This window comes from Aegilops tauschii, chromosome 5 (genome assembly GCF_002575655.3).
Source record: "Aegilops tauschii subsp. strangulata cultivar AL8/78 chromosome 5, Aet v6.0, whole genome shotgun sequence".
In the NCBI taxonomy this organism is placed as follows: Eukaryota; Viridiplantae; Streptophyta; class Magnoliopsida; order Poales; family Poaceae; genus Aegilops; species Aegilops tauschii.
In genome coordinates, this window is record NC_053039.3 from 435,002,211 (window position 1) to 435,146,389 (window position 144,179).

Here is a 144,179-nt window from a genome sequence, read left to right on the forward strand (position 1 = left end):
ATGCGTTGGGGCGCTTCTTTGGTCCCTCTGGACGGTTCGTAACAAAATTACGATTGAACACAAGTTCCCGACCCACCCCGCTGATATTATCTTCAAATGCCATATTTTCCTTCAGGTTTGGGCTCCACTGGGGAAGAAGCGTGACATCGAGCGCATGAAAGAGGCCATGGAGCTGATCAAGACAACCATGATGAAGGCGCGGCACGGGACGATGGCTTGATCCTCCTCGTCTTGCTAGCTTTGGCCTTGATGCTCCGCTTTTGTGTTTCCGATCTTGTGGCTGTGTGCTACTTAGCTTTATCTTGAGCCATGGGCTCGTTGGACTTTATCTATTTGGCTTGTAAGACTTTATGTGTGGATTCTGCCTGGTGGCTTTATTAAGTTAAAGCCGGACGCTGCTAGCGTCTATGTTCCAAAAAAAATAATAACAATTGCATAACACTGAAGAAATCGATTTCTTCTTGTGCTTCAGTAGTGCTGCTACTACTATTGAACCTACTGAACCTGAACCTGACGAATGCATCATGCAGCAGAACTATTACCAATTCCAATCAAAATGAAGAGGAAGGAACAAATGAAATGGAGTGAGGAATGGATCAACGGGGAGTGTGTGAGGTGCAGCGGCGGCAGCATCTCCAGATCGAGGACCAGTGTCAGGCACTACGGCGGCGCATAGCGCGGAGGACGTGGTCGACCTCCATCCCATTGACCAGCAGCAACATCTCGTTGGCGAGCTCCTGCGTCTATTGCAGCCCCGCGTCATGCCCGCGTCCGCCGTGAGCGCAGCCCCGCGAGGCCTCGCGCACCGGCAGTCGCCGTCGCCATGGGGGTGGACAAACTGGCCGGAGCTCAGGCGTGGCGGCTGGAGGGGGAGGGGGTTAGTGGAAGGAAGTAAGGAAGGGAGGAGGCAGAAGGAGGTGAAAGAAGGGAGGAAGGGTGGAGGCGCTACCTCCCACGGCGGCGGCGACGAGGTTGAAGAGGGTCGGCTAGGTCAAAAAATGGGGTCACGAGGGAGATGGGGTTCGGGAGGGGTGGTAGTTCGAGCGGGTCGTGGGTCGAACGCAGCCTAGCTGACCCCGGCTCGCCTCGCTGGGGGTGCTCGAGCGAGCAGAGTTGAGGCCCTTTTTGCATGGGTTGAGCATAGCTCAAAGGAGCCCATCCCTACCAAACAGCGAAAAGTGGGTTTGATGAAGAACTTTTAGCCTTATGCACTTTCCGTGCAGACTATCAAACACACCCTAAAGGTCCTTACGAACCGGACTAAAGCCCGATTTTGCACTAGTGCTGGACCGAACATATGAAAAGTGAAGGAATATTACGGATGCAAGCGAACGGCGTCCGCATGTCAGCGACCGTCTGTGAAGCAGAAGTTACACAATCTTCATTGCTTTCATAACCGTGTTAGTTTAACTTTTTTGTCGGAGGATGGTCGCGGACATGCGGATGCTGTCCACTTGCATCCCTAGAGAAGAAGCTCCATTGCGCAAAATTGGGGCATTTGACCAACAATTACTCTATTGGTTTGGGATATACGTATTCCATCTTTTGACAATAATAGTTGTCGTTCTGGGTTTAAGTTGATTGTTTGACGTATTCTGGTGACTATGGCTGTAAATCAGGAGCTTTTGTGGAACCGGAGGGAGTAGAATCCATTCTCTATTTGCCCCGTTACCTCGGATCAAATTTCTTTTCCGGTGGACCATTATTCGGAGTCACTGAACGACGGCGGCAGCAAAAACAAGAACAAATATTGATCCCCACAGAACAGGGATCGTAACCGAGGCTTGAAAGTATAGCTAAGACCTTATACTTCCTCCGTTTCTAAATATAAGTCTTTTTAGAGATTTCAATAAAAACTACATATATACACATATGTACAATCACAGTATACCCAGCAGAGATGGGAGGCATGAATCATCCAAAGTTTATCTTGTGAGCACCGGAGAAATGTTTGGCCGCCGCGACCATCCCCGCGACTGGATCATACGTGGTGGTCCGGCCGGCGGTGCTTGCCACCGCCTTGGGTGGGCGAAAGCAAGACGCCACCGTCGCCCAGAAGCCGGAGCTGGATTTCTTACCGTCTGCCATGGGCGGAGTAGTAGGTAGCAGTAATATATGGAAGGAACTGAACCTCTCTAACCTTCACGTTTGTTGGTCCGTCTCTTAGATATGTTCTCTTGTGCCGATGAGGAGTTTTGCTTCACATACATATAGCATCGCCAGGTTCTGCTGGCTTGGCGACCACGGTGAGAATGGTCCCCACACCCGTGTACAAAACGTTTGCTTTGGGTGGTCAACATCAGACTCAACTTACTGGCCAAGATGATACTCCTCGTGCATCCGTCCTACTAGTTATGATTTGTGAACGTTCCTCGCTCGCTGAACGAGGGGCTCGATAGGAACATTTCCCGGTCAGTCATGCCAACGTAGGTGTTAAAAATGGTTGATTGATCGATCACTTTCACAGCTTACTCGGAGAAAGTTGAACGGTCAACCGGTCAATAGGCCACGTTGTGTAGCTCGTGAGAAAACAATGCGGCAAATTCAGTCGCGGAGTGATTGACGCGGCAGCGCTCGTCGCACAGCAGTGGGGGAGAGCCTCGTGCCGCAACGGCGAGTGAGTTCTATTTTCACTTAAGCCATCTGTGTTCGATTCTCCCCAACAACAACAACGAAAGTTAATAAGGGAAGGGAGGAAACTTTCTCCCTTAGCCTCGTTTTTCTTCGATCGTGTCTCGTTTATTCGTCCGTGTTCCCGTGCCGGTCGGACGGGGCTTGCCTGCTCCCGTTCGGTGCTCCCATCCGTGCTCCTTCTCCATCCAACGGTTACAATAATTTTCCGCTTCCCACATTCCTTTTACAGAGCCAAAACAAAAGTAAAACTCCCGGTATTTTCCCTCGCGTACATATTCTTCTTCTCCTACCCCACCTTGCCGACCACGAGTCAAGCATGGAACGGCGGTGAGCCAGGCTTGTAGCCACCTCAATCTCTACCCGTCGCCGCTCCCTTCTCATTCCTCGAGTGAAGCATGGACGGCACTACAGGCTGCCACAGCTGCCCGTCTGTAGCACGAGGTCCGTGCCGGTCCTGCTCCGAGTGGCCTCATGCTGGCACGTGCCTCCTCCGCCCCTGGGCTGGCGGAGAATCTCTAGTGAGTGGTTGCCTCCCGAAGATTTGTTTCCTTGCTTGACATTTCAGTGTCACGCCAAACAAATAGGCGTGTATATTACACGCGACAAAGCTTTTTCGAAGTGTCAGGCGTGAAAACCTGACATCTTTTCCGAACACTGGTGCGTTTGAGGGTAAATTGGAGGCTCGTTGGTGCAACCGTGCAAGCCCCCTCTTATTCACTCCCGTAGCTACACATTGCTAAGTGCTGGCCTAGTGGCGGCGCGCCCATGGTCGTGAACTCTCCTTTAGTGTGGTGTCTGGTATCTGCTCCTTGCTGCATCTGACCAACTCCACTACATCCACGAGGTCATTGGCCGCCACCACACCGCTCCGCGCAAAAGAAAAAAAGACCAGCTACGAGCGTGATGCAGTTAGCATAGTACCCGTCCTTGGTGCATTTATCCGAGGTATATCAAGATTAAGAACATGGTTCTGCACATTGTCCTAGAACCGAGTGGTGCATGTGGAGCCCGGGGTGGGCGACAGCGATGTCAGTGGTCACGCTCGCCGGCACTACCATACCATGGCGGTGATTGCCTCGAATGTCAAGCTCCACCTCCCGCCTGCGTTGCACATCGCCAAGGGTCGCATCATGCGATGGCAAGGAGTCGGACTCCATAGTACTCGTCTCCTTTTAGGCAAAGCCTCAAACATGTGCCGGGCAAATGTCCGAGCCAACACTGGTTACAGAGAGAGGGGGTGGTGGAAGAAGAGACAAGTCAGCATACCCAAGTGGCATCTTCTTTGTCATGCCAGCTCTGATAGTCGGGTCCCATCCGTCAAGACGGCTATCACGTTTACTACTAGACGATGAGTCATATATCTGTGAAAACCTAACCTTGGTTGTGTTGGTTTTGCGTAATTAGCTTTTTTTGCATAATTAGCTTTGTGTAAAGCTACAACTTACTTTTTTTTAACTGAAGGGTAGTCATTGTTGTCTTTTTGGCATGTACCCTCTAAATTTTTCTCTTTTCAAATGCTACCTCCGTACCAAAATATAAGACGCTTTTGTAGACTAAAATAGCCAACCAAAACATCTTATATTTTGATACAGAGGTAATAGATCATTAGTTACAAGTATTGTATGCTGACCTTATGAACTCTAGAGGTACCTATCTTTAAGAAGTATATTTTGAAGATTAAAGTACTCTTAAAGATCAAGGTTTTCTGTGAAGAATCTAGCAAAGCCCTAGATCGCGTCGCAAGATGGGAGTCCCCCGCTCCCCCCCGCGTCGCCCCCGCTCGCGCGACTCGGGCGGGATCGCAACCCTAGCCGCCGGGGGCTCCCCGTCCTCCCATCCCTCCCTCCGTCGCCGCCGAAGGACGCCGCCGGCCTATAGCCCGTGGGCTGATGGCGGTGGCGGGGGCCTTCCCTCTCTCCTGCGCCATGGGGGTGGTGCGGAGCCCCGCGGTGTGTGGTGGCACGTCCGATCTGACCTTGGTGGCGTGGCTGGCCTGCCTTGACAGGCAGCGGCGCGGCGGCCGCCGCCGCCTCGGCCTTGGTGGCGTGGCGGGTGCGGCGGCCGGCCCTGCTTCGGGCAGCGGCATTCGGCGGCGGCGGCCGGGTCTGCGGCGACGGACCATCTGACCTCGGATCGGCGGTGGCGGCATGGAGGGCCTGGTGGTTGGGTCGGCGCCATGCGTGGCTTGCCCTCCAGACAGATCTGATCTGGTCGGTGCGGCTTGCTCGATGTGCGGCGGCTCAGATCGGCGGCGACCCGTGCACACGATGCTTGATGGAGGTTCTTCGAGCGGATCCGGTGAAAACCTCGTTCTCGGCTTGATGCCAAGACCGGCGTTGGCGGCACTCTTTTGTGTCATTACCTTCTTGAAGGCATCGCCGTGGAGAAGCTCCAGACCTCTATCCGCTACCTCCGGGGAAAATCCTAGATTGGTAGATCAGATGACGGCGACGCATTGGTGTCGTTTCCTCCTTGGGGGCGTCATTCTTGGAGGCGTACACGGGATCGAGGGACCAGTGGGCGGCTTTTTGGTGGAGCGGTGCTTCATCCTACACATTGATGACGGTGGATCTCGGCGGCGTGGCGCAGTGGAGACTCGGCGCCCGATGCGCGGTGATGGACTCGGGCAGGAGGAGGTAGTTGTCTGGCGTCATGGTGGCGTCGATGGCAGAGTGGCCTGACAAGGTAGAAGCCTCAATACCTGCTCTGAAGACGGGCGTGTGGAAAATGGCGGCGACGACACATGTGAGTGTGTCAGACCAGTTTATGCCCCAGACCCGGTATGTGGCTCGGCTGGGGCTTCTGACTTTTGATGATAGGCTTAGGTGAGTGGCTGGGTATTTGGCCCAGCTAGCACCCCTTCATCATATGGATAGGAGTAGTGGTATATGTTGCCAAGATGGCGGATTCAGGCATATTGTTGTAATACTTTGTAAGGTCCTCGAGAATAATCAATAAAGTGGCCGCATGCATCTCCCAGATGCAGAGGCCGGGGGTCATCCTCCTTTTCTAAAAAATATTACAAGGGAATATATTGGACGTGCTTCCTCTCATGCCAGTGTATTAATTGAACTCGTATAATCTAGGTAGCTTTTACCTGCCACCGCCTACTGGCAGGCGTAGATATGTGCAATTGTGTGCCTTATTATGGGCTATTTGAAATTGGCGTATTGATTGTGTCTTAAACGTAACAGAGCTTCCAAATTATTTGCAGGTTGTCTTCCGAGATACAAGATGAATCTGTACATGGTACTCTCTCTATGACGTGCGGTGGAGCAAGACGCCTATGACTTTTGGATGCAACCTTTGAAAGATGGTACCAAATGATGCGTTGTAATGCTATTATCGGCCCATTGTGTTTTGTTTACAGGACCGGCCCTGGGGTATGGCGGGAGGGGCAATGGCCCAGGGCCCAGGCCGGGAGGGGGCCCATGATGTAGGATACATATCTTATACAGTCCAGCAAAAAATAGGTAAGAAAAAAACTACGAAAACACTAACGCCCACACGTGTGGGTGCTAGCCAACTCAACCACACGCCTCCATCGCCGTTCAACAGTTTCTGCATGAATCTTGGCACATTTTGGCTGATTTTGTGTGGCACGTAGGACAACTCACGTGTGTGGTGTGTGAGAGAGTTCGCCCACACGCCGGTTTCCTCTCCGCGGTCAACGGTTGCCACTCGGGGGCGTGTGGTGGAACTGCTTAGCGCCCGCACGACTCGCCCGACTGCGGTTGCCGTCAACCACGTCTCGCTCTTCGCCCCCTCCCCTCGTGGTTCCATTTACTCGCTCCACTTCATTACTCACCCAACCCACCGCGCAGTTCATTCGATTGGAAGAAAAGCCGAGAGGAGAAGGCGGCGGCGGAGGCGGAAGAGTCGACGGCATTCGCGGCCGTCGGTGGGACTCGCCGGACCGGAGCGTCTTCGCCGGAGTGCCTGCAGATTGAAGGTAACGCTCCTTCACACGCTCACAGTCCTTTGCCTGCATTCCCCCCTCCTCCGTGGACAATGTTCTGCTCGAGATTCATCGAGATTCCGGCGGATTCGCGGTGCTCCGGCGTTCCCGTCGGCAGCGGAGTCCCGTGCTTGCCGTTTTGGGTGGCATTGCGTAGTTTCGTCCCCGCCGCGGTGGCAGTCAGGCCGGTATGGCTCGGCCTGTCCGCAGCCACATCCTGATTCTGCCTTGCGATTGAGCCAGCGTTTTACTAGTTGCTAGTTATGTATTGCATCGAAATGCTATTTGCGATCAGTGGGGGAAGTTTTTCGTTGTTGAATTTGAGGTTATGATAGTTGCCAATGAACCCTAGATCTAGGTAGTTGTATTTTGAAAATGCAGTATAAAGGCAGCCATGGCAGTTTCAGCAACTATCTGCACTGGATGGCAACTAATTTCCTGATCAACTGTGTCATTTGCCACAAATATGCTTTCCATGTGGCAACTATTTTTGTGAACACACTATGGCCGTTGCTATGCTGCAAAGTGTAGTATGAAGGCAGCCATGGCAGTTTCAGCAACTATATGCAATGGATGGCAACTAATTTCCTGATCAACTGTGTCAGTTGCCACAAATATGCTTTACATGTGGCAACTTTTTTTGTGAAGACACTATGGCTGCTGCCATGCTGTAGGCAGGATAATGTGGCAACTTCACTGTACTGTAGATTCAATTTGTGTTTAGCCATGCTGATTAGTGATATCTGAACATATTTGGCTGTATTACATGGCAACTCATTTTAAATATGAGGCCAGTGTGTGAAATGCCGCATTACAGGTTGTCTAGTGGATGTTTTCAGCACTTTTTGAATTGACTTCCATTTTAACATGGCAATTTCAACCTAGTACATTTGCCATATTATATGTTTGTGCAGTGGAAGATGTGTTCCTTTCTTTTGTATTGTCTTGTGCTAACATGGCAACTTGAACATTTTGTGTAAGTGCCTTATGATACGTACATTTTTCAAATGAAGCCAATGTGTTTAGTTGCCACTTTTCTTGTTGGAGAATCATAGGGGGTGTGGGTGTTCCTATGATATTGCCTAGTCTATTTGTCACTTTTCAACTTGAGCCATGTGGCAAGTACATTCTGTTAGGCGGCAACTGCTTCATTCATAAGTTCATTTCACCCTGACATTTTGATTTTGTTCTTATCTTAGCACAATGGCTCGCGGCGACCATCAAGACGATGATGACGATTTCATGGAGTTACCGCAACAGAATCACGCAACTAGACGGACAAAAGATGGCGATGAGGTAACTTTTCCACCTCCCATATGTTTTGAATGTCACATTTAGTTCGCAATCGTCTGTTAGGAACTAAATTTTCATGATATTGAAACATGGCAACAAATGATCATTTGTCTGTTTTGCAGAAGAAGAAACATTATCGCAATAGGGCTTCACAGGAACGCCTGACTATATTGACCGAGGGATTTACCAACGATCAGAAGGGAGCTGCTGCTGAGATGGGGATGCAGGCTCTGATGGATGTTCGGTGCAAGAACCTAGTGAACCCTGTATGCGACTGGCTCGGTGAGACTTACGACACCGCCTCCAGGGAATTTGTGATTCCGGGACGTGGAAGACTCCCGTTGGACGAGGAATCCGTGTTCTGCACTTTGGGTGTGCCCTGTGGACAAATCAAAGTCCCGTTTGAGGTCAATAATAAGATTGAGGAAACATTGTTTGCCCGATTGTTTCCTGGGATGACATCCATGCCGAACACGACTTTGCTGGCAAATTCGCTGGAGGGCATGACAACCCATGGCGAGGTTTTTAAGATGAAGCCACTCATGTACCTGATCTCAGCTGTTTTGGCGCCTACCACATCCCTTCGCCCAAGCAACAAATGCTTCCCCATCCTGGTGAATGATCTATCTCTACTCCTTTATTCCTTCAATCTTTTTGACTCCGATGTCATATGTAAGCTAGTCACTGCCAGTTTTTTGATGTTTTTTCATTTGATTTCTCATGCGGCAACTTCTTGTCCTGAATTTTGTTTCGCGCAGGCGAAGCTGAAAGATGTGAAGAACATGAATTGGTGTAAGTTCATCGTGGACTTCCTGCATGATGCATTCTCAAACAAGATGTACCAGAAGGGTTGTCGACTCCACTTAATGGTATTTTTTCCCTACTCCTTTGCAAACACTCTTACCATGTTGAATATTTTCCCAAATCAACATGTCAGCTGTTGATAACTGTGAACCGTACACGATCATGCATGGCAACCTGTTTTGTTTTCATTTTTTTGTATATGATTTTTGTTTACGTGTGAAGTCGACTTTCTGTTTAATCCATGGCATCCGTGGTTGCTGCCTACAAGGCAATATCATTTGTCAACAACATACAAAAAAAATCATTTCATACATCCACTCTCTGTTCATACAATATGCATGGCAACGATGATGTTGACCTTGTTGCAACTATCATCACAACAAGATGGCAACTGCCATCACATTTTTTGTTGCCATGCTGCATTTTTCATTCGGCAAGCACATGGAAACTGGAGTGGATACAACATGGCAACTAAAGTTCAACCCACATGGCAACTTTAGTTGTTGTCACATGGCAACTACAGTGCATTACACCTGGCAACTGCAGTTGCCTTCACATGGCGACTCCCTAATTTTGCACATACATTTCACATTCCACACCCTTTCTTTACACAATTAACTTGATGGCAACTAACACATTGTACATCATGATGGCAACTAGCACAGATAGGTGGCAACTCTTTTTTTCCTTTATCCCCATCAACTTGATGACTCAAAGAGTATACAATAGCTTCTTTTCAACATAGCATGACGGCAACTGACATATTTTTTCCTTTTTATTTATGTACACCAGCTGATGTACGTCGATCGTCTTGATCTGTCCACCATTGACTTTACTAGGATAGGAGGTATGCCTCCACACAAGTTTGCTATCTCTGCGTGGACGTACGATGCTGTCAAGGCTGTGCTTCCCGCAGACAAGATAACTGATAAGAAATACGGGAAACTGCAGGTTTGTTCTGCCTCCTTTCTTTGCACGACATTCTTCAATTTCGATGCTGCATAACATATGAAAAAAATCCCCATATGGCAACTGCCTGTGGCTAACAAGATATGAATACCCTTGTTAGCCATGGCTGTCTGCGCATGGCACCCATGTCTGACGCCACACGGCAACTCCGTCATCCGTGTTGAAACTTCCATTCTCTCCCTCTCTTTTTTGCAACACATGAGCTGTTAGTTAGTGTTCCTTATTTTCTCTCTTACATCCCTAGCTGTTTTTGGTGATTTTCCAGCTGATGGCCAAGCATGCTATAGACTACAGCGTGTTTGGTGGGCCTCAAAACTTTGGCAAGTGGATGGACGTGTACTCAGCTCCGTCTTGTCCTGCTGAGGTAATCAAGGATTTTTATTTTGTTTTCTCAAATTCTTTCTCTCTTCTTCTTTTTTTTGATATATCTCCATGGTTGTTTTGGTTTATTTTGATGTTGTGCACATGACTCCAATATGGTTTGGTTACTGTTGCTTCTTGTTTTGTGCACAGGCAAGGGCACCTGATGAGCATCTAATTGGGCAGTTTGCTTCCGGAATGACCGGCTTGCTCGGGAAGTTGGTTGAGGGTTGGACGTCCCTTAATGGCTCTGACAGCGACGCGGTTGCGAGGCAGTTCACTCCATTTGTTGCAGAACGGACACATCAGCCAACTAGTTGCCATGGCCGGTACGACTACAACAGCTCCCAGGAGCTTCCTGACACGCAAGATGAACTAGATGGAGATGCTGCTCTCGACAAGGACGATGATGATGACATGGAGAACGTGCAACATGACACCGGCGATGATGAACATGTTGAAGTTCGTGCAGGTGGTAAGAAGGGCAAGGCTGCACCAGATGTCCCCCCACCGGAGAAAGTCAAAGAACAGACCACTGCGAGAGACAAGGGGGTGTCGCCCTCAAAGAGGGGGAGGGCTCCAGAGGATGTTGGGCAGGGCTCTCCTGGCAAGAGGTCTAGGACCGATCCCTTAGCTGCTAGGAGGAGGTTCGACATCTTTTTTAGTGTCTTGTTTGTCTCTCCTTTTGAAAAGACTGCCCCTTTTTCCAATTGTTTGCTAAGCGTGCCAATGATTTTCATGTCTGACACTTGGTACCTTTTTTTGTCATTTTTATATGTGCAGTGATGCGACAGCTGGTGGACGAGCAGTTATGAAGAAACAAGCACCAACGCCAACCCGTGTTTCTGCTCGTTTGAACAAGGGTGCCCCCATTGCTGGTGACACCCCTTCCACTAGGTCATCTCCTCGTACGTCGACGTCCAACACCGGGGATCCTGTCGTGTTGGTAGACTTGAGGAAGGCAGTCAAGAAGTAGGTTATCCCTGTTCTTTCATTGTCATAGTGCTATATTTTTGCTTTTCAATGCAGCTGTCCAGCTTGCCACATGGGCTACTGCCATCAGTCCCACATGGCAACTGCTGTTTTCCCATGATCTCTTTTTTTACTGCATGGCAACTCCTGCTTGTCCTACATGGCAACTGCTAACTAGGCCACATGGCAATTCTTATTCAACCTATATGGCAACTACCAACTTTCCACTGGCTTCCAGCCCCCCCTACATTGTCTTGTGTGCTCACCCCATACATAGTTCTGAAATGGCAGCTCTGGCACATCACACATTTTTTTATTTTTCAAGATGGCTACCATGGCAACTATTTTGTTTAACTTTTAACACTGTTCACGTGCTTTTTTGCAGGGTGAAGAAGACTACCACACGCGTGACCAAGCAGAACCACAGAGACCCACTTGAACGCATACACTCGAAGCTGTTGAGAGGTGGCAACTCAGATTCTCATGAGGCGCGAGTCGACAAAGCTGCTGCTGCACCGTCCACTGTTCCCACTAGCTATGATGCAAGCGGCCGGCCATCTCCTCCGGTTGCAGATGTGCAGGCTACAACAACAGGCATCCGTACATCTGGGAGTGACGAGTCAGTATCCGCCAGGACTGCTGAGATATTGCCCACTCTGCTGGCAATGAAGGATGCTGCTGTGAGCCATGCCACCCGATCAGCAAGTGTTGAAGTGGACGCCCCCGAGATCAACCTAAGCAAGGAAGATTCCCGCTCATCTGATACGGATTCCAAGCGCGTGGGTGGTGGCACTTCCGCGTCCACGAAAGTAGGGGCTGAGGTGACAGTTCAGACTGATATGCCATCCAGAGGTGAGAGTCTTGGCACAACAGCTCCAGCTCCTGGTGTTCCAGAGGTTGCTAAGGCGACCGTTTCACGAGCTGGTCTTCCACCTAGGCGTCGTAGCCCCCGCAAGCAATCTGCAGACATACCCAACGCACCAGCTATAGCTAGGAGTAGCAGAGATGACTCTGGTTACGTGCCTGCGTCCACACTGTTCCCACCACCTGCCAAAAGCAATGCTATGGATAAAACAGAAGACCGGAGTACAACTAACCCAGGTGGCAAGTCGGGCACGACTGACGGAGGTGAAAGTCCGGAGCAGACTGCGTCTTTACCCGCTGTGGAGAACCCCAACTTAAATCTGCGCACTTCTAAGCTCCCAGTCAACATTGGTGTCCCCTACAGCCCAAACAAGAAGATTGGCAAGAAAGTTGCGACTGATACCGTTGACCACACGCCCACCCCTACTAATAAGCCTGATGATTCTGCAGCAGACGATGCAGAAATGTTTGTTGATCTTTCACCCCTGGATTCTGCCCCGCAAGTTGTTCGTGGTCCGGCTAGTAGGCAGGAGAGGCACCCAATGGCCTTCACCCCACCGAGCTTTAGCCTTGGCATCGATCGCACTCAAGATGAACCAGTGGTGTAAGATCCTATGCCAGTTTCCTTTGCTTTCCCGGCAGGCATGGCCCCAATGATGGCGCAGCCAATGGCTGAGGGCAGGAAGGCTGTGAAGTTTGCAGAGCCGATTATGCAAGGTACACTTTTTATGCGTCTATCATTTTGTTGTACACATTTTTCTAGTCTAAATTTTGTCCCAAGTTTTTTTGGCTTCTCACTCGTGATGGCAAATGTTATCTGATGACATGGCAACTGGATTTTTTGCTGCACCTGTCACCTACATTTTTTGTTGCCATGTTGCATTTTTTCATTCGGCAAGCATATGGAAACTGGAGTGGACACAACATGGCAACTGCAGTTCAACCCACATGGCAACTTCAGTTGTTGTCACATGGCAACTACTGTGCATTACACCTGGAAACTACAGTTGCCTCCACATGGCAACTCCCTAATTTTGCACCTACATTTCACATCCTACACCCTTTCTTTACACAATTAACTTGTTTTATTTCCCAGGTATCCTAACCCACTTTTTCGATCATTGCAGCCACTCCTGAGGAGATTACGCCGTCACTTGATGAAGCTTACCGCAGGATTGAGGAGGCAACATTGCAGAGGAGGTCCTCACAAGGTCAGGGGCAATCAAGTTCTAACATGCCTACTGAGTCAGTATCCGAGGATACCATTAGAAGTGCCACCCCTGGTTCTGTGAGGCAGCATAGGGTAGTTCACGCACCACCCGCGGATGACTATGAGCCAGAAGTCAAGGCACAAAGGATCAGAACCAGCTGTACGATATTGTCAAGTGCTTTGGAAATGCGAGGTCCAACAACAAGCATATGAAGGAGCTGAAAGCGTAATGACCACACCACATAACCTCCAAATTGATTTCCTCTTTTTACTTAGTAGACATGATTCTTTCATGTTATATCATTTTCATACAGCTCATGTTTGGACAGAACCAAGATTATACAATGCGATGCGACGTACGTTGACCTGGGTGATCTGGCCGAGTCTGTGAGGCCATTCGGCAAAATGTCGAAGAATGTAGTTGCATGTGGGATTGACTTCATCAACAGGCATATGGATATGTCTCCCAACAAATCATTCATGCAGTACAGCGTGAGTTGTAAAATATGGGATGGTGACTTCGACCACAAAATCCAGAGGAAGCATTTTGCTGCGCATGGTGATTTCAAGCTCAAAATGAAGAAATGTGTGAGTATTCCTTCCTTTTTTGCACATTTTCCCTCCCTTGGTATGTTTTTTGCCAGTAGATATGCTTCACATGTGGGCTACACCCTGTTCTATGGTAGCTGTTTCATGTGGCAACAGCTGCCATGTAAAATGAGTTTAATTTGCTTCTTAATGCAAGTTATGTGGCAACTTCAACTAAAATACTGGGCAACTTACTCCATACATGGATGGCAACTTCTTTTAATTACACAGTGCAACTAAACATTTTCTATGATGGTGTACTTTTTGGACACTTGCTGCTTTATGTCTTTCATGTGCCTCTTTAGTGAATCCGGTGATATCTTTACATATCATTTTTCCAACTACATCAATGCTGTTTTTGATGTGAACTTTGCCTTTTCTTTTCCTTTATCCTACTTGCAGGTACTGTTCCCCATGTTCCAGGAGCTTGCACCACACAACCCGCATGACAAGTGTGGTCACCACTACGTGATTTGCCTTGACCTGAAGAACCAACGATTTGAGGTGCTTGATTCTATGCGTTCAGAAGCTGATGCAGACCTTACTACACATGCCGAATTCTTCATCAACAACCTCAAAGAGACATGGAACCATCACTACGAAAACTCAAGGGTCCAGATCAGTCATTTCCCAATCGAGTATGTGGCCACTACGAAGCAAGGAAACGGGTAATTACTATCTTCTTTTCATGTGTCCTCTACACCAATGCTAACCATTTTTGTCACCTCTGCATTGAAGTTTATGATTTCTCTCTGTTTTCTTGAGTTGACCTGATTCTTTTCTTTTTTATAGGGACGACTATGGCTTTCACACGTTGGAATACCTTGCAAAGTGGGAAGGTCGACGGGTCCCTGTCGTCACAGCTGCAATGGTCGTCGAGCTACGCAAAATTTACACACGGAACTGGTTGATGAATGAAGATTTCAACACGCGGGCCAATGCACGAGAGTTCATAGAGGAAGCTGTCAAGAAAGTCTTCAAGAAGTACAAGTGATCATGTGGTGCTCCATACCGAACGCCTACCTTACATTCTGTTGCCGAGGAATGTAAGGTATTACCTTGTTCTTTTCAAAACTATGTCCGTGTAATATGCTATGACTGCATCTCCCCGCAGACTAGTATATAGTGGTGGCGTGTGATCGACATTTGAATAGTTTGTAATATATGTGTGGATGTGAACCTACTTAGGTGTGACAGCAGACACGTTTATGTGTTTTCAATACTTTTTATGCGTTTGTGGGTTGTTAGTACCAGTTTGGTGTTTCGAATGCGTCCTTCATGTCTGAAAACATGGCAAATGTAGTTGATGAGTCATGGTTAGCGAAAGTTATCGTTATTTCTTGTTTGGATTTTTGGGGTTTTTTGCACTGCTAACTGCATCAGATAGCATGGTAGTTTGTACGCAGCCGTAACCTTACGGTTTTTGCACGTGATCGTTTCAACTTGTTTCTCCATAGGTTGCAACACAATACAATATGAATACAATGTGTTGACTGAACACGGAAATATACGCGATGGTAGACTCGGTATAAATAGCATGTCATATTCAGTAGAACTAACATGGCAGATTCAGTAGAAAAGGCATGGCAGATTCAGTAGCACAGGCATGGCAAATTTAGTTGAAATAACATGGCAGATTCATTAGAAACATATGGCAGATTCAGAAGAAAAGACATGGCAAATTCAGTACCACACACGTGGCAACTACAGTCATTGATTCATGGCATTTTCTTTCAGATTCTGTTTCCCCTCAAGAGTCATTCTCCCATTTTTTTACAAATTTAGAACATTTAGCTTGCAAAAAATGTCACCAGCAACCAAGTCACAATGCTCCAATGTTTCTTACGGATTGCCCGTCCCTTTCTTTTTTTTCTTGTGCTTTGCTTGAATCTCCAATCCCGATTTGTATCTTATCTCTTTTGGACGCCCCTTTGTGATGGAATGGGGCGGGTTCCTGACCTGGGTTTGTGTGCTTGCTGTTCCAGATCCTACCTCCGAGTTTTCAGATGATGGCCTCGTGGACGAAGGCACACTTGTGGTATGGGGGAACCTGTGTAAGGCTTCCTCAGCTTTCCTCTTCTTGATCTCATCAAGCTCTCTTTTCAGGGCCTTCCTATGTTTTCTGCGACCCTCGCTATCTTATCACTCTTGCACGCTTCATCTATTAGTTCAGCATAGTTCTTTGTCAACACAATGTGCCTCACGGCATCCATGGTTGACTCTGGTCTCTCATCATGCACAGCCAAAACTGCATTTGATGTTTGCGGCCCCCATGCGTCGTCAGCGTCCCAAGTGCATCGCCGCCGTATGAAATGACGGGGCATTCGTGTCACCGTGTTCATGTCCATTACTTTCAGTATGTGACAGCACACAATCCCGCCCCGTTCGAATTCGCAGCATTGGCAGTAGTATTCGCCTTCGCTTATCAAGGCCTTCACAAAGTAGTTCCTTCCCTTGTCTGGGTCTTCAGGTTCTGAATTCGACATGCCCAAGATAGAACACACCTTGAACGTATGTTCGTCCACCTGGAAAGCCGTGTACATGCTGGCACGCTTTATTTCTTCCTGGAATCTGCAAGTTTTGTGTGGTTTTGTTAAACTCTTGTGTGATGTTTTTTGTAGCACCTTATGTTGTTGTAGGCTGTAACGTAGGAAAGGCATCTAAAATGAATGATGGCTATGGCATCTGCATGATATTTTTTCACATGGCAAATGCATAACATTTTTAATTGGCATGTGCAACCCATACCATCATGGCCAATGGAAGTACAGTTCGTTTAAACATGGCAACTGCAGTTCATTAAACATGGCAACTGCAGTTCATTAAACATGTTAACTGATGACATGGCAACTAGATTTTTTGCTGCACAATGTCACCTACATTTTTTGTTGCCATGTTGCATTTTTCATTCGGCAAGCACATGGCAACTGGAGTGGACACAACATGGCAACTGTAGTTCAACCCACATGGCAACTTCAGTTGTTGTCACATGGCAACTACTGTGCATTACACCTGGAAACTGCAGTTGCCTCCACATGGCAACTCCCTAATTTTGCACCTACATTTCACATCCTACACCCTTTCTTTACACAATTAAATTGTTTTATTTCCTAGGTATCCTAACCCACTTTTTCGATCATTGCAGCCACTCCTGAGGAGATTACGCCGTCACTTGATGAAGCTTACCGCAGGATTAAGGAGGCAGCATTGCAGAGGAGGTCCTCACGAGGTCAGGAGCAATCAAGTTCTAACATGCCTACTGAGTCGGTATCCGAGGATACCATTAGAAGTGCCACCCCTGGTTTTGTGAGGCAGCATAGGGTAGTTCACGCACCACCCACGGATGACTATGAGCCAGAAGTCAAGGCCACAAAGGATCAGAACCAGCTGTACGATATTGTCAAGCGCTTTGGAAATGTGAGGTCCAACAACAAGCATATGAAGGAGCTGAAAGCGTAATGACCACACCACATAACCTCTGAATTGATTTCCTATTTTTACTTAGTAGACATGATTCTTTCATGTTATATCATTTTCATCCAGCTCATGTTTGGACAGAACCAAGATTATACAATGCGATGCGACATACGTTGACCTGGGTGATCTTGCCGAGTCTGTGAGGCCATTCGGCAAAATGTCCGTTCGAATTTGCAGCATTGGCAGTAGTATTCGCCTTCGCTTATCAAGGCCTTCACAAAGTAGTTCCTTCCCTTGTCTGGGTCTTCAAGTTCTGAATCCGACATGCCCAAGATAGAACACACCTTGAACGTATGTTCGTCCACCTGGAAAGCCGTGTACATGCTGGCACGCTTTATTTCTTCCTGGAATCTGGAAGTTTTGTGTGGTTTTGTTAAACTCTTGTGTGATGTTTTTTGTAGCCCCTTATGTTGTTGTAGGCTGTAACGTAGGAAAGGCATCTAAAATGAATGATGGCTATGGCATCTGCATGATATTTTTTCACATGGAAAATGCGTAACATTTTTAATTGGCATGTGCATTCCATACCATCATGGCCAATGGAAGTACAATTCGTTTAAACATGGCAACTACAGTTCATTAAACATGGCAACTGCAGTTGAGTAAACATGGCAACTGCAGTTCATTAAACATGGCAACTATAGTTGAGTAAACATGGCAATTGCATAACATCTTTAATTGGCATTTGCATTCCATACCATCATGGCCAATGGAAGTACAGTTCATTAAACATGGCAACTGCAGTTCATCAAACATGGCAACTGCAGTTGAGTAAACATGGCAACTGCAGTTGAGTAAACATGGCAACTGTAGTTCATTAAACATGGCAAACTGTAGTTCATTAGACATGGCAACTACATATCATGCACTACAAAAAAAGATACATCCGTGACATTTTGGGCCGCACGAATTTTTTCTCTCTCATACTTATGACACTTCTATGACAATAATTGTGACAAAACACGGTATCATCATAGATGTGGTGGGGTCCTATTTCTATGACAAAAAATCATGACAGAAAATGGGCTTTTCATCCTGGGCGGGCCGGAGACGCAGCTGCATGACATTCTTTGGGCCGTCCATGACGGAAAAAACCGTGGTAGAAGCGAGGGCGAGGAAAATATCAGGGTGTTCCCGGTTACGTGGGTGGTCGGGGCCGAGCGATGCGTGTTTCTCTCGTACACGCACGCGCGTGGGTGCGAGGCGTTGGGCTCTAACTGAACCCGAGCGAGGCGTTGGGCTCTAACTGAACCCGAGCGATTGCACTGCACGCTACGCGTTACTGAACCCGAGCGATCGATCGATGGCTGTTAACTGAACCCGATCGAGCGATTCCTTCGCTGCTGCTGCTAACTGAAGCCGATCAATGCTGCCTTTGGATGAACAGTGAGCGTTGCTGGGGGGGGGTTTGGATGAACAGTTCCCGGTGGGGGTGGATGAACAGGACCCCGTGGTGTTGCCTCTGGATGAACAGGACCCCGATCGATCGAGCCGGTTGGGGCTGGATTAACAGGACCCCGTGGAGGGCTGGATGAACAGGACCACCCCGTGGAGGGCAGGATGAACATTAGACGGTGGAGGGCTGGATGAACAGTAGCCCGTGGAGTGGTGGTTGAACAGGAGCCCGTGGAGAGGGCTGGTTGAACAGTAGCCAGTGGAGTAGCGCGCGGTGGAGGCTCGATGAATAGGAGCCCGTGGATGAATAGTCGCAGGTGGAGGCAGGAGGAGGTCGACGGTGGATGAACAGTAGCCCGTGGAGGCTGGAGGGGGTCGACGGTGGAGATGAAAAGTATCCCGTGGAGTCCCGTTTTGCGGTACGCCACACCCCTCCCGATGAACAGGAACCCCATTTCGACCATAGCGCTCCAACACAAGTCCGTTTCCTCCGTTTTGCGGTACGCCAGACCCCTCCCGATCAACAGGACCCTCGTTTCGACCGTAGGAGGTCTGTCTCCTCCGTTTTGCGGTACGCCAGACCCCTCCCGATGAACAGGATCCCGTTTTGACCGTGGCCGGTCGAACACAAGGCCGTTTCCTCCATTCTGCGGTACGCCAGGCCTAATTTCCATCGGCTGTTCCGTCCAAGCCCTCCCGATGAACACGACGATGCATTCTGTTCCGACCTAGCCGGTTGGCTCCCCATGAACACGACGACGACGTTGTTTCTCCGTTCCGACCCAGCCATGTACACGAGCCCCGACCGTATGTACGCGCGAGTAGGCGTTCGAGACCCCGCCCGTATGTACGTGGTTGGTCGTATTTACTTTCTTGCACCCTGGCCCCTGTACGTACATGTACATGCTACGTGCGCGCCTCTACTACAACACGTGCACGCCTCTACATCGACCAGTATGTACGTACATGTTCGCGACCAGAATGACAACGTTACGTACTCTTCGATCAGGTGGGTCCCGACTGTCAGGCACTTCTTTGCGTGCGAAGATGTAGCTGGTGGGTCCCAGCAGTCAGGGGGCGAATCGTTTTTTTGCCCGGACGCACTTCCTTGCGTGGGAAGATGTAGCTGGTGGGTCCCAGCAGTCAGGGGGAATGGCTTTTTCGCAAAATACGGTGGCCCGTCCGGTGGGTCCCCGCTGTCAGGTGGAGGAATAATTATTTTGCGCGTAATAAGGAGGCACTTCCTTGCTGCGGCTATGGACCCAGCTGTCAGCCTCTCCACATACAGTACTCTTCCGATGGAAGTCGGTCGTTGACCACATTGACCACGCCGCGCCGAGAGCACCAAGGTGGTGGTCGACGGCGAGGCCTAGGAAGGGGACGACGCGGAGCCAGGGAAGACGCGGCAGTGGATGCCCACGCGGAGAGGAGTACGAGGGTTCTGTTAGGGCATATTTATCCCTCAAGTAGTTTTGGTGATTGATGACAATACGTGTGCGGACTAATCGTGTGCACTAAGTGTTTAAGGTGATCTAATATAAGGGCACTCTGCGATTGTTACCCCTCTGAGGTCTTCACTTTAGACGGATTATTTTCCTTCGTTTCCTTTCGGTGGAATTGAGTCGTAGGGATAACCGTACTATCAAGAGGGGATCCGTTTCAGAAGAGTATGGGTGGAATCATCACGTACACATTTCCTTGCACCCACGCTGTCTTCCTGCCTGTTGGAGTTTCCGCGTTGTGCAAAACAAGGGGTGCCTTGTGCTAAGTGGTAGTACCATGACCAGGGCGGTAGTACCGCCTATCGGCGGTAGTACCGCTTGTTAGTGCCGCTGGTACTACCGCCCTGCTGTGGTCTCGACTTTTTCGTGTCAGGTTTCATAAAAGACCACGCAGGGGGGCAGTAGTAGGGACAGTAGTAAGGCGCGGTAGTACCACTCCTACTTCCGCTCCACTACCGCTCAGCTCGCTGCCCTCCCCTATTTTTTCAGCAGCTGTAGGAAGCGGTAGTACCGCTCACAAGGCGGTAGTACCGCCCTAGGACGTGTACTCCTCTTCTCTCATCCATGGGTGCCCTATGCCTGCTTGCCACAGCGGTAGTACCGCTGTGGCAGCGGTACTACCACTCCGGCAACGGTAGTACCACCCAGATGCGGGCTGCGGGCGGCATAACGGTTGGATATGTCCCCCTACTATATAAAGGGGTCTTCTTCTCCAAGAAGACTTACCTCTTTCCCCCCAAACTCCATTGTTGCTCCACAAGCTTATTTTCGCCCGACCTCTCTCTCTAGCCAATCAAACTTGTTGATTTTCTAGGGATTGGTTGAGACGGCCTAGATCTACACTTCCACCAAGAGAAATTTGATTCCCCCCACTAATCCCTTGCGGATCTGGTTACTCTTGGGTGTTTGAGCACCCTAGACGGTTGAGGTCACCCCGGAGCCATATTCCATTGTGGTGAAGCTCCGTGGTTTCGTTGGGAGCCTCCAATTAAGTTGTGGAGAGAGCCCCAACCTTGTTTGTAAAGGTTCGGTTGCCGCCTTCAAGGGCACCAATAGTGGAATCACGGCATCTCGCATTGTGTGAGGGCGTGAGGAGAATACGGTGGCCCTAGTGGCTTCTTGGGGAGCATTGTGCCTCCACACCGCTCCAACGGAGACGTACTTCCCCTCAAAAGGAAGGAACTTCAGTAACACATCCTCGTATTTACCGGCTCCACTCTTGGTTATCTCGTGCCTTACTTGGGCAAGCTTATTTGTGTTATATCCTTTGCTTGCTTGTGTGCTTGTTGTTGTTGCATCATATAGGTTGCTCACCTAGTTGCATATCTAGACAACCTACTTTGATGCAAACTTTAAATTGGTAAAGAAAAGCTAAAAATTGTTAGTTGCCTATTCACCCCCCTCTAGTCAACTATATCGATCCTTTCAATTGGTAGCAGAGCCTCGTCTCTTTATTAAGGACTTTGCCGCCCGAAGAGTATGGTTGACACCGTAGACGGTGGTGAGGAGCACTCCGGTGTGAATCCAATCTCGTCTACGGCCGATGGGGGAACCGCGGTCTCTCGTGAGGAATTCAATGTGGCTTTGGACACATTGAAAACCTCCATGACGACCGAGGTTGAAAGCATGTTTAATAAATTCATTGAAGGGCTTAAACTATCCACCGCACCGTCGAAAGTGGGTGATCCCACTAACAAGGTGACGGATGCTAACTCCGACAAGGGGGAAGCTACTAGTGAAAAAGCTCCTTCTTCTAGTGGTAAGAATGGCACCGGCATCTTTGCCCATGTGGAACCTCCACTTGTTTATGGTGGACCGATTCCTTCTACTCATTTGAATCATGCCGGTCCTACCCCTAAGATTGTGAAAAATGAGGACTTTGATTCTTGGGTTTATTGCTTTAAGCATCATTTAAATCATGTGAATACTAATCTTTGGAGAATCATTGAAGAAGGTTTCTATCCGCATGACCGAAGCAACTTCACCCCGAGAGAGGCCGCGGATAATCAATTCAATGAGAATTCTCTCTTCATCATCCAAGATGCAATTCCACCGAAGATCTCCCTCATCTTCGGCCCTTTTCCATGGCCAAAGATGCATGGCATTGTGTTGTCTACCTCTATCGGGGAAGCGCAAGCATTCAACGCTCCAACTATGAAGTGGTGCAAGATGAAGCTGATGAGTTTGCAATGAAAGAAGATGAAGAACCTCGTGAGCTTTATCGGAGAGTAACCAAACTCGCGGTCTCACTCCGAGACCATGGGAGCAAGGACACGGATGACAATTGGATCAAGCGCAAATTTCTCAAGGCAATGATGCCTTACCACAAGGCCATGTCCTCTGTCATTCGTCAAAGGCTGGACTTCCACACCTTATCCTCAAGTGAAGTGTTGGATGAGTTTGTGGCTATGATCATCTTGGACAAGACCGCCGATAATGCGATGCTGCGCTCTCAAAGGGCAAAGAAGCCCAACCTTGCATTGAAGGCCAAGGTTAGTGTCGAAGAAGAAGAAGAAGAAGAAGAAGAAGAAGAAGAAGAAGAAGAAGAGGAAGAAGAGGAAAGCAACCCCGAAGATACAAAGTATGCCTGTCATGAACACATGGCTCTTTCTCAAGGCAATTTTGGAGCAAGAAGAACACAAGGCCCAACTTCAACAGGAGCAACTCAAGTGGCGCGAAGGTCAAGAAACGAGTGAGGACTTGCTATAATTGTGGCAATGTGAGCCATTTTGTTGCGGAATGTCCTTACGAGAAGAGGGAGGACAATGGTGGCAAGCTCATCCGAAAAGACAAAGCCAAGTCTTTCCCCAACAATAGCAACTTCACCAAGAAGACTCCAACTAGAGGGTTGGTGGTTCAAGAATAATACCATGAGGATGATGATGATGATGAAGATAGTGAAGCCATGGCCATGGCCTCCGTAGCCATTGCCACAAATCCACGGGTGTCCCTCTTCGACTCACCCAACGAGAACATCACCGCCAAGTGCCTCATGGCTGAAGCCACCAACAAGGTAACCCCCAACATCAAAACTACCATCACTACTAATCCCTCCTTGACGGATTGCATTGATGAAAGTGAGGGGTCTAATGAGGAAGTAAATGAATTTGAGTCTTTTATGAGTAAGCTCAAGGGCAAATCCAAGAAGCACTTCGTTGCTCTTTTGGAACAACTTGGTGAAGCCAATGACATGATCGAGGCTCATGAAGAAATCATCTCTAAGATGGAAGGTCATAGTCGTGACTATGCCGATGAGATATCGGATCTCTCTAATGCTCTTGAGGAAGAGCGTGTGCATCGTTTGGCTCTTGAGGAGTCACACAACGATGACCATGCCAAATTAAAGAAAGATCTTGATCATGCTCTTGTTGTAACTCGTGTGCTAACCTCCGAGAAGGCCAAACTTGGGGTTGATCTTGCTAGACTCAAGGAGGAGTTTGATATACTTGACAAGGCTCACAAGGCCTTGAAGGGTATTCATGCTAATCTCAAAGAGTCTCATGATCAACTTCAAGTGAAGCTAACTAAGGAGAAAGCCACTTTTCCTCATATGGTTTTAATTGATAATGCAAATGCTACTAACCCTTGTTGTGAGCATGTGCATCTTGTTGAGGAGAATGCTAAGTTAAAGGAGCAACTTGAGAAAGGCCTTGTGTCGTGCATACAAGGTGAGAAGAACCTCAACGACCTTTTGAGCAATCAAAAGGAAGTTGTGGCCAAGGAGGGGAATGGGTTCGCACCCATGCCCAAGAACAAGAAGAAGAATGACAAGACCAAACGACCTCCTCCTCTCAAGCAAACTTTTCTGAAGGAGGGAGAGGGTGCTTCCAAGGAGAAGAAGAACAATGCGAAGGGTGGTGATGTCAAGAAAGGCAATGCCACCCCTTCCAACAAAGCCGGCGACTTTAACCCGCCTTATGTGTTGTGCCGTGCTAGTGATGGGCATGTTTATGCCAAATTTGTTGGTTCTCCTTATGAGTACATTGAATGGTCTATTTGGGTTCTTAAGACCCTTGTCACTAACATCAAAGGAACCATTACAAAATGGGTACCTAAAACCAAGCATTGATCTCTTGTAGGTGTTTGCTTCTGGTGGGGGATCATGGTTGCTCGATAGTGGAGCTACAAATCATATGACCGGAAGCAAGGACTTGGTGGTGGACGTGCACAAGATTTCATCCATGCCCAGAATGTCGAGTGGGGTGATGCCTTATCTTCCAAGGTATTGGGACTCGGCAAGGTTGCCATTTCTCATGATCTCACGATCGAGAAGGTCATGCTTGTTGAGTCCCTTGCATACAATTTACTTTCCGTTCGTCAACTTGCACTCATGGGCTTTGCCACCTTCTTTGATATTGATACCGTGGCCCTCTTGTGGAGCAAGACTCTTAAAGTAGCCTTTGTTGGGCATGTCGAGAATGGTCTCTATGTGATTAACTTTTCGGAGCAACCCACTAAGACCGCGACATGCCTAATGGCTAAAGTTGACGTGGGATGGCTTTGGCATCGCCGTCTAGCCCATGTCAATATGAGATATTTGCAAAGTATTCTCAAGGGGGACCATGTCCGTGGACTAACAAATGTTAGCTTTGCTAAAGATCGTGCTAGCAGTGCTTGTATCGAAGGAAAGCTACATGAGAAGGCTCACCCTCCCACGACTATCATTTACTCGAAGAGTCCTTTGGAGCTCCTTCACATGGATCTCTTTGGGTCTCCATCCTTTGATAATCTTGGGGGTAGAAAGTATTGCTTGGTTATTGTGGACGATTATTCAAGATACACTTGGGTATACTTCTTCAAGAGGAAGAGCGAGACCCAACAAACCGTCATTGACTTTGCAAATGAAGCTCAACGCCAACACAATGCAAAGATCTTGACTATAAGAAGTGACAACGTCACCGAATTCAAGAACTACACCTTGGATGAGTTTATTAGTGATGAGGGGATCAAGCATCAATATTCCGCATCATACACCCCTCAACAAAATAGTGTAGCGGAGAGGAAGAACCGGACGTTGATGGATGCGGCAAGGACCATGATGGCGGAGTTCAAGTCTCCATACAACTTTTGGGCCGAAGCCATCAACACCGCTTGTCATGCATCAAATCGGCTCTATCTCCGCAAAGGCTTGAACAAGACTCCATATGAGATACTCACAGGTAACAAGCCCAACCTCAAGTATTTTCAGGTGTTCGGGTGCAAGTGTTTCATTCTCAAGAAAGGTGTTCGTTTGTCTAAATTTGAGGCTAGAGCTCATGAGGGCATATTTGTTGGTTATGCTACGAACTCCCATGCTTACCGTGTTCTCAATAAGTCCACGGGACTTATTGAGGAGACGTGTAACGTGGAGTTTGATGAGAATAATGGCTCCCAAGTGGAGCAAAGTGGTACTTGTGATGTAGGTGATGAAATTCCTCCCCAAGCCATAAGAAGAATGGGTGTTGGTCATATCCTACCCATTGAGGAACCCCTTGTGGCCGAAGGAGAAGGACAATGTTCCACTCAAGTGGAACCATCACCAACCCAAGACCCACACGCTTCCAAAGAACAAAGTGAAGGCCCTCAACCTCATGAACAAGACCAAGGGCAAGATCAACCTCAAGACGGTGTTGAATCACCAAATGATGCCCAAGGTCAAGTTCTTCACTCCGAGCGAGTTCAAGATCAAGGGCAAGCTCAAGATCAAGCACAAGCTCAAGACGACACTCAAGATGATCAAGTGTCCGCTCCTCAACTCACCCCCGAGGAGGAATTGGAGCATCGTGCCGCCAAGATTGCATCCAAGCTCTCTACCAAGGGTCATCTCATGAAGAATGTGCTTGGAAACATTCAAAAGGGGGTAAGCACTCGTAGACAATTGGCAAACTATTGTGAACATCACGCGTTTGTCTCTTGTGTTGAACCCCAAAAGGTCTATGAGGCGCTCGAAGATCCGGATTGGCTCAATGCCATGCATGAAGAACTCAACAACTTCGAGTACAACAAGGTGTGGAGATTGGTGCCAAGGCCAACCGGGAACCACAACGTCATTGGAACCAAGTGGATATTCAAGAACAAGCAAGATGCTCATGGGACTATCATTCGCAACAAGGCAAGATTGGTAGCACAAGGCTACTCCCAAGTCGAGGGTATCGACTACGGTGAAACCTTTGCTCCTGTTGCTCGCCTTGAATCCATTCGTTTGTTGATTGCTTATGCTTCTCATCATAACTTTAAGTTGCAACAAATGGATGTGAAGAGTGCTTTTCTTAATGGTCCTATCAATGAGTTGGTATATGTCAAACAACCCCCGAGTTCGAGGATCCCTACTTCCCCGATCATGTGTATCAACTCGATAAGGCACTCTATGGCCTTAAACAAGCCCCACGTGCGTGGTATGACCACCTTACCGAGTTGCTACAAGATCGTGGATTTGAAGTTGGGATGATTGACCCCACTCTTTTTACTAAGAAGGTCAAAGGGGAGTTGTTTGTGTGCCAACTATATGTTGATGGTATTACCTTTGGTTCCCCTAACAAAGCTTTCAATGAGGAATTTGCCGCTCTCATGACCTCTAAGTTCAAGATGTCTTCGATGGGAGAGTTGAAGTTCTTCCTTGGATTCGAAGTCAAACAAAGAAGAGAAGGAACCTTCATCAACCAAGCCAAATACACTCAAGACATGCTAAAGAGATTCAAGTTAAGTGATGTCAAGACGGCTTCCACTCCAATGCCCACCAAGTGCCAACTTGACATTGATCCCAATGGTAAAGCGGTGGATCAAAAGGTATATCGCTCCATGATTGGCTCCTTGCTTTACCTTTGTGCATCTAGACCGGATATCATATTGAGTGTGGGAATTTGTGCACGGTTTCAAGCCGCACCTAAGGAAAGCCACTTTGTGGCAGTCAAGCGAATCTTTCGATATTTGGCTTATACCCCAAACTTTGGCTTATGGTACCCAAGAGGAGCAAACTTCAAGCTTGTAGGATATTCGGACTCCGATTGGGCGGGAGACAAAGTGGATAGGAAATCCACTTCCGGAGGGTGCCAATTTCTTGGTTGCTCTTTCGTGAGCTGGTCTTCCAAAAAGCAAAGTTGTGTATCTCTCTCGTCCACCGAAGCGGAGTATGTGGCGGCTGGTAGTTGTTGTGCACAAATCTTATGGATGAGGCAAACTTTAAAGGATTACGGTGTCATTTGTGACAAAGTGCCTCTTTGGTGTGACAATGAAAGTGCCATCAAGATTTCTCTCAACCCGGTGCAACACTTCAAGACGAAGCATATTGAGATTTGGTATCACTTCATCCGGGATCATATTAGGCGAGGGGAGATTGAGCTCAACTATGTCAACACTCATGATAACCTTGCAGATATTTTCATGAAGCCCTTGGATGAAGCAAGATTTCGCGAGTTAAGGCATGAGCTAAATATCATTGATTCGAGCAATGTGACTTGAACCCTTGCACACCCCACCACACTCAACTTGATGTCTAGTTTAGATGTAGGCATGGACATAGGGGGAGTGTTGTTCTCTCAATGAACTGTTCCTCCCCCCATTATGCATAAATTGATCGAGTCTTTCACATTAGCCATTTTTGATGGTACTTGTGCTTCAAAGACGAGTTTTGGTCATGGGCCCAAGGATAATTCTTCGCGGCGCCATACCATTTGCTCAAACATAGGTGGCCTCAGCCACCGCCCTCTCTTCTCGAGAGTTTGTCTGTGTGTTGTTTCTTGTTGCTTGTGCTTCTCTCTTTGAGTGGTTGTGTTTTGGTGTGGTCGTGTTCGGGTTTGGCCTGTCGTGTCTTGTGTGGTCCTTCTGTTTTTCTCTAGTCGAGCACAAGTCATCTTTTCCCTCCTTGTTTCTGCTTTGGGGCGCCTGAGCGGTACTACCGCGTCGGCAGAGCGGTACTACCGCCCGGCCGACACGGTACTACCGTGGAGTGGTTCACTGGGCGCTTCGTGCTCCAGATCTGCACCAGGGTGGTACTACCGTGCCTTGCGTGGTACTACCGCTTGGGACTGGGCGTGTGGGGTATGTATCGGGCAGGGGGAGTTTCTACTCCCCCATACCTGTTCAGTTTGCCCCATCCCCTCGTCCTCTCCTCTCTCAGGCGACTCCCCAAGCACCGGAGGCTCGCCGCCGGGCCGCCGGATTTAGGCCGGCTCCCTCGTTTCCGTCCGGTGGGATCATTCCCCACCCTCTCCTCGTGCCATGGATCCCGGTATTGCCAGCGTTCTTCTCTCCCTTGGTTCTCCTTCTTGAATCTAGGTTTTGGGGCTATTCTCGTTGCATCACTTGATTTAGTTGTTGAATCGAGGCTTAGGAAGGACTTGGGAGACGGCTAGACTAGGGTGTTTGTCTATTAGGTGTAGAAATATGAACTTTTGCATCTCCGGTAGTACCGGATCTTGCCGCGGTAGGTGTCAGCCCGCTGACAACCGCTCCAGCGGTACTACCGCTGTACCCTAGCCGTACTACCGCTTATCAGTGGTACTACCGCTCTGGTGCATGGTACTACCACCCTGAGATGCCATTGCTCCTGTTTCTATACCTAATTTTTTTGGTCTTCGCCTTTCCCTGGCTTATGCTCTCTTGCTCTTGTGGTTCTTGTGTGTGTGTGTTTCAGGTGGTAGTAGCTCCGGGCATCAGGCTCATCGCAAGAACCTAGATCGTGCAACATGTTCCAAGCATTATCGCTCTTCAGGTAAACCAGAGGCTGCGGCTGTTGAGGGTGGCTCGACGGAGCCACCAAAGCACAAGGTCAAGGTTCCAACGACGAAGACCTCCGCTGGGCGCAAGCGTGCTAATCAGATGTCTGCCATGGAGTTCTGTACCAAGAGGAAGCACAATCCCTACCATGTGGACCAGGACCTTGCTCTTTGAGGTAGTCCATTCTGGAATAGGTTTCAGCAATCCATCTATCACGATGTCTTGAGGCAGAAGAAGAACTTGTTTGTGAAGGTCAAGTCTGTCGATCTCTCGCGCATGGAGAAGGACTTGCCATACTTTGGGAATGCTCAGCAGAGATGTGAGGAGTTGGACATCAAGAGGATCATTTCTTTCAACAAGGACTTTGATGCCAAGCTCGTGGCCCAGTTCTTCGCCACCGTTCACTTTGGGCATGATCCTGCCCGCACTCTGACTTGGATAACCTATGGTCGTATCCTGTCTGCACCATGGAAGGACTTCATGGTCAGCTTATCATATGATGATGAGGGTGCCCAGACCCCACTTGGATTTCGCCCTCATAAGGAGGTTGCCGCTACTCACAAGGAAAAGCTTTGGCCCTATTCTACCAGGAAGGTGTCTGAGACTGGGAAGGTTTCTTATGAGCTCTGGCCCTTCCTAGACATCATGCATCGGATCTTCCGGAACACCCTATTTCCTCGCGTTGGCAACTTGGATCAGGTGCACTCTTACCTTGTTGACTTGCTTCTATTCTGTCAAGAAGAGCAGGGCTCTCAGCAAGTGCTGGATGTGTCACATGTGATGTGGTCTGAACTTCACTCTGCTGTCATGGAGCGCAAGTGCATCATTTATGGACCCTATTTATGCAGCTTATCGAGGACACTTGGGCAGCCAAGTTTCCAGGAGAGGAGCTTGTTTCAGACAATCTGGTTTCTCATGACATTATCGAGCTGCGTCAGAAGGAGAAGTGGAGTTTGTCTACTCCGGCACCTCCAGTGCAGGAGACTGTCTTATCTGATGCAGATGATAAGGACGATGATGGACCGGAGTATGTGCCCCCATCTGAGGAGCCCTCTTGGGCGAAGAATCTCAAGGAGAAGATGAAGCGTTTGTTCTGCTTCCAGGCCAAGGGCCAATACAAGGCTCACAAGGAGGCCAATATGGCTCGTCGTCGTGACAAGGCCATTATGAGACAAGTTGGCCTTGAGGTTGCAAATGGCTCTGAGGAGCGGATCACTGATGAGGAGTCTTGGATTAGAGTGCACTGCCCGTGGTCTGGCACTGAGGAGGACACCGGAGTTCGCGCGTCTCCCCGTACTGCAGAGGTCTCTGAGGAGGAGGAGCATGACTGGTGATGCCATGGAGATCTACTACCATCGTGTCGTGTGTCGTCCCTTTCCCTTTGGTGTCTTGCTGCCAAAGGGGGAGAGTTAGGGATTTGCTTTGGGTTTCGTGTTTGTGTGTTCATTTGTGTCTCGTGTTCATTGTGTTTGTTCATTTTCGTTCACTTTATTTCGGCTGTGAGCAAGACCATATGTTGTAAGACATATGTGAACTACCCTATCCTATCTACTTTAGTATCAAGTACCCCTTTATATTGTGAGATGCTTCATTTTCAGCATTTATATTATTGCTCTCATGCTCGTCCTTGCTTAGTTGTACTTGTTGTTACTCTTATATGGAAGGATGTTGCCTGCCTACAAAATATAGGGGGAGTTTGATCCTAAAGATGTGCACATAGCCTTTCATGCTAATTCCTTGATGCACACCTCTAGGCGGAGCCCGTCTATATTTTGTTAGAAGGGGGTTTGCTTATTTTCAGTTTCTATTGTGTGCAAATCCCGTGTTGTCATCAATCCACCAAAAGGGGGAGATTGTTAGGGCATATTTATCCCTCAAGTAGTTTTGGTGATTGATGACAATACGTGTGCGGACTAATCGTGTGCACTAAGTGTTTCAGGTGATCTAATATAAGGGCACTTTGCGATTGTTACCCCTCTGAGGACTTCCCTTTAGACGGATTATTTTCCTTCGTTTCTTTTCGGTGGAATTGAGTCGTAGGGATAACCGTACTATCAAGAGGGGATCCGTTTCAGAAGAGTATGGGTGGAATCATCACGTACACATTTCCTTGCACCCACGCTGTCTTCCTGCCTGTTGGAGTTTCCGTGTTGTGCAAAACAAGGGGTGCCTTGTGCTAAGTGGTAGTACCATGACCAGGGCGGTAGTACCGCCTATCGGCGGTAGTACCGCTTGTTAGTGCCGCTGGTACTACCGCCCATGCTGTGGTCTCGACTTTTTCGTGTCAGGTTTCATAAAAGACCCCGCAGGGGGGCAGTAGTAGGGACAGTAGTAAGGCGCGGTAGTACCGCCTATTGGCGGTAGTACCACTCCTACTTCCGCTCCACTACCGCTCAGCTCGCTGCCCTCCCCTATTTTTTTAGCGGCTGTAGGAAGCGGCAGTACTGCCTATCGGCGGTAGTACCGCTCACAAGGCGGTAGTACCGCCCTAGGACGTGTACTCCTCTTCTCTCATCCATGGGTGCCCTATGCCTGCTTGCCATAGCGGTAGTACCGCTGTGGCAGCGGTACTACTGCTCCGACAACGGTAGTACCACCCAGATACGGGCTGCGGGCTGCATAACGGTTGGATATGCCCCCCTACTATATAAAGGGGTCTTCTTCTCCAAGAAGACTTACCTCTTTCCCCCCAAACTCCATTGTTGCTCCACAAGCTTATTTTCGCCCGATCTCTCTCCCTAGCCAATCAAACTTGTTGATTTTCTAGGGATTGGTTGAGACGGCCTAGATCTACACTTACACCAAGAGAAATTTGATTCCCCCACTAATCCCTTGTGGATCTTGTTACTCTTGGGTGTTTGAGCACCCTAGACGGTTGAGGTCACCCCGGAGCCATATTCCATTGTGGTGAAGCTCCGTGGTTTCGTTGGGAGCCTCCAATTAAGTTGTGGAGAGAGCCCCAACCCTGTTTGTAAAGGTTCGGTTACCGCCTTCAAGGGCACCAATAGTGGAATCACGGCATCTCGCATTGTGTGAGGGCGTGAGGAGAATACGGTGGCCCTAGTGGCTTCTTGGGGAGCATTGTGCCTCCACACCGCTCCAACGGAGACGTACTTCCCCTCAAAAGGAAGGAACTTCGGTAGCACATCCTCGTCTTCACCGGCTCCACTCTTGGTTATCTCATGCCTTTACTTGTGCAAGCTTATTTGTGTTATATCCCTTGCTTGCTTGTGTTCTTGTTGTTGTTGCATCATATAGGTTGCTCACCTAGTTGCATATCTAGACAACCTACTTTGATGCAAACTTTAAATTGGTAAAGAAAAGCTAAAAATTGTTAGTTGCCTATTCACCCCCCTCTAGTCAACTATATCGATCCTTTCAGGTTCACCGGTTCGGCTGCGGTGTGAGGCTGCCGTCGCCGCAGAATAACAGGGGGTGTGGGTGAGTAGAGGGATGGCCTGGCCAGCGGTGGGAGTAGTAGGGGGCGGTGAGGCCTCCACGGCATCGCAGCCGGCCACGGGAGGCAGGAGCATGAGGCACGACCGACGCTGGTTTGGGCGGCTGGAGCAAGAAGACCAGAGGTTGAAGAAGCACTACGGCCGTTGGATGGACATCGTACGGTCAATGGAGCTAGAATCGTGCATATTGACTAAGTTGACAAAGCCCTCTGTCCCCGTCAACTTAGTAGGCCCACAAGTCAGCCTCCCACTATACTGGGTCCCAGCTAGCAGGGGGAGTATTCATTTTTTTGTGCGTAATAAGGAGGCACTTCCGGTGGGTCCAAGCTGACAATGGGGGGAACTTTTTTTCGCGAAATACGGTGGCCCGTCCGGTGGGTCCCAGCAGTCAGGGGGAAACGTTTTTTTCGCCAAATACGGTGGCCCGTCCGGTGGGTCCCTGCTGTCAGGTGGAGGAATAATTATTTTCCGCGTAATAAGGAGGCACTTCCTTGCTGCTGCCGTGGACCCAGCTGTCAGCCTCTCCACGACAATACTCTTCCGATGGAAGTCGTTCCTTGACCACGTTGACCATGCCGCGCCGAGAGCACCAGGGCGGTGGACGACGGCGAGGCCTAGGAAGGGTACGACGTGGAGCCGGGGAAGACGCGGCAGTGGATGCCCACGCGGAGAGGAGTACGAGGGTTCACTGGTTCGGCTGCGGTGTGAGGCTGCCGTCGCCACAGAATAACAGGGGGTGTGGGTGAGTAGAGGGATGCCCTGGCCAGCGGTGGGAGTAGTAGGGGGCGGTGAAGCCTGCACGGGAGGCGGGAGCAGGCGGTCCCGCTGGCGCTGGATTTGGCGGCTAGAGCAAGAAGATCAGGGATTGAAGAAACACGACGGCCGTTGGATTGACATCCAACGGTTACGTCTGCTAGAATCGTTTGTTGACGTATATAATAACTAAAAAAATCTTGCATACGCGTCAACTTAATAGGCCCATAAGTCAGACCATTCCCTCTTTTTTTAATAATTTATATATAGCTCATTGCGACTTCTTATGCAATTTATTGCAGTCCGTTTTTTGGTTGGCCAGGGCCAATTTCGCATATTTTTGTGCGTTCCAAACTATTTTTAATACCGAAATGTCAAGCCAGATTTAAAGTACTTTGAAGATATATTTAAATTAGGTTAATGCCCAGTGAAATAGGAATCTGAAAATGTGAAGAAATTCAGAAATTATAAAGTAATTACCAATTTGTCATCTGTTTTTATATTTACAACCAATTTCATATTACTTTCCAGATTTGCAGGCATCTTGAAAGAGTTGCAGCCCATCAGGGCGTAGAAAAATAAATAGGCATGGATTGGGTATTCTTCAGAAAAAATAAACCTGGGCTAGACGGGCCACAGCCCAGTTCAAACCCTGCTCCGTCTCAACAATAACAAAAAAAATTAGTGCTCGAGCAGCTACATCCCAGGTGTCAGCCGATCTTGTGCTGTTCTCTTGTCTATTGACTATATACACTCACAATGTCGAAAAAGTCAGGAAAACACTAGGAGGAAGCATTTTATTTTTCCATACGCTGACATGGTGGGCCCGTACTGTCATCCTCTCCACGTACTTCTGCCGATTCCTGTTGTTTGTTGACCATGTTGACAACGCGAGAGGGCGGCACCGCGGCGAGCGCACCAAAGCACGCGGAGGACGACGACGAGGCCTCGGACGTCGGCGTTAACGATTTAGGAGACGGTGGGGTGGCGATGCGTGCGCTGAGGTGCAGCCAGTCGTGGGAGGCGGAAGCAGGCGGCCCCGCAGGCGCTGGTTTGGTTTTGGCGGCTGGAGGAAGACAAGACTGAAGAAACATGACAGACTGGGCAGTTTTTGTTTCAAGAAGATCACAACTGTAAAACTGTGTATAAGCAATAGTTTATGAACAACATATATAATAGAAAACAGCTCGTACCATAAGTTTCTCGACACAGTTGGACCTGTTCAACGAGTGCAGTAGTGGCACACATATCCCACGTGGCCTTCCACCATTGAAACGCCCCACAAGGACCTCAAGACGATCAATAAAGTGTAGGAACTTGTGGATATCATCCCAGTCAACTTCAGTGCCATCAGTAACAGCCGAGTTGTTACAGAATAACAAACGAGCAGCCTGCTTAACTCTGACAAAACCTACACGTGCCACCAATTATAAGAAAATATTAGTTAGAAGTAGCATCTTCGTGAGAGATTCATTGCTATTTCTAAAGTTAAATTGTGATTAGTTAGACAGAATAGGTGGATTAAGAAGTAATCGAGGCAACAAGCAAGAACCAGATACAAAACTAACATGGATGAACAATTGGAACGACGTCGGGGTGGAAGATCGCAGTGAAGATGAGACCAGGTTCTGCTATTTCCATCAACATTCGTGCGCCAACTTTCAGTCTGTAACACTTGAGAAAGTTTATCCAAGTTCGGCCATAAAAAAAGCAGTGATCTTCTTGGTTCATGAACCCAACTCTGAACTTGTATCCATGGCTTGTCTTCACTGTGACCATTAAACTAGTGTATTCAGTTATGGCAAGGCCGAGCATCTTGAGTACATGTGTTCTAGCAGAGCAAATAATGCACTGCAGGAAAATAATATGAGAACACAATGTATTCCCTATCCAAATCTAGAAATAACTTCCTCCTTCACATCAGTGTTGACCATCGTACTGGTAGTACCTTTTATCCAAATATAGCAATCCAAATTTCCAAATTAGTCGACAGCATGTTCAAAAAAACCCACCCTCCCGGATAGAAAAGAGGATTCTAGGAACATACTGTGCGTGTTTTAAAATCCCGTGTTAGGATGAGAAGGAACAAGTGTGGCGTCTGGCCGAGGGCGCAGAAACCTGTAGGGTCCTTGCACTTTGGGCACTGCAAATGAAACACACTAGATTCAGTAGGAAGAAAAATGCATCAACGGCGTCGGCTGCCATCCTAGGATTACCTGCGACCAAGGGACTTGGATTCATCGGGGATGGATGAAGAATTCATACCTGGTTCTCCATGAGAAAACCCTATGCAATCGCCGAGAGGGGGTTTTCTCTGAACAAGCAGACGAGGGAGAAGGGGATTCAGGCCCAGTGAAATATTGCCACTTCGTCCGTCCAGCTTACTGCTAAAGCTGGAAAGGAGGGGTTGTGATTTGATGGCTCATTGGGCATTACTGCGGCGCTACGACCGGGGTGTGTCTATCGTGCAGTTGTGCACTCTAATTTGTGCATATGGCACGTGGACCCCGTTGCCGGATGCCCCACATATTAGCGAAAGGAAGTAGAAAGACAGGAGTAACTAGTTACAAAAAAATATATTTTTGACAAAGAGATACTCCCTCTATAAAGAAATATACAAATCTTTTATATCACAACTTTATACATAAGAAAAATCAAGGGGAATATATATAACATATATAATTATAAAAAACAGAGTTGTTTTTAACACAGTATAGACGAGTTGGTGATGATGGTGTGCCTGCCATCCTGCAATATAGGCCGTCCGATTTATATCTGACGGATAGGAAGGAAACTATGGAAATTTTGCAAAAAGGTACCCACACACCTCTCCACATTTGCAAATAAGGCCTTCCCTCGTTCATCCTTTTCTCTCACAAGATAAAATACTCATACAAATGCATCTTGATGTTACGTGCAAAGCACGGGCATTATGGGGGTTCAGTTGAGAATATAATACTCAGACAGGCTCACGGTTCTGGACTTTGGGCCGCAGGCCCACCCTGCATGTTTGGGGGCCCATGTGTTCTCCTCAGCGCTTTTCATATTGCAAGCGATCGGTATGGCGCTGGTTTTAGATGCTGTCGCAAGGCGAATACACAAAATTGAATAAAGCACGACAGCTGCTGGAATGAAATCGAACAACAGTTCCTAACCAGCAATGAGAGTTGCAATTCTATCAATGATATACCATGTGATAAATAATACTGTCATATTACTTATACACACAGGACACTTGTTTCACCGTGCCAGATTATTACATCAAAATCTCTTGTAGGATAGATCAGTTCGGCAGCTGCGTCCTGCTACTGAAGAATTTCAAAGTGGATTTGGACCAGCTCTCCTTGCCGAGAAAGTTTGATTTTGAGATCATCCCCTATCGCAAGATAGGATTTAGATTTGAACCTTGACCATCCTTTAGCATCAATCATCATGGGACCATCCTTTGTACTTACGGTATATTGAGAAGGTTGATTCACACCAAGGCTGCGCATGGTAAGAGAAACTTGGCCGCTGTCACCCGGATTGTTGAACGACTCCCTCGTTGCTCTAGGAATTCTCTGTTTGCAAACAAGAAGACATACCCAAACAGTTAGATCAACACAGTGAATCATGCGAAACAACATGGAAAGAAAAAAGAACGAAACACTTGGGCGGCCAATGCTTACCAAGAAGGTGGACATGTCGGTTTTTGTAAGGACTTTGGTATATGAAGTGCGAACTGCAGCCCAGTCTGTTGCCGGTGCAACTAATCGTTCGGTTGCCACTGCACGGGCCGGAGCAGATGCAAGTGCAAGTGTTGGTGCAGGTGCCGAAGCCGCCGCTGCTGCCAGAGATGGTGCTCCTTGTAGAGCTGGTGCCGGTGTCAGAGCAGGTGCCGGTGTCGATGCCCGATCCTCCAGTAGATCAGCCTAATCCGCTGACGCGGTCGGTGCCCAATTCTCAGCTAGATCAGACTGAGCTGCTGCCGCTGTCAGTGCTAGAGCAACTGTCGGTGCTCGATCCGTTGCTGAAGGTGGTACGGATGTGCAAGACAACGGCGATCGTGTCTGGTCTGCTATGATCAGCTTTCTAACTTGACTAGGCTTCGTGACCGTGATCCAGTTTTTTTCTTCATTTCTTTTAAACACGAGAAGGACTAATTGTGGTGTTTTTGTTAAACCAAACTGCAGTTCATCATAGGGATTCAGCTTGTACTCAGACAACAGACTGATCCAATTTTTCCAGTAATATAAGTGATGGACAGTGCCTTCGTTACTGACACGACGTAAGAAGTGAAACTTGCAAAAATAGCCATCGTAGAGCAAACGAAACGGTTTATTCTGTGATGAATGTCACATGGCAAAACCTACATCGTAAAATTGCAGGAAAAGAAAGAAAACATGACATTAAATCAATAAGATTTAGACAGTAAATCAATAAGATTTACTTGATGTGACACAAGTGAATCCTTACCAGGAAATCACTATGTTGAAGTACTAAACAGAAGATTGATCATCCAACTACGGGTGGCATGCAGGGGCCCCGCCTACTCCCACAAGCAGGACAGTCCAAAGGTCGTGACAAATCGTATGGACTGAACATCCATGGGACTGGAAATCCTGGTGGGTGCGATTAACTCTGCAATGCATACAGATATTGGAGTGTAACCATAATTGATAAACCGTCCTCACAAAAAAGATGATCTAGATACTTCAAAATATACAGACTGAATTGAGTGGACAGACATTAACATAGACCGTTCTTAGGACTGACCACACACCAAAAGCAGCAGTACTAATAAACAATACAGGGTTCACAAACACAAATCAAGTACTGAACAATAGTACTTACTACAGACAAGCAAAGTTGCACTAATTAAACTCTGTAGACTATTTCTTGCCACCGACCTACGGGATGAACCCCGCATAACTGACTAGGCCATGGACTTCGTGAGAGATGTCTACATGCACCATCACCATCTCGTCAACCTTGGAGAACCTAACAGAGTGGTCTTTCCACTCATAAACATGATCATGAAGACAGGCCGCATCAGATTTGTTGGGAAGCTTTACAAGAACCACACCCTTCGTAATCGAAGGCAGAACCAGGAAATTGTTGTGGTCAAGTACAGCCTTGAGAACACGCCTGACAACAATGCTACGGGAAAACACTAGTTCAGGACACATGGCGACAAGGACACAACAGCTGGATAGTTTAGCAGTAGAACTCATCCTCAGGTATTCCAGTTCACACGACATGAGTTTGAGAACTTCATCTCCACAGCGGACCTGGTTCTAATTCAAACAGAAACCATATTTTATTACTACCTCCGTTTAGAAATATAAGATGATTTTCGATATTATACTCCATATATGGCTACATATACGCACAGAAATGAGTGAACAAAGACACTAGAACATGTCTTCAAAGGCATGAGAGCAGAGGGATTACTTGCAATATCCATAACACAAGTTACTGAGGCAAATATACCCTCTTCAAAGGTAGCATTGATGTTCATAAAGTACTCCCTCCGTCCCAAAATTCTTGTCTTAGATTTGTCTAGATACAGATGTATCAAGTCACATTTTAGTATTAGATACATCCGTATCTAGACAAATCTAAGACAAGAAATTTGGGACAGAGGGAGTAGTTGAAAGTAATCTATAAGAAATCAGTGTCAACCTCTCGCATGTTTTGGTCAAAAGAGGAATTTAGAACCGTCATTTGGCACACAAAAATCACATGCAAGATCACCCAGAAAGTTGTACTACTAGTACTAGTACTGCGTGTTAGATGAAAAAACATGATCAAGATCGAGAAAAAGATCGTCAAGAAGAGATATTACCTGGACTTGCTTAATGAGGGATCCCGGAGAGGGGGCTTGGACAGGGAAATGGCTTTGAGCTTGTCTGCGGTAGTCTCGGTGGGGTGCTTGCGCTTCTTCGTACCATGAGCCTCGACGGTTTTGGCCAGAGCCATAGACATCACTTCGGCCGGTGCTCCAGCGTCCATCAAGAAACTGTCAAATAGAAATAAAAGAAAAGAAACCATAATCACAAACCCAAAAGAAGAAAAGAGAGGGAGTTATAGGATCAGTCTCATGGTTGCAAGACCGGGACTCGGCCAGAATCAACACCATTGATGCGCTCACCTTTCCTTCTTTGGGAGAAGAACAATGGCAGAAGCAGGTCGGGGTTTTCTTGAATAAATGCGGAACAAGATGCTGGAGAAGCGAGTTGGGAAGAGAGGAAGCTGAGAGAGAAGAGTGAAATGATGGATGCTTCGTCCGTCCAACTTACTGCTGGAAAGGAGGGGGTTTTGTGATTTGACGGCTCATTGGGCATTACTGCGGCGCTTCGATCGGGGTAGTCTACCGTCACTCTACTACGGAGTAATTTAGTGCATGGCTGGTGGACCCCGGTGCTGGTTGTCCCACACGTCGGCGAAAGTGAGTAATTTAGTGCATGGCTGGAGGAGGATCCGCACGGTAGAGCGTGTTCACTGTTTTTCTGAAGAAAAAAATGATTACAGCAAGCGTTTCCACTCTTACGACAGAGGAGTGCGAAACACGGCAGCCACTTGAACATACACAGTGCTCCTACTACTAGTCATGTGAAGTGGTTCATACGTCAGTACTACATAATCTTGTTGCTAGTGTAGTAAGATATGACGACAACAAATGATGTTGTGCGCATGTCAACTATATGAACAGTAATGTAGTAACATAGTACCGCTTTCTCGACTGCCCGGTCGAGAATGAACGGTGAGATCAATGTTAACAGAACTAGGTCTACAGCGCACGGAGAGTACGGTGCTACAGTACTCCACGAAACATGAACCATATGAAGCACGAATAGTGTTAGGCAGGGTGTATGAAGGGTGCACGGGATGGGAGCAAAAGTTCCCTTCTCGACCCACTTTTGAGTGTTTGGCAGAGTGCATGAGTCCACACTAATAGGTTAACACAAATACACGAAGAGGAAACAACTAGTATATTGAGATGAGAATGCAACCAAACACACCCACACGCTTTATGCTACAGTGACTGCTCTGCACCGTCTGAGTTTGAACCAACAGTCATGTTGCGCCTAAACATGGACATGCCCATGCAGAGGGCGCCTAAACACCACCGAAGTCCCTCTGCATCTCGAGGCGCACGACGTTGGCGATGCAGGGGGCGAAACGGCTGAAAGGCAATGCGATCTACGGGAAGGCGGAGGGAGCCAGCCGAGGAGCGGGAAATCTTTTGGTTTTCACCATGGTAAAACACCAGTCGACGACTTTTCACATCAGGGAGCAGTGGGTTTTACAGGCGGAGTCATCGTGACTAATTGCTGCCGCACTTGCTCCCGTCAATCAAAAAATTAAAAATCCTGCCGCGCCTGCTCCCGTCAATCAAAAAATTAAAAATCCTGCCGCACTCAAACACCAGAGCAACGCCGCGGTGGATATTTAAATTTACCTGCCGGCAAGTAGATAAAAAAGGGGTGAAAAAACAAATGTGGCGGCGGCCTAGCTAATCGGTCAAACTAGCCCAACTAGCTAGCCACCGTGCTTCACTGATGTACTTGGCGGGAAAAGTGGTCTTTCGTGATTTGACGACTCATTACTTGCTTCGGCGAAAACGCGCGGTAGGGCGTCCCACGTCAGGAAGAATATATGCGTGCACCACCCGGGAGAACCCCGAAACCGCGTGGTAGGGTGTGCCATGTCTCGGCACGGAGGAAAAATGTGCGTGTAAAAATTTACGGTATCAGACGTAGTACCTATGGTTCGACCTCGGGACCCAGCCAGTCGGTCGAAAACACCCCACTAGCCACACAGCTTCATCATGCTAACATGGCACGGATGATAGGTGTGGTTAGCTCCGTCTCGACCAGCCACAACGTCTCTTGTTCTAGGCGATTATTCTATTTTCCATGCTTTTTTTAGTTGTAATAACACCACGGCAAGCTAGCGCCGCTCTTCGTGTGTGCCCGTGCAAAGGTTAAACGATGGAGAGAAGAGAGAGATCGCAGACCTGGGACCCACCAGTAAGTGAGTCAACGGTCATGCACGTGTTGACGAGGCACTCCCTCTTCTCTATTCAACGTAATACTGTATAAAATCAAGTTATGGGACAAAGCCAACAACCGTTGTTGTTTCAGGCTATCGACTTACGCTTTGTAGTCCAGGTTGCCAGTTCGAATCTCGTCTTTCATATTTGTTAGTTTTAGGTCCAAATTTGATTAATGACAAGTGGGATCCCCATGTGTTGTTCCGATATTTCAGTGTAGGATTGTTTTTTTGAACAAACACTTTGCGCGGTTAGACAAGTAACGGCACAAGTTACACGTATTTTGCAAGTTTACGAACAAAAATGACAGCGGCATAGAATATCACATCCACCCCGCAGCTTAGATGCTATGGTGATACGAGTTTTTACACCGTTGGAAGTGAGATCCAATGGCTTGGGAGTAGTCTTTGTAATTATGCGCAATTTCCAAACTCTCCAATTTTTTTTGCAAATAAAACATTTAGGCCTCGTGTGTGCCGCTGCGTCTTGGATCCAACGGCTGCCTGTTGCTCATATTAGGTGCTCCCCGTAGCTTAATTACCCGCTACGGTGATATGAGCATCTAGGCCGTATGATTAGTGATCAGATGGCACATGCGTAATACTTGTACTTTCTGCGCAATTCCCAAACTCTCTCAGCCGTATATTGCGAAAACATTCAAACCTCCTTCTGTGGGCCGTTAGATCTCCGTGAACTCGTATGACCATAGAATCTACGGTGCGGGAGCACCTCATATTCTCCCGTGCGAGAAAACATAAGGTGCTCTCGCAGCTTGGATGCTACGGTGATACGAGCTTCGAGGTCGTTTGATCTGAGATCCAATGGCATCTGAGCAGTATTTGTGCTTGTAAGCAGTGGCCGAACTCTTTGGGGGCTTTTCTGCAAAAAACCATTCGAACCACCGAGGAGGTGTTGGGTCACAAATCCAACGGCTCCGAAGATCTTGTATCACCAAAGCATCTAAGGTGTGGTAGCACATGATATTCTTACATACAGGAGAATATGATGTCCGCCTTCATCTTAGATGCTACGGTGATACGAACTTCGAGGTCGTTGGATATGGGATCCAAGGGCATCTGAGTAGTTTTTGTACAAATTGTGTGCAATTCTCAAACTCATCAAGGTTTCCTGTAAAAATATTAAGACATCATGTGAGCTGCTATATCTCGGATCTACAAGCTCCAAGCAACTCGTATCGGCATATCTAAGGTATGGGGGCACATGATATTCTCCCGGGGAGGAGGGGTGGGGGTGCACAACCAATCGGTGGTTGGGAGGGTGGGGACAAATATAATCTAAACAACCCTAAACAGAGCTTCACAATTTTATCTAAGGTCGAGGGGGTGACCCCCGACAATCATAGCTCCGCCTAATTAAACACAACATTTGCATGTACTGTAGTACTAGACTTAATATTCATGTTTCAGTTTCATGTTCGTTTTAAATATTGAATTGAGGACCATGCATGTCTTACATTTTTCTCCCTTCGTTCCTAAATATTAGCCTTTTTAGAGATTTCAAGTGGACTGGCACATACGGATATATATAAACATATTTTAGAGTGTAGGTTCACTCATTTTGCTCCGTATTAGTCGCTTGTTGAAATCTCTAAAAGACTAATATTTAGGAACAGAAGGAGTATTTTTGAATTCGTGTCATACATGCATGGGTTGGAAAAATAGATGCACTATACTTATTGGATTGTTGTTGTGTTCGTGTGTGGGTCTCTCTCTCTCTCTCTCTCTCTCTCTCTCTGTGTGTGTGCGTGTGTGGTCATATGCTTGATACATAAAAAGTTTTCTCACCTCCATATTGTTCATCTTTTAAATTTGAATTTGGATTGAAAAACTTACCAGGGATACCATGAAATGTGAAATCCACGTTGAGATCACTATATCACAAACTCACTCTAATTCAACAACTCGTCATAAATCAATTACCATGTTGAGATTAGTATTTGCAAGGAAAATACGGGCATTGTAATACACATAGATTCGTTCGGCAATTTAAAAGGTTCCTTTCGTATTCTCAAATGGTAAGACCCAACGGCGTACCAGCCAGACCTTGGCTCGTGTTGATCCTAAGAAAATAAAAAATAAAAACAGGGCTCGTGTCCTTTTGGTGGCGTGCATGGTATGCACATTAGGCAACCCCAACCAGTCGAGCCTCTGCGTTTCGAGTCGAAATATCTGGCAGCCAGAATTCCAGCCCTAGGAAATTCCCCTCATGTCCCCGGTCCATAATGACTACCGATGAACAACGGAGGGATGCTTTAGTAACTAGACAACGTTACCTACCGTGCCGAGCACGGTTCAATTCCCTCGGTCACCACTTGCCAAGGTCACCTGTCAACTGCATTGCCTAGTACTACTACTACTACACCAGGATGAGCATAGAATTGAGCCCGTTTGTTCGTGCCTAGTACTTGAGTTAATATATCAGGCAATGCACTGCTACAGAGGGATTATCCTTTTGCTCTGCATATATAACTTGTCTGAAGTCTAACTAAGCAAAATGTTTGACCAAATCCTTTCTTAAGAAATACAACAGGACAGATGTATGGCTTGAAAATTTATTGCATGATGCAGATTATGATATTGTTTCGAATCCTGGATCTTAAATTTCAAAAAATCCAAAAGTGACCATAAATTCTTGAAACTGAGCATGGTCACGTGATATGGCACAAATATTACTTCGTAATTTTTTTCTTCAATTTGAGACAAGCTGCGTATGACAAGTTGCACAAATGAAGAGCCAAGGTATTTTGGAACAAAGACCTGTCATGTTAAGGCGAACGCTTTCACTATTGAAACCGTGGGCGTTTACATGACGCCACGAGTCCCCCTTCTCATCGGCAGGTGCCGTTCGAGCAAGCGTGTGAGTCGACGGGAGGCGTGCGAGCACACCGCTGTGCCGGCTGACAGGGAGGCGTGCGAGCAGACCACTATGCAGGCTCATGGGGACGCGAGCCCTTTGACCAGGCTCCGCCACCCACCTTCGTCCCAACTGCTCCCACTTTTAATGTCGCCGGCGCCGCAGTTTAAAATCAACCCCGCACTACCCGGTATCGCTATAATCTTCGCTCTTCCCCTCTGATTCTCCTGTCGTCTACCTCCAACCAGCCTGACCTAAACGTACGCCATGCCGCATCACGATGGTCTGCGCTTAGTCTTCCAGTTTCCTGAGGAAGACACCCAGCCGGAGTCTCAAGAACATAAGGCGCTTTGGGACGAGCTTGAACTGGCCTTGCGGGAAGACGCCGCGCCTGTCCCCGCTCCCGTTCCGGCTCCCGTCGCCCCGACTGCGCCAGCGCCCATCCCCGTGGCATTGATGGGCTGGGAGCCGCACATTGTCGCCGAGCTTGATGCCACGGGGTTCCACGAGGTCCCCGCTGACCTTCACGCACCCGTGCACCTGCCAGCGCATGCGCCTGCGCGTGCACTGATGCGCACGCCCGTGCCGGTGCCCGTGCACCTACCAGTGCATGCGCCTGCGCGTGCACTGACGTGCGCGCCTATGTCGGTGCCCATGCACACGAATGTCTTCACCGCGGTGTTGACAGTGCCTGTCCCCGCGCGGGTGCCAGTGCCCCCCTCAGCGGCATGGATGGCCGCCGTCGACCGCTTCCTAGCACCAATGCCAGTCGCCTCCTCCCGCCAGTTGACTTGCTCCGAAGTCCAGAACATTTTGGCCTTCCTTGAAGCTAGGCCAACGTCCAGGAGTACGCCAACAACGGCGCAAGGCGCCGCCGTCGCCGTTGGTTAGTGGCCCGATGACACACAGAGCACGGCAGAGGAGCCGCTTCCCACCGCAAGACGCCGCCGCCGCCGCCGCGTAATCTAAATTTGCCATGAAAAATGTTCGGATTGCCATGCTTAAAATCCGAACGTTTATCATTTCCGTTTATTTTAGATCGATCGTCATATAATTTAAAGTCAGAGTCAGACTGAACGAAATCTATGGTTTGATCGATTGAATGTTCTGCTAGAGCCGTATCATCAAGCCACATGTATTCCTTGTCATCCAACGACCTAGACTGCTTCAATGTCGAGCGCTCAACACGTTTAGCGTGCAGTTAATTTCATGCCAAAAATAGTGCTAATCACATAATAACACGCAAAGAATATCCTACTTAATATCCGCATGCACTTAATGTACTTCCAAATTAACGTGCATTGCACGTACACACTGACTAGTGCTGCTAGCACGTGAAACTGGTGCCGTAACTTGTGAACGCGTCCAGATATGGTCAACGGCAACATCGCCTGCGAGTTCTTCGTGTTTGCACGTGCGTCTAAACGCAGAAGGGGAGGAGAAAGAGAGAGAGAGAGCGCACATGGAACCCACCAGTAAGTGAAGGCGAATAATACTAAAAATAATATTATATGTTATCAATTAAATAGGCTATGGTAATATAAAAACATTATGTGAACAAAGGGAGGTACAACAAACATTGCTGTTCTACGTATGTTGCCTATTGACGTGCGGCTTGAAGGCCCTGGTCGCATGTTCCATCCTCGTCCTTTATTTTTCAATTTGTATATGGGTCCAAATTTGTTTCATGACATGAGGGGCCCTCGGTGTGTAGTTTCTAGCACTTTAATTTGTGGGTCAAAATTTGTTCCATTCCAAGTGGACTATGGTGTGTAGTTTGTAGCTTATTTATAATAATTAAAGAGAACAACAGAGTTTTTTGCAATAATACCATGCTGCGACGTTGAAGGCGAGAAAGGATGTGCGAGAGAGCGATGACCGAGCTAGAGGGAAATCAACTAGGGGAGTTGCGGGGGTTGCAATGGTGTTTCGAGTAGTTGTGGGATGAATGCTATGAAAATATAATCTAAACCGACCGGAATAAATGCCTACACAAATTAATCCAAGGTTGGAGTGCCCCTCGCAATGTAAATAGCTCCGGCTTTGCGAGGGATGGAGAGGTAGCTTCAATGTGTGGAAGATACGGCGTGAGAAAGCGAGGTCAATCGAGAGACATATAGATAGAGAGACAAAGTGAGTGTGGTCCGACATTCATTGAACAAATATATATGCTATGGAGAGATATTGTCCGATAGAGCTTTTAGCAAGGGTGAGGGCTATCAGATAGAGCTTGAGAGATGATCCAGTCACAGACGTGTAGATATATTTTGTGCGTGGGAGGAAGCAAGGTCAATCGATCACATAGGGTCGTCGTGTGATCGAAAGAGTGAGACGGGTTGGAGAGAGTGACCTAGATAGACAATGTGCGTGAGAGAGTATATAATGTGAATAAGTCGAATTGGGCTCAAACATGGTGATATATCGTTTTTGTCCGAGAAAGAGCGAGGTCAATCGAGACATACAAAGAGAGAGAGAGAGAGAGAGAGAGAGAGAGAGAGAGAGAGAGGGAGGGAGAGAGAGAGAGCGTGGCCCGCCATGAGGTCAAAAGAGTGGGGGCGGCTTTGATGGACTGACCTCGATAGACAATCTGCGTGAGAGAGTATAGAGTGTGTCGATCGAGGCCCGCACAGGGAGATATATCATTTGTGTGTGAAAGAAAACGAGGTTAAACGAGACTCAGATAAAGAGAGCGAGATTGAGCGAGTGTGGCCCACCGTGTGGAAGAAAGAGTGAGACAGTCTCGAGGGATTGACCTAGATAGACAACGTGCGTGCGTGGGCATGAGAGGTTGGGAGGCTAGATAGGCAATGCATGTATTTAGCGCGAGAGGGTGAGAGGGAGAGGGAGAGAGAGAGAGCTCGGCATGGGGTGCAATGGCGGGTGTGTGAGGTAAATACATTTCGTAACAGAGTGGAAAAAGGGGGTTGTGTAGTTGAGAGAGTTAGAGATCAAAACATGGAGAGAAAGAATGGATGTGTGTTTGAAACCGATGGCTTCCTAAGGTGGTTATGAGAGGAAGATTGACCAATACAGGAAGTATGTAGCGTGTGTGCGGGGGGGGGGGGGGCTAAAGACAACATTTGAATGTAGATAGTACGAGACTTAATATTGATGTTTCAATTCGGTGTACATTGTAAGATTTGAACTGAGGACCATGCATATGGGTAATTATTTTGAATTCGTGCCATACTAGGTTTCAAAAAGTTGACATTGACTCGATTTGTTGTGCTATTTTGTAGGTCATATGTTTGAATACATCCAAAAGTTTTCTCACTACCATGGTGTTCATCATATACATATGAATTTGTATTAAAAAAAGTAGCGTGGACACAGTGAAATGCGAAATCCACATTAGAATTGGAGATCGCTATGTGACACACACTCTAATTCAAATAACTAATTATGTGACACACACTCTAATCCACGTTAGCGTGGATACCGTTTTGATTTTTTTTTCAAATAACTCCTCATTAATTATTTTATAGTATCTCGTTTTGAATGACTAATTATTGCAAGGAAAACACGGGCATGGTAATACATACTGATTCGTTTGTAAATGAAAGAAGATTCGTTTGCATTCTCAAATGTAGGCGCACCAGGCAGACCAGGGCCGTGTCGTGGTGGTGGCGTGTGTCGGACGAACGCTTAGCACCCAGCCACCCATCCCCCTCCCTCCCTTTGTCGGTGTCAAAACCGGCGGATCTCGGGTAGGGGGTCCCGAACTGTGCGTCTAAGGTCGATGGTTGCAGGAGATAGGGGACACGATGTTTACCCAAGTTCGGGCCCTCTCTATGGAGGTAATACCCTACTTCCTGCTTGATTGATATTGATGAATATGAGTATTACAAGAGTTGATCTACCACGAGATCGTAATGGCTAAACCCTAGAAGCCTAGCATGTATGACTATGGTAATGAGTATATCCTTTCCGGACTACGCCCTCCGGTTTATATAGACACCGGAGGGATCTAGGGTTACATAGGGTCGGTTACATAAGAAGGAATCTTCATAGTTGGTCGTCAAGCTTGCCTTCCACGCCAAGGAGAGTCCAATCCGGACACATGTACAGTCTTCGGCATTCATGTCTTTACAGCCCATCAGTCCGGCCCATTGATAATAGGCCGGACGCCCGAGGACCCCTTAGTCCAGGACTCCCTCAGTAGCCCCCAAACCAGTCTTCATTAGCTAGGTGTTCGGCACACAAATTGTCTTCGGCATTGCAAGGCGGGTTCCTTCTCCAAGTAATGTATTCGGCCGTTGATTCAATATCGCTCCCCTCGGCTTCCGCGTGTTGAATAATTCGTCTTCCACGTGTCGAGCGAATGTGGAAGGTCAGGGTATTTTTTGCGAATAACACCCCGTCCATGTAAGGAAGAGCGCCTAGTTAAAGAGATTGGATCTAAGATCCATTCAGCACCACAGAGAGAAAATCCCTGGAGACTGCTAGGAGAAACCATTCCAGCATGGCTAGCGTTCCCAACTCCTCCTCCCATTCCGGCCCAGAGAGGGGTGAGTGGGAGAGGTGTTCTGTGTCCCATAGTCAATTAGCGAAGCTGCAAACGTAGGGATTTCTTCCCCCCGCAGCTCTGGTCCCCGTTCGAGCGGGGCTTCCCCAATCCGTCCGGGGGGGGAGCGGCTGTGTGTCGTTCCCTATCTGTTAAGAGGCGTCAGATTTCCAATCCATCCGTTCCTCCGAGGGCTTCTGGAATACTATGGCCTCCAGCTGCACAACTTCACCCATGCCTCCATTCTGCACATTGCAGGTTATGTCGCTTTATGTGAATTATTCCTGGGCATTGAGGCCCATTTTGAGCTGTGGAGGAAGTTGTTCTGTCTCGTCCCGCGTAATCACGAGGGGTCAATATTCGAAGTGGGCGGAGCCGAAGTATAGCGCATCGCCGGTACCGGATATCTGTCCGGCACACCAAGGAAGGCATCTGAAGAATGGCCTTACGAATGGTTCTATATTGAGGACGTTGCGCTTCCCGACCCAATTTGAAAGGGTCTTCCTGAATTTGTGAGCATTCCACTGAAGAAGATGACAGCGCGGAAATTCGCCAGCTTATGAGCAAGATAAAGACGCTCGCTCACTCCGGACTCACAATAGTTGAAGTTATGGCGACCTCCATAGTACGAGGGGTTCAGCCGCTTCAATATAGAGGGCTTCCAATGTGGCACTATAATGGAGAGCATGACGCCTCCCGTTGCGGCCGGAAAGGTCCAGATACCCCTGCCGCCCTAGCCAAGATATTGGCCGAGCTGTTTAAAGGGGAGGAAGAGGAATTTCTTCGCATTAAGCGCAGAGATGGGTATTCCATGTATGATCCCCCTAGTTGGGTAAGCTCCAACCCCTCTGTTTTACTCATTCCACCTCCGGATTACCTTTGATAAATTCCTAATCCGCTTGTTATGATAGCACTGGCGAAAGGTCACCGAAGGGCTTCATAGTCCCGCCCCACAGCCGGAGAACCACAACCGGGAGCTTGATCCCGGGTTTGAAGAGGATCCGAATATATTCGTGGTGCTCGCGGAGGGAGTGTTTTACCAGACGAGCTATGATGGCAGAGAAGTAGCCATCATCGCCGACTACCCTGGCCTTCTTCCTGCTTCACGTGTGAGTAATCAAGAGACGCCTCCTCTAAAAGAGTGTTCCTATTCTGCCTCACCCACCGCACTGTCTCGTGCTCCATAGGGGAGGCGTTCAGTGATTCCGAAGAGATCGGTTCCTGGGCCGGGCGAGCCTTCGAAGAGGAAGGCCGATGAGGACACAGCCAGGCCTTCGAAGAGGTATGGATTTATAAATATGTTTTTCCGCGGCCGCATCCAACTGTGACCTGTGCGTTTATCTTGTTACAGGAAAAGGGTTCGCCGAATCGTGTCCGGGGGCCCGGCCGGTCGTGCTTCTGACAACCGGAATTTAGATCCTGTCGGAGAGACGGGAGCCGGTGTGGGAACAATGCCGGACTATCCTTTGGCAAAGGGTTCGGAAGAAATGTCCGTTACCAACTCGGAAGTAGAGAGCGCCATGAATCATCGGCGCTGCAGGGCTGTCTTACGAGACCCCAAGTTCTCGGAAGAGGCCTTCAATGCCTTCAGCTCGGGTGACGCATACATCCAAGCTGCTCGAGATGGGCTTAGAAAAGCCACGAAGCAATATTTGATAGATGTGCAGGTAAGTTTTTCTTTGTCCGAAAAGGATAACCATATGTCCGAAAAGGATCGTTGTATAACTAGGTCCTTACATGGAAGAATGTCCTGCTAACCCAAGAGTTAGAGCGGTGTCGAACACAGCTAAATGTTGCTACCGCCGAACTGCAAAAGTCCAAGGAGGCATCCTCTGTTAATATTCCCCTCCATCGAGGAATTATAACTATATACCAGCTGTGATAATTATTGTTGTTGACCTCATAATTGGATCGTCAAATCAACTCGAAGGGAAGTTGAAAATTGCTCCAGTGGGAGGGAGAGAAGCAAAAAGGCTACATGCCGCAGGTGAGCGTGTTCTGGCCCAAGTCAGAGGGGAGAAAAACAAGCTCCAGGATGCAAACACTGCATTGGGCGAAGAACTAAAAGATGTGCGGGCCCAGCTTGCCGACGCCGTGAAGGAGAATAAAAAGCTACGGGGTGGCATATTCAGTATGTGGCCGAACTGACCTTATAGTAATTCGGAGATAAATGGAACTGATATAGTTATGATTGCAGGTATATTGACGGGCCGTCCTGAAGAGGAGGTGTCCGGATCAGCAAGTGATCTGCGGCAAAGGCTGTCGCAAGTGCACGAGCAGGCTCGGCTGGCAATGAGGAGTGTTGCCAAGGCCCTATGACCATCCGCCTCCCCTCCAGGAAGTATGGAGGAGCTTGTAGAGCTGTTTAAAGGAGCGCGGCGGCATGTCCGACGATGGAAGATATCGGCCTGCCAAGAGGGTGCGCGAGAGGCCTGAGCCATGGTGAAGACGCGGTATACCAAGCTGGATCCTAATCACATGGCTCGCGTTGGACCGCTAGGGTCGAATGGGGAAGAAATTCCCGTTAGTTTAGTATATGACCAAGTATAGGTAGCCGCCAAATATTCCCAACAGGATTGTAAGTTGGACTGCCCGTCGGACAGTATAGAGGAGGAAGTGTTTGAGTCCAAGTGACTATGTACTTTCCCTACCATGTTGAACTCTAGCTGAATTGTATAGCATTTTTCATGGCAGACCTTTTCACTTCAACCTCCACACTCGAGGGTGCGGAGTGTTTCCGAATACCGTCGCGGCCGAGTAGACCGGGGTATGCATGGAAAACGAGGCGTAGGGGTCATAGTTGCTTGAACAGACAAGTTGTATTCGGCTAGTTATGTTATAGTACATAGAGATTGTAAGAAACATCTTCCAGGGAGAATAGTTCCGTTAAGGGTTCCTTTCCCTGGGTGTGCATGCATTAATGTACATGTCCGAATTGTGATGGGAAAATCACAGTGTATGTAACTTTTGGGGGTTCGCCATGGAGTGCATGCAAAAAACATCTTTAATTCACCGACCGAATATTCCCTTAAGAACGCTAGCTTTCGGCTTCACCCAGTCTGAGGTACACATCCGGATGACCCGGCAGTAACAATCGCAGATGTGCTCCCTTTATGCCCTAGCCGAACTAACCGGAACGTAGGGCATAAGCACAGGAGCTAGGCAACCCAGCTTGGCCAAAACTTAAGTCATACCGATGCATATAATGGCAAAGAAAAGGTACATATGCAAGAAAACGCATATGTGAAGAGCTTGATGCTCAAATAATAGTGAAAAGCTTCTATCCAAGAAGCCCCCAGGTATAATGGACGTACATATTTGAAGATGTATACGTCAGCGGTGTACGGTCTAGCCGTATGAGAGCTTTAAGGTGAAAAGATAAAAGCGGAAAGGAGAGAAAAAATAATGGAAACTACAGGGGAGAAGGAGACGAACAAATAATCCGGCGCTAGGCATAGAATCTTCGGAGTCTGGCCGTGTTCCAGGGGTTCGGCTCTAGGCGATTGTCTGATGCATCACGAAGACGGTACGCACCTCCGGTAAGAACTTCATCAATTATGAAGGGACCCTCCCATCAGGGCTTGAGTTTGTCCTTTTTCTTCTCCGGCAGGCGTAGAACGAGTTCGCCAACGTTGTAAGTCTTGGCCCGTACTTCTCTGCCTTGATATCTTCGAGCCTGCTGTTGGTAAAATGCTGAACGGGCTTTGGCGATGTTGCGCTCCTCCTCCAGGGCATCTAGGCTGTCCTGCCGATCTAGCTTGGCTTCTCTCTCTTCGTACATAGGCACTCGAGGCGAGTCATGAATAATATCGCAGGGCAACACAGCCTCTGTGCCATACACCATGAAGAAAGGTGTGTATCCGGTAGTACGGTTGGGCGTGGTCCGTAGCCCCCAGAGTACAGAGTCGAGCTCCTCAACCCAGTGTTTGTCAGATTATTTCAAAGATCGCACTAGCCGGGGTTTGACCGTTGGCTCGTTCGACTTGACCGTTTGTTTGTGGGTGGTAGGCGGAGGCGTAATCGAGCTTAATGCCCAGATTAGCACACCAGATTTTTACCTCGTCTGCTGTGAAATTGGAGCCGTTATCGGTGATGATGTTGTGTGGGACACCGTAACGATGCACAACATCGGATATGAATGTTATCACCGGCCCGGACTCGGCCGTTTTGACTGGTTTAGCCTCTATCCATTTGGTGAATTTGTCCACCATGACCAGCAGATATTTTTTCTAATGGATTCCCCCTTTAAGGGGTCCAACCATGTCCAGTCCCCAGACCGCAAAAGGCCAGGTGATGGGGATTGTTTGTAAGGCAGTTGTGGGCATATGGCTTTGGTTGGCGAAGAGTTGGCATCCGACGCAGAGTTGGACAAGGTCCTGTGCGTCTGCTCGGGCCGTCGGCCAATAGAACCCTATATGGAAGGCCTTGCTAACAAGGGCCCGGGCTGTGGCGTGGTGTCCGCCTAGACCAGCATGAATTTCCTCCAAAAGCTGCCGCCCCTCTTCTTTGGAGATACATCTTTGAAGTACTCTGGTAGTACTTTTCTTGTAGAGCTCTCCGTCGTGAACCTTGTAGGCCTTCGAACGCCGGACAATGCGTCGAGCCTCATTCTGGTTTTGGGGAGATCCTTCCCATTAATGTAGGCCAAGAAGGGTTCGGTCCATGGGGCAATGACTGCCATGATGAGATGGGCCGATGGTGTAATTTCGGTGGCCGAGCCCCCGATGATATCGGTGTGTTCGAAATCCGGAGTTGTGTTCGGATCTGGACTATTGTTGCCGCCCTCCCCTTGCCACACCACGGATGGCTTGAGAAGCCTTTCGAGGAAGATGTTCGGTGGGACGGGGTCGCGCTTCGCACCAATGCGTGCGAGGATGTCCGTCGCCTGGTTACTTTCTCAGGCGACGTGATGAAATTCAAGCCCCTCGAACCGAGCCGACATTTTTAAGGCAGCATTACGATAAGCTGCCACCTTTGGATCTTTGGCATCAAAGTCTCCGTTTATTTGAGATATTGCGAGCTTCGAGTCCCCGCGCACCTCCAGGCGTTGTATGCCCATGGATATGGCCATCCGAAGACCATGCAATAGGGCCTCATATTCGGCTGCGTTGTTGGAGTCTGTGTATAGTATTTGGAGTACATACTGGACGACATCTCCAGTGGGGGATGTTAACACGACTCCCGCTCCTAGCCCCGCCAGCATTCTGGAGCCGTCAAAATACATAACCCAATTGGAATATGCGCCGTACTCTTTAGGGAGTTCGGCCTCTGTCCATTCGGTGACGAAGTCAGCTAGTACTTGGGATTTGATGGCTCGACGTGGCTTGTATGGTATGTCAAATGGAAGTAGCTCTATGGCCAATTTGGCTTTCCGTCCCGTGGCATCACGGTTGTTTATTATGTCATTGAGCGGGACTTCAGAAGCCACCATGATTGAACACTCCTGGAAGTAGTGTCGTAGCTTTCGGGATGCCATGAAGACCGCGTATGCTATCTTTTGATAGTGGGGGTACCGGGATTTGCATGGTGTGAGCATAGTAGATACGTAGTATATTGGTTTTTGAAGTGGGAATTTGTGTCCGTCCTGTTCTCGTTCGACGACGAGCACGGCGCTCACCACCTGATGTGTTGCCGATATGTATAGCAACATGGGTTCGCCAGCGTTTGGTGCGGCTAGGATTGGGTTGCTTGCTAGGAGGGCCTTTATTTCCTCCACTCCGGCAGTCGCCGCGTTTGTCCATTCGGAGTTATCGGTGTGCCGTAAGAGGCGATAGAGTGGCAGTGCCTTTTCTCCTAATCTGGAGATAAAGCGACTTAACGCTGCCACGCAACCAGCTAGCTTTTGGACTTGTTTGAGGTCTGTTGGGGTAGCCAACTGCGACAGGGCTCGGATTTTAGCTGGGTTTGCCTCTATCCCTCTATTGGAGACGATGAAGCCCAGCAATTTTCCAGCGGGGACGCCGAAGACACACTTTTTCGGGTTGAGTTTAATGTCATACGCACGGAGGTTGTCGAATGTAAGACGTAAGTCGTCTATTAGTGTTTAGATGTGCCTAGATTTGATGACGCCATCATTGACATAAGCTTCTACCGTCTTGCCGATCTGCTTCTCCAGGCATGTTTGAATCATGCGTTGGTATGTGGTGCTGGCATTCTTGATCCCGAAGGGCATGGTGTTGAAGCAAAATGGCCCATATGGGGTAATAAATGCTGTTGCAGCTTGATCGGACTCCTTCATTTTGATTTGATGGTATCCAGAATATGCATCGAGGAAGCACCGTGAATCGTGTCCTGCGGTGGCATCAATGATTTGATCAATGCGGGGGAGGGGGAAGGGATCCTTAGGGCAAGCCTTGTTGAGGTCTTTGAAATCGACACACAGGCGCCATGATTTGTCCTTCTTTGGTACCATCACTAGGTTTGCCAGCCAGTCCGGATGTTTGATTTCTCTAATGAATCCAGCTTCGATAAGCTTGGCCAGCTCGTCCCCCATGGCTTGTTGCTTGGGTTCGGAAAAATGTCGCAATGTTTGCTTGACCGGTTTAAATCCTTTTAATATATTGAGGCTATGTTCGGCCATCTTGCGTGGGATCCCTGGCATATCTGAAGGGTGCCAGGCAAATATGTCCCAGTTCTCGCGCAGGGATTCTCCTAGTGCGGCCTCAACTGTTGGGTTCAGTTGCGCTCCGATAGATGTTGTCTTCTTGGGGTCCGTTGGGTGGACCTGGAATTCTTCTACTGGTTTGAAGGAGGTGGATTTGGGGCGTTTGTCGAGGATCACATCGTCCCTGTCCACCGTGGAGCGTAGTGCGGTTAATTCTTCGGCCGCTAGGGCTTCGGATAGCGCCTCAAGGTCAAGGGATGCAGTTTTGTTTTCAGCACGGAGTGCTATGTCCGGATCACTGACGAGAGTGATTATACCGTTTGGTCCGGGCATTTTTAGCTTCATATACCCGTAATGAGGTATAGCTTGGAAGCGTGTAAAGGCATCCCGCCCCAACAGGGCGTGGTATCCGCTGCTGAAAGGGGCCACTTGGAAAGTGATTTCTTCCGACTGATAATGCTCCGGTGTGCCGAATACCATGTCTGGTGTGATTTTGCCCGCGCATCGCGCCTCCCGACTAGGAATGATTCCTCGGAAGGTTGTGCTACTTTGCTTGATGCGGCTCCTATATATTTCCATTTTTTGGAGCGTGTCCTCATAAATGAGGTTTAGTCCGCTGCCGCCGTCCATGAGGACCTTAGTAAGTCAAAACCCGTCCACGATGGGACTGAGGACTAATGCGGCTGGCACTCGAACTGTCCTGTACTTTGGTTCCTCACCGACATTAAATGTTATAGCCGTGTCGTTCCAAGGGTTTATTGCAGCGATTTGGCAGACTTCGGCGAGGTCGCGAAGTGCCCTTTTGCGCTTGTTGTTTGAAGCGAATGTCTCGAAGACCGTCAGTACTCTTGTGTCGTCGTTTTCTGGAGGGTGCTGTTCCGGGGTGTTCTTGATAAGGATGTCCTCGTCACTCTTGGCTACCTGCCGGAGTATCCAACATGCTCTAAGGCCGTGGGTTGCCACGGTATCTGGCGACGTGTGTATTTTGCATGGGCCATCAAGCCATCCCTCCAGAATGGTGTCGTGCCTCGTAATGGGTTTATGTTTCTTGACTATTGGACTGGGCGTGCCACGGGGGTGCGCCCTCTTCGCCTATAGGAGGAGTTGAGTTGGGACCGACGGTTCCCAGCAAGCCGCCTGAGTTTTCTAGGCGCTTTCCATCGCGCTATACTTTTGTACGATGCTTGCTAGGTCAGCAAACTTCGATATGCGGCGGCGATTGATGGTGTTAAGGATTCCTACGTCCGTGCAGTTGTTGCAGAACGCTAATATCGCGTCCTCGTCGCGGCAATCTTTTACCTTGTCTTTGACAAGGAGGAATCTGACCGAGAAGTGGTGGACCGTTTCCTAAGACTGTTGTTTGATGCTCATGAGAGCGTCTATGTCCGGGTGGGTGGGTGGAATTAAATCTGAACCCTGACCTGACCGATTATCTGGAGTCTGAAGACCTTCCAGACTCAACAGTCTGGGCTCCAGAGTATCTTCTGATCGTTTAGGACCGCCGTCCGATTCTATGTTTGGAGGGCTGGTCGCATCCTTTCGCTGGCGGGTATCCGGTTTTTTCAGATCGGTGGCTTGGACATGGTCCGTCTTTGATATAGAAGAAGGCTCGCCGTCCTGCTCCTCGACTACCACTATCTGGTGGGTGACCGGTGGAGTTTTAATTTCTCCTTGATCGGTTTTAGGCCCGATCCGATCGTAATCTGTGGCGATTCCTAAAGTGGCGATGCGATCTAGGAGCTCGTTCAAGGACAAAAACTCTGCCGGATCCATCTGCCTGGAGTGTTCGGAGTTGATGCGAAGGGGGTTTCTGATGGCCCGAGAGGTCATCATCGGCTCAACGGCCGACCGGGCGATCATGGTAAAGCCGCCCAGCCGGAGGGTTTGACCTAGGGCCAGGACTCCCCCGGAGGTGATGTTGTCTTTAAGGACAAGGCGAGCCATCGAACCTTTCGTCGATGTCACAGTGGAACTCTCAATGAAAGCACCAATGTCGGTGTCAAAACCGGCGGATCTCGGGTAGGGGGTCCCGAACTGTGCGTCTAAGGTCGATGGTTGCAGGAGACAAGGGACATGATGTTTACCCAGGTTCGGGCCCTCTCTATGGAGGTAATACCCTACTTCCTGCTTGATTGATCTTGATGAATATGAGTATTACGAGAGTTGATCTACCACGAGATCGTAATGGCTAAACCCTAGAAGCCTAGCCTGTATGACTATGGTAATGAGTATATCCTTTCCGGACTACGCCCTCCGGTTTATATAGACACCAGAGGGATCTAGGGTTACATAGGGTCGGTTACATAAGAAGGAATCTTCATAGTTGGTTGCCAAGCTTGCCTTCCACGCCAAGGAGAGTCCAATCTAGACACGGGTACAGTGTTCGGCCTTCATGTCTTCACAGCCCATCAGTACGGCCCATTGATAATAGGCCAGACGCCCGAGGACCCCTTAGTCCAGGACTCCCTCACCCTCCCCCCTCCCCCCCAAAAAAAGGACGAGGACAAAATAAGTTCGCGCTTCCATGTTTCGGATTGGAATATCTGGCGGCCCCAATTCTAGCCCTGCAAAATCTCCCTTCTCCACCGTCCCCTTCCGCGCCCAGATTGCTCAAATCCCTAATTCACCGCCAACCCAAGCAAAGCTTGAATCGCCCCTCGTCTCGTCTCTTTCCCCACCTCTGTGCCGGACGACGACGACGAAGACGACGGTCACGCTTCACCACCGCACAGGGGCTACCTCATCTATGCCCTCGTCCACCGCATCGGGTGGTCCACCGACAATGTCGGCCGCCGCAACCGACGTGCCTCACAGACACCGACTTCCACCGCATCAGGTGCGCTTCACCGACGCCGTCTCCCAGCTCACCGGGGCTACTTCACCGAGCACATCGTCGCGCCTCCGCCCCCCGAGGCCGCTGGGGCTTCACCAACGGTCTCGCCCACCGCATCGTAGCACTCTGCTGCCACTCAAGATCTTCATCCGTGCGCGGCCAACCAACGCCAGCGCATCACCCTCCACGGCTCTGAAGTGACCCGCACTCTAGCTAGGCGAGCATGCCCAAACGCTGACCCGAACTAGGTATCCACACATCACTCTCTTGTGCACCGTTCCGACGATGTTTGGATATCCTTTCACTGCTCTCTTAGCTTACACGCCTATCCAACTCTGACTTTAACTCTTATTTCTTCTGGAGATATCATCTGAAACAAGCAAATATATTTTTTAGCGAAGCATGACGGTGCTACGGGATCTGGTATACATCCTGCACACCCGTATAACCTTGTAAGTATCTGTCCTCCGGTACAACAACAAGGTCGATTCCTCTTATTTGATCAGCCATTCGCCGTGTCAAAAATGCAGAGGGGGGTGCAAGGAGCACAAGGCCTGCACATCCAAGCAAGTGGTAACATGGACTTGTACATGGAACATCCCAAGCGCAAGCAGAGCTGCAGTGAGCCTGTACAACGAGCTAGCGTAAGTCCCTGCATTTCATTTAATTCGTACTGGCATTCGTGTATGATTTGTGTGCAGTGGCGGATCCACGAATTCAAGTTACCAGGGGCGAACATTTAACTTAAAAAATACGAAGGCACTTGCACTCCGGAAATCAACATAACTTGAGAAATGTGAAGCTACATGCACTTTGAAAACCAGCTAATGATCCAAAGTAGTTCAGATTATAAACACTAAATGATGCAAGCACCAAAAAACACAAAATGCAACATGGTGTACAAGGACTACAAACATGGTGTGTACCTGCTTGAATTATTCGTTCTCTGGCTGAAAATATCGAAGTGTAATTGCACCTATAACCAGTGCGCAAACTGCATATCAATATATCTATCCTGCACAATTATGCCAATAGTTTAAAACAACATATTAGAAAATTATTTATGCTACGTTGTCATGATATGGGGACTTTCTGGTAGATGGCCTCGGCGTATCCTCAAGCCATGAAAATGCACTATAATTTGCTTGTCATCAATGCCTACAAATTTCTATGTCTCTCTCAACATAGCAGATCATCATTAGACACTAAATCCTTGAATGGGAGCTTGCAAAATGCTTGCATTAGATGCCTCATTAAACACTATATGTTCATCACCAGGAGCATGTAAAATGTTTGCATCAAATCCTTCATTACCAGTCTGTTCATTAGACACTTCAGGCTCAAGACCAACATGAGCTTGGATGTTTGCACCGGAAACTTGATTAGATTCATCAGATTCAGTCAGTTCAGTATTGATTGGGGGAGTTATAAAATAAGTAGAAATTGGTTTCATTTTCTCATAGATTCCCTACATACAAGCAGTTTTACAACACCGTCAGGTTTAACCATTGGCCAGAAATTGAAGAGTTGAATTAGATATAATCAGGGATGTGATGTACCTGCTCGTTGCGCATGCTACTCTTGCAAGCTGCGACTGTCCGTTTGCGCAAGCTCGATGCCATGCCCGTGCTGCCGCTGCTGCCTCCCACGCAGGCTACACCCAGGGTTGGATCTTCATCTTCTTGTCCTTCCGTTCGCTTGAAGCCCGGTGACCGCCCTCCAACGAGGGCGCGAGGAAGTGCTGTGTCGGTCTGTCCAACGGCGGCTAGGTTAGGAGCGAACCAGAATGGATGCTGGAGCGGATGAATTGGGATTTTTCCTACTGTCGATCGATATGGGAGGCGCTCGTTTGGGCCGCGAGCCTGCTATAGGGCCTGCCTTGCACTTATGTTATTGGCCTATCCAAATTGAAACATTTTTCTTCATTTTTTACATTGCCTGCTCGTGCGTTGGGACGAACAAAACTAGCCTGGGCTAACCTGGACGACTCAAACTAGGTGCACACTTTAGAGCCACCTGAGGCGGCCTCCCATACCAGCCCCTATGGTGGCATCGCCCATTTTTGCGTGTATTATAGGGGTAGTGAAAAATATTCTAGTGGCGCTTTTGATTTACCCACAGAATGGTTGAATTACTTGTTTCTATGAACTGAGTTCGCCAATAATGTGAAGGATGCCAGTCTTTTCATCCTATTGTAGATTGCTTAGATCTCGATATGCCAAAAGTAATCGCATGAAATATACAGTAAAAGCCAGTGTGATGTGTGTGGGTACAACTAGTCTGACTACACGTCCTCATATAACATATCAAGGACGCACCATCTTACCAGATTAACCATTGGACTTACCAATGCAGTGTGGGAAGAAAGAAGTATTGGGACTGCGTATCCAAGCAATTTATGCCATGGACTCCTTCGTACAACCTTGTAAGCGAAAAAGTAGTTGCAGTGTGCCTGTACAAAGAACTAGCGTAAGTTCAGTTACCTGCTTCTCGGAATTTTAGTTAGCCACTTATTGCAAAATTGTTCAGTTATGTTGCTTGGCTTAATTTAGTTTGCTACTGATTACATAATGCCACAGCCTGTTAATCCTATTATAGACTGCACCTATCTATGTGTTTGATACTTACTGTTAAGAATTACCTGTTTGCCTGAACTTAAATAGCTACTTGTTTGTCTAACTGCTTTGCTGCTGCAACAACGGGTTACAATGATGTTAATAACTACTTTTCAGCATCAAATTGAAACTCTTTAATTCCTTGTTTGTTTAACTGGTTTGCTGTTATAACTCCCAGTTGAGATGTTTTGCTAACTTCAACTTTTCTAAATCCAATCGGAACTTTAATGGCAAAACAGGTTAGCCCAAGATCAAAGAGCGAGGTCCCATGGACGTTGTATCATCCCACAGCAGTGGCACCGGACCAATCGTGCATTATGCATTGCCAACTGCTATTGCTCTAGTGGCTAAACTAGTGGTAGAAAGAGATTCTGCTTCTGCACTTAGATATGAGTTGACATGTTGAGGAAGCAAACAGCACAATCAGTAGCAGTACTCAAGACAACCATTAAATATTTGGTGGATTTCAAAACAAAGCAAGCTGAGACTGACCACATTGTTAAGGTCCTGAAGGAAAAAAGGAAATTAAATTCCCACTTGGTAAATCATAGGTGAAATGTTCTTTCCATCGTTGAATAACCTTTGTGTTGTTTGTTCATGTAATCAATCAAACCATTTGTTTTAGAGATCATGTAATAATTGTTTTTTGTTTTTTTGGTTTGTACTTTTTTCCGAGCACAAGTATGTATTAATTGATAAGACTCGGAGACATTTCATTTTGATTGCTGTGCCAGACCTACAAATATGCCAATCGGGCTGAATGTGCATTCAGCAATAATAGTAGTATAGATGGACCATAAGTGGCACGCATCGGAAAGGGCCAAGATGCTGTAGTAGCTTGGCTAAAAAAAGGATGCTGTTGTAGCAAAGAAAAGTACAGCGGCCTGGCTTATGTATGTTAGTTGATATTATTGATCCATATACTCTATAAGTGTTTATATGTCTGTTAGTTCTGTACATTCTTGGTTGATTGACTCGGTATTTGAATCTTGATACATCGCTTGTGTACATATCTAAATGGGAGTACACATTATGCTGCGTGTGACATTTGAGTTGGACATGAGGTGTTCCAAATATTCGAATTCACCTTAAACTGGATTCTAGCTTCTGAATTTGAGTATCGGCATTTGTAAACCATATTCATACATGACAGTGGAATACATCTTTGTCGTCCTTTTGAAGATATATAAAAACACATAGAATGATTTATAAAGATTCGTATAGGAATACAAAATGGATTCGAATTTAGTTGCCAGGGTAAACATGGATGCTTATTGTCCCAAAATTCGAAAGAAGCGGCAAAATCTCCACTCCCACGTCGGCTGCCCGAAGCCAAGTGTTTGGGAGATGGAAATTACTGTCTACCCATTACACGGCAATCCATCGGCCCGATTTCCACTGCTCTAAATAGGGGTAGGATAGTAACTTCAATTAGACGTGAGACGACCGCCTCTGAGCCCATTCGGACACGGTGCGTGCCAAACATGGGCGGCAAAACACATTTGATTCAAGCTCGTCCGAAAGACCTCTGTTTCTCCCTCCATTTCCCCATTCATACACGGTGGGCGGCAAAACAAACTCGACTTGGCCGAAATCGATGTAGGCAAATATTTTCAATAGGGGCAGGTTTGTAACTTCACTCAGACATAAGACAACCGCCCTACCTATCAGCCCCTTTCATACACCGTGGGCGCCAACCATGGGCGCCAACCACTCTCTCCTCGCCCGAAATCGCTCTGGGCAAATATTGGTGAGATGTGAGATTACCGTCGTATCCCCAACCGACGAGATGTCCAAATTTTAAACGGGGGCTAAGTTCGTAACTTTCCCATATTTCAGACAGGCGCGTCCCAAAAACATGGTTCCCCGTACCTCTCCCTCCATTTTCCCATTCATACACCATCCGCGCTAGAACACCATCCCCACACCAGCCTTCGTCCGCCACCCCATCCATCGCCGCCGTCCTCCACCACATCCATCGCCACCGTCCTCCACCATGCCAGAGCGCTTACCAAGACCGCGTCGTCCACTACTAGAGATGGACGTTTCTCATCCACGGCGACAGACCAAGAGCCTTGCATCACATCCTCTCGCTTCATCGGCGCCATCGTCCTCTTTGCCGGGGCCGCTCACACGACCTTCTGTTCCACCGCAACGGGACTTATCCCCCGAGGCACCCGTCTACCGTCGCAGATCTGCTTCAACGCCACTGATAGCCATCGCACCCCCGATGCCTACACGGCGCCGCAAGAGAGGTGGTAATTCATGATACGTCTCCGTCGTATCTATAATTTTTTATTGTTCCATGCCAATATGATACAACTTTCATATACTTTTTGGCAACTTTTTATACTATTTTTGGGACTAACATATTGAGCCAGTGCCCAGTGCCAGTTCCTATTTGTTGCATGTTTTTGTTTCGCAGAATATCCATATCAAACAGAGTCCAAACGGGATAAAAACGGATGGAGATTATTTCTGGAATATTCAGAGAATATGGGAAGGAAAATCCATGCGAGACGGTGCCCGAGGGAGGCACGAGGCAGGGGCGCGCTCCACCCCCCTGGGCGCGCCCCTGACCCTCGTGGGCCCCCCGTAAGGCGGTTGATGCCCTTCTTCGGCCGCAAGAAAGCTATTTTTTTGTAAAAATCACGGCGAAGGTTTTAGTCCAATCGGAGTTACGGATCTCCATATATTTACGAAACGGTGAAAGGGCAGCAGGGAACGCAGAAACAGAGAGAGACAGAGAGACAGATCCAATCTCGGAGGGGCTCTCGCCCCTCCCATGCCATGGAAGCCAAGGACCAGAGGGTAAACCCTTCTCCCATCTAGGGAGAAGGTCAAGGAAGAAGAAGAAGGGGGGGTCTCTCCCCCTCGCTTCCGGTGGCGCCGGAACGCCGCCGGGGCCATCATCATCACCACAATCTTCACCAACACCGCCGTCATCTTCACCAACATCCTCATCACCTTCCCCCCTCTATCTACAGAGGTCCACTCTCCCGCAACCCGCTGTACCCTCTACTTGAACATGGTGCTTTATGCTTCATATTATTATCCAATGATGTGTGGCCATCCTATGATGTCTGAGTAGATTTTTGTTGTCCTATCGGTGGTTGATGAATTGCTATGATTGATTTAATTTGCTTGTGGTTATGTTGCTGTCCTTTGGTGCCCATCATATGAGCGCGCGCGTGGATCACACCATAGGGTTAGTTGTATGTTGATAGGACTATGTATTGGAGGGCAAGAGTGACAGAAGCTTCAACCTAGCATAGAAATTGATGCATACGGGATTGAAGGGGACCAATATATCTTAATGCTATGGTTGGGTTTTACCTTAATGAACGTTAGTAGTTGCGGATGCTTGCTAATAGTTCCAATCATAAGTGCATAGAATTCCAACTCAGGGATGACATGCTAGCAGTGGCCTCTCCCACATAAAACTTGCTATTGGTCTAGTAAAGTAGTCAATTGCTTAGGGACAATTTCGCAACTCCTACCACCACTTTTCCACACTCGCTATATTTACTTTTTTGTGTATTTATCTAAATAAACCCCTACCTTTTATTTACGCTCTCTTTATTATCTTGCAAACCTATCCAAAAACACCTACAAAGTACTTCTAGTTTCATACTTGTTCTAGGTAAAGCAAACGTCAAGCGTGCGTAGAGTTGTATCTGTGGTCGATAGAACTTGAGGGAATATTTGTTCTACCTTTAGCTCCTCGTTGGGTTCGACACTCTTACTTATCGAAAGAGGCTACAATTGATCCCCTATACTTGTGGGTTATCAAGACCTTTTTCTGGCGCCGTTGCCGGGGAGCAATAGCGTGGGGTGAATATTCTCGTGTGTGATTGTTTGCTTTATCACTAAGTAATTTTTATTTGCTGTTCTTAGTTGTTCTTTATCTTTAGTTATGGATATGGAACACGAAATACCAAAAAAAATAGGTGTACTTGCTGCTCATGGAGATGGGGAACCTCCTAAAACCCACGATGTTGGTTATGTGAAAGATATTATGTACTACTTTAATAATCCTGAGAAAACCCCATTCAATTATGTAATGGGAGTAACGTTGCATCAACGTGAATACTTTAGGGATTATCGCTTGATGCAAAAAGGGAAACTATTATGGGATCAAATTTATATATTGAAGTGGTATGCTCAGCAAGTATGCTTGAGTTATGATTATACTTGTTGCTCTAGGATGAAGGCTCCACACCTTCCCTTTTCATGCAAATTTAATGATAATAAAACCTTAGCTTCTTATGCTAATGGTATATATGATTACTATGATGTGGAACAAATAGAAGAATTTGTTGCTTTTATGGGTGCTTATGAAATTGAATCTATGTTTAAAGAGTTTGAAGATTCTGATGATGATGTTTATAGACCTGAAAATTTAGCTATCCTCAAATATTGCTATGAGAATTATGAATACAATTCCGATATTAATGCACTTATTGAGAAAGTCTCCGCTGTCCAAGAGGAGACTAATATTTTGCAGGAATCCATGGAAGAAGAAGTTGATGAAACTGTGAGCTCATTGGATGAAAAAGACGAGGAGGAGAGCGAAGAACAAAAGGAGGAAGAGCGGATTGATCACCCGTGCCCACCTTCTAATGAGAGTAACTCTTCAACTCATACATTGTTTAATTCCCCTTCGTGCTTACCGAAGGATGATTGCTATGATGACTGTTATGATCCCTTTGATTCTTTTGAAATATCCCTTTTTGATGATGCTTGCTATGCTTGTGGCCAATATGCCAATATGAATGATGCTTATGGAGATGAACTTGCTATAGTTCCTTATGTTAAACATGAAATTTTTGCTATTGCACCCACACATGATAGTCCTATTATCTTTTTGAATTCTCCAAACTACACTATATCGGAGAAGTTCGTGCTTATTAAGGATTATATTGATGGGTTGCCTTTTACCGTTGCACATGATGATTTTGATAGATATAATATGCATGTGCTTGCTGCTCCTACTTGCAATTATTATGAGAGAAGAACTATATCTCCACCTCTCTATGTTTCCAACACGGTAGAATTGCAAGAAACTGTTTGTACTATGCACTGGCCTTTACTTTGTGTGCATGAATTGTTCTTTTATGACATGCCGATGCATAGGAAGAGAGTTAGACTTCGTTGTTGCTTGATATATGTTACTTTGTGCTCACTACTAAATTACAAATCATTGTTAATTAAAATTGGCTTTGATATACCTTGGGATCCGGGTGGATTCATTACTTGAGCACTATATGCCTAGCTTAATGGCTTTAAAGAAAGCGCTGTCAGGGAGACAACCCAGAAGTTTTAGAGAGTCATTTATTTCTGATGAGTGCTTTTATATAGTTTTAAAACAAAAAAATAAAGATGGGAACCCAAAACTTTTCAAAAAGTAAAGTGAAAGTGAGAGAGACGAGCATTGTGAAAGTGGGGGACGTCCTTGAACTTTGTTCATGCCCATGGGAACTTTGTGAATCTTAATTACAGAAAATTTTCAACAAAAATAATTATCCCCTTGTACAATTCCATTGTATTATAAAAATAATGTGCCAAGGTTTGCCTTTAGGATGTTTACAATGCTTGATGGTTTGTGCGGTGCAGGACAGAAACTTTGGCTGTAGTGCGTGATTTTACATTTTTTGCTGGAACATCAACCGGTTCTGATTCTTTTTGCACTGCCTTTCTATACAAATTTTTTATTTTTCCTAATTTTGGAAGAATTTTTCAAGTATCATAAGTATGGTGAATGTTCAGATTATTACAGACTATTCTGTTTTAGACAGATTCTGTTTTTGATGCATAGTTTGCTTGTTTTGATGAAACTATCAATTTATATCAGTGGAGTAAGCCATGGAAAAGTTATATTACAGTAGCTACAATGCAGAAACAAAATACGAATTGGCTTGCAATAGTACTTAGAGTAGTGATTTGCTTTATTATACTAACGGATCTTACCGAGTTTTCTGTTGATGTTTTGTGTGGATGAAGTGTCCGATGATCGAGAAGGTCTCGATATGAGGAAAAGGAGGAGAGGCAAGAGATCAAGCTTGGGGATTCCCAAGGCACCCCAAGTAAATATTCAAGGAGACTCAAGTGTCTAAGCTTGGGGATGCCCCAGAAGGCATCCCCTCTTTCTTCGACAAGTATCGGTATGTTTTCGGATTCGTTTCATTCATGTGATATGTGTAGATCTTGGAGCGTCTTTTGCATTTAATTTTCACTTTTCTTTTATGCACCATGCTGGTATGAGATAGTCCTTGGTTGATTTATAGAATGCTCATTGCACTTCACTTAAATCTTTTGAGTATGGCTTTATAGAATGCTTCATGTGCTTCACTTACATCATTTGAAGTTTGGATTGCCTGTTTCTCTTTACATAGACAACCGCCATTTGTAGAATGCTCTTCTGCTTCACTTATATTTGTTAGAGCGTGGGCATATCTTTTGTAGAAAGAATTAAACTCTCTTGCTTCACTTATATCTATTAAGAGAGATGACAGGAATTGGTCATTCACATGGTTAGTCATAAAATCCTACATAAAACTTGTAGATCGCTGAATATGATATGTTTGATTCCTTGCAATAGTTTTGCGATATAAAGGTGGTGATATTAAAGTGTGCTAGTGGGTAGTTGTGGATTAGTAGAAATACTTGTGTTGAGGTTTGTGATTCCCGTAGCATGCACGTATGGTGAACCGTTATGTAACGAAGTTGGAGCATGAGGTATTTATTGATTGTCTTCCCTTGTGTGGAGGTCGGGGGCGCGCGATGGTTAACTCCTACCAACCTCCCCCCTGGGGGCATGCGTAGTATTACTTTGCTTCGAGGGCTAATAAACTTTTGCAATAAGTATATGAGTTCTTTATGACTAATGTTGAGTCCATGGATTATACGCACTCTCACCCTTCCACCATTGCTAGCCTCTCTAGTACCGCATAACTTTCGCCGGTGCACTACACCCACCATATACCTTCCTCAAAACAGCCACCATACCTACCTATTATGGCATTTCCATAGCCATTCCTAGATATATTGCCATGCAACTTCCATCATCATCATATACATGACTTGAGCATTCATTGTCATATTGCTTTGCATGATCGTAAGATAGCTAGCATGATGTTTTCATGGCTTGTCCGTTTTTTGATGTCATTGCTACGCTAGATCATTGCACATCCCGGTACACCGCCAGAGGCATTCATATAGAGTCATATCTTTGTTCTAGTATCGAGTTGTAATATTGAGTTGTAAGTAAATAGAAGTGTGATGATCATCATTATTAGAGCATTGTCCCGAAAAAAAGAGAGGCCAAAGAAGCCTAAAAAAAGGGGGGCCAAAGAAGCCCGCAAAAAAAGAGAATAAAAGGGACAATGTTACTATCCTTTTTCCACACTTGTGCTTCAGAGTAGCACCATGTTCTTCATGTAGGGAGTCTCTTGAGTTATCACTTTCATATACTAGTGGGAATTTTCATTATAGAACTTGGCTTGTATATTCCGATGATGGGCTTCGTCAAATGCCCGAGGTCTTCATGAGAAAGCAAGTTGGATGCACACCCACTTAGTTTCAGTTTGAGATTTCATACACTTATAGCTCTAGTGCATCCGTTGCATGGCAATCCCTACTCCTCGCATTGACATCAATTGATGGCATCTCCATAGCCCATTGATTAGCCGCGTCAATGTGAGACTTTCTCCCTTTTTGTCTTCTCCACACAACCTCCACCATCATACTCTATTCCACCTATAGTGCTATATCCATGGCTTACGCTCATGTATTGCGTGAGGGTTGAAAAAGCTAAAGCGCGTTAAAAGTATGAAACAATTGCTTGGCTGAAACCGGGGTTGTGCATGATTTGAATATTTTGTGTGATGAAGATGGAGCATAGCCAGACCATATGATTTTGTAGGGATAACTTTCTTTGGCCATGTTATTTTGAAAAGGCATGATTGCTTTATTAGTATGCTTGAAGTATTATTGTTTTTATGTCAAATGATAGACTATTGCTTTGAATCACTCGTGTCTTAATATTCATGCCATGATTAGATACATGATCAAGATTATGCTAGGTAGCATTCCACATCAAAAATTATCTTTTTATCATTTACCTACTCGAGGACGAGCAGGAATTAAGCTTGGGGATGCTGATACATCTCCGTCGTATCTATAATTTTTGATTGTTCCATGCCAATATGATATAACTTTCATATACTTTTTGGCAACTTTTTATACTATTTTTGGGACTAACATATTGAGCCAGTGCCCAGTGCCAGTTCCTGTTTGTTGCATGTTTTTGTTTCGCAGAATATCCATATCAAACGGAGTCCAAACGGGATAAAAATGGACGGAGATTATTTTTGGAATATTCAGAGAATATGGGAAGGAAAATCCACGCGAGACGGTGCCCGAGGGACGCACGAGACAGGGGGGCGCGCCCCTGACCCTCGTGGGCCCCCCGTAAGGCGGTTGATGCCCTTCTTCGGCCGCAAGAAAGCTAATTTTTAGTAAAAAATCACGGCGAAGGTTTCAGTCCAATCGGAGTTACGGATCTCCGTATATTTACGAAACGGTGAAAGGGCAGGAGGGAACGCAGAAACAGAGAGAGACAGAGAGACAGATCCAATCTCGGAGGGGCTCTCGCCCCTCCCATGCCGTAGAAGCCAAGGACCAGAGGGGAAACCCTTCTCCCATCTAGGGAGAAGGTCAAGGAGAAGAAGAAGGAGGGGGGCTCTCTCCCCCTCGCTTCTGGTGGCGCCGGAACGCCGCCGGGGCCATCATTGTCACCGCAATCTTCACCAACACCGCCGTCATCTTCACCAACATCCTCATCACCTTCCCCCCTCTATCTACAGCGGTCCACTCTCCCGCAACCCGCTGTACCCTCTACTTGAACATGGTGCTTTATGCTTCATATTATTATCCAATGATGTGTGGCCATCCTATGATGTCTGAGTAGATTTTCGTTGTTTTATCGGTGGTTGATGAATTGCTATGATTGATTTAATTTTCTTGTGGTTATGTTGTTGTCCATTGGTGCCCATCATATGAGCGCGCGCGTGGATCACACCATAGGGTTAGTTGTATGTTGATAGGACTATGTATTGGAGGACAAGAGTGACATAAGCTTCAACCTAGCATAGAAATTGATGCATACGGGATTGAAGGGGGACCAATATATCTTAATGCTATGGTTGGGTTTTACCTTAATGAACGTTAGTAGTTGCGGATGCTTGCTAATAGTTCCAATCATAAGTGCATAGAATTCCAAGTCAGGGATGACATGCTAGCAGTGGCCTCTCCCACATAAAACTTGCTATTGGTCTAGTAAAGTAGTCAATTGCTTAGGGACAATTTCGCAACTTCTACCACCACTTTTCCACACTCGCTATATTTACTTTTTTGTGTCTTTATCGAAACAGCCCCTACCTTTTATTTACGCTCTCTTTATTATCTTGCAAACCTATCCAAAAACACCTACAAAGTACTTCTAGTTTCATACTTGTTCTAGGTAAAGCAAACGTCAAGCGTGCGTAGAGTTGTATCTGTGGTCGATAGAACTTGAGGGAATATTTGTTCTACCTTTAGCTCCTCATTGGGTTCGACACTCTTACTTATCAAAAGAGGCTACAATTGATCCCCTATACTTGTGGGTTATCACTTCATATCTCCTCAACTTTTTGATCTCAACCAGAAAATAGATCTTAACTTGGTTACTCTACTTTCTTTTCAGCTCTTAGACTTTAGTTCTTAGTTCGAAGCAAACAATGGCTGCTAAATATCATTTCTCCGGTTTCCCCCTTTTATGATCACTATACAATCAGGATACGTGCTTCGTGTCATAATAGCACTGCTCGACCCATCAAGCTAAGCAAGCTTAGTTGTTCAAATACGAATCTGATATTATTAAAACATATTCGTTTAATTGGTCGGCTAAATGTTCCTAAATTAGTTTCGAAAATGCATGTTCGCCACTCGGGTGTGTTTCTCTACAGGGTGCCCACGGTGGGCCGGCCCACCCTGGGATTTTGGGTCGTCCCAGGCCCCGATTCCCCTCTGTTCTGCCGCGCACTTCTGATCTATACTCGCCCCTAGCCGCCTGCCTCGCCGGCGACTTGCCGTCCCTAGACGGCATGACTCTAGGAGGAGACGCCGGACTAACAGGAGGTCAGGAGCCGCTCGCCCAACATCGTCAACGCTGCCTGGGCGCGCCGCCGTGCCTACCTTCCCAGTCCGTTCAGGGCTCAGGCGTGCAGCACCCACTAAGCCAACCCGATTTATCCTGAGATAAGTCCTCAACACTCAACAGCCACTCCTCATCACCCATTTTCTAATTGATTCATTACTCATTAGGCAGGACTATCATTAGGGTTTGTTGTGTGCTCAGTGCTACCTACACTAAATGGTTCAGATGTATTTCGGTAATCTTTAGTACCTGTAAAGTTCCCAGGGTTTTCCAAATTCCGGCCCTAGGAACAGACACTAGTCATTTTGGATTGTTGGTCGTAGTGACATTGACCCAGATTACTACCGCAAGCCAGGTTTGTTGACAATTTTACTTGTCTTTCTTACTCATTCGATATAATATCCAATTATTCACGTCGATTAGTTGCAAACAATAAGTGCTAGACAAACTTCTTGATTCAGATTTTGGACGGTCTCTTACTGCAGTTACAATTCTGCATACTTGTCCTAGTAAGCTCACAAGTAAATGATTGATTCACTACATCTATGCTTGCCTTGCCATATTTGTTGTCAATATTCTTTTAGGGTGGACCACCATGTTTCTAAATACTGCAACCATAGACATGAGTGAATAGTATTTCTCTATGTGATCTCTTCCATCATGTGTGTGCAACGAACACTGCATTGTATAGAAAGAAAGTGTCATTTCCAGCTTTTACATAGGCTTCGATCTTTTACATGGAATACAATCTGCCTACTTGCTTTGTGTCGCACTACCAACACTCCACCCTTGAAGCTAAACATTATGCCACTCATAGTTCCTTAGTTTATTTGTTCAAATACGAATTTCATATGATTCTAATGTTCCTACTTCAGTATTGAAATGTGTGTCTCCCTGTTATAGAGACATAAGGGGTTTGTATTTCTATGTGTGGTTTGGTCAGCACGGTTGGGGGGTGAACTTTGCATATGCAGGGGTTTATAGGGAGACACTCTTCGAGTTGAATCCGCAATGCATTCCATAGATAATCTGACTACTTTTTATGTTTTCATGAATCTCAGATTCTGAACAGCATCATAATGATTATGAGCTTACGCGCATGAAAAGAATAAAGCAGAACAATGCCATGGCTGTCAAACTTGGCATTAAGGGACTGAAATCAAGTCTGGATGCAATGCAATGCAAACGCTCTCCACCTACAGATTCATTCTCAGACTATGATCCTAACAGTGATTCTGAGCTAGAGGGAGATCTAAGTCAATGTAGCTCCCTAGTGGAGGAGTCAGAGGAAGATGCCCTATCTTATTCACCCATCAAGGTGCTTGCTCTAACTTTCCAAGGTTATATTTGTCGCACATATCTTGCAACTGATGCTTTGCATTGCTTCTACTTTGTTGAACTGCCATTAGCTTAGTTTACACATCGTGTATGTGAATACGCCATGCCTATCCATTTTCAGTACGTATTCCATCTGTCATCATACCATATTTATCCATTCAAATGTTGTTCTTTTGTATCAGACGTTCAAAAGGAAGAGGGCGATTGCTGATCGTGGAGGAGCACAAGCAAAGTATTTGGAAAAGGTAGTGGCACCTGATAAATCAAATAGCCCATTAGGTGTAGTTGCAATATCACCTGACCCACAAAACACCCCAACTCTAGCAGTATCTAGCCCTACTACACTGGTCATTTCTGATGCCCCAACTCAGCAGACCCCAACTGCAGCAAACATTATGATTATGCCAGTTGACATAGCACCAACTCTACGACGCAAAACCCCCATTCCAGCAAAGAGTACACCAAATCCAGTTGCCAAATCCCTTTTCGAACCAGAGAGAGCCCCAATTGCAGCAAATAGGACCCCTGTTCCATTTCTTCCCAGTTTAGAAGACAAAGCTTATATTGTTGTCAGGAACTTTGTGCACGTCTTTCCTTCATGGAAAGATTATATCGCAGACACAGAACAATTTCCAGTCTTCCTCCGCAACTTACGCGTAAGTTATGTACTAATGTTATTCATGGTCATTACTGTATATGTTTCTGCTGACAGAAGACACAAGATTTCATTCTTTTAAATAGGCGAGGACCAAACTGGATTGTGAAGACGAGCAAGGGTTGGTTGCACTTTTCAAGCACTCGTTGATGACGTATCGTTCCTACCTGAGGCAAGCGCACTTCGATGGCAAGCCTCTAAACGATATTTCTGTAAAGTCTCCGGTGCTACATTTATCCGACGGTGACTGGAATAATCTTGTTACACATTGGTCTCGGCTGCAGCGTAAGGTACTATCTATGATATCACAGCACAATTTGAACTACATTTCTGCATTTGCCTTAACGTCTCACTTGTACGAAAACTGTTAGCAGAAGAACATTCATTCTCAAGGGACCACAGAATCTCGCAACTATAGTGCACACTGCATTGCTGTTGTGAGTACCTCTTGCCCTGTATGACCACACATGTTAGCCTCGTTATCGTCCATTTGGTGGACATTATAAGATCAGTATGGACTCTTACATAAATTTAGAATCAACCCAATGCTTTTGAAGAGGTTTAGCTCTGCAGTCCTCTTGTAAGGACTGGACGTCGTCTATCGCTGTACTTACATTAACAGCTACTCCCTCCGTCCCATAATATAAGAATGTTTTGTACAGTACACCAGTGTTCAAAACACTCTTGTATTATGGGAAGAGGGATTGGTTCATTGTGTAGCATTCTGCATCTTATCTCCCTTGCCCACCATTTACTAAAAAAGATCAGATATATATTTAATCTTACCAAAAACTAGAATACACAGACAATGCCAGTGCAGAAGTGTAGCCCATTGCTCTTGTCAGTACATTTTGTCCTGTAATGCTTGTACTTCCAGGGATTGGTAGTTGATTATGTAGCATCAATCTGCATCTTACCTTCATTATCCTCAATTCCTTCTAGTATTATCATATCTATAATTCCTCTCTACAAAATGTAGAGTACAGGCAATGCTTATGAAGAAGATTCTATGCTGAAGTTCTTGAGTTATCCTTCCCTTGACATGGAGAAGGGCATTATAAAGCTGGTGTTAACTGTTAATGTAAGTCAGTCCTTCTAAATCCTTTATCCTCAACTGCTGTTTAATTTGCTCATACTCCCTATCGTTTACTGTTGTTTAGTTTGCTGTTTCTACCAAAATGCATGTTCGCAAGAACCGTAAGTTCTAAGTTTTACTTGTAAAGTCAAATTCCTTATTCATACCATGCACATTACTCAATACTCCCTATATTTATGCTTGTTTTTGTGGATCTATAATCCAATGTGTGGTGAAGCAGCCCACGTTTGCACCTTGCCATCTCCTGTTTTATCTTACTGATGTGGCTGATGATATGAACAACATGCCATGCACATTAACCAAAATAGATACAATGATTTTCTTTGCCCTTCATCTATGCTTGTTATGTTGACATGGTAATCCTGTAGTGTGGTGAAGCTCCCCGCATTATGAACAATGCCAAATTATGCTATTGATATTTTGAACTTACTCTTTATTTTCTAATTTGAAATTGGATGGAATTGACAGCACAGTTATCATCTTTGTTTATACACGTGCAAAACCTGTCATCTCTCCGCTTTGTTTTAGGGTGATATGCCTGATGGCATGCACAAGTCTGCTGAAGGCTGTGAGACAAACCCAACATATATTGCAGCAAAGAAGGCAAAACATCTTGAAGATAGCGAGACAACCCCAAACTCTTGTCTTGATGCAGTGTTCAAGTTACTTGAGACTAGCGGTCAGACAAGCTCACAGAATTCATTGTCTGAATCAGTTCGACTTCTTTAGTCCCAAGTTCTAGCAGAAAGGCATTCTGCAACTCAACTTCGACTTGAAGTCCTATCTCTAAGAAATATTGCGGAGAAGCCCAATGAGAACCTCATCGCTAAACAGCTACACCTGGAAGCTATGACCGACATGCTAGGCCGGTCTCACAGCCTTGCTCAGCAGCTTGCGCAACAGTTCCCGCGCAAGGCTAACCTTTCTTGAACTGTCTTGGAAGTGGTCTCGATTCAGTATTATTTTGTTACGCTGCAATGGTGCCCAGTTTTTGTATTCTGCTTCTTCGTTGCGCGTTATGATCACTGGTGGCGAACTTCGATGCCCAGTGGATGCAATATACCATAAATCCTTTATTGTATAGTGTAGGTTTATTCTTAGTTACTATGCCGTAATTTCTTTATTGTATAGAGTAGGTTTGTTCTTAATTCTTACTAGTTACTGCCATCATTCGCTATCTGAAAAAAAATCAGATGTAGTCGACCAGGCCGAAACATTCGCCTCTAACGGGCCTGGTGTTTAGCGGGCCATAATTGGGACGGCCTGCATCTTTCTTGGGCCCGAATCATTTGGGCCTTCACACTTTGTGCGAGGCCCACAACTTACACCAGCCTATATTTTAGTTGGGCCTTTTGTGGACCCAACGCTTAGTTTGGCCCAGGTAGCGTTGGGCCATTAACAGGCTGAATATTGTACTGGCCTGTTACGGCCCAGATGAAACCATGGGCCTTTAGCAGACCGAAATGCATATTGGGCCTCAATTTTCACTAGTTGTCGACGGGCCTACAGCAGGCTGAAATGTAGACGGGGCCTTTTTGGGCCCAGTTATATCACGGGCTGTTACCAGGCCGAAACATATCTCGGGCCTTAGTTGGCCCACTGATATCATGGGCCTTTAAGAGGCCGAAAGCTTAGTACAGACATCAACGGGCCGAATTATGAGGCCTTTAACAGGCCCAAAGTCACATTGGGCTTAACTGTTGCCACCTTTATCACGGGCCATTAGTGGGCCCGATGTCTTGTCAGACCATATATGGCCCATGGGCAGCACGGGCCATTCCCAGGCCAAAAGTCACACCGGGCTGAAATGGGCCCATGTCTACATCGGGCCTCTAACAGGCCGAAAGTCACTGGGCTGTAATTGGGCCCAAATATTTGGTGAACAATTAACTGGCCAGATCTGGCTTCGGGCCGTAAATGGGCCCAAATATTTGGCGAACAATTAACGGGCCAGATCTGGCTTCGGGCCGTAAATGGGCCTTTATTAAGCAGGACGTTATTGGGCTGGCCCACTAGTACCTGAGTAAGTACTACGGGCCTTTGACTGGGCCGGCCTTTTTAACCTATATGGGCCTCTGTTGGGCCGTGCCACGTGTCGGCGTATCATAGGCGCTTTGGGTCCAATGAGTGGATGACATCTGTCCCAACGGTGAGCCCACACGTGTTTCCTCCAGCCAATGATGATTTTACACGTGGAAAATCCCCATTGGTCGGGGCTGTTAATGGGTTATCGGATCCAAAACCAGACCCGATAGCTTAACGGCGTTCCGTTACGGTGGATGCCACGTGTCGGTCACCCTTGACGAAAGCACTTCTGTGACGCGCGATTTATCGTCATGGAAGTGGACACTTCCGTGATGATAATTTTGGTAATGTCATGGAACACTTCTATGACAGCACAGGTATGACTATCTTGATTCTGTCATAAGTTTTTCATGGATGTACATGCATGACAGAAAACGTGACCTACTGTGACAAACGCGTATCATCACGGAAGTGTATTTTTTTGTAGTGATGGTTACTCTGTACTCAATGGCTACTTTCAAAAAATCACCATTTTCAAATAAGCTTTTCAACTGCATTGCATTCTACATGGCACCTACTACCTTCATGCTTGTGCAAATAAGATTGTAACACAACTGACTTACTTGTTAAAAATCTTGTCGGTGTATATCTTGCTCATCTGCCTCTCCATCGGTAAATACGTTAGCAATTTTGGCTGCTTGAGCGCAGTGTTTGCTTCTTGCTGTAGCTCAGATCCCAGTATTTTTTGTTGCAAAGCGGTGTATTGCTTGGCAAACTGCAGCAATGAGTTGCCAGGGCTCACGTACCGCTTCAAAACAGCATTGAACCCCTCGCTGCACTGCGTAGTCTGCAGAAACGGGAAGACGCACTGCATGAAGTAGGCCGGCACCCAGTACATTCACTTCTCCCATAGGCTAGCAAGCGTCTCGTTGTCTTGGACTTGATATGTTTCAATCATAGCCATCCAGCTCCTTTCAAACTCCTCCACCGTCAAGTTGTGGTCCATGCACAGCTCGAATGCCTTGCGCAACTCTGGACGATCAGCAAAGAACGGTCCTCAGCCTTCTTTATAATGTGTCACCTGCAGTGCCTGTGCACTGCCAACGGAAAGACCTCCTCTATGCATGCACGCATGCTAAAATCCTGGTCTATTATTATGTTCATCGGAGCAAGTCCACCCATGCACTCCAAGAAGGTCTTGAACATCCAAGTGTACCCATCCGTGTCTTCGTTCCGAACGAGCCCGCATCTGAACTGCAATGACTGATTGTGGTTATTTATTCCTATGAATGGAGCGCATGGCATCTTGTACGTATTAGTGAGATATGTCGCGTCGAACGAAATGAATCTCGGAAATGTTTTAGGCTCTTCTTGCAGCACCATCCACCCAATACATGTTCCTAACACGGTCCTCATGATCCAATCTTATCCTGTAGAAGAAATCTAGATCTCATCGAAGTAGGCTATCGTGGCTTTTATGTCAGCCAACCTGCTCTCTCTAGGGTACTTTGCCTTTAGGTTTGTGACGCCTGCTAGTATGTAGGGCATGCTACTCAGAGTCCCATTTTTGCTGTGGATGAGGGATATTATCTGGACCATTCTTGATGGACCGACGTTACAATCATGTAGCAGCTTTATGAATTTCCTCTTGAGGGGGTGAATCCTCTGTGGGCAGTCAAAAATTTTACCAGGTCAAACTTCTTTATGAGTTCGTGGTTGTGCTCGTCAAAATATCCAGTGACCACCCACCGTGCTCCATCTACGTTCAGCTTACACCGGACAGGGCATTCCGTCTTGACAATGATACCTCTCTTTCATTCCGGAATGACAGGCGCAACACCTTTACCCTTCTTGTTCCTTCGTGCCTTGTAGCACCTCATCTCACCTCTGCTGTACTTGTTTGTTTTTTTAATTTTCCTATGGTATTCGGTGTTGACCGCAAACCCATGGAACTTTGCATATGTCTGGTAGAATTCCTTTGCATCTTCAAACGAATCAAATCTCTGCCCAACATACAATGGCTGAGGTACCATGATTTCTGATTGCCCACCATATTCATCCCCTTGTGCTTCATCATCAGTTTCACCATTCACTTCAGTATCGGCGGCTGTTTCATGTGCTTGAGTGTTGCTTGTGCTGGTGTGCAAAGGTGTGCTTGTCGGCATTGCCGGAACGATTGCCATTTCCGACACTGACTCGGCATTGTTTGTGCATGATTGTTGGCTGGCTGGTGGAACGCGTCCTCCGTGCGCTCAGAGCTCCCCGCGGTAGATGTCCCCACGCCGTTGTTGATTGTAGTTGAAGGTCCTGCAATAAACAAATGGGTACGAGCGTAAGCTTTTGCTTAATGGCATGTTTATCGTAACGGAGTACAACAACTGCATGTGATTTGGCATGACATCATTCACACATTAAGCCATGAATCTGCATATGGCCATGCATGGCAACTGTAGTTCTCCAGTCATGGCAGCTACAGTCCAACAAACATGGCAACTACTGTTGCCAATGCATGGCAACCAGCTTCTTTTAGCATCAAAACTTGGATTCTATAGCCATGGCAGCCACAGTCCAACATACATGGCAACTACTGCTGCCACTACATGGCAACCAGTATATTCCAGCATCGAAACTTGTATTCTAGGCTTGAGCTCACTAGGCAAATGCGATCAATCATGAATGTTGCACACACTCTTATAGCAATTGGCAAATCCCGGAGACAATAGATGACTCTTTGCACAGGACCACTTGGTAGCATTTTTGTTTGTTTTTTCCACCACCACCGTTACAAATCTACTTTTCCTTACATGCTATTCCCACAAAAGCAAATGCAGTACTGTTTTCTGGTTCACATTTTTTACCTTGTTGTGCCGCATGTGCCGATCTTATATTGTCTGTCATTCCAATTTGATGTGCTCTATCTGCAATAGCGCTGTCCTGCAACTGTGAAGCTTGCCATGAGACGTTTGCCGATGTGGTTCCACCATAACAACCTGTGATCATGGTAGCAGTTGGTCATTGCATGGCAACTGTAGTTTGTTCAACATGGCATATGTAGCGGTGCATACATGGCACACATGTTTGTTCACACATGTCATCCATATTTCTTTTAGACATTTGCAATCACATTTTATGACACATGGCAACTCCAGTTGTCCAGGCATGGCAACTGCAGCTGTCCGTGCATGGCAACTGCAGCTGTCCAGGCATGGCAACTGCAGCTCTTAGCTATGTTCCTTTCTCCTAATTCACTGTCCATAACTTCACTTCATGTACTCACCTATGTACAACGTTGATGGCAGGTACATGGTTGCCGCCTGATGCCACGTGCTGCATGAAGGTCCTACATTTTTCTGATGTAACTCGTGAGTCTTTTGCCATCCTTGCAAGTTTAATTTCATGTCCACAACAGTAACTTTCTTTTTCGTATGCGTTACCTTGATTTGCCACATTAGCTACTTGAAGTTGGTTGCCCGGACATTTGTCAGCATTAGCGCCCTGTGACTGAACTTGCCATGGTGCCCCCCTGATTGTGGTTTGGTCATAAGAACCTGCGAAAAATGAGATTGTAGGACATAAGTTGAATGACATCTTCATCGTCATGAACATGGCAACTGTTTCTTTTTTGTTTATCATGCATCGTACCGATGCCCGCGTAGTGCTCTAGTAGTGGCAGCAACGGCCCTGCAGAAATGAGTTGACTGTACTCTGCTACATCCCAAGGGGGCATTTCCGGCCTTTGAGAAAACCAAGGATCAGTGCCGTCTTCGTGATTCATTCTTCCCCGTTTTGTTTCTGCCAATGTGTTTTCAGTCACTGCATGGACAAGAACGCATCAACAGTCCACAAAAAATGCATTCTTTGTTGTTTGCACATGCAAGATAACACGGCAATCTTATCACATCTCCTGCGTAGGAAACCAACACATCATGGCAAGTAGGACATGCACATACACTCTCTCTTCTGAAATCTGGGTGCCAGCTATCATTTTGAAGCGATGACAACAACCAATAAAATAGGATGGCAAGCAACAAGATAACATGGTGGCAGTTAACGGCACCGACAGGTGGCAACTGATGTTAGACACAAGTGGCAATTTTTTTCCTACGTCCCCATGCCAAATTTCTCCTTTCTCTCCCTATTTTTAGTGATTCCTACGCATCCTTCATTACCAACTACTCGCACCAAGCCAACCGATAATCTTAGCTCAACTCTAGCATAGTACATGGCAGATCTGGCGTATGTTGGTTGGCAAATGCGAATACACACAAATCTGTGGGGTGTTTTGCCCTGATAGCGTGGATCCAGTCGCCATCTTCGTTGGCAAATTTGCAATTTCAAATTTCTGGGCAGAAGAAGGACGGGAAACAGAAGGAGATCGGAGATTCACCTGTTTTTAGCTGGTTGTCTTGGGAGGGAGGGGTTGGGGGTGGTTAGCGGTGGGAAGGCGCTATGGATCTGCTCTGGTTGCCATGGCAACTATAGAACGAAGGTGATGGAGGTAGGGAATCGAGAGGTAGGAGTAGACGGCGGCGGGTCGGACTGGGGATCGAAAGGAGGCCGAGATGACTGGCGTGCTGGGTCGTGCGGGCAGCGCGGTCGTTTGCCCGGATGTGTGGGCGATTTTGCCACACACCGGACGTGCGGCCTGTGGCTGCGCGCACCCGGACGCGGTCGTGCAGGCGGGATCATCTCGGTACCACACAGGGCGTGCGAGACAACCACCCGATACACCACACGTGTGGCAGTTATCGGCGTCCAAAAACTATACAAGAGAAACGAAAGGACATGGGCTAGACCCATAGCTAGGTGCCCTAGGTAGCGATCGCGAAGCGTCACGCCAGCCACACGGCCGCTCGCTTCGCTTCTATGAAACAAATCAATCGCAGATCTGGTCTTGTGCCTTCGTCCCTCGTCGGTTCGTCTTCTTCTTCTTTTTTGCGAGAACTTCATCCTCTCGTCGACCGCTGGCGTGTCACTCGGCGCCTCGGCCACCGCTGGTTGTCGTGGTTGCGCGCGCCGCTCACCCATCCGGCATCCGGCAAGGCAACAATACAGTACGTATCCATCCATGTACCATATTCCTGTTCCATCCCCCGATTCCATCCAAAGCTAAACGTCAGTAGTTTATTTGATTCTTTAGTACGTATTCAACTATTCATCCATGATCCATCCTAATTTTTTGTCATGTTGTGTACATGTATAGGGTCACAATCATCCGATGTATAAATTTCTAATTCTTTGCATCCTTTTTTCTTTATTATTTTAGGACATTAGCCTGCCATCTTGCCTAAGAAAAAGCATTTATCGGGTGCCGAAAAAAGGAGAAAAAAGAAAGAAAGTGATCTAAAACAGGGGGGCCATGTCCTCGAGTTCGCCTAGGGCCTCCCGAAATACAGGGCCGGCCCTGTTTGTTTACTATGTCTAACGACACATACTTTTGTTTTAATAAAGATGGTTGTGCGCACCATATGCGTGGAAGCCCGGGGTTTTAGCCTCTTTTGAGAAAAAAAACTCAACATAATTGTCAATGGCAGCATAAACAAGAACAATTATTGGTCTCAATAGAACATAATTAACTGTGAAGCTTGAAATACAATTTAGACTCTTATGTACAAGGTACTAGTGCTACACACGCGTTGAAGTCAGAATCATCCAAAGTTTATTTTGTGAGCACGGGAGAAATGTCTGGCCGCCGTGACCATCCCACTGGCTGGATCATATCCATGGTCCGGTCGCCGGCGCTCGCCACCTTGCCCTTGGATGGGCGAAACCAAGACACCACCGTCGACCAGAGACCGGAGCTGGATCTCTTGCCGTCTCCCATGGCCGGAGCAGCTAGTAATATATGGAAGGAACTAAACCTCTCTCTAGCCTTCACGTTTCGTCTCTTTACCTAGAGCTGGCTGTTCTCCTGTGCCGATGAGGAGTTGCTGCCGCACGAGTAGCTTCATATATATAGCACCGCGAAGATCTGCTTGCTTGGCGACCACGGTGAATGGTCTCTACACCTGTGCAAAACGCTGCTTCATCGGTCAGCATCGGACTCAACCTTACTGGCCAAGAAAACAATACTCCTCGTGTGAGTTCCCACAAAAAGAATGGAAGATAATACTCCTAGCTGTGAACGTTCCTCGTTAGCTACCAGCCAGCTCAACACGAGCATCCCAATCATGCAAAACGTCAGCGCAAAAAATGGTTAATTGGTCGATCACTGTTGGGATATCCTCCTCATGTGGGCTGTGAGGAGATGACCATTTGAGGCCTTTTAGGCAGCCCAAAGAGGTGCAGAAGCTCACTACCCACTAGGGTTATGACCTAGGGTCATTTTGGACTTTGCACATGAGTGGATGGGGATGCTTTACCCTCCATCCAGCAGCCACCACCAAGTGTGACAAAAATCAGTTCATCCTCCAAGAGAGAAGAAGAGAGAAAACCAAGAGAGCAAGGGAAGAAGAGGAAGATTGAAGGAAGAAGAAAAGGGAGCTCCTCCCCAAGGTTGTGATGGTCCAGATCCACAACCTTGTCTCCTCCAAGCTTCATTTCCACCATATTTGGTGAGATTGTTCCAATCCCTAGTTCTTGAGCCCCAAATCTTGTTGTGTTCATCCAAGATTCAGAAATCTTGATGTATGAGATCCTCTAGTGCTGTCTAGAGAAGAACTTGTTGTATCCCACATTTGATAATAGTGGAAGAGGATTTGGGTGGCTTCGGCCCGTGGTTTTGCACGTAAAAATCTGGTGTCTCCTTGTTGATGGTTGGTGCTGTCCAGAAACTTACTCCTACCACAAGACACTAGGCTGAGGAGTGTCTTGCCTGCTGAGTAACATTTTCTGCCTCCATATATGCTGCTTCATATGTTTCCTTCCGTGCTAAGCAACGATCCTTGAGTTAGTACATGATGTGGTGCTGAGATTACTTGTTTCCGCTGCAGTTATCAGTTAACCACAAGTGCATTTGTGTGCTAATTCCCAACAGAGTGGCCTCAGAGCCTTGGTTGCTCAGAAGGTTGCAAATCCCAGTTGCTTGATTGTTGCTGGAAGTGCTGCTCACAATGGCTTTGGAAGAAAGCGCTACTACAAGTGGCATGATAAAACTTGATTCTTCCAATTACTCATTATGAAAGCCCATGATGGAAGACATCCTTTATCGCAAGGATTTGTATGAGCCAATTGTGACAGACAAGATACCCACAGGTGTCCCGGAAGAAGAATGGAGAGTGTTGCACAGAAAGGCAGTAGGTATGATTCGGTTGTACATCAACCACAATATTTTCCACCATGTTGCAAATGACACAAATGCATATGAGATGTGGCAGAAGTTGGAGTCTATGTATGAGAGGAAGACATCAATGAACAAAGCCTCGGTGATCAAAAGACTTGCAAAGCTTGAGTACCGAGATGGCACAAGTGGCACAAGTGTGATTGAGCACTTGAATGTCTTCCAATGCCATATAAATCAACTTTCAGCCATGAAGATCAACTTTGAGGATGAGGTGCAAGCATTGTTGCTGCTGAGTTCCATGCCTGATAGTTGGAACACGCTTGTTGTGTCACTTAGCAACTCAGCTCCGGATGGGAAGCTGACTTTGGAGATGGTGAAGAACAGAATGCTGAATGAAGAAGCCAGAAAGAAGGAAAAGGGTGATGCCTCTTCTTCTGATGCGTATGTGGCTGAAACCCATGGGAAGAATGAGAACCGTGGACGCAGCAATACAAGATTTCAGCAAGGCAAAAACAAATCCAGGGGGAGATCAAAGTCAAAACAGAGAAAAGATATTACTTGCTTTCATTGTGGCAATCCGGGACACATAAAGAGCGAGTGCAGGAAGTACAAAAGAGAGCTTGCAGAGGGGAAACTCACAAAGAAAACCGAGCAAAAGGCTGAGAGCAGTTCAGCCATGACCGCAACAGATGAGGACTATCTAGTCATTGAAGATGAAGATTGCTATAGTGTTGTTCGTGATGATGCCATGATTTGGGTTGTGGATTCAGGTGCATCCTTCCACATCACATCACACAAGGAGTATTTCACATCTTACACTAGTGGTGTTACTAGCCAAGTGAGGATGGGAAATAGTGGTTCGTCAGCAATTGTTGGCAAGGGCTCTATATGCATTGAAACAAACACATGTTGTAGATTGGTGCTCGATGATGTGAGGCATGTTCCCGACATAAGGCTGAATTTGTTGTCAGTGGGCAAGCTTGATGATATCAAACATCCTAATTATTTTGGTGAAGGAAAATGGAAGCTCACCAGAGGCTCTTTGATTGTGGCTTGAGGAAGTAAGCAAGGTAATATCTATGTGACTAAAACCAAGTTGTGCAATGAGGTGTTGAATGTTGTTGAAAACGACACTTCGGTTGAATTGTGGCACAAGAGGCTTGGGCATATGAGTGAGAAGGGCATGCATGCTCTTGCTCGCATGGAGTACCTCCCTGAGTTGAAAGGCATATCCTTGAAACCCTGTGCACATTGTTTTGCTGGCAAACAACATAGGGCTGCATTTCTTACACTCCCTCCACATCGTGCAGAAAATGTTCTTGATATTGTGCACACTGATGTTTGCTCCATGACTGAAAAATCTCATGGTGGAGCATTATACTTTGTGACTTTTATTGATGACCATTCCAGAAAGGTTTTTGTGTATGTGCTGAAACACAAATACCAGAGGCTTGAAGCCTTCAAGGAGTTCCATGCCAAAGTTGAAAGAGAAACTGGCAGGAAATTGAAGTGCGTGAGATCAGACAATGGTGGTGAATACCGATGTCCTTTTGAAAGGTATTGCAGAAAGATTGGTATCAGGCTTGAGAAGAGTCCACCAAAGACACCTTAGCTCAATGGTCTTGCAGAGAGGATGAGCACGACACTCACAGAGAGGGTCACAGCTATGCTCTCTCATGCTCATTTACCTAATTCATTTTGGGCTGAAGCATTGATGAATGCTATGTATGTGGTTAACCTATCTCCCTCAGTTCCTCTTGTAGGTGATATTCCTCAGAGAGTTTGGTCAGGGAAGGAGGTGTCATACAAGCACTTGAAGGTCTTTGGTTGCAGGGCATTTGTACATGTTCCAAGGGACGAGAGATCCAAGCTTGATAGCAAGACAAAGTAGTGCATCTACCTCAGCCAACCAAGTGAAGAGTTTGGCTATAGGTTGTGGGATCTAGTAAATAGGAAGATTGTGAGAAGCCGAGATGTGGTGTTCATTGAAGATGAAACAATAAAAGATATTGGGAAACCAGAGAAGCCAATGACCAACACACCTCAGGTTGACATGGATCCAATCCGTCCTCCTCTCGTGCATGACAATCATGGGGGAGATGATGACACTGAAGACAGTGAAGATGCAACTGATCAAGGCAGTACAAGTCGAAGTGGCGAGCAGCCATCAAGTGATGATGATGATGAAGTTGGTAATGATGATGCCAACAAAAATCCACCTGATTCACCACAAGTGCAGCAACAAAGAAGAAGTGAAAGAGTTCACATTCCTTCTTCCAAATATCCACCACATCAATATGTGTTGATGACAGATGCAGGTGAGACCTCATGTTATGAGGAGGCAATGTCTGATGAGAACAAAGAAGAATGGTCAGAAGCCATGCAGGATGAGATGAATTCCTTGTATGAGAATGATACTTTTGAGTTGGTGAATCTGCCAAAAGGCAAGAAAGCACTCAAGAACAAGTGGGTGTATAGAGTGAAGACTGAAGAAAACACCTCACATCCAAGGTACAAGGCCAGATTGGTTGTGAAAGGATTCAGTCAGAAAAAGGGCATTGATTATGGTGAGATATTCTCTCCGGTGGTCAAGATGTCTTCGATCCGAGTTATGCTTGGCGTGGCTGCCACCGTGGACTTGGAAATTGAACAACTTGATGTGAAGACTGCATTCTTACATGGTGACCTAGAGGAGGAGATATACATGGAGCAGCCAGAGGGATTCATGGTTGCAGGCAAGGAGCACTTAGTTTGCAAATTGAAGAAGAGCTTGTATGGCTTGAAGCAAGCTCCTCGGCAGTGGTACAAGAAGTTTGAGTCTTTTATGACTGGGCTTGGTTACCATAAAGCACAACCTGATCATTGTGTCTTTATGAAGAGGTACGCCGAGGGTGACTTCATTATTCTCTTGTTGTATGTTGATGATATGCTGATTGTTGGAAATGGCACAAAGAGGATTGCTCTCCTCAAGAAGGCACTGAGTAAATCATTTGCCATGAAGGATTTAGGACCAGCTAAGCAAATACTTGGCATGAAAATCTCCCGTGATAGATCAAAGAAGCTGCTTTGGCTCTCACAGGAAAGATACATTGAGAAGGTACTTGAAAGGTTTAATATGAAAGATGCAAAATCTGTTATCTCTCCGCTTGCAGGCCATCACAAACTGAATTCAAAACAATGCCCTACAAGCAAGAAGGAGAAAGAAGAAATGAGGAAAGTACCTTACCAATCTGCTGTGGGCAGTTTGATGTATGCCATGGTATGCACTAGGCGTGACATTGCCTATGCAGTTGGAGTTGTTAGCCGGTTCATGACAAATCTAGGTAAAACTCACTGCGAAGCAGTGAAGTGGATTCTCAGGTATCTCAAGGGTACTTCTACATCTTGTCTATGCTTTGGAAATGGTGATCCTGTATTGCAGGGCTATACAGATGCAGATTACGCAGGTGACAAGGATCGTAGGAAGTCCACATCCGGATACCTGATGACTTATGCAGGGGGAGCAGTGTCATGGCAATCAAGATTGCAAAAATGTGTTTCTACATCAACTATAGAAGCTGAGTACATTGCAGCAGTTGATGCTGGCAAGGAAGTTTTGTGGATGAAGAACTTCTTGCAAGAGCTCGGCATGAAGCAAGAGAAGTATGTTCTGTTTTGTGACAATCAGAGTGATATTCATCTTGCCAAGAATTCAAGCTATCACTCTCGAACCAAGCACATTGATGTGAGGTACCATTGGATTCGAGATGTTGTGAGTTCAAAGTTGCTGAAACTTGAGAAGATCCATACCGACGACAATGGTTCGGATATGATCACCAAGATATTGCCAAATGAGAAGCTACAAGCATGTTGCAAGGTAGCGGGCATGGCGGTGCCCCCCTCATGAGTCGGAGGGGGAGATTTGTTGGGATATCCTCCTCATGTGGGTCGTGAGGAGATGACCATTTGAGGCCTTTTAGGCGGCCCAAAGAGGTGCAGAAGCCCACTACCCATTAGGGTTATGACCTAGGGTCATTTTGGACTTTGCACATGAGTGGATGGGGATGCTTTACCCTCCATCCAGCAGCCACCACCAAGTGTGACAAAAATTAGTTCATCCTCCAAGAGAGAAGAAGAGAGAAAACCAAGAGAGCAAGGGAAGAAGATGAAGATTGAAGGAAGAAGAAAAGGGAGCTCCTCCCCAAGGTTGTGATGGCCCAGATCCATTACCTTGTCTCCTCCAAGCTTCGGTTCCACCATCTTTGGTGAGATTGTTCCAATCCCTAGTTCTTGAGCCCCAAATCTTGTTGTGTTCATCCAAGATTCAGAAATCTTGATGTATGAGATCCTCTAGTGCTGTCTAGAGAAGAACTTGTTGTATCCCACATTTGATAATAGTGGAAGAGGATTTGGGTGGCTTCGGCCCGTGGTTTTTTCCCTCAAGTTGAGGGGTTTTCCACGTAAAAATCTGGTGTCTCCTTGTTGATGGTTGGTGCTGTCCAGAAACTTACTCCTACCACAAGACACTAGGCTGAGGAGTGTCTTGCCTGCTGAGTAACATTTTCTGCCTCCATATATGCTACTGCATATGTTTCCTTCCGTGCTAAGCAACGATCCTTGAGTTAGTACATGATGTGGTGCTGAGATTACTTGTTTCCGCTGCAGTTATCAGTTAACCACAAGTGCATTTGTGTGCTAGTTCCCAACAATCACTTCCACAGCTTACTCAGAGAAGGTTGAACAGTCAACCGGTCACTAGTCCATTGACGCACAACGGATTCTTTCAATCCCAATTTCGCAACGTAATATGACAGATTTTATTGCCTGGAGTTATACGAAAAATGGTATGTTTTCGGTACGGTCTGCTTACTCTGTGGAGTGGAACTATCAGTATGTGAGCAAACTAAAATATTCCAACGGGATGGGATGGAGCACACCTAACCATATATGGTGTCAGATATGGAAGTTATCTTGTCCGGCTAAAGTCAAATTTTTTATGGTGGACACTACATGGCACTCTCCCATGTCGGGCAACACTCACTAATAGACACATGAAGGTCTCGCCCTCTTGCCCTACCTGCTCTCGGGGTGTAGAAGATACGAAGCACTTGCTTTTCCTATGTAGAAAAGCGAAGGAGGTTCGGAAAAGGCTAGGGTTGGATATGATTATTTAGAGAGCTTGTGAGATTGATCGTGCTGGAGAGGCAACATTGGGATACCTATTACTCCTTCCAGATCAAGACCTGCGCATTATGGGGTACGAAAATGTTCGAGAAATGATAGCTATCTCAGCTTGGTATCTATGGTGGGAAAGACGGAAATTAGTGCACAAGGAATTAACTCAAAATGCGAATCAGATCTCAATGGGGATCATAGCTCTTACATATAATTTTGTAAATGCATCGTCTTCAAAGGTGTCCATGAAAAAGGGAGGTTGGCAATGTCCTCCTAGGGGCTTTGTGAAACTCAATGTTGACGCCTCTTTTGACCATGACTTGTTGGAGGGTACGATGGGGGCAGTATTGAGAGATAACAATGGTAGGTTTATTGCAGGAGGGAATGAAAAGATAGACTACTGCGCGGATGTTCTCATGGCGGAGGCCTTAGCTCTCATATTTGGCCTAAATTTAGCGCAAAGGGCGGATGTAAATGCCTAATCATCAACTCTGGCAATTTGGAGGTGACTGAGACCATGCAGGACGGAGGACAGTCAGCAGGAGCGGCGGCGTCAATCTTCGATGACTGCTATCACTATGCTTGTGATTTTATCATGACTAAATTCGAACATTGTAATAGAGAGGCAAATAAAGTAGCACATGAACTTTCCAGATTAGCTAGATTTTTTTCGACTTCGGATTGGTTTGAGGAGCCTATTAGTGAAATTGTAATGTTTCTCAGAAACGATGTAGTGGTTATTGCTAATGAATAAAATTTTGTTTTAATTAATAAAACCGGTCACTAGGCCATGTTGCGCATAACTCGTGAGAAAACAACGAGGAAAGTTCAGTTGCCGAGTGAGTGACGCGGCAGGGCCGTCGCGAGTCTTGCTGCCAGAAGGAAATCCCTGCCCCTCCTTGATTGTGTCTCGTTTATTCATCCATTATCGTGAGAAGCTGGAGCTGGATTTGTGGCGTTGGAGTTGAAGGGGCTCTTTGGTTCCTAGCCACACCTTGCCACACTTTGCCACACCTTACCTTAGGCAAGTTTGACCAAGTTTGGTAGGTGTTTGGTTCTAGCCACACCTAAGGCAATAATTTTTTTATGAGCAGTGAACCCCACATGTCATAGACACAAAAAGTGTGGCAAGATTCCCTTAGGCAAACCAAAGTATGGCTAACAATTTGAGCAACTCAAGTAAGGCAAGTGTGGTAAAAATCATGTGGCAATATATGGCAAAGGTAGTCACAATCCAAACAGCCCTGAAGATTTTTCGGCCACGGAGAGGTCCCAAACACGCCCTCAGTCATCATCTAGCTTCGCCTAACCAGGGGGCGACATCGAGCTTCACTTCATAGTCCGGGATCCAGCTGCCGCTGCATGCCGCGGTCTCCTTCCCAGAGCACCATGTGGCCTTCACCGTGCAGGACCATGAGTATTCCTGACTAGGCAAAAGAAGTTCCGCAGCACGAAGATGTTTGAGAGGACGCAACTCAGTGGCCGCACATGCCAGTTCTTCTTCCTCGACCCCGTCGGTGAGGGATGCTTATGTTTTTCTACAAAGGGGTGGATTTTATTGCCTCATAATGAAGCATCAAGAAAATACAAATGTAATGAGTATACATTCAAGGTCTGCATAGTTAGGATGCACACACCCAACACAAACACACACACAAACACGCTGGCAAATAGCAAAGTCATATAAGACCAAAGTACGCGTAGGCGAGAGAAAAAAAACAAGCGATCGTATCCGTGATTGGCAAACTACAACAATGATCATATCCGCACCAAGCTTCTCATGACATCACACAAATGACGAGGTTCTTCAACAACAACGCCTTCAAAAAGGGAGCGATGCTCAAGCACCGCCGTCACCGGATTCAACCAACAAGGCAAGAATCTAGGTTTTCACCTTGAAAAATCAGTCTAAGCATATTCGAGCAATGCCTTCAACAAGGTAATGATGTAAAAAACCACTGACAATGCCAGGTATTACCACCTTGTGTTAAGCATAGGCTTTCACCCCAAAACTCGAGACTGGATGCACAAAGCACCACCATCAAATCACTCATGTGTTGTCGTCACCACTTCTCCATATCCTCGTAGCTACATATATACGGCATGAAACCACCGCCGCTGCACAGCCATACCTCTACATCAAGCTGTCATAGTTTGCATCTCCCCGTCGAAGTCAACCATCAAATCTGAAGGATGAACCTTTCTGAAGACCTTTCGGTGACCATCGCCATCGTTGAGCCATAGGGGGTCGCTGTAGAAGTCTGCAACCACCACCACTAGCCGACCAGATTTTAGATCACCACAACCAAGTTGTCTCGGTCTAAATTAGGGCAAGGCAACCATGTCGAGTCGAATGAACGATGACGGCTTCCCAACAACAATTCAGGACCAAAGGCCGGTCGTCGAGTCGGCAGCGAGGGCAGAGCATGTCAGGCATGTGACCCGGCCTCTGAACCCGTGCATCTAGCACGACTAAAGCTTCCTTGCCCTAGGGAGTGGCAGCAAGACGACTACCAGCCGCAGGTTGTGCCCCTCCCGGACCCAAGCACATTAGACCAACTCCACCGCGCGACCCCAAACGGACGTCCGGTTTGGCCGGATTTTGTCCCTTTGGGTAGGGCGATGGGGTCGTGTCCGGGCCTGTCCTGGGATGCGGTGGCCGTGCGCCCAGCGCGCGGTCGCATCCGTTTGCCCCATCCTGTCCGCCAGGCCCAAAAATGCCCATATTTTCATATCAAAACTAGTTTGCACATCCAAATATTTGTCTGAAAATAAAAATAGTTTTACGACCCAATTGAAATTGTCTCTAATAAAATAGTTTTACAACCAAATCGAAATTGTCTTGACTGAACATAAAATGAATCAATACATCTATTGGTTGCCAATGTGATCCCACACGTGCTCAACCAAGTCATTTTGAAGATCCAAATGAGTGTGCCAATCACGCAGCTCACTGTTCAAATGTGGCCGGTTCTTGGTGCAGGGGCTCAACATTTTCACCTTGATAATCAAATCCTTGGTCGAAGACACTCTCATCACGCTTGTCCTCGACGATCATGTTGTGCATGATCACACAAGCATTCATAACCTCCCAAAGCTTCGTTTCATCCCATGACAGTGCAGAACGATACCCCACCGGGATTGAAGCACACCAAAAGCATGTTCCACATCCTTTCTGGCACTCTCTTGCATTTGGGCAAATCTCTTTCTCTTCTCACCTTGGGGTTTCGAGATTGTCTTCACAAAAGTTGACCACTGAGGATATATACCATAAGCTAGATAGTATCCCTTGTGGTACTGGTGGCCGTTGATCTCAAAGTTGACAGGTGGGGAGTGGCCTTCTACAAGCCTTGCGAAGACTGGAGAACGTCGCGGCACGTTGATATCATTGTGAGACCTGCCATGCCGAAGAAAGAATGCCATATCCAAAGATCCTGCAAAGCCACCGCTTCTAATATGACAGTGCACGCCTTGACATGCCCTTGTACTGGCCCTGCCAAGCAAATGGACAGTTCTTCCACTCCCAGTGCATACAATGTTTGCTGCCAAGCATGCCTGGAAAGCCTCTAGCTGCGTTGGTCGCCAACAATCTCTTTGTATCAGCGGCAGTTGGCTGCCTCAAGTACTCCGGGACTGACCCCCTGTACCGAGGAAGCTGCCGTTGAATGTGGTCGTGAACGACCAGTGCACCAACCATAATATCTTCATCATCCGACGATGAATCGTCCGATGAACAAATGAAGTGGTGGAAGAAAAACTCATCTCCACTGTCCATACCTTTGTGGGAAAAGTGTTGAACACCTTGCGGTCATGGTGGCAAAGAGGCCGCGATGATCACGTCGACGCAGCAGGGGTGGTTGGCGGCCGGCTACTGGCCGCTCTGGAGCTCTCGTCGGAAGCTGCTGCGGCCGCCGTGGTACGTCACCGGCGGTCGTATCCCCTCTGCCACCGTCTACGACGGCGACGACCAAACCTCCTTCGATCGACGGCCAAAACTACGGCGAAAGCGCGGGCGTGTTGGCGGCCATGTCGAGACGTTGTTTGGTATGAACAGCCTTGGCCTGCGCAGTGAGGAGGCGGCCGGAGAATAGCGGCGGCGCCGAGGAGGGGGGCGGAGCGGGGAGAGGGGGGAGGCGTTGGAAGCGAAGGGACTGCTAGTGTCCCCGACAGGCGGGCCATGGGAGGACAAGGGCGTGCGGCGAGCCCGTCCGCGCGATGTCCGTTTGACCCCAAACTTGGCGCAAGTTTAGGTCGGGGATGGGTCAAAAACGGACGGAATCCGGACATTTGTCCGTTTGGGGCCGCGCGTTGGGCCGCGCTATTCGTCCGTTCTACCCCAAACGAACACACCCGGACAAGATGGGGTCGCGCGATGGAGTTGGCCTTACGGATCAGGGGATGAACCCGCCAGATCCAGTTCACTGGACGGGACGCAGATGCTCATCCCACTGAAGCGCCCCACCTGACGCAACGCGCAGATGCCAGATGACCGCCCGAACAACTGCACTGCACCCCACCACGACGAGCGCCGCCGCCGCAAAACCAACTTCGCTTGATGCCGCCGTCCGGTGCTCACACAGAAGGTAGCTGGGAGCCACCACACACCCAGTGTCGTAGCCTAGATATAGCTATGCCTCGGGCCAGCTTTGTTGGAATAGTAAATACTGTAGCTACACTACTGTAGCTACAATAAAAGAAGTGTTTTACTTCCACGCCCCAGGCCATGGCCCGGGGCCTGGCTATGCCCATGCACACACCCTCCACCTTCGGTGGGAAGGGCAACGTCGCCACTGCTGCTTGTGGCCGGCAGCAACGGCGACGAGAAGAGATCTGTGGTGGGTGTGCTGCTGGCTAGGGATGGAGGAGGTCTCTGGAGCCGCTCGAGCGCGTGACTAGGGGGGCACTTTTCCCATCAAGGGATGCTTATGTTCGTATAATTCTTATTTTATGGGCCTTTTTTCATGGGTGTGGCTAGGTCTGAATCGACTGAGACTTAACTAAGTCTAAGTCAAGTGACATAGTATATAAGAAGAAAAAATGAAAAGAAAATTTTGAACCAATCTCCATTCAAGTTCAAATGGATATAGCATCGACTGAGACATAACGAACTCTCAGTCGACTGAGACTTAACAAAACTATTTTTTTATAGTTCTAATTGTTAATTGAACTTGCTATCTCTGTGATATCTCCGTCTCTGTGCTTGATTTATACACGTCCTAGGATCCATCAGCATCATGTGGATCACTGCTTTGACTTAGTTGTGGTATTGTGTTGGCTTCAATGTCTGTTTCACGCCGTATGAAATGTACATGAAGTGGGATTAGACCCCTTCAACACAATATGTACCGTCGATCTCTTGTCTGATAGATGAGTTTGCTTTTTTCTATTCTTACCGAAACACATAATATATACTAGTTGCTCCCGATTAACCTAAGAAAAAGGGCATTGCTAGGCGCTCGCCGACCGTCCCGAGCGCTATATTGGTTGTGTTCCACTCCATAGGATTAGGATGCCTATAACATCTAGATTATGTCCCCTGCATCATCCCTTCATCACATACATTTCCCCGCACGAGTATCTCCCTCCTGCCCAAGGCGGGAAGCCAAACTGCCCTGCGCAGGTCATGTCCTATCCTGCGGCCAGCAACCCATAAAGCTCGCAGCCCCATCTTGTCCCTCCCCTGACCGATAGTCAGCCCCACTAGCTGTTAGGCCAGCCACGTGTGCCCACAGACTCGTCCCACTGTCGGTTGGCTCGTAGCATAGTGGGTTGCCGGTTGTAGTAGTGTCGTCTGCAGGTTACAACTTCTCGGTCGCTGGATATAGCCATTGCAATAATGTCGTTACCGGCCACAACTTCACCATGGCCGGTTGCAGCATATTCGTCTGCCGATCGTAGGGTTTCGTTGTCGGCTGCAACATCATTGGTGAGGATTGTAGCATTGTCGGTGAGGAGTCCCAACATCGACGACGGCCAATCGCAGCAACCGTTAACACAGTTGGTAGCACCACACGTCGTCGCATGTAGCCTAGCAGGAGCCCCGTCGCAGCATGGCCATGAGCTGGTCATAGCTTCCGACCCCGCCAATTACAGCTCCCAGCCTCGCAGGTTGCAGTATCCAATCGCGCGGGCCAAGGATGAGGGCAGGAACAACCATGGAGTCCCCAAGTTGCAAGCAACTATGGCAACTGGGCTTGCGGCACCCCGTCACATCTCCCTGCCAGCCCTTGCAGCAGCACCGACGAGCGGTGACCTTGTAGCAAAACGACAGCTCGTCGAACTTCGCAACCGCATCCCATCTAGTCAAACGACACAAGTTTGGGGGAAGGCAGGCATTGACTACGAGGATGTCATGAGGTAAGCGCTTGGTGTGGAAACATTATGGGGAGGTGAATGATTTAAGGAAATAAGGGCAACTCCAACACGCCGACTCAAATGGTCGCGAGTTTTGTTTGTTTTTCTGTCTGTTTGGGTCACCAGGAGGGCGGGCGTCTGTCCCATGTCCGCCCTTTCCTGGGCAGCAAATCCAACAGTGCGATCCATTTGGTCCGCCCCGTCCATTTTTGTTCGAATTGTCATTCTCAACCAAATAACAACTGAATTGAATTGCACATTATTAAACAAATAAAAATCACATAGTTAATAGTTTACAACCTAATAAATATAAATAAGATAGTTTACAACCAAATGAATTTAGAAGTGTAGCTATTACATTGGAAGAAAAAGAGTAGATACAACTATTTTTCCCCTATGTGAGTCCACATATACTCATGCAAATCATCTTGAAGTTGAATGTGAGTTGTCCAATCACACATTTCTTGATGAAATTGGATGAACTGTGCATACATTGCCGTTACAATCTCAGGCTCAACGTTTTCACCCTGTTAATCTCATCCTTGATCATATATGTTGTCATCACACTCATCCTCTACGATCATGTTGTGCATGATCACACAAACAGTCATCACCTCCCATATCCTTTGACTGCTCCATGTTGTAGCAGGGTACCGAACAAGAGCCCATCGAGATTGAAGCACACCAAAAGTACGCTCCACATCCTTCCTAGCACTGTCTTATTCTTGGGCAAACATAGCCCTCTTCTCTCCTTAGGGCTCGAAGATTGTCTTCACAATAGTTGACCACTAAGGATAGATACCATCAGCTAGGCAGTATCTCTTGTTGTATGGATGGCCCTTGATCTCAAAGTTGACCTCTCGGGAGTTGCCTTCTGAAAGCCTCACGAACACCGGAGAGCGCTGAAGCACGTTGATGCCATTGTGAGAACATGCCATGATGAAAAAAGAGTGACAAATCTAGAGATCTTGTGATGCCACAACTCCAAGTATGATTGTGCAAGCTTTAACATGTCCCTTATATTGGCCATGTGAAGAAAATGGACAGTTCTTCTACTCCCAGTGCATATAATCTGTCGTGGACTTAACACGGCAGATGCCCTAGTAAAAGGACTTAGGTGTAGAGCCATCGCAACTAGGTTAGCTTGAAGTGGTTAAACGTGACAAAGGACACAGAGAGTTTACCCAGGTTCGGCCCCTCTCAATGAGGTAAAAGCCTACTCCTGCTTTAGGTTGTATTGCTTGGGTTTCGATTACCAGGGAGCGAATACGCTTGACATAGCTCTCGATTGATTGTTACTTGAGTTAACCCGCCGCCGGGTCACCCTTTTATATACAGGTTGATGCCCGGCGGCATACAGAGTCTCGGCCGGCTCACACAAACGTGACCAGGTCGGTTTCTAACTAAGCTTGTCTTACAGTACAAGTTAAACATATGGCGGCTCATTCCTTTGGGTCTCAAGTCTCCTCTGGGTCTTGGGCCTTCAATAAGCTTGCCTCTTGAACCGCCATCTTCATATCCTCTTGGACCTTAATGGGCCTCTTCATATTTAAGTCGCCAATGGCATGACCTGACCCCTTCTAGGCGGGTCATATCCCCAACATTAGGCCCTAGGTTGATTTGAACTTGTTCACATCAATCTTCAACACTTGACTCAGCAGAATCTTCCATCATCAATTCCTCATGAGCTTGTTATAACCCGCCATGACGTCACCTCACAGAACCGTGTTAACCCACCATGACATCATTGCGCATTAACTTCGCACAAAGCCGAGGACATCTCAACAGATCTTTATCTTAATGGACCTCCCGAAAATCGAGGCGTCCACATAGCCACATAACCATTTTTCAGCCTCCTCGATTCCTGCGCATGCCATCTATCCACTTCCTTATAAATAGGGACAGGGGGCCTTCTTTTCACTTTTACCCTGCCCCCTCGTCTTCGTCTTCCTCCTTGCGACGCCTCAGCAAACCCGAGCTTCGCCGCCGCCGTCTTCCTCCAGCGTCCTCAACTTTGGCCGCTGCATCGACCTGAACGGACCAGAGAACTGCGGCACACCTCCGCTGTTCATCAGCGTTAGTAAGTATTCACTTTTCCCCGTACCAGATCTGCATTAGGGTTTCCATCGTTCATCGGTGTTCTTCACCGTTCCTCATTTTCTTTTCTAGATTGCGTAGTTTGATCTGAACATGGTACTGAAGTCGCACGATAGTAGTTTAGCATCCCTTTCCAATCACAAAAAATTCTTTTTCTGTAAAAGATCCCATCCGAGCACATGAGTTCTTCCACTGCCGCGACCTTAGGTTTAAAATTTATTTTCTTTTCTGAACTACTATATATCCAAAATCATAGAACTGATCTATGGAACCTGTTTGTCCATCACTTAGCAAAATTTCACCTATAGATCTGTCGCACTTCAACCGTGCGGGCAGCTTATACGGTAAGCCGTAACCCGCCATATAGCATTAGTCCCCTTTTTAAGCCGCCAGTATACGTTCACAATCTGTATAACCCAGCATTGTCTTCCGGTTTAATCAGGCTGACCTTCATGGCACTTATTCTTCTGCATACGAATTGACCTTGCATAATGCACTTACTTTTTGATCACTAGCCGGCTTAATAACATAACCTTAATCCGGCAATATTTTTTCTTTTAGGATTTCATCAACAAACTGACCAAAACTGTTACCTCATGCAACTGGGTCGCCTCCCGGGTTACCGAACAGATGCTGAACGAGCATGTTCAGGTGGGCGTCTTAGCTGCAAAGAATGTTATACACTCGAGAGTCCCAGGAACTGAGACCACCCCTGACCCAAAAGAAGGCAAATTTGTAGTTTTTACTGATCATATGCTCCGGGGGTTCACTCCACCTGGCTCAAAATTCTTTCGTGATGCACTGCACTTCTTCCAACTCCATCCGCAAGATATTGGGCCCAACTCTGTTTCAAACATCTGCAACTTCCAAGTCTTTTGCAAAGTGTATCTTCAACAGGAGCCCACTGTCGAATTGTTCAGGGAATTCTACTACCTGAACCGCCAGACCGAGTTCACGGACAGGCACAACTTAGAACTAGTGGGACATTTCAATTCAGAGGCGGAAAGAAGCCACGTTTCCTGCTGCTACACCTCCCAGCCATCCTAAAGACTGGAACCAGACTTGGTTCTATTGCAAAGACACCTCTCTAGAAGGCGAAAATCCTCTCTCGGGTTATCGTGAAAACCGGCTTAGCAACAGACATCCTCTCCGAGAGTGGATCAGCACAGAAGAACGGGCCGAATATATGCCCATATTTTCAAAGATCAGAGCCTTGATGGCCAATGGTCTGACTGGAGTCGATCTGGTTTGTTGCTGGGTCGCATGGAGGATCTTGCCCTTAACCGCCGATCCAGCTTAATGTGTGAGTATACTGGCGATGTCAAAGATCCGCTATGTTATTCTCCATTTCGTCTAGAAGATAAACATATCAATGATATGACCAAGACTCTGCTCAACGAGAGCTTAGAAACTTGCAGTAAAGTGGGGCTAAACCCCTTCTGCACCCTCAACAAGCCGCCATCTGTAAGTATTTTCACGCAACTTTCACTAACTCATTATTTGTCAATCTGTCTTCTCATTATCACTTGAACTTTCTGCAGGCTGATTCCCCCTTCTGGAGCAAGAAACTTCAAGATAAACTGGCCAAGAAGACCAGGAACAAAACCAAGGTGACCAAGAAACCTGCCAAGAAGAAGGCAGATGCAATTGATCCGTTTACTCTGGATGATGAGTCGAAGGTAGAACTTGACTTCCTTGGCTCTTTCTTTGTTCATCTTATTTACATTGATTACTATCAGGATGACGCAGAAGCCAGCCATGCAGATGGTGAAGAGGTAACTATCCTTTCCTCCGACTAAGAACCTCTGCCAAGACAGAAATTCGTCAAAGCGAGCCGGAAAGTAAGGCTCACCCTTTAGCTTACTTGGATCCCAACTTCATTTTGATGAAACAGCAGCATGAAGTTCGCCACACAACCCGTAACTGTGGCGGTGGGATTCTCTCCTCCGGTTTACCCAACACACTGGCTCCTCGCAAGCGCCGAGCAGAGGTTTCACAGATTTCTGACTTAGCTTTTCCAAAGGCGGGCCTTATTCGACAACCCCTTAACCCTTCTGATTCAAACTATCAGGGAACTTCTCACTCTTCTTCCGGCGACTCAACTGGAACTCAGATTCCTCTTTTTAAGACTGTACCCGGGTGAGAACATTAAGGTTGTTTGCTTTAACACTTACTCAATTGATATATTAATCCCGTCACGTGTCTTATTTTCAATGCTATAGCCAAGCCCAGCAAGAAGCTGAAAGTGAATAAACCAGCTGAAGATCCCAAAGCTGCTGACCCGGAGAAACAGACAATATCTATTTCTTTGCATCAAACCTCTGAAACAGCCATTGATGATCCACCGCCAGAAGAGCACCATGTCACCATGGATGTTAACCCGGCTCATGCTAAGCCGCCCAGTCCCGCTCTGCCGGCTCAAGACATTGAAGACGTAATAGTTACTGGGGTGGCTTATACAGCACCAGGCAACCCCACTGTCTTCTCTAAACACAGCACCAAAGAAGAATTCTCAGCTGCTGACAAGGGCAAGTGGAAACTGGATTTGAAGAGTTATGCCCAGTTCAATGCTCATGAGATTCATGCGGGTCATCTAAACCGCCTTCACACCAGCCGTGATTTTCAAGCCGGTCTGGTTAACCTCATGAAGGAGCGCTTTGAGGTAAGCACTAACAAAACCTTCTCATATAAGTATATATCTGTCAGCCGCCAAGTCTACTGAATATGAAAGAATTGAATATGTTGTAGACTTAGATAGCCTCGTTGATCTTGTAGACATGTCATAGCATTTTGTAACCGTTGAATCAAAACGAGTAGTCCCCAAGGGCCGGCTTAACCTGGAAGGTAGCCGAGACTTTAAATTGTAGTGCTAAAATCCGCATATGTAGCCCCAAGGGCTGGTTCAAGCTGCATAGCTAAGCCGGGACTTCCCGCCATGTTTATGAACAAATCCCAATATGTAGCCCCCATGAGCCGGCTGTAGTTGAAGAAACTTAGCCGGGTCATTAAAGATTTATCTTCAAAAGAGCAATGTACATTTGCCCCCAAGTGCCAAGTAAAATACTTGTATTATGCTTTGGACTTTAAATAAGACGATTATCATAACCACATACTGCTGCTTAATCTCTTTATCTTGCAGGCTGAATTAAACATGAATGAGGTGGATCTGCGAGAGAACATCCAAACCTAGCAATCTGAAACTTCCAAGGTCAAATCAGAACTAAAGACCGCTTTGGAAAACATCGAGAAGCTGAAAAAGGATTTCACCGCCGAAAGAAACAGCTGGGACACTGAGAAGGCGGCTCTGTTAAAAAGAGCGGAAGATGATGAGGCTGCTCTTAAGCCGATGAGTGATGAGTTATCCGGCTTGAAGCATCAAATCAATAGTATGACAGCCGCCATCTTTGGTAAGTAATATTGCACTTCAATCTTTCACCTCCAACATTTAACAATCATTAGCCGGTTTATCAATATTTTTGCTAATGCAGGCTCCAGAATTTCCAACCTTGGCCCAGACATGCGCGTGAAGCTGAAGGTTGCATACACGCTTGTGGAGCAGTTATATACCGGCGCTCAACGAGCTATAGCTGCCGTCTCGCATACTGAGCAGCCACCTTCCCTTATCAGAGAAACACTGGACAAACTGTCAGTTGTACCTCAAAGGGTGGAGGAGATAATGCGATCAGCCGCCAGAGCTGGTGCCATCACCGACCTGAGCCGGGCCAAGGCATGGCAGGCAGAGCTTGACCCGGAGGAATTGGCCACTGGCTGTCCCAGCTTAAAAGAAGATGGGTCTCCCTTTAGTACAGATGACTTCACCAAAATTGTAAGGGAAATGCGTCCTTTGGCAAGCAAGTTGGTGGAGGAGACCGATCTCTCCAAGTATCAGGCAGCTTATACTGTTGAAAACACAAAAGTGAAAGTGCCGGTTTATCCAGTCATGGATCTTATTCCAACAACACGTAAGCACACTTTTGCCCCTGATATTGATCCATCCACGCTCATAGATGATGAGGCTGTATTCAAAGCCATAACTGGCGTCAACTAGATATCACCTAATTTCCAGCCAGTGGAGGAAGAGGAAGAACCGGCGTTGGATAAAATGGAAGCTTCAACCCATCAAGACCAAGGCAACTGAACCACGAGGCGGATCTGAGACTGCCACATAGAATTCGTTCGCAGAAAAAACACTTATTCTTTTGGGCCATATGATGCCTTGTAATAGGCTAGCTGAAAACAATGATCTGCCATGCCATCGTGCATGTTTATCTGCATAACACTTTAAACCGCCGATCTGATGTTGGAAGATCTGTTGTTTATGCTCATAACATTATCAAGCATGTATATCATGTTATTATATTCCCTGCACACAAGCAGATAACATGTGCCCTGGCGGTTTACACCAGGGCGGGTCATGATGTCCCATATAAAAATTTTCTGGTGACTATATAGTCCATAACCAGGGCAGGTTATAAAACCTCGCATATTCATGTAACAAGTAAAAACATACCTGTGAAATTGGTTCATACCGCCGGCTTACATCGCCATATGCAGTAAGAGTAACAGCCCAAAAACTTAGAGCGCATAACTCCAAGTGCACAATCAATATATACTGGCGACTTATCGTCCAAAGCCAGACCGGGTTATCAGAATCCCAGATACGCTCAAATATGAGCCATAAGGATTAAGGCTACATGGCCTGAATCGTTTTAAACCATATGTCAATGGTACAAGAATATAAACCCAAACAATGTTCAAAGAAAATAAGCAATCAGAAAAACAAGGCTTTCATAGTCTGCCAAGCCTCAATATCAAGTGTTGTTCATGGGCCGCACAGCCACTGAGTTAATCCTTTATTCAAACCTGTAAGCCGGGCCTCACATGACCAACCGCCGTTTTAACTTTGAAAAGTTCAAAAGTCTTTATAAGATTGATTGTCAAGAGTACCGCGGGTCATTCCAGGATTACCTGGGCGGAGTGGCAGACATACAAGGCAGCATAACCCGGGATTTGGTGTATACACCTGGCGTTCAAGCTGATCAAAAGGGTAAATATAGCTATGTTCATTGAACAGGAAGCCCCCAAGTGACCTATAATAAGCCATCAAGGCAGGTTACCTATGTTTGAACTGCACATTGTAGCAAGTTCTCTTTGGTAACCTTTTAACTTAGGCAGAAAGCCCCCAAGTCGATTGCAACAAGGTATATAAGCCGGATTAAAGGGTAGTCACAGCTATGCTCGGTGAGTAGGAAGCCCCTATGTGATCTTATGAATTGACAATAAAGACTCAGATACTCAGAAATGAAACGATAGAGGCCCTGAATTATCAAGGATGCCGACATTAGTATACTGATCATAATATATACATTGATGAAAATATGTACAACACAAGAGCCAATGTCTCAAGTGTAATAAGGCCGAAGATGAGCAATGTTCCAAGGCTGGCGGGTCTCCTCCTCTGATGTGTGTGAGTCCTTGTGATCTCAAATATCAATGAGGTAGTATGACCCGTTGTTCAAGTTTTTGCTGACCACAAAAGGACCTTCCCAAGGTGGGGATAATTTGTGGATATCTGTCTGATCCTGGATGAGCCGGAGCACCAAGTCACCTTCTTGAAAGGTCCGGGTTTTAACCCGACGGCTATGATAACGACATAGATCTTGCTGGTAAATCTCTAAACGAGCCGCACATGATCACGCTCCTCATCCAGAAGGTCAAGATCATCCTGATGTGCTTTTTCATTATCAGCTTCAACATAAGCCGCCAGACGGGGCGAGTCATGACGGATGTCACTGGAAAGAACCGCCTCTGCTCCGTAAACCATGAAGAAAGGCGTATAACCCGTGGATCTGTTGGGGTTAGTCTTTATACTCCAAAGCACTGAGGGCAACTCCTCAACCCAACAACCCGGCGTCCTCTGCAAAGGGACCATAAGCCGGGTCTTTATGCCTCTCAAGATTTCTTGATTGGCCCTTTTGGCTTGACAATTGGACTGGGGGTGAGCCACTGATGAGACGTCAAGACGAATATGTTCTTGTTGACAGAATTCTTTCATAGCACCCTTGGACAGGTTAGTACCATTATCAGTTATGATGCTATGAGGCTAGCCAAAATGGAAAATCACCTTTTTGATGAATTGAACCGCCGTTTCCGCGTCACACTTGCTGACCGGCTCTGCCTCAACCCACTTCGTAAACTTGTCAACTGCCACCAAGGGGTGAGTCTTTTTGTCCTTGGATCTTTTAAAAGGTACAACCATATCAAGCCCCCAGACTGCAAATGGCCAAGTAATTGGAATCATCCTCAATTCTTGAGCTGGCACATGAGCTCGTCTGGAAAATTTCTGGCAACCATCGCACTTGCTAACCAGATCCTCTACATCAGCATGAGCCGCTGGCCACTAAAACCCATGACGAAAAGCCTTAGCTACAAGAGACTTAGAGCCGGCATGATGTCCACAATCTCCTTCATGAATCTCCCTTAGAATTTCATGGCCCTCTTCAGGAGAGATACATCGCTGAAACACACCTGTGACACTGCATCAGTGTAACTCGCCATTGACAATGGTCATTGACTTAGACCTCCGGGTTATTTGCCTGGCCAAAGTTTCATCCTCAGGTAACTCACCGCGGGTCATATAAGCCAAATATGGAACTGTCCAATCAGGAATGGCATGAAGAGCCGCCACCAGCTGTGCTTCCGGGTCAGGGATATCAAGATCCTCTTCCGTAGGCAATTTAACCGAGGGTTATTCAGAATATCAAGAAAAACATTAGGTGTCACCGGCTTACGCTGAGACCCCAGCTGACTTAAAGCATCAGCCGCCTCATTTTTCCTGCGATCAACATGTTCCACTTGATAACCCTTGAAATGACCAGCAATAGCATCAACCGCCCAGCGATAAGCCACCATGAGCGGGTCTTTGGAATCCCAAGTTCCTGAGACTTGCTGAGCCACCAGATCTGAATCGCCAAAGCACCTCACCCGACTTAGATTCATCTCTTTGGCCATCCGAAGACCATGGAGCAAGGCCTCATATTCAGCTGCATTGTTAGTACAAGGGAACATCAACCTTAAAACATAGCAAAACTTATCACCTCGTGGGGAAGTCAAAATAACTCCAGCCCCCGAGCCTTCCAACTGCCTGGATCCATCAAAATGAATAGTCCAATACGTGCTATGAGGCTTCTCCTTAGGCATCTGCAGCTCTGTCCAGTCATTGATAAAATCCACAAGTGCTTGAGACTTGATAGCTTTCCGAGGCATATATTTGAAACCATGTGGTCCAAGCTCAATGGCCCACTTGCCCACCCGGCCTGTGGCTTCTCTGTTTTGAATAATATCCCCTAAGGGAGCAGAACTGACCACAGTGATGGGATGACCAAGGAAGTACTGCTTCAACTTTCGACTAGCCATGAACATTCCATAAACCAGCTTCTGCCAATGTGGGTACCTCTGCTTAGATTCAATAATTAGTACCTCACTGACATAGTAAACCAGCCTCTGAACCGGATATTCCTTGCCTGACTCCTTCCTTTCCACCACAACCGCTACGCCGACGGCTCTGCTGTTAGCAGCCACATATAAAAGCAAGGGCTCCTTGTCAATAGGAGCCGCAAGAACCGGTGGCTCAGCCAACTGCTTTTTAAGCGCCTCGAACGCCTGATTAGCAGCATCACTCCAGACAAAGTGATCCGTTTTCTTCATCATCTGGTATAAAGGGATAGCCTTCTCTCCCAGGCGGCTTATGAACTAGCTCAAAGCCGCAATACGACCCGCCAAACGCTGAACGTCCACTGGTACGCGTCGCTGCTATACAAACAATTTTTAACCCCTTTCCGCGATGGCATTTGGAACCATCGCCAAGTGAGTGTGGGCGATAGGGGGGTCTTTCCCACATGACCTAGAAATCGTCGGGGATAGGCCCTCCTCAGGCTGGGGCAAAATGAGCTCGTGTGCGATCGGGCGAGGCATCGAAACCCAATCATTTCCGTTCGTATGTACATCCCACACGGTGAATCCCAGAAAAACATCCCCGTTCGTATGTATATCATACACAGTCAATCCAAGGAATACATTTCCGTTCTTATGTACATCCCACACAGTCAATCCAGGGAAAATGTTTCCGTTCGTATGTATATCACACACAGTCAATCCAAGGAATACGTTTTGATTCTTATGTACATCCCACACAGTCAATCCAGGGAAAACGTTTCCGTTCGTATGTACATCCCACACAGTTTTATGTGTAGGCTCGTGTGTGAAAGGTGTAACTATCACACACGCTCTGCCTTGGTTAACTGTTTGCTTTTATCAACTACATCACACACGATTTCATGAAGAAAACTGTGTGGCATTGGGCTATCCATGACAAGCGCTTTTACTGCTAGAACCTTTTGCAAAGTTCCATCACACATTTAGCATGTTTATTAGTTTACAATTAATAATTCCAGTATTACGCAAATTCACATTTCATATCAAATAGTTATTTGCCAATTTCATATTAGGCACATAAATATATTTTAACATCACAATATGATAGCTACATGAAAACAACACAGTACAACATATACCTAGTTCAACTTCATAAGAACAGTATTAGAACAATATATTCATTTCCCTAATCGAGATCATCCAGGCTCGTCTTATCCACCTCTACTTTTAGTTCAGTAAGAACCTGTTTTGCACTGGCCAACACCATCTTAGCAAAGTCCAATTTAAAAAATCTGAGCTCATTCTCCACCTTCCTCTTTTTATCCTACATCTTCAAATATTCTACAGCGTTGACAACACTTTCTCTGTTCTCTTCCTCATACATGCTCCAGAGTTTCTCTAGGCACATCTTAAAAGACTGTGGCCGCTCTTGATCAACCCACTCCAAGTAAGAACACTTCCGTTCATCCTATAATATTTAAAACTAGATCAGTAACAATTGTAGGGGAAATGGGTTTATAGAAACATAGAAAATCACCAATGCTTATTTTGAAAAACTGAAGAAACATGTTAATTATGACATATCTTCTCAAAAAGATTAATGTGCAAATGAATTAATTGCTACTGAGACAACAACCAAATTCTGGAACATCAGAAGCTATAATTAACTACAACAGCGCTACAAGTTCTTACTCATGTACAATAAATAACAAATTGAACATTTTATGAGGAAGGTAAATATAACTGCAACAGCATAGCGACAGTGTTTGGATGATAGCAAATTGATACTAACAGGTGTGTACATGCACAAATTTAGTAACATAGAACTAATAGCACTAAGGCCGTCCACTATGTATGCCGAAACTGGTGTAAAGACAACTGTTGCTACATCTCGCACCGGTGCCCTGCACTGGCGAGCCGATGCAGTGGAAAAGAATCAGGGACCCGGACTCCGGAGCACCTAGTTGCTTCGATGCCCAGTTCCTTCGTGCCATAAAGATTTAGTATTTTACTGCTTGGCTGCTCGGATGTGTGGACCAAAGTTGGCTGCACAAACTGCTGAAGCCGTGCCAAATAATTTTCTAATGGCACCGCTGATGAGATGGCAACAATTTTAGATACTAGGTACAAAATGTGACACTGTCTTAGGATGCGTTTGGTTGAAGGTGTGGTATGAATGGGTTGGGACCGTGATAGTGTCTGAATCACATATAACAAATGATTTGTAACAACGAAAGAGGGTCTAACCTTCTCTGCACATGCCAGAAACTTCCTCCCACTGTCCACAGATTCAAACGTAACTAGCTTCACGCATGGAGATTGATGGTGACAACGAGCAGATAGATCTTCAGCCACCCTGCTCCATTCATTGCCACCGATGGTCCTAGGGACCTACAAGAGGAAGAAATGACTCAAATCGACCGCCGGGTAAAAATCTTTCATTCCAAGTCATAGCCCAAGAAAGAGAAGAGAGGCATACCTGGGTGGTGAAGGAGTCGTCGCCGGAGGAGGAACCACTGGAGAGGTCTTTGAAGAAGACCATGGCGACCCCGGCGGTAGGATGCGAGACAACGAGAGCGAGGAAGCGGCTACAGCTTAGGAAGGAAGGAAGGAGGAAACAGGGGAAATGTGACTTGTGGTCGGGAAGAAAAGGGGGTGGGGAAGGGGGAGGGGGCGGGGTAGATATTTTGGCGGTAGGCCAAAATTTTGGAAATGTGGAGGGAAACTTTGCACGTGGCGCTGCCGGACCATTCACTTTGAACGATTGTGTGCATCGCAAACGATTCTTCCGCTTTACGCGCATGGGATGAGTTTGATAATTCAAATTTTGGTGGAAATTTCCCCGGGTTCGTCATTGCATAATTTAACATCGCTTGCTAATTTGGGCACACAAAACAGCGTACAACAGACAGACCACAGTCATAGAATCAACAATTTTAGTAATTAAACAGAGCCAGTTGACCTAAACATTGCTCTAACAAAAGACCAGCGTTAAAAAGAAAGCCTAAGTATGCATAATTTTAACAAATCCACGGCTGCGCCGGCCTATGCATCGCCGGTGTGAGATGAGACGTCGATGACTTGTCCTGGCAACATGCTGCTGTTGGTGGACTCTGCGCCCCCCCTGCTGAAGTCGACCGCGTCCTCGTCCTTGTTCTCGTCCTCGGCGCCAGCCTCAAGGTTTTAGTACTCGTTGTAGTGGCTGCACCAGAGCTCGCGTTGGTACTCCACCGTCGATTCCTCGATGGACTGACTCTTCTCTACCTCGACCTCGACCATGCGCAACTCCTCCTCCCGGTGCTCCTCGATCTCCGCCGCCTTCTGCATCTCTAGTTCCCGCTTGGCGACCTCAACCATGCGCAACTCCTCCTCCCGGTGCTCCATGGCCGCCGCCGCCTTTTCGGACGTGGGTTGCATGCTGGAGTCCGAGGTGGCCTGGAATATCTTGCCGTGTGCATCCTCGATCTTGGCGTCGATGGCCTCGACCCGGGCCAGGGCGACATCGGCGGCACGGACGGCAGCTCGAGCGCTCTCGGCGTTTGCAGCCGTCGTCGCAGCAGCAACTGGAGCCGTCTCGGCTGCTGCTGCTGCCCTGTCGGCTGCCGCAGACACCCTCTCGGCGGAAGCAGCCGCGCTCAATGCGGATGCGGCGACACTCTTGGCGTAGGCGGCCGCGCTCTCAGCGCAGGCGGCGGCGCTCGGGGGGGACGCGACAATCGTACGAGTCTTCACGAAGCGTTTCCACGGTGTCATCTTTGCAAGAAGGGGGTGCGGGAATGGGGATCGTGATTCATGGATTCGTGGGTTGCCGGCACTAGAGCAGACGAGCCGGCGAAGCTTAAGGAGGAAGACTTAAATAGACCTAGATATTTTCATCGCAAATGGTTCCTAGAAAAAAACTGTGTGATGTTGTAGATATTTTTTATTAGCTATGGAAGACGAATTTGGAGTAAAGTGGCAACGGATGGTGTTTTAAATGTATGAGATAATTTGTAGTACTAATACAACTGTCATATCAAATTTTGGAAAATTTCAGGGGTCATAAAACCTTTTAAGACATTTAAGTAATTTTCTAGCCATTTAATGACCGTAATTGAAATTTGAACTACATGTACATGCAACAGCTAACCATAACAGTTTTAAAAATCATATTTTGTGTACTTGTGTGCGATTTAATTCCATGTGCAGTAAATTGGAAGGAATTTTCAAACATATTGGTCTATCGCTATGACACAATTAAGGATGGAGTGCCATGGCATTTAAATTCCAAAAAATTAAAAAAATATCAGAAACACGTGAAACCTTGGTTGATGTAATGTCATGCCACCAAGATGATGTGATAAAAAATTTGGCGTGTGTGACGAAAGTTTGAAAATACACCCCTCACAAACCGGAGCAATTCACTAGAAGGCTCGTGGTTCTGAGAGGGAACAATGCATTTTTATGACGAACGGGAGATAGCTTCCTCTTACAGCCTTCAAATTTTTTCTACGTGTAACGTGCGCTAATACAACAGTCATGTGAAATTTTGGAAAATTTCAGGGGTCATTTGACCTTTTAAAGACATTTACGTGATTTTCTAGCCATGCAATGACCGTAATTCAAATTTGAACTACATATACATGCAACGTCTAACCATAACGGTTTGAAAAATCATATTTGTGTAATTGTGTGCGAGTTAATTCCATGTGCAGTAAATTAGAAGGAATTTTCAAACATATTGGTCTCACGACATGGACACATGCATATTTCTGCATGGAGTGCCATGGCATATAAATTCCAAAAAATTAAAAAATGATCAGAAACACATGAAACCTTGGTTGATGTAATGTCATCCCACCAAGATGATGTGGTAAAAAATTGGCATGTTTCACGAAAGTTTGGACACACACCCCTCACAAACCGGAGCAACTCACTAGAACGAAGGCTCGTGGTTCCGAGAGGGAACAATGCATGTTTGATGACGAACATGAGATAGCTTCCTCTTACGGCTTTCAAATTTTTTCTACGTTTAACATGCACTACTACAACTGTAATGTGAAAATTTGGAAAATTCTAGGGGTCATTTGACCTTTTAAAGACATTTAGGTGATTCTCTAGCCATTTAATGACTGTCCTGCAAATTTGAACTACATCTACATGCAAAGCCTAACCATAACAGTTTGAAAACACATATTTGTGTACTTGTGTGCGAGTTAATTCCATGTGCAGTAAATTGGAAGGAATTTTCAAACATATTGGTCTCACGACATGGACACGTGCATATGTATGCATGGAGTGCCATGGCATTTTAATTCAAAAAATTAAAAAAATGATCAGAAAAACATGAAACCTTGCTTGATGTAATGTCATGCCACCAAGATGATGCGGTAAAAAATTGGCCTGTTTGACGAAAGTTTGGACACACCCGCTCACAAACCGAAGCAACTCATTAGAAGGCTCGTGGTTCCGAGAGGGAACAATGCATATTTGATGATGAACGGGAGATAGCTTCCTCTTACGGCCTTCAAATTTTTTCTACGTTTAACATGCACTACTACAACTGTAATGTGAAAATTTGGAAAATTCTAGGGGTCATTTCACCTTTGAAATACTTTTAAGTGATTTTCTAGCCATTTAATGATCGTAATTCAAATTGGAACTACATCTACATGCAACGGCTAACCAAAATGGTTTGAAAAATCATATTTGTGTACTTCTGTGCGAGTTAATTCCATGTGCAGTAAATTAGAAGGAATTTTCAAACATATTGGCCTCACGACATGGACACATGCACATGTATGCATGGAGTGCCATGGCATTTTAATTCCAAAAAATGAAAAAATGATCAGAAAAAATGAAACCTTGCTTGATGTAATGTCAAGCCTGTTGGACGAAAGTTTGGACACACACCCCTCACAAACCGGAGCAACTCACTAGAAGGCCCGTGGTTCCGAGAGGGAAAAATGCATGTTTGATGACGAACGGGAGATAGCTTCCTGTTACGGCCTTCAATTTTTTTTCTACGTTTAACTTGCACTACTACAACTGTAATGTGAAAATTTGGAAAATTCTAGGGGTCATTTGACCTTTGAAAGACATTGAAGTGATTTTCTAGCCATTTAATGACCGTAATTCAAATTTGAACTACATCTGCATGCAACGGCTAACCATAACGGTTTGAAAAATCATATTTGTGTACTTGTGTGCGAGTTAATTCCATGTGTAGTAAATTAGAAGGAATTTTCAAACATATTGGTCTCACGACATGGACACATGCATATGTATGTATGGAGTGCCATGGCATTTTAATTCCAAAAAATTAAAAACTGATTAGAAAAAACATGAAACCTTGCTTGATGTAATGTCATGCCACCAAGATGATGTGGTAAAAAATTGGCCTGTTTGACAAAAGTTTGGACACACACCCCTCACAAACGGGAGCAACTCACTAGAAGGCTCGTGGTTCCGAGAGGGAACAATGCATGTTCGATGACGAACAGGAGATAGCTTTCTCTTACGGCCTTGAATTTTTTTCTACGTTTAACGTGCACTAATACAACTGTCATATGAAAATTTGGAAAATGGGTCATTTGACCTTTTAAAGACATTTAAGTGATTTTCTAGCCATTTAATGATCGTAATTCAAATTTGAACTACATCTACATGCAACGGCTAACCATAACAGTTTGAAAAATAATATTTGTGTACTTGTGTGCGAGTTAATTCCATGTGCAGTAAATTAGAAGGAATTTTCAAACATATTGGTCTCACGACATGGACACATGCATATGTATGCAGGGAGTGCCATGGCATTTTAATTCCAAAAAATTAAAAATTCTCAAAAAAATATGAAACCTTGCTTGATGTAATGTCATGCCACAAAGATGATGTGGTAAAAAATTGGCATGTTTGACGAAAGTTTGGACAGACCTCCCTCACAAACCCGAGCAATGATCCGTCTCCGTCGTATCTACTTTTCCAAACACTTTTGCCCTTGTTTCGGACTCTAACTTGCCTGATTTTAATGGAACTAACCCGGACTGACGCTGTTTTCAGCAGAATTGCCATGATGTTATTTTTGTGCAGAAATAAAAGTTCTCGGAATGACCTGAAACTTCACGGAGAATATTTTTGGAATTTATAAAAAATAATGGCGAAAGAATCAAGACCAGGGGCCCACACCCTGTCCACGAGGGTAGGGGGCGCGCCTCCCTGCCTCATGGCCCCCCTGGTGCTCCACCGACCTCAACTCCAACTCCATATATTCACGTTCGGGGAGAAAAAAATAGAGAGAAGGATTCATCGCGTTTTACCATACGGAGCCGCCGCCAAGCCCTAAACTCTCTCGGGAGGGCTGATCTGGAGTCCGTTCAGGGCTCCGGAGAGGAGACTCCGTCGTCGTCGTCATCATCAACCATCCTCCATCACCAATTTCATGATGCTCACCACCGTGCGTGAGTAATTCCATCGTAGGCTTGCTGGACGGTGATGGGTTGGATGAGATTTATCATGTAATCGACTTAGTTTTGTTAGGGTTTGATCCCTAGTATCCATTATGTTCTGAGATTGATGTTGCTATGACTTTGCTATGCTTAATGCTTGTCACTAGGGCCCGAGTGCCATGATTTTATATCTGAACCTATTATGTTTTCATGAATATATGTGAGTTCTTGATCCTATCTTGCAAGTCAATAGTCACCTACTATGTGTTATGATCCGGAAACCCCGAAGTGACAATAATCGGGACCACTCCCAGTGATGACCGTAGTTTGAGAAGTTCATGTATTCACTATGTGTAATGTTTTGGTCCGGTACTCTATTAAAAGGAGCCCTTAATATCCCTTAGTTTCCTATAGGACCCCACTGCCACGGGAGGGTAGGACAAAAGATGGCATGCAAGTTCTTTTCAATAAGCACGTATGACTATATTCGGAATACATGCCTACATTACATTGATGAATTGGAGCTAGTTCTATGTCACCCTATGTTATAACTGTTACATGATGAACCGCATCCGACATAATGATCCATCACCGATCCAATGCCTACGAGCTTTTTACATATTGATCTCTACTTAGTTACTTTACTGTTGCCAGTGTTACAATTACTACAAAACTGCTACTGTTACTTTTGCCACTGTTACCGTTACTTCCATACTACTTTGCTACTAAATACTTTGCTGCAGATATTAAGTTATCCAGGTGTGGTTGAATTAACAACTCAACTTCTAACACTTGAGAATATTCTTTGGCTCCCCTTGTGTCGAATCAATAAATTTGGGTTGAATACTCTACCCTCGAAAACTTTTGCAATCCCCTATACATGTGGGTTATCAAGACTATTTTCTGGCGCTGTTGCCGGGGAGCATAGCTCTATTCTTTGAGTCACTTGGGATTTATATCTGCTGGTCACTATGAGGAACTTGAAAGACGAGAAAACCAAAATTTATCGCTCAACTACGAGGGGAGGTAAGGAACTGCCATCTAGATCTGCACTTGATTCTCCTTCTGTTTTGAGTAAACTTGCGACACCTAAACCTGCTTCTGCTATTAATTCTGATATGTCGCATGTTATTGATGATGCCACTTCTGGTATGCATGATACTTATGATGAAACTACTTCTATGCTTGATAATACTGTGCCACTGGGTGAATTTCTTGATGAACAACTTGCTAGGGCTAGAGAGAATGAAATTATTGAAACTGATAATATTGACGAAAGTGAGGATGAAGATTCTCCCCCTAAATATGAATTGCCTTTTGTGCCTGAGGGTTATGTTATGGATGAAGAAACTGCTAGAGATTTTCTTGCTTGCAACGATAGATCTGATCTTAAGAAATTATTAGCTAAGTTGAAAGAAAATTCTTTGAATTCTAGAATGAAATATGACCCTGCTTATGCTACTTCACCTATCTTTGTTATTGATAAGGATTATGATTTCTCTGTCGATCCTGAGATAATTACTTTGGTTGAATCTGGTCCTTTCTATGGCTATGAATCTGAAACTGTTGTGGCACATCTTACTAAATTAAATGATATAGCCACCCCTATTCACTAATGATGAGGAAACTCGCTACTATTATATCCTTAAATTATTTCCGTTCTCATTAAAGGGTGATGCTAAGACATGGTTTAATTCTCTTGATCCTGGTTGTGTGCGTAGTCCCCAGGATATGATTTATTACTTCTCTGCTAAATATTTCCCTGCTCATAAGAAAAAAGCTGCTTTAAGGGATATATATAATTTTGTGCAAATTAAAGAAGAGAGTCTCCCACAAGCTTGGGGGAGGCTTCTCCAATTACTTAATCCTTTGCCTGATCATCCTCTTAAGAAAAATGAAATACTTGATATCTTTTATAATGGACTAACCAATGCTTCCAGAGACCACCCGGATAGTTGTGCTGGTTGTGTTTTCAGGGAAAGAACTGTTGATGAAGCTGAAATTCTATTGAATAATATGTTGACAAATGAAAATAATTGGACACTTCTTGGACCAACTCCTAAGCCAACTCCGAAGAAAAGGGGTATTCTATTTATCAGTCCCGAAGATATGCAAGAGGCAAAGAAATCTATGAAAGAAAAAGGTATAAAAGCTGAAGATGTTAAGAATTTACCTCCTGTTGAAGAAATACATGGTCTTAATTTACCACCTATTGAAGAAACACATGGTCTTGATAACCCGACACAGGTAGAAAGGTAAATTCTCTCTACACATATGATAAAGCTGAAATCCCACCTACTAAGTTTGCTAGCCAATGTTTGGATGAGTTTGATAATTTTATTGATAAACAAGAAAACTTTAATGCTTATGTTGGTAGACAATTGCAACGCAATGCTTATATGATTGAACACTTGAGTGATTATATGTCTAGAGTTAAAGGTGAACTTAAACTCATTAGTAAACAAGCTTCTATGCTTACCACTCAAGTAGAACAAGTACTTAAAGCTCAGAATGATTTGCTCAATGAATTAAATAGTAAGAATAATGACTTTGTTGTTAGAGTTGCGACTAGAACAGGTAAAATGACTCAGGAACCTTTTTATCCTGAAGGCCACCCTACGCGAATTGAGCAAGATTCTCAAAGAACTAATATTGATGCACCTAGTCCTTCTAAGAGGAAGAAAAAGAAAAATGATAGGACTTTGCATGCTTCTAGTGAACCTGTTGCTGACACACCTGAGAATCCCAATGATATTTCTATTTCTGATGCTGAAACACAATCTGGTAATGAACATGAACCTAGTGACAATGTTAATGATGACGTTCATGTTGATGCTCAACCTAGCAATAATAATGATGTAGAAACTGAACCTCCTGTTGATCTTGATAACCCACAATCAAAGAATCAATGTTATGATAAGAAAGACTTTGTTGCTAAGAGGCACGGTAAAGAAAGAGAACCATGGGTTCAGAAACCCATGCCCTTTCCTCCTAAACCATCCAAGAAAAAGGATGATGAGGATTTTGAGCGCTTTGCTGAAATGACTAGACCTATCTTTTTGCGTGTGCGTTTGACTGATATGCTTAAAATGAATCCTTATGCTAAGTACATGAAGGAAATTGTTACAAATAAAAGAAAGATACCGGAAGTTGAAATTTCCACCATGCTTGCTAATTATACTTTTAATGGTGGAATACCAAAGAAACTAGGAGATCCGGGAGTACCAACTATACCATGCTCCATTAAAAGAAACTATGTTAAAACTGCTTTATGTGATCTTGGAGCCGGTGTTAGTGTTATTCCTCTCTCTTTATATTGTAGGCTTGAATTGAATAAGTTGACACCTACTGAAATATCTTTGCAAATGGCTGATAAATCAACTGCTATACCTGTCGGTATTTGTGAGGATGTGCCTGTTGTGGTTGCAAACGTTACTATCTTAACGGGCTTTGTTATTCTTGATATTCCCGAGGACGATAGTATGTCGATTATCCTTGGTAGACCCTTTTTGACTACTGCAGGGGCTGTTATTGATTGCAACAAAGGCAATGTCACTTTTCATGTTAATGGTAATGAGCATACGATACACTTTCCGAGGAAACAACGTCAAGTCCACAGTATAAATTCTATTGGAAAAATTCCAACTATCACTATTGGAGGTTTTGAATTTCCTCTCCCTACTGTCAAGAAGAAATATGATATTCTTATGGTTGGGGACGTTCATATCCCAGTTGAGGTAACCTAGTGCTATTCGAAAATTCTCCGGTTTCATGCAATTCGGAATGAGTTTGTTAACAAGACCTGATCAACCTTGTTAGTGGATTCCTTTTGATGAGCATGAGATGGATGAAGTTAGAAAGCACAACTCTCTGTACCCACCTTTTAGTTTATGTTATTTAGATTAAATAAAGTAAAAATAGTATTTTCTGTCTGTTTTCTGAATTTCCGTGCAATAAAAATTACCCCGAAAACAAAAGTTCTCCAAATGTCCCGAAAATGAAATATGATTTTTTCTAGAATATTTAAAAATATCTGGCACCGAGAACACAGCAGAGGGAGCCAGCACCTGGCCACGAGGGTCCAGGGCGCGCCCACCCCCCTGGGTGCGCCCCCTGCCTCGTGGGCCCCTGGTGGCTCCCCTCCACTTATTCCAACACCCACACACTCTGTCTTCCTCCAGAAAAAATCACTATTCAGCTCAAACTCGTGTTCTAGCTCGTTTTGCCGTGATTTTTGATCTCCTTGCTCAAAGCTCCACTCACAAAACTGCTCTGGGGGATTGTTCTTTGGTATGTGACTCCTCCAATGGTCCAATTAGTTTTTGTTCTAGTGCTTCATTCATTGCAAATTTTTGTTGCTAAGGTGACCCTGTTCTTGAGCTCGCATGTTAAATTTATTTGGTCCCAAGTGGTTCTAATGCATGATATAGTCTCTAGGCACTTGTGGGAGTAGTTACTATCAATCTTGTTGAGTTTGGTTCACTTTTATTTTGACTTACTAAAAAATTCAGAAATTTTCAGAAAATGATGAAGAGATTTTTGAGGGGCTCTTCGAGCCGAAGCTCGAAGGATAAGAAAATTGAAGAAGACAAGAGGCCCAAATATAATCTCCCTCGCACCGCGGAGGTTCGGCCATGTGAATGGCCTTGTGATGATTTCTTGAGAGTAGCCGGGATTTATGATGATTTTATGAGTTGGCTGAGAATGCAGGCCTCACCGACTTCCTCCACGACCAATGCGAACAATATCTCCTACTCACTAATATCTTTGTGCAAAATTTTCATTTCCATTCCAGGAGGTCACCACCTTCGGTGGATTTTTATTTATATTATGAGTATAAGGAGATGTCCCTTTATGAATTTTGTGAGGTTTGCAAGTTGCCCTTTACGGGCAGCGTAGAGGAACCACACTGTAACGGTGTGGAGGGGTTTATTGATACAATTGCTGTAGGGGAAACGAGGAAGGTTTCTGACGCAAGAATTACTAGCATACACTTTCCTGTTCTATGTTACTTTGCAATATTTGCTAGTAGATGCTTAATTGGTCGCGGAAACTATGGCAACCTTAGTGGCCCTGATATTGTTATTTTGTGCCATGCCTTGTTCCGTGATGACACATTTAGTACGGGCGCTATTGTTGCAAAGCGGTTAAATCTTAACCGTACGAAGGGCCCCATCTTGGGAGGTATCTTCGCCTCGCGCCTCGCTGCACATTTTAACATACCTATTAGGCATTATGAGAAAGAAGAAAAGTTGCTGCCTACTGTTTTTCTAGACTATAAGAGTATGGTAGCACATGACTTTATTGTTAAGAACAAGGAAAAGGAGCTTAACTATAGACTGATATTTGATAAGAATTATTTTGAGACTATTACTTTGCCTGCTCCTTCCTTGTTTGACTTATCTGCAGGCAAGTACCTTGTTCCGCCGGAGGCCATTCATGCCTACCGGAACCAGATACCAGCTCCAGAACCTGAACCGGAGCCATCACTTGACCCACACCGTCAGTCTGTTTTTCAGTGGGATCTGGAGGAAATTGCCAACCAGTGGCACTCTGAGGATGCACCTCTTACGACCCCAACTACCACTTTGATCCATGGTCATAAACCAACTTATGCCAAAAGCCTAAGCTTGGGGGAGTACGTATTTCTCACCGACATTACATTCATGTTCACACACTCATTCTAGCTGTCGGTGCTCATACTTTTTCATTGTACTATCCATGCTAGTTTATTTTTCCTTTTAAATTTTCTTTTTTGTGTGTTTGCAAAACCTTATGAAAAACAAAAAAAATTAGTTGTAGCTTTTAGCTAGTTTATTTTCCATGCTTATAGTAGTAGTAATTAAAAGAAACCCCAAAAAGATTTCTCGTTCTTCTTTTTGCTTGTTGGGAGCTTTCCCGTGTAAATAGTTTTATTTCTCTTCTTTTCTTTGGGGGTCGAGAGGAGAAGGCCATGATGAAAATGTTGAGTGGCTCTTATATGCATCATTGTTGATTTAACCAAGAGCCCATATTACTTTGTCTTCTCCCTTGTATTAAATGCTTGCAGATTCCAGCTTAGTCCAATGCACGTGCACTATTATTATTATACGTCGTTCGGTCGTGCGAGTGAAAGGCAATAATGATGATATATGATGGACTGATTGAGATGAGAGAAGCTGGTATGAACTCAACCTCTCTTGTTTTTGTAAATATGATTAGTTCATCATTCCTGATTCAGCCTGTTATGAGTAAACATGTTTGCAATGACAAGTAGAGATTATAGTTGCTTATGCCATGCTTAATTAGCTAGGAGTTTATAATGGTTTACTGTAGCGACCAGACCTCAAATAGTCTGTGCTGCTGTGCACCAGTGTCATCCCTGGATCAGTAATGCTGACACGCACAGTATAAATGGAGGATTTATAACAGAGTAGCAATCACACACTTATTACATCGAATATCTCCAAAGAGAATAAGTATGATAAATATGGCTTAAGGCCATCTAAATACGATAACAGCAGAAGACTTGGAAGATAAGTGAGTCCATCAACTCCAACGGCATCACTGAGTATAAGACCACGACCTAAGGCACCTTACTCGTCGTCTGAAAAGTCTGCAACATGAAACGTTGCAGCCCGAAAACGGGTCAGCACATAGAATATGCTGGCAAAATAACACATAGAGAATAATGAACATAATAATGCTATACTACATGCATATTTGGCTGGTGGAAAGCTCTATGGTTAAAGTGTTGTGAAAAGCCAATTTTTCCCTACTGCAAAGGAATAAATTTTATTTAACTATCATGGTGGTTGTTGAACATTGAGATGGTTGGCAGCATCTCAATCCCAATTAAATGTCATCAATAACCCAACAAAATTAATTAAAAGTAACATGATGATGAGATTCACATGATAATCCAGGTACTAGATACTCAAGTTGTCCATAACCGGGGACACGGCTAACCATGATTAGTTTGTACACTCTGCAGAGGTTTGCGCACTTTTCCCCACAAGACTCGATCGCCTCCGCTTGATTCTCGCACTACATGATGTTTGAGAAACGGATGACCGAGACACAGTCTTTCAGAAACAATCACTCTTTACTCCGGATGGACAGTTACACCTACTTTCCCCTACATCTGCTAGCCCACCTCTTCAAGAGATCATGTAACCTACTCAACTATGCTAGAGCCCATAATAGTTTGTGGCTGCACACGGAAGTTTCTAGCATGAATAATCTTATGATCCCTTTGAGCCTGGGTAGCAGTCCTTATACAAACAGACAACACTGGGTTCTCCAGGTGCCTCAATCCACCCAGATGTGAGTTTTAGTTGCCACCTTAAGTAAACCATTATTAACAATCTCACATCTGTCATGAATTTCACTCAAACCCAATCCACGTCTACGAGCATAGCATGGCAATATAATAGCAACATAGAAGTAACTCCCAAGGGTTTGATAAATAAAACAGGTAATAGGCACTACCTCAACTACATCCCGATACCCACAGTTTAATTAGATCCTAACCATGCAATGTTTGAGGATTGATCTAATGCAATAAAAACTGGGTATGGAAAGGTATGATCAAAGTGTTACTTGCCTTGCTGATGATCCGCGAAACCTAGCGATTCGAAGTAACAAGCGGCGCACTCCGGGTACTCTATCGCAAACAAACAAGCAAACAATAAGTACTCATCTAATGCATAGGTAAAACTCGAATAAAACATCCAACCAGAAAGTTCAACTTAAGAACTCCGGTTTGCAAAAAGAATCAACTCGAACGAAGCAACGAAAGTCAAACGGCGAAAGAACAAGCTTCGTTTACTAATCTGGATCTAGGTCAAATTTTACAGTAGCAAAAACTTGTTTGAGTAGGTTAAACGGAAAGAGAATTTCGAGACGAAACTCTAGGTGCTTGAATCGCCTAATTCCGATAAACGAGCGAAAAGTTAAACAGAAACGAAGATCCGATCAGAAATCGAGATCTCAAATAATCGCGGAAAAATCTGACGAAAAAGAAAAACTGACGAACGGTTAAAGAACGGACGTTCGTTAACAGCGAAAATCCGACGAACATGTTCGTTAAAACGAACGGGTCGGTGAACGTTCACTAAATAATAAAACCGAAGAAAATAAACCGATCTAGGGTTTTAAAAAAAACGAACGGTGTTTTTTTCAAATCATTCCGCCGAAAAAAATTCACAGAAAAAAAAATAAAAATCCAAAAAATATAAAGCAAATTTTCCCCGTCTAGTTAAAATAATTAGAACAGGGTGAACATTGTTTTGACACAAAAATGCAGTTTTGAAAACGTGCAACTTTTTTAATGCAATAAAATTGCAAATAAAATCCGGATAAAATCCAATATATGATTTTAATATTTTTCCTCCAATATTTCAATTGTTTTGGAGAAGTCATATTTTCTCCTCTCATTTATTATTAAATGAAATATTTTTTCGGAGAGAAAATAATTAAAACCAAAATCCTCGTTTTATTATTTGATGAAAATCAAATATGAAAAATCGAGAAAATCCCCAACTCTCTCCGAGGGTCCTTGAGTTGCTTAGGATTGATCGAGGATTTGTCAAAATGCAATAAAATATGCTATGCAATGATGATCTATGTATAACATTCCAAATTGAAAATTTGTGATGTTACATTTACCTTGCGTGCCAACATGCTATTAAAATGGTTGTGATGTGGTATAGTAGGGTGGTATCCTCCTTTGAACGATTCGAGTGGCTTGACTTGGCACATGTTCACACATGTAGTTGGAACAAAATCAACATAGCCTCCACAATATTTATGTTCCTGGTGAATTATATCCTACTCATGCTTGCACTCAATGTTTATTAATTTTAATGCATGTTCATGACTGTTGTCGCTCTCTAGCTGGTCGCTTCCCAGTCTTTTTCTAGCCTTCACTTGTACTAAGCGGGAATACTGCTTGTGCATCCAATCCCTTAAACCCCAAAGTTATTCCATATGAGTCCACCATACCTTCCTATATGTGGTATTTACCTGCCGTTCCAAGTAAATTTGTATGTGCCAAACTCTAAACCTTCAAATGAAATTCTGTTTTGTATGCTCGAATAGCTCATGTATCAACTAGGGTTGTCTGTATCTTCCATGCTAGGTGGGTTATTCTTAAGAGGAGTGGACTCCGCTCCTCACTCACGAGAACATGGCTGGTAACCAGGATGCCTAGTCCCATGCTCTAAGCAAATCAAATCGAAATAATTGCAAACAAAACTCCCCCATGGTTGTTGCTAGTTGGAGGCACTCGTTGTCTCGAGCAAGCCATGGATTGATGCTTGTTGGTGGTGGGGGAGTATAAACGTTACCATTCTGTTTGGGAACCGCCTATAATGTGTGTAGAATGGAAGATATCAAGATCTCTCGGTTGTTATGTTGACAATGTAAGTATGCCGCTCAAAATATTATTTATCTCTATTTCAAAACTCGAGCTCTGGCACCTCTACAAATCCCTGCTTCCCTCTCCGAAGGGCCTATCTATTTACTTTTATGTTGAGTCATCACCCTCTTATTAAAAAGCACCAGTTGGAGAGCACCACTGTCATTTGCATCCATTACTATTAATTTATATTGAGTATGACTATGACTGGATCTCCTTTACCATGAATTACAATGTCTAGTCAGTCCTTGATTTTAAAGGTGCTCTGCATTTATGTTTTGCGGTCACAGAAAGGGCTAGCGAGATACCATCTTGTTATATCATATTATGATTGTTTTGAGAAAGTGTTGTCATCCGAGATTTATTATTATTGCTCGCTAGTTGATTATGCCATTGATATGAGTAAACATGAGACCTAAGTGTTATTGTGAATATAGTTAGTCATAATCTTTGCTGAAAACCTGAATGCTGGCTTTACATATTTACAACAACAAGAGCAAACATAGTTTGTAAAAGTTTTTCTTTATCACTTTCAGTTTGTCAACTGAATTGCTTGAGGACAAGCAAAGGATTAAGCTTGGGGGAGTTGATACATCTCCGTTGTATCTACTTTTCCAAACACTTTTGCCCTTATTTTGGACTCTAACTTGCATGATTTGAATGGAACTAACCCGGACTGACGTTGTTTTCAGCAGAATTGCCATGGTGTTATTTTTGTGCAGAACTAAAAGTTCTCGGAATGACCTGAAACTTCATGGAGAATATTTTTGGAATTTATAAAAAATACTGGCGAAAGAATCAAGACCAGGGGGCCCACACCCTATCCACGAGGGTGGGGGCGCGCCTACCCCCTAGGTGCGCCTCCCTGCCTCGTGGGCCCCCTGGTGCTCCACCGACCTCAACTCCAACTCCATATATTCACGTTCGGGGAGAAAAAAATCAGAGAGAAGGATTCATCGCGTTTTACGATACGGAGCCGCCGCCAAGCCCTAAACTCTCTCGAGAGGGCTGATCTGGAGTCCGTTCGGAGCTCCGGAGAGGGGAATCCGTCACCGTTGTCATCATCAACCATCCTCCATCACCAATTTCATGATGCTCACCGCCGTGCGTGAGTAATTCCATCGTAGGCTTGCTGGACGGTGATGGGTTGGAGGAGATTTATCATGTAATCGAGTTAGTTTTGTTAGGGTTTGATCCCTAGTATCCATTATGTTCTGAGATTGATGTTGCTATGACTTTGCTATGCTTAATGCTTGTAACTAGGGCCCGAGTGCCATGATTTCAGATCTGAACCTATTATGTTTTCATGAATACATGTGAGTTCTTGATCCTATATTACAAGTCAATAGTCACCTACTATGTGTTATGATCCGGCAACCCCAAAGTGACAATAATCGGGACCACTCCCGGTGATGACCGTAGTTTGTGGAGTTCATTTATTCACTATGTGTTAATGCTTTGGTCCGGTACTCCATTAAAAGGAGGCCTTAATATCCCTTAGTTTCCAATAGGACCCCGCTGCCACGGGAGGGTAGGACAAAAGATGTCATGCAAGTTCTTTTCCATAAGCACGTATGACTATATTCAGAATACATGCCTACATTACATTGATGAATTGGAGCTAGTTCTGTGTCACCCTATGTTATAACTGCTACATGATGAACCGCATCCGACATAATTATCCATCACCGATCCAATGCCTATGAGCTTTTTACATATTGATCTCTGCTTAGTTACTTTACCGTTGCCACTGTTACAATTACTACAAAACTGCTACTGTTACTTTTGCCACTGTTACCGTTACTTCCATACTACTTTGCTACTAAATACTTTGCTGCAGATATTAAGTTATCCAGGTGTGGTTGAATTGACAACTCAACTGCTAATACTTGAGAATATTCTTTGGCTCCCCTTGTGCCGAATCAATAAATTTGGGTTGAATACTCTACCCTCGAAAACTGTTGCGATCCCCTATACTTGTGGGTTATGAAGCAACTCACTAGAAGGTCCGTGGTTCCGAGAGGGAACAATGCATGTTTGATAACGAACGAGAGATAGCTTCCTCTTACGGCCTTCAAATTTTGTATATGTTTAACGTGCACTACTACAACTGTCGTGTGAAAATTTGGAAAATTTCAGGGGTTATTTGACCTTTAAAGACATTTAAATGATTTTCTAGCCATTTAATGGCCGTAATTCAAATTTGAACTACATCTACATGCAACGGCTAACCATAACAGTTTGAAAATTCATATTTGTGTACTTGTGTGCGAGTTAATTCCATGTGCAGACAATTAGAAGGAATTTTCAAACATATTGGTCTCACGACATGGACACATGCATATGTATGTATGGAGTGCCATGGCATTTTAATTCCAAAAAATTAAAAAATGATTAGAAAAACATGAAACATTGCTTGATGTAATGTCATGCCACCAAGATGATGTGGTAAAAAATTGGCCTGTTTGACGAAGGTTTGGACACCCCCCACCTCACAAACCGGAGCAACTCACTAGAAGGTTCGTGGTTCCGAGAGGGAACAATGCATGTTTGATGACGGACGGGAGAAACCTCCCTGTTACGGCCTTCAATTTTTTCTACGTTTAATGTGCACTAATAAAACTGTCATGTGAAAATTCAGAAAATTTCAGGAGTCATTTGACCTTTTAAAGACATTTAAGTGATTTTCTAGCCATTTAATGACCGCAATTCAAATTTGAACTACATCTACATGCAACGGGTAACCATAACGGTTTGAAAAATCATATTTTGTGTACTTGTGTGCGAGTAAAAAAATCCTCTGGCGATGTAAATATCTGGTGTTCAAAAAAGTAAATGTAAAGATCTGCAAGACAACCGGCCCCCACACGATTGACACTCTATCTCGCGGCTCGAGGTTTGGTAGGTGAGTGGCGGGGATCATTATCAGACACGGTTCTGTATTGGAAACTGTCAGCTATTATGTTCACACACGGATTTTGCTGCGGAAATCATGTGTAATTCAAACTATAGTACTCGTAAATTCCGGCGACCGGCATGTACTGTTCCCGTCGATCTAGATTCCGGCCGCCAATAAATACTACCTTGCTCACGTCGTCCCGCCTGCATTCTCATATACATCCTCCCCTCGCTCGCCCTCTCTCTCTCTCTCTCTCAAATCTCTGCCATGGCGCCGCCGGTCTGCCCACGAGCCGACGAGGAGTCGCCGCCCCCCAAGGACGCAAACTCGAATAGCAGCGACGAGGACCCCTACGCACCGCCGGACGAGGTTGCGCCGAACCCCCCAACTTTGGATTGGTTTTGGGGCCAGTACAATCTTTGTCTGTGGAAGTCGCTGCCGCTGGCTGAGAAAGCCAGGCAAGTGGCGTTCAAGAAGGAGATGGCGGAGGAGGAAGCCAGGTACCAGGCAGCTTGTGAAGCCCGTGATGCCGCGTGGAAAAAGGAGGCGGCGGAGCCCGTGATGCCGTCCAATGAAATGGCAAGATCGTTCGCGCTCGTCCGCCAGCAAGAGGCAGATCGGTACGTCAAGCGCTGCGAGGCGGAGGAGGAGGAGTACTGCCTCCGCACTGGGAAGACGCCACGCACCAGGGAGCGGCTGGCGAGGGGCTGCCCGAATATTGGACCCAGGAGGGATTATTAGTTTTAGTATTGTTCGTTTTCAATTTTATGCATTGTACCTAGTAGTTAAATATCATCATGTATATGTGATGATATTATATATATATTCTGTGATGAACTAATGAATAATTTATATATATATATATTATGAATTCCATTTTCTATCTGTTTTTGTATACTAATTTGAATCTAGCTGTTATCATCCACATATACAGAATGGAAAGCGTATATACACACATTGAAACAGAACAAATAAGAACAGAAAATAGAGTACACACATTGAAACAGAGCAATACTATGATTGCTGTGAATACATAGCTATCCATGTCGAAACGACTCAACAGAATAAACCGCGTCCATGAGACCATGACCAGCAGCCCTTGCCTACGGTAGCTCTTGGCTCTGCCCGAACTCGTGCAAGCGTTCGTCCAAGTGGTCGACACGCTCGCGGTACATCTGGAGCGCGATCTCGAGCTCCAAGTTGGCTATTTCATCGGAGATCACCAGCTCGAGGATGCGATGGCCATGTTCCTCTACTGCGCCCAGGTGGACACCTAGGCCAAGGAGGCGGTCGAGCCTACCGACCAGCGCGTTGGCATCGAGCGGGCTGCGGACAAGGCAAACGGCGCGGCGGGCGTCCGGTGGAAGTACGGCGCGGCCGACCTCTGATGCAAGTACGGCACAGAGGGCCTCTGCCCACTCCTGGCGAGGAATGGGGGTACTGACGGGAGATGTGCCCAGCTGCGACGCCGTGTCGACAGCAGGCAAGCGCCGATGGATCCGCTCTTGCTGTGCGGCGCGCCGCGCCTCTCACTCTGCGGCGCTCCAATGGTCTCACCGTGCTGCGAGCCGCAGCCTATCAGCGTGGACGCGCCTATCTTGCTCTGCCACGCGCCATCGATCATGTTGTGCGGCGAGCTGCAGCCTGTCGGTGCTGACATGCCTATCTTGATCCGCGGCGCTCAAGCGCCATGCGCCAAAGGTCTGCTCAACCCTGGCGATGATGCGCATCACGGCGTCGTCCATCGCGTTGCCGGGGAGCGCCTCGGCCTCGACGGGTCGTGGCGCCTGCTCGTTTTCCCCGTCGACGAGGTTGATTGCAGAGGTGGCGCTTTGGTGGGTTGGCATGCTTGGAAAAGGTGGATGTACTACAAGCTGCGCTTGTCGCCTCCGTGCTTCGCGCGCCGCCTAGGTTTATGCGCAATATCGCTGGGTGGCGGGAAAGAGGTGAGGAAATGGCGGGAAACGGTGGCGTGTTCATAAAACGCCATCAATTAATGGAAACTTAGCATAGAAGGAACATCGAGCTAGCACAAGAAGTAGATGATGATCAGATGAACACGAACCATACTAGGGAACCCGTCGGTAATGAATTCATCAATCACAAACGGTTGAATACTAGCAAGCCTTTGCCCACAACACACACGGCTTATTCCATCACAAACAGGTTGGATGGATCAAATATGACCCATCCTATCAGTTAATTTAACATCAACACAACTTCCCATCCAGTCACCCATCTGATGGCTGCTCCAGCTTGAGCACACTTAACTTGATAGTTCTCTTACATGAGCTACTGGTGGAACAGCTAGTCCTTGCTGATATAGGATGCCTCTTCGCATCCTTATGGCGTATCCGGATGACCGCCCGTCCCCCAGTGGCCAATAGATGTTGTGTAGACAGAGCATACCGCATACGTCTTATTAGAAGCAATCGTCTGTGTTATAATCGGTCTTCGCACACATTTCTGATTACAAACCTGTTTGCCGCGTATCACACACATATTGTTATATTCAACCGTTTCTGTTCTCTTGTCTCAATGTAAACAGTTCATCCGAGTGAACCGCATGCCGTATATCGCACACACCTTGATCTGGCTGACCGTTTCTGTTGTGTTGCCTAATCACAAACAGTTCATCTGAGTGAAGTGCATGCTGCATATCGCACACACCTTCATCTGGCAGCCCGTTTCTTTTGTTCCTCCTCATCGCGAACAGTTAATTTAACTGAACCGTATGCCCTGAATCGCTCACGCAACCAAAATCTGAACCGTGTTTGATGCATCCGTCATCACAAACATTTTGCACCTTTTTGACGGTTCTTTTACACCACCATTTGCGATTATTGCATCGCACACAGTTTCGTCGAAGGGTCTATGATCATAATGTCATGTTAGCAGCATCCTGCAGTAGTGGTCATTGATACATGCCAGTTTAGCCAAAGAAGTGATAGCTTTGATTTTCTCCGGGTTAGCTTCAATACCTCTCTCAGAGACCAAAAATCCCGAGAGCTTGCCTGCTGGCACACCCAAGACACATTTGGCCGGGTTAAGCATCATCTTGTGGACCCGGAGGCTGTCAAAGGTCTCCTTCAAATCATCTAACAAGGTCTCTTTCTTCCTGGACTTCACAGCTATATCATCCACATAAGCATGAACATTGCGTCCGATTTGGTTATGGAGGCAATTCTGAACACAACGTAGATAATTTGCCTGGGCACTCTTGAGCCCAAAAGGCATAGACACATAGTAGAAGGCTCCAAAGGGAGTGATGAAAGATGTCTTCTCCTGGTCCTTAACTTCCATCTTGATCTGATGATAACTAGAATAAGCATCCCAAAAAATCAAACGCTCAGAACCCGCCGTAGCATCAATAATCAGATCAATATGGGGGAGAGCAAAAGGATCAGCCGGACATGCCTTGTTAAAGTCCGTGTAATTCACACACATGCACCAAGTGCCATTTTTATTAAGAACCAGCACCGGGTTAGCCAACCATTCAGGGTGAAAAACTTCAACAATAAACCCGGCTGCCAGGAGCCGGGACACTTCTTCACCAATGGCCTTGGGCCTCTCTTCATTAAAACGACGAAGGAATTGCTTGACCGGTTTAAACTTTGGATCAACATTGAGAGTGTGCTCAATGAGTTCCATCGGTACACCTGGCATGTCTGAAGGCTTCCATGCAAAGATGTCCCGGTTCTCACGGATGAACTCGATGAGCACGGTTTCCTATTTAGGATCCATACTGGCACTGATACTGAACTGTTTGGATGAATCACCAAGAATAAAATCAACCTGCTTGGTGTCGTCTGCCGACTTAAACTTCAACAAAGGGTCATGATCTGTGGTTGGCTTCTTCAAGGGTGTCATATCCGCCGGGTCAACATTATCTTTGTAGAACTTGAACTCCTCTGTTGCACAAACTGATTTAGCATAGGCAACATCGCCCTCTTCACACTCCAAAGCTATGTTCCTGTTGCCATGCACCGTGATAGTACCCTTACGACCCGGCATTTTAAGTTGTAGATAAACATAACAAGGCCATGCCATAAATTTAGCATAAGCACGCCGTCCAAACAGGGCGTGATAAGGGCTCTTGATCTTGACCACCTCAAAAGTCAATGTTTCAGCTCTATAATCATGCTCATCGCCAAAAGCCACTTCCAAGGCTATCTTACCCACCGGATACGCCGACTTACCAGGCACCACCCCATGAAAAATAGTAGAAGACGGATTAAGATCTTTGTCAGTCAAATTCATACGGCGAAAAGTATCATAGTAAAGGATATTGATACTGTTGCCTCCATCCATAAGCACTTTCATAAACTTCTATCCTCCCACCCGAGGAGCAACCACCAAAGCCAATTGACCCGGATTGTCAACCCGGGGTGGGTGATCCTCACGGCTCCATACGATAGGCTGTTCAAACCACCGCAAGTATCGAGGGACCGCCGGCTCAACCGCGTTCACTGCCCGCTTTTGAATCTTCTGATCTCGTTTGCACAAACTCGTGGTAAACACATGATATTGACCACTATTTATCTGCTTTGGATTACTTTGATAACCAGACTACTGCTGTTGATTACCTTGATTAGGTTGCTGATTGAAACCGCCTTGATTGCCTTGGACCTGAAAACCAGAGTTTGAGCCGCCACCTCAAAAGCTAGGCCCGTGAGAGCCGGATCCTGACTCACCATGCGGGCCATGATTGTCCTTGAAAAAGCCGGAATTCCTATACTCCCTCATGATGAAGCAATCTTTCCATAGATGATTGGCCGGCTTCTCTTGCGAACCGTGCTTTGGGCAAGGCTGATTCATTATCGCCTCAAGGTTCAAATTTGGCCCGCCAAACTGAGGCATTGACGATTTTCCCTTACGACGCTGATTATTACTCTGCATGTTGGTGTTAGCCACAAAATCTGAACCGCCGCCAGTTTGCTTGCGCTTACTATTTTGACCCACCGTATTGTGATGTTGTCCCTTTGCATTGCCGTTCTTCTTCCCCTTGCCCAACTTCTCCTCATCAGACTCAGGGTCCTTAGTATTATCAGAGTCGGCGTATTTTACAAGAGCCGCCATGAGCTCTCCCATATCATTGCAGTGGCGCTTAAGCCGCCCCAGCTTCTGTTTGAGGGGAAGGAATCGGCAATTTTTCTCCAAAATCAGGACAGCTGAGCCGGCGTTGATGCTATCCGATGAGTGGATAATAGCCGAAATCCGGCATAACCAATGGGCTGTTAACTCTCCCTCATCCTGGATACAAGTGTCTAAATCAAGAATCGACAAAGGCTACTTGCATGTGTCCCTAAAATTCTGAATAAAGCGCATCATCAATTCGGCCCACGATCTGATGGAGTTAGGGGGTAGTCCCTTTAACCAGGTGCGAGCCGGCCCATCGAACATCATGGTGAAATACTTAGCGCACACAGCGTCATTGACATCCAACATCTCCATGGCTAGCTCATAGCTCTCAATGCAAGCCTCTAGGGGCTGATCTGCTGTGTAATTAGGCACCTTGCGGGGGCCCTTAATATCCTTGGGCAGGCCTTCATTACGTAAATCAGGCACTAGACACGGCACACCGAGGGTTCTAGAGGTCAACCCTGCCTCAACAGATACCGATGGGAGAGCCGGAGGTTGCTGATGAGCCGCTAACTGAGCCGCCAGCTCAACCTCCCGACGTGCCCTGCCCTGATCCACCAAAGCCTCAGCATTGTTATCAGCACGCGACGGGTCATGCCCACGGGGCTAGTTACGGTGCCGCTCTGATACGTCTCCATCGATCTACTTTTCCAAACACTTTTGCCCTTGTTTTGGACTCTAACTTGCATGATTTGAATGGAACTAACCCGGACTGATGTTGTTTTCAGCAGAATTGCCATGGTATTATCTTTGTGTAGAAACAAAAGTTCTCGAAATGACCTAAAACTCCACGGAGATTATTTTTGGAATTTATAAAAAATACTGGCAAAAGAATCAAGGCCAGGGGGCCCACACCCTGTCCACGAGGGTGGGGGGCACGCCTCCCTGCCTCGTGGGCCCCTTGGAGCTCCACCGACCTCAACTCCAACTCCATATATTCGCGTTCGGGGAGAAAAAATAAGACAGAAGGATTCATCATGTTTTACGATACGGAGCCGCCGCCAAGCCCTAATCTCTCTCGGGAGGGCTGATCTGGAGTCCGTTCGGGGCTCCGGAGAGGGGAATCCGTCACCGTCGTCATCATCAACCATCCTCCATCACCAATTTCATGATGCTCACCGCCGTGCGTGAGTAATTCCATCATAGGCTTACTGGACGGTGATGGGTTGGATGAGATTTATCATGTAATCGAGTTAGTTTTGTTAGGGTTTGATCCCTAGTATCCACTATGTGCTGAGATTGATGTTGCTATGACTTTGCTATGCTTAATGCTTGTCACTAGGGCCCGAGTGCCATGATTTCAGATCTGAACCTATTATGTTCTCATGAATATATGTGAGTTCTTGATCCTATCTTGCAAGTCAATAGTCACCTAGTATGTGTTATGATCCGGCAACCCCAAAGTGACAATAATCGGGACCACTCCCGGTGATGACCGTAGTTTGAGGAGTTCATGTATTCACTATGTGTTAATGCTTTGGTCCGGTACACTATTAAAAGGAGGCCTTAATATCCCTTAGTTTCCAATAGGACCCCACTGCCACGGGAGGGTAGGACAAAAGATGTCATGCAAGTTCTTTTCCATAAGCACGTATGACTATATCCGGAATACATGCCTACATTAGATTGATGAATTGGAGCTAGTTCTGTGTCACCCTCTGTTATAACTGTTACATGATGAACCGCATCCGACATAATTATCCATCACCGATCCAATGCCTATGAGCTTTTCACATACTGTTCTTTGCTTAGTTACTTTACCGTTGCCACTGTTACAATCACTACAATACTGCTACCATTACATTTTCCACTGTTACCGTTACTATTATACTACTTTGCTGTAGATATTAAGTTATCCAGGTGTGGTTGAATTGACAACTCAGCTGCTAATACTTGAGAATATTCTTTGGCTCCCCTTGTGTCGAATCAATAAATTTGGGTTGAATACTCTACCCTCGAAAACTATTGCAATCCCCTATACTTGTGGGTTATCAAGACTATTTTTTGGCGCCGTTGCCGGGGAGCATAGCTCTATTCTTTGAGTCACTTGGGATTTATATCTGCTGGTCACTATGAGGAACTTGAAAGACAAGAAAACCAAAATTTATGCCTCAACTACGAGGGGAGGTAAGGAACTGCCATCTAGCTCTGCACTTGATTCACCTTCTGTTTTGAGTAAACTTGCGACACCTAAATGATTCACCTTCTGTTTTGAGTAAACTTGCGACACCTAAACCTGCTTCTGCTATTAATTCTGATATGTCGCATGTTATTGATGATGCCACTTCTGCTATGCATGATGCTTATGATGAAACTACTTCTATGCTTGATAATACTGTGCCACTAGGTGAATTTCTTGATGAACAACTTGCTAGGGCTAGAGAGAATGAAATTATTGAAACTGATAATATTGATGAAAGTGATGATGAAGATTCTCCCCCTAGATATGAATTGCCTGTTGTGCCTGAGGGTTATGTTATGGATGAAGAAACTGCTAGAGATTTTCTTGCTTGCAATGATAGAAGTGATCTTAAGAAATCATTAGCTAAGCTTAAACAAAAATCTCTGAATGCTAGAATGAAATATGATCCTGCTTATGCTACTTCACCTATCTTTGTTACTGATAAGGATTATGAATTCTCTGTTGACCCTGAGATAATTACTTTAGTTGAATCTGATCCTGTTTATGGCTATGAATCTGAAACTGTTGTGGCACATCTTACTAAATTAAATATATAGCCACCCTATTCACTAATGATGAGAAAACTCGCTACTACTATATCCTTAAATTATTTCCGTTCTCAATAAAGGGTGATGCTAAGACATGGTTTAATTCTCTTGATCCTGGTTGTGTGCGTAGTCCCCAGGATATAATTTATTACTTCTCTGCTAAATATTTCCCTGCTCATAAGAAACAAGCAGCCTTAAGGGAAATATATAATTTTGTGCAAATTGAAGAAGAGAGTCTCCCACAAGCTTGGGGGAGGCTTCTCCAATTACTTAATGCTTTGCCTGATCATCCTCTTAAGAAAAATGAAATACTTGATATCTTTTATAATGGACTAACCGATGCTTCCAGAGACCACCTGGATAGTTGTGCTGGTTGTGTTTTCAGGGAAAGAACAGTTGATCAAGCTGAGATTCTATTGAATAATATGTTGAGCAATGAAAACAATTGGACACTTCCTGAACCAACTCCTAAGCCAACTCCAAAGAAAAGGGGTGTTCTATTTCTCAGTCCCGAAGATATGCAAGAGGCAAAGAAATCTATGAAAGAAAAAGGTATAAAAACTGAAGATGTTAAGAATTTACCGCCTGTTGAAGAAATACATGGTCTTGATTTACCACCTATTGAAGAAACACATGGTCTTGATAACCCGACACAGGTAGTAAAGGTAAATTCTCTCTATAGATATGATAAAGCTGAAATCCCGCCTAATAAGATTGCTAGCCAATGCTTAGATGAGTTTGACAATTTTATGGTTAAGCAAGAAAACTTCAATGCTTACTTTTGTAGAGAATTAAAACGTAATGCTTATATGATTGAACACTTGAGTGATTATATGTCTAGAATTAAAGGTGAACTTAAACTCATTAGTAAACATGCTTCTATGGTTACCACTCAAGTAGAACAAGTACTTAAAGCTCAAAATGATTTGCTCAATGAATTAAATAATAAGAAAAATGATAATGTTGTTAGAGTTATGACTAGAGGGGGTAAAATGACTCGGGAACCTTTGTATCCTTAGGGCCACCCTAGGAGAATTGAGCAAGATTCTCAGAGAACTAATGTTGATGCACCTAGTCCTTCTAAGAGGAAGAAAAGGAAAAATGATAGGACTTTGCATGCTTCTAGTGAACCTGTCGCTGACACACCTGAGAATCCCAATGATATCTCTATTTCTGATGTCGAGACACAATCTGGTAATGAACATGAACCTAGTGATAATGGTAATGATGATGTTCATGTTGATGCTCAACCTAGCAATAACAATGATGTAGAGATTGAACCTGCTGTTGATCTTGATAACCCACAACCAAAGAATCAACGTTATGATAAGAGAGACTTTGTTGCTAGGAAGCACGGTAAAGAAAGAGAACCATGGGATCAGAAACCCATGCCCTTTCCCCTAAACCATCCAAGAAAAAGGATGATGAGGATTTTGAGCGCTTTGCTGAAATAATTAGACCTATCTTTTTACGTATGCGTTTGACTGATATGCTTAAAATGAATCCTTATGCTAAGTACACGAAGGAAATTGTTACAAATAAAAGAAAGATACTGGAAGCTGAAATTTCCACCATGCTTGCTGATTATACTTTTAAAGGTGGAATACCTAAGAAACTAGGAGATCCAGGAGTACCAACTATACCATGCTCCATTAAAAGAAACTATGTTAGAACTGCTTTATGTGATCTTGGAGCCGGTGTTAGTGTTATGCCTCTCTCTTTATATCGTAGACTTGATTTGAATAAGTTGACACCTACTGAAATATCTTTGCAAATGGCCGATAAATCAACTGCTATACCTGTCGGTATTTGTGAGGATGTGCCTGTTGTGGTTGCAAACGTTACTATTTTAACGAACTTTGTCATTCTTGATATTCCCGAGGACGATAGTATGTCGATTATTCTTGGAAGACCTTTTTTGAATACTGCAGGGGCTGTTATTGATTGCAACAAAGGCAATGTCACTTTTCATGTTAATGGTAATGAGCATACGGTACACTTTCCGAGGAAACAACCTCAAGTCCACAGTATCAATTCCATTGGAAAAATTCCAACTATCACTATTGGAGGTTTTGAATTTCCTCTTCCTACTGTCAAGAAGAAATATGATATTCTTATTGTTGGGGACGTGCATATCCCCGTTGAGGTAACCTAGTGCTATTCGAAAATTCTCCGGTTTCATGTTATTCGGAAAGAGTTTGTTAACAAGACCTGATCAACCTTATTAGTGGATTCCTTTTGATGAGCATGAGATAGATGAAGTTAGAAAGCACAACTCTCTGTACCCTCCTATTACTTTCTGTTATTTAGAATAAATAAATCAAAAATAGTATTTTCTCTCTGTTTGCTGGATTATCCGTGCAATAAAAAAATACCCCGAAAATAAAAGTTCTCCAAATGCCCCGAAAATGAAATATGATTTTTTTCTAGAATATTAGAGAATATCTGGCACTGAGAACACATCAGGGGGAGCAAGCATCTGGCCACAAGGGTCCAGGGCGCGCCCCCTGCCTCGTGGGCCCCTGGTGGCTCCCCTCCACTTATTCCAGCACCCACACACTTCTTCGTCCTCCCAAAAAAATCACCAACCAGCTCAAGCACGAGTTCTAGCTCATTTTGCTGCAATTTTCGATCTCCTTGCGCAAAGCTCCATTCACCAAACTGTTTTGGGGGATTGTTCTTCGGTATGTGACTCCTCCAATGGTCCAATTAGTTTTTGTTCTAGTGCTTTATTCATTACAAATTTTTGCTGCTTAGGTGACCCTGTTCTTGAGCTTCCATGTCAAATTTATTTCGTCCCAAGTAGTTCTAATGCATGATATGGCCTCCAGGCACTTGTAGGAGTAGTTGCTATCAATTTTGTTGAGTTTGATTCACTTTTATTTTGAGTTGCTAAAATTTTCAGAAATTTTTCAGAGGAAGAAATATGTTTAGGAAAATGTACCAAGGTGGTCCTTCAAGGAAGCAAGGACCCAGGCTCGCAATACGCGATGCGGACGGTGAACCACCGAGGGAAGCTCAAGTGCGGGCTTGTGAATGGCCTTCAGAGGACTTTATGGATCGAGCAGGAATCAAGGAAGAATTTAACGCATATGTGCGTAACGCTGATCTTGAGAGCTTCGAGGCAGATAAGTGCCATCAGTACCACTATCTCACTGATTCTTTTGTAAGAAGGTTTGAATTTTCATCATCACGCAATTCTCAAACTGTCATGTTTGATCTTTATGAAAATTCTTATACTATGGACTTAGAGGATTTTAATACTGCTTGCAAACTTCCACAATGGGGTAGTCCTAGTGAACCTCGCAAGTCTGAGTTTAGTGATTTTCTTGCTAGTATAACTGTGGCGGAATCTAGAGATATAACACAAGCTACCATAGGGAGCATTCATTTTCCTGCTATACATTATTTTGCTCTCTTCATAGGTAGGTGCATAAATGGTAAGGATGAAGCATGTCACATGTGTGTCCCTGACCTCAGTGTTCTCAGGAGTGCTGTATTAGGAGATAAACATTATAATTTGGGAGCCATTGTTGCACGTAGGTTGCATAATAATAGAATTAATGGAGATTTCTTTTGGGGAATTTATGCAACCCGTTTAGCTAATTTTCTTGGTATACCCATATGTGAGTATGATATCGAGTTGCCTCCTGTTTATTTAGATTATGAGGCTATGGTTCGTCATCAATTTGTTGAGAGGGACGAACCGCCCTTCCAGTACCAACTAATCTTTGACAGACGTCGCGCTGTCCATATTACTCTCCCTGCCCCTACTTTCTTTGATTTTCAGGCAAAGGGGAGACATGTTATAACCAGGGAGGAGGCAGACGAGTACGAGAGGAGGACGAGGGCAGCTCGCCTCCAAGCTGCAGCCCATGATGCAATAGCCGCTGCATCTCAGTACGACCCCAACTACAACTTTGGATATCCGCCAGGCCAGCCGTGGCAATAGACCAACTTAGGCCAAAAGCCTAAGCTTGGGGGAGTACGTATTTCTCACCGACATTACAATTATGTTAACACACTCATGCTAGTTGTCGGTGCTCACACTTTTTCATTGTACTATCCATGTTAGTTTATTTTCTTCTTGTGTGTTTGAAAAACTTTAAGAAAAAGCAAAAAAAATTAGTTATAGCTTTTAGCTAGTTTACTTTCCATGCTTGTAGTAGTAATTAAAAGAAAACCCAAAAAGATTTCCTGTTCTTCTTTTGCTTGTTGGGAGCTTTCCCGTGTAAATAGTTTTATTTCTTTTCTTTTCTTTGGGGGTCGATAGGAGAAGACCATGATGAAATTGTTGAAGTGGCTCTTATATGCATTATTGTCGATTTAACCAAGAGCCCATATTGCTTTGTCTTCTCCTGTTTCTTGAATGCTCGTAGATTCCAGCTTAGTCCAATGCACGTGCACTATTATTATCATACACACCGTTCGGTCGTGCAAGTGAAAGGCAATAATGACGATATATGATGGACTGATTGAGATGAGAGAAGCTAGTATGAACTCGACCTCTCTTGTTTTTGTAAATATGATTAGTTCATCGTTCCTGATTCAGACTATTATGAATAAACATGTTTGCAATGACAATTAGAGATTATAGTTGCTTATGCCATGCTTAATTAGCTAGGAGTTTATAATGGCTTACCTTGCGTGCCAACATGCTATTAAAATGGTTGTGATGTGGTATAGTAGGGTGGTATCCTCCTTTGAATGATTCGATTGGCTTGACTTGGCACATGTTCACACATGTAGTTGAAACAAAATCAACATAGCCTCCACGATATTTATGTTCATGGTGGATTATATCCTACTCATGCTTGCACTCAATGTTTATTAATTTTAATGCATGTTCATGCACTACAAAAAAAACACTTCTGTGATGATACGTGTTTGTCACAGTAGGTCGCGTTTTTTGTCATGCATGTACATCCATGACAAATTTATGACAGAATCAAGATAGTCATACCTGTGCTGTCGTAGAAGTGTTCCATGACATTACCAAAATTATCATCACGGAAGTGTCCACTTCCATGACAATAAATCACGCGTCACAGAAGTGCTTTCGTCAAGGGTGACCGACATGTGGCATCCACCGTAACGGAACGACGTTAAGCTATCGGGTCGGGTTTTGGATCCGATAACCCGTTGACAGCCCCGACCAATGGGGATTTTCCACGTGTAAAATCATCATTGGCTGGAGGAGATACGTGTCAGGTCCGCGTTGGCACAGGTGTCACTCATCCAATGGGCGAGACGCGCCTATGATATGTTGACACGTGGACCGGCCCATCAAGTTTAAATGGGCCGGCCCAACTGAAGGCCCACAAGATTTTGCAGACCATAATGGGTCGGCCTAGCTAAAGGCCCACGAGATTTTGCGGACCATAATGGGCTGGCCCAGCTAAAGGCCCACAAGATTTTGCGGGCCATAATGGTCCAGCCCAGGTAAAGGCCCACAAGATTTTTGTGTGCCATAATGGGCCGGCCCAGGTAAAGGCCCGCAAGATTCTTGCGGATCATAATGGGCTGACCCAGCTAAAGGCCCACCGACATTAATGGGCCGGCCCAGCTGTAGGCCCACAAGATTTTAAGGACCCTAGTAGGTCGGCCCATTAACTGGCTGCCATGTTTTGGGCCAAATGTCGGCCCATATTTGATGCGGTCCATTAATGGCCTGCCACGCTCCGGGCCTAATAGTGGCCCATATGAGATCCAGCCCGTTAAAAGCCTACCACGTTCTGGGCCAAATTACGGCCCAGATCAGGTCCGGCCCTTTAAGAGGCTTTGGGCTCAATTATGGCTCATATCATATTCGGCCCGTCAACTAGACACTATGCTTTTGGGCCCACTTGCTAAAGGCCCACTTGGTAATTCGGCCTGATATTAGTTTTGGCCTGTTAAGAGCCCGTTTAACATTTCGGCCCTATATTAACTTAGGCCTGTTAAAAGCCCGTCATATAGTTGGGCCTAACAACGGCCCGGTTTGCATCCGGCCTGCTCGGAGCCGATATCTGATTGGGCCAAACAAGGACCGAGACAATTTTGGCCTGTTAAAAGCCCGTGATTTGATTCGCACAATCATGGGCCGGGGTTCATTTCGGGCTGTTGCCGGCCCGTGAGCTGTTCGTCACGTTTCAGGCCCAACATACATCGTGATTGCATGACGGCCCGATTATGTACCGTAATTTTACGGTTTGGCCGGTTTACTCCGAAGACAAGATATATATACAGTAAAATAACTGCAGCATCGTGAATAAGAAAAAACCTAGACTATACAATAAAGAAATTACGGCATATTACATCCACTGGGCATCAAAGTTCGCCACTATGATAATAAAGCACAAGCAGACAACAGATTACATACACTGGGCATCAAAGATCGCCACCAGTGCAAATAAACACGCCGACAAAATAATATACAAAACCGACAACACTTCAATAGAGTTAAAGAAAGGTTAGCCCTGCTGGGGAGCTGCAGCGCAAGCAGCTGAGCAAGATGATGAGACTGCGCTTGTTCAACACTTATATCTTCCTCACTCTGAAAGATAAACAAGCAGACAGATGATAGGTTTTGCACATAAAAGTATCAGTGCTGACAATTCATCACATTTCTTACTGACGAATAAAGTGACACAGTTTAAAATTGCATTAACACAATATGGTATTGTTCAGGTCAAGACATGGCAGGAAATGACATTGTGAAGGAGTTGGCAGCTTCACGACACCACTGGATTACAGATCAAGAACTCAAAAGTATCAATGGTTAGTGTGCTGTCAATTTATACCATTTCAGATTGGCAAATAAAGAGATGGTTTAAATAATAGTAGAATGATATGACATTGTTCATAGTTAAGACATTGCAGAATATGACATTGTGCTGTAGTGGGTAGGTTCACCACACCACTGGATTACGGATGAAGAACAGAAGCATACATGCAGTGCAAAACAAGATCACTTGCTCTGTATAGTTTAATTTACATGGTATGAAGAAGGAACATGGTTGTACAACTGAAAACTTAAATTGAGAAAGGACAAACTTTTGTTTATGAACTACATAATAAACTTTAAACAAGCAATTTGATGCAAACACCAAAAATAAATAGCTATTGCAGTCATGCCTAACCAAATATATACAACAAAGTTTGAAGGCTTGAGATGGACAAACTTACATTATTGGTGAAGACAGGCTCTATAAAGGCCTTGTCCATGCTGATGGGGGGCAATTCAAGAAGTTTACCACAGAATCTTCTTCAAAAGCATTGCCTTTATTCTACATTTTGTTAAGAGTAAATATAGATGTGATAATATACGAAAAAATGGAGAATATTTAAGATAAGATGAAGAGTGATGCTCCATACCAAGTAGCTATAAATGTAAGTGCAGCGATACAGGCAAAAGGTACAGCCAAGAGCAATGCACAGCTAAACTTCTTCAGTACCAACCTTATGGTAAGAGTAAATATAGATCTGATGTGTAGAAAATGGAGGGCAAAGGAAAATAAGTTGCAGAATGATGGTACATGAACAACTACCTATCATTATAAGTACACTGATAAAGGACAGCATGTACTTACAAGAACAATGCAGAGCTAAAAAAACATTGGCATTGGATATATTCTACACTAATGTAACCATTCATACAGATCAGATAATTTGGAGCGAACAATTGATAAGCAAGCTATCATGCATACTGCTGTCACATAATGAACCAGGTATGTATGCAAGTACAGTGATACAGGACAACAGGTACTAACAAGAGCAAAGTAGCGTGCAGCATATTTGCGATATCCTGTCGTTCTTGTCAAACCGGAATTCTTCTTCGAGCAGATTTCCTGCAAAAAAGATCCGTAAGGCACATGTGGAAAAGTAGAAGTTCAAATTGTCATGTGATTTCATAGACAGTACCTCATCCTGGTAACGAGACCAGTGCATAACAAGGTTTTTCCATTCAATGTCTTCTAAATTTAGCACATGAGACTTCACCGGAAATTCGTTTATAGACTTGCCATCAATGTGTGATTTCCTCATGTAACACCGATACTGTTGCAATGCTTCCTTGAAAAGCACAAGCAAGCTTTGCTCGTCATGACTATCCAGATTGACCCTTGCCTAGTTACAACAATGTAATGTAAATCATTGATGTGTTCAATCAGCAGAAAACAGGAAAATAATAACCATGAATAATAGCACTTACACGTAAGTTGGACAGGAAGATGTGAAAATGGTGTTTGTCTTCACAATAATCTTCCCATGATGGGAATATATGCACATAGTCCCTAACAACATTGAAAGCATTGTCTTTTAAACTGGGAATAAATGGAATGGGGTTCCAATCTGCAGGAATTGGCCGTCTCTGCAGTTGGGATAGGTCTTTGGCCGGTGGACTTGCTGTACTTTTTGCTGGAGTGGGATTTTTCTGTGGTACAGCTGGTGCTATGGCAAATGAAATCGGTATACCTTTTGCTGGAGTGCAGGTCCTGTGTGGTGGGGCTAGTGTTGTGGCCAGTGAAGTATGGGTACAGTCTGCTGGAGTCGGTCCTACGTTTTGTGTCACTGGTTGTACAGCTAATATAAGTGGGGTGCTGTCTGATTTCTCCGGCACCACCACGTTTTTCAAGGACTTTGCTGGTGCTCCTTCAGGTTCGGCAATCACCTTCTTCCTTTTTTATGTCTGATGCACAAGAACAGCATTTGAGTGGAAAAACATGGTATGATGACAGATGGAATATGTATTGATAACGGATGGGCATGGCATCTCGACATATATGATGAGTAAACTAAGCAGATGGCGGTGCAACAAAGTAGAAGAAATGCAAGACAACATATGCAAGATACCCACAATCAATAAAACATTACCAAATTAGAACAGGCACCTTGATGGGTGAATAGGACAGGCCATCTGCCTTTGACTCCTCGAGGTTAGAATAGTCATTAGGATCATATTCAGAACAAGAATCAATAGGTGGGGAGCATATGAGTTTATTGCATCCAGAATGGCACTCAATGCCTTGGTGCCAATTTTGTAAGTCATTGCAGTGTTTAGCTTCAAGAGTGGACTGCTGCTAGTGCGACACAAAGCAGCTACACAGATCATAGTGTAGATATAACGGGAAAACCTTAAGCATCAGAGTAAATCAGCAAAGTGGAACTTGCTGGAATATATGTGCTAGTATTGCCTGTACGGCTAGAAAGGCTTCAGATACCAGCTCTCTTCAAGTGAAGGTGCGGTACTGTTAATATCAGTGTAACTCTCAAAGGCGACACAGCTCCCCGCATTTCCTTGCTATTCTTATAGGATTCAAGTGGGCAGGCCACTACAAATCCTATTCCTATGTTTACAAGATCCTACGAATCAAAGAGGCTCAAAGTGTCCATCACAACCGACCGTATAGACCTCTACACTACAAATGTCCCTGCTCATCTTCAGTACAAGGAACATACTGTACTACTATCATACTCCCTCTGTTCCAAAATATAAGTCTTGGTAGAGATTTCCACTATGGATCACATACAGATGTATCCAGATACATTTTAGAGTGTAGATTCACTCATTTTGCTCCATATGTAGTCCATGGTGGAATCTATACAAAGACTTGTATTTAGGAACGGAGAGAGTACATATTAAATAAGAACGGAAGAGGAACATGGTAAAGAAGAGCAAGCAGATTTTGGATAATAAAATGTTGGTTGCGCAGTGCCCACACATGATGAACCAGAGCGCATTAAGAATGCAACTCCCAGCTGTCTCTCGACCATTCAGGCGGTTGGATGAAGATCCTACGTCTCCTAACCCTTCTTCTTCCTCGTCTCTGATTCTTCCCATACAGAACACCACACGGGCCGCCGACCGGACCACCGACCCCCACCGCCTGTGTTCCTCCGCCACCCCCACCCCCACCCCCACCCCAACCCCCACCCACATTGAGTTTTCTTCGTTCGGCGAGGCCCCACAACCACCCGAGCCCCTTCGATCGCACCGGCGAACTCCGGCGAGCTCTGAAAAATTGACTGACCCAATTTTGAAATTTAGTCTACTGTGATTTAACTAGTGTGGAATATAAAAGGGGAAAACCATAAGCATTGGGAGTATAGTGTTGAGCGTGCCATGGCGGATCTGAAGGTGCAAACCGGACAAAGGCAACTTCGCAACCAAGACAAGAAATCAGAGTAAAGCAGTGGCTATCTATTTTCTTGCTGCGATAAATAAGTTGAGCAGATATGAAAGAGTACCGCCTCTGGTGCGGCGACGTGTACGCATCTGCTGAGAATTTGACGGTGCTGCGGTAGCGATGGTTGTCGGCAGCATGGAAGCAGATCTAGGAGGGTAGACGGTGGCGGCGGGCTGCGGTGGACGAGACGATCATAGGAGCGGCGCCGGCAAGGTGGACAACGGGGGGGATGAAGCGAGAGGACGGGATGCAAGGATCCCGGTCCGAAGCCGTGGATGAGAGAGGTTGATCTCTTGTAATGGACGGCGGCGTCGGGGTATCATCTTCGGCATGGTGGAGGAGGACGGCGGTGGATGGGGTGGCAGACGGCGGCGGACGGAGGAGGGTGGGGTGGAGAGGGTGTTTTGGCGCCCATGGAGTACGAATGGGGAAAAGGGAGGTAGAGAGGAAGGGGGGAACCATGTATTCAGGGCGCGCTTGTCTCAAATGCGAGGAAATTTACAAACTTAGCCCCCGTTTCAAATTTCTACTACATCACAGCAACATTAGTCGGTTGGGGATAGGACGGTAATCTCGCATACACCAAATATTTGCCGACGAGAGTTTGATTTTGGCGCCCACCATGTATGAATATGAATCGGGGAGGGAGTCAATTTCGGCCGAGGACACACTGTGTTTTGGCGCCCACCGTGTATGAATCCGGGTGGGAGGCGGTTACGTCACGTTTGGGTGAAATTACAAACCTACCCCTATCGAAACCTATAGAAATCCAGCAGATAGGCTTTGCGTGGCAGGGATAGGCAGTCGTGATTTCCATCTCGCAGATTTTGGTTTCGGGCGGTTACTGCGACTTTCCCCGCTTCGTTCAAATTTTGCAGAGTGCACGTTTACCGTGCCAACTCAATTCGAATCCCGTTTGTATTCTATTTTTTTCGGGCGGGATCCATTTTCAATTGGAATTACATTCTATATACATCATTTTTTATATATACTTTCAAAAGCACAACAAAGAATTCTGCTCCTTTATATGTATAATATGATTTACAAATACAACGATCTCGAAATCTTAAGGTTGAATTCGAAAAAATTTAACCAAATTATGTTCTACTAAAATGTATGGATCAGTAATATCTACATATTAAATAACATAGATGTGCGTGAATTCATATGAGTATGCATGTTTGATAGATCAATTTTGGTTCGAGTATGGATTACATGTATCATCATCTCGAATTCAAATATTTGAATCCCTTTTTTGTTCACTCCTTTCACGCCCATCTCTCTCGCATGCATGCTCCTTCAGGTAGCTATCACTCTCTTTTCTCTAGCTCACCCGCACGCTCACTTCATGTTTCTCCTATCCTGGCAAACATGGTCTCTCGACGTCTCCCTTGAGAAGTGTCACACTCTCCCTATCATTATACATTACACGGTTTTCATTATCTCTCACGTCTCTACTGTTCTCTGGTATCACTCGATACCTAAGCTTTCTTTTTCACCGCCACACACACAGTCTCCACTCGTCTTTCACTTTGTCTTTCTCTCTGTGGGATTCTCTCACACACCCTATATGTCTCTACATATAACTCATACCACTAAAATTACTCTCTCTCTCTCTCTCCTGTAGACACAACATTTGTTGCGGTCTCCTTTTCGTCTCCATCCCAGACTGACATTATTCATTGGTTTACCGATCAGACAACCCCGACTACCGTCTCCTCTCTCTCTCACACACACACACACACACAACTCCTACTTCCACTCCCCTTCCCGACTACCGTCTCTCTCTCACACACACAAAACTCTCGCTTTCGCACCCCGACTCGTATTTCTCTCACAAACATTTATCGACTAGCTAGCCTCTAGATAGGTTTATACACCCGCACACTCGTGCTATCACCATCGCATACATGTCTCTCTCCCGCTCCTTGTATCTATGTAGATTTTTCTTCCCTTCTTGAGACACGCCCTCTCGATCGTGCACACACACACTATCGCCTCATTTTAAGATGATACCTATCGCACACACACTCCTTGTGTCTTTGTCACACATGCACTCCGTCCTCCTCCACTCTCCCTCTCTCTCACACACACATGGGCTTTTTTGCAACAACTGCAAGATGCCCATGTGTTGCACGGAACATCAAGATGGATTTGTATGAGTAGTTTATCTTGTGGGGGAAAAGGATGAACGAGGGAAGGCCTTATTTGCAAATGTGGAGAGGGGTGTGGGTATCTTTTTGCAAAATTGCCATAGTTTCCTTCCTATCCGTCAGATATAGATCGGACGGCCTATATTGTAGGATGGCAGGCACACAATCATCACCGACAATGCTTTTTATAAGAGTAGGGATAAAAAATAGAGTTCGTGATGATGGTGGGCCTGCCATCCTGCAATGTAGGCCGTCCGATTTATATCTGACGGATAGGAAGGAAAATATGGCAA

At 45.7% G+C, this 144,179-nt stretch overlaps 1 pseudogene; it reads right to left on the reverse strand.

The window, feature by feature from the left end:
- Positions 1 to 15,458: 15,458 nt before the first annotated feature.
- LOC141022954 (protein FAR-RED IMPAIRED RESPONSE 1-like) lies at positions 15,459 to 79,438 on the reverse strand (annotated as a pseudogene).
- Between the last annotated feature and the right edge of the window lie 64,741 nt (positions 79,439 to 144,179).